Genomic DNA, 144179 nt, shown 5'->3' on the forward strand with positions numbered 1-144179 from the left:
GAAGGGGCAAAAAAGAGAGAGTTAGTAGTATTGATCAAATAAAATATGACACTGGAGAGATGTAGTTGAGGGGCCAGAGACCCAGCCTAACAGATTAGAATTAAGAAACAATTGAGGAGTTATTACACGTGGGCGTTCAGTTAGCTCAGCTGGCAGATAGCTGCTTTGTGATGTGAAGTGATGCCAACGTGGCAGGTTCAGTTCCTGTACGATTGATGTTATTCATGAAGGACCTTCTCAACGTTGGCCATCCCAATATTGGCCATCTAGCTATGGATGACCTTCTTTTCACCATTACGGAATCATCAATTTTTGACAAATCATCGACTCCCCTGTCCCAGGACCATTTTGAACTCATTGAAGCTAGCCCACCTTCAGTTAGGTTCTTGTGCTTGATTTTACATGACTATCCCAAACTGGATTACTGTTCTGCAACTCCTCTCTCACTAAAACATTCAGGACAAGATTCAGCATTGCGCTCTTCCTTGGTGATCTGGAAATACACTGATCAAAACATTTGCTTCTATGCATTTCAGAAAATGGGATGGCTAAAGATATAAAGATTAACATGAGACAAATTAGGGTCAAATCACAGGAGAGAACAAAGCTGAATGTAAAATGTACCAAGGCATTGTACAAAAGGAATAAGAGGGACAAAGAAAGAGTATGATAATAGAGTAACAGCAAACATCAAAGGAAGCCTGAAAGTCTTTAATAAACAAGTAAATAATAAAATGATAGTGCAAGGAAAGGTGCTACTGATGAGAGATCAAAAAGAAGGTGTAATTGAATGAGGGAGGTAAGGGAAGCTCTGGCCGCAATCTTCAAATCCTCCTTAGATATGGTGCCTGAGGGCGGGAGGATTGAAAAAGAGAGTGGGATTAGAAAGACAATTACAGGCTATTGAACCTAGTGAGAAAACTTTGTCAAAAAGTACTACAGGACAGAATAAATCGGCATTTGGAAAAGTCTGGAATAATAGATAAATATTAGCACAAATATGTTTAAGGGAATTCAGGTTTGACCAACTTCATTAAGTTCTTTGATCATGTAGAGGATTAATGAGGGTAATATAGTTCATATTGCACCGATGGACTTTGATGAAATACCACTTAATAGACTTGTTAACAGAATTAAAGCTTATGGAATTAAAACGACAGTGGCAATGTGGACATAAAATTGGATAAGGGGTAGAAAACAGAGAATAGTGGTGAATGGTTGTTTATCAGGCTGGAGGGATGTCCCTCAGGGATTGCTGTAAGGGCTACTGCTCTTTTTGATATATATTAATGATCTAGACACAGTTTCAAAATGTGCAGCTAATACAAAATTAGAAAATGTAGTAAACAATGAGAAGAATTGTGCCAGACTTCAGGAAGATAAAGATAGACTGGTTAATTGGCTAGACAGATGGCAGATAAAATTGAAAACAGAGAAGGAAGAATAAAAGAAAGTAATACAAACTAAATGGTACATGTTTAAAGGGAATGTTGAAACGGAGACATGAAAGTATACATATAAGTCTTTGACAGTGAATGTATAAGTTAATAGGAATATAAGGACATTGGAGCAAGAATTGGCCATTCAGTCGTTTGAGCTGCTCTGCTGTTCCATTGGCAATATTGGGAGAAGCCATTTACTTATAATTCCCACTCCACCATGTTAAACGAAATGGGGTGGAAAATCCTGCCCTTTGTGTTTTAATAGGATCGCCTCTCATTCCTTAAAACTCCAAACTACTCAACATTTCTTTGTAACATAGGTCCCTCATCCCAGGAATAAATCGAGTGAACATTTCCTGAACCATTTCTTACACAATCATATATATTTTTGATGTGCAATGATGCATCTAGCAGTCTGCAGCTGGCCTCTCGACGTGAATAGGCTTTACCCACTCCCCCTACTTGAGGGAAGCAGAATATGGCCTCTGTATTACACGGAGTCTGTAAACTCATATAACTTAGTTTTGCTGGAAAAACGGACAAGAAAACAAGAGGTTTTGTCACCCATTTGACACTTAGAATTTTTCTGAGAATGGATGATGACAGCAGATTCAGTAGTAACATTCAAGAAACGATTTGATGGATTTTTTTTAATGAGGACAATAGGGATAGAAGAGGAGGCTGGGATTAATCAGAAAGCTTTACCACTGGCACAGGCTGAACCACCTCCTTCTATGCCCTATTGTTCCATCATTAATTGTTTGTGATTTAGCAGGTTTTGAGCAAGCGCAGAGACAAGGAGAGGGAGGAATGGAGAGGACCATATATTGGAAGGCAGTGAGAGCAATGGGGAATGGTAATTGGATAAGGAAAGAATGAAAACATGGATCCTTGAGAGTTGTAAGTGCTAACAGCAGGATTGATACTAGCACCTGTTTGTAAGCAAAAGTGGGAGTAGAAGTTATGATCTGAAATTTCTATACTCATTGAGCGCAGAAGGCAAATTAAAAAATAAGGTGCTGTTCTTTGAGCTGCCGTTGAACTTCATTCAATCATTTTAAGAGTTCCAGGATAACAAGGTTAGAATGGGAGTGGAATTGGTGAAGTAAAATAGTGAGCAATTGGAAGCTGAAGGTCATGCTTGTGGAGTGAATGGAGAAATTCAGAAAAGAAATCATCCAACTGCATTTGGTGTCCCTAAGTAAAGGAGATTGCATTATGTGTAGTGAATACAGTATAATAAATTGAAAGAAGAGCAATTAGGAGAAGTTCTGAAAGGCCTGGGTTAAATATGATCTGATCTTTAGTAAAATTAATTTCAACACAGAACGGGCAACATAATCTTCATCTGTCGTGAGTAAACCTGGTTCCAAAATGAACAGAATTCCAAAATTAAATGGCCTCTTTAACTTGATCTTTTTCTGTCCTCAGAGAAACAGATTCTAAAAATTAAAAGGTATGTCAGGTCATTGGGGAAGGGAAAGAATACATAGATAGGTCAGAAGAAGGAAAAGGCCTGTGGCCTGGACCTACTCAAGCTCTTTGGGCTGAATTTGAATTTGCAGGGGTGTGTGGGTTTGGGTTCAGTTTGGGGGGGAGGTTAAAATCCAGAAAATCGACAGTGCATTGGGAAGTCGACACCAGCTCGTCGACTTCTGCAGTTCATCCCAGCATGATAAGCTGCCTGCGTGCAAACCCCACAGGAGAGGTAGGTTGGCAATTAACATATGTTAATCGCTTAATTAGAGTGATATTTATACATGCTTTTGACTTTAACATTGAGTCTACAGGATGCCCGGTCTACCTGAAATTCACTAGTGAAGACAAGGTGAGAATACAGCAGTGATTGAAGAGGCTGAAATAATCCCAGGGAAATATGACAGTAAGTACTTAGTACTCACAATCGCTTGTGGGCAGATGTGTGTCCACAGTACTTTTGCTGTGACGTTCCTTCTACACTTTGGAGTTTACTTTCTATGCTTTGGAGGTTTGCTCTGTTACATTCGAAAGGATGTCACCTATACTGCCACAGATTGTATCTCAAATGAGGATCAAGAAGATCAGCAACATCACCAGCAACAACTTGCTGGCCACAGAACTGTAGCTGAGCATCAGAGAAGGCAGCAATACAGAGGTGCCAGCCCGCAATACAACATCTATAGACAGGGCTCAGTGTCTGCGACATTTCTGAGCACCAGTGTCTCAGGAGGCTCAGGATATCATGTCAGGTGATGACACTCCATTCGTGTTGTGTTGTTCATCCATTGTCATCGACGAGGACCTCGACACCATTAGTCATTTTGAGGCTGGTTGCGGTGTGTCCGAAGATGACTGATCAGGCCAATTCAGGCACGGAATGTCCTGGCACATATTGGACTTGTGTAGAGACTGTAGTTGTTGCACTGGTGGCTCTGGACTTGCACAGCTCACGCTTAAGTTGTGCTTCAGCAATACACCTTGCTTCGTAATCTTGACAGCCTTTGTGGATGAAGCAACACCAGGTAGGTTTTGTGCCAGCGTTTCCCAGGTGGCTGTGTATATATCAAGTGACTTCAGGGAGGCCTTAACTGTTTCTTTGAAATGTTTCTTCTGCCCTCCATGCGAACGTTTTCCAGCAGAAAGTTCCCCAAAAAGGAGCTGCTTGGGTATGCACTCATCTGACATATGAATGACATGACCTGCCCACTGGGTCTGCGCTCTTATCAGCAGTGTGTGGACTGATGGTAGTCTACCACTCCATTCACCACCTTAAACATTCACCTTGTCAACTGCTGGCATTCTGTAACTGTGGTGTGTTGCAGCCAGATACACTACAGCAACTTGCCAAAGCTCTATCAACAGCATTTTTCAAACCCGAGTCCTATCCATAGAAGGATAAGTACAGTGGACGCTGTAGGAATACTGTCTCCTGAAAGTTCTCCTTTGAACTATATCAGTGTTCATTCAAAGAGCAGGATTTTACAGCCCCGCCTGCCACCAGAATTGTCCAGTGCTGCCAATAGTCGAAGGATCTTTAGCTGGCCCACTGCATAGCCAGCGGCATATCCCGTCATTTGGAGACGTTCCATCTTATGTAGTAGCAATCGCAGGTTTGGAAGATGCTGCCAATGGAGCCTTGACAAGTTGCCATAGCACATCTTGTCGATGTTACATGCTGTAGCCACCTGTGTCAATGGTGGAGGGAGTGAACATTTAAGGCGCTGGAAATCCACTGTTACTGGACCATATTCAAGGAATGTCCTACTTAACAGCAGATATACATACACCACAAGGACAGCAAAAGCTCAAGGAGGCAGCCCACACCACTTTCTCAAGGGTAGTTAAGGATGAGCAGTTCTGACAGACACACCTACAGACTATGAATGAATAAAAAAGAATTGCAATTCTTCAGATAATAAAGCCATCTGTTCCAAATGCAGCAAGACCTGGACAATATCCAGGTTTCCTCTGACAAGTAGCAAGTAACATTCATGCCAAACAAATATCAGGAATGACCATCTCCAGCAAGGGAAAATCCAACCATTTCCCCTTGACATTGAATAGTTTTACTATCGCTGAATCCTCCAATGCCAACATCTTGAGGGGTAACCACTGATCAGAAATCTAAGTAGACCCAGCCTTTCTGTGGCTACAAATTAAAAGTCAAAGACTGGGAATTCTGTGGCAAAAAACTTGCTTCCTGACTCCCCAAAACTTCTCCACTTTCTGCAAGACGCAAGTTAAGGATAAATGCTAGCCATTTGTCTGGATGAGTGCAGCTTCAATATGACTCAAGGAACTTAACACTACCAGGTATGAGCAACCTATTCAATTGTCACTTCATCCAGCACCTTACTCCCTCCGCCATTGACACAGGTGACTACAGCATGTAACATCGAAAAGATGTGCTGTGGCAACTCACCAAGGATCCATTGGCAGCACCTTCCAAACCTATGATTGCTACTACATAAGACGGAATGTCTCCAAATGAGATGCTTTTTCTTTGGAAATATATCTGATGTTTATAGCAAGAACCTATTGATGCTAATAATGCTGGGTCTAGGAGAGGTCATTAATGTTGATACAGGGGAGTATTCACTGATGCTAATTTAATGGTCTGGAAGGTTTCATGAATGTTTGTAGTGTTGGTGGTGGAAATTATATTGAAGAATACCATGGCTGGGAGGTGTCATTGATGTTAGCGATGGGAAGATCACTGATTCTGATAATGATGAGCTCAGTTGGAATTTGATGATGATACAAGTGAGGCTGCTGTATAAAATTGATGGGGTTCTGAAGAATTGCTTAATATTGGTAGTGTTGGGATTGGTAAGAATCACTGGGCCTGATCTTACCATCAAGTTGCACCCGTTCTCGGGTGCAAAAACTTGGTAAAGTCGGACATAAGGATAGTAGCATGTTCTGTGCCCACCTCCGCACCAGTTCCCCCTTTGTCAAGGCCTGAAAATGGCCGCAATCGGGACTGTGCCCAGAACAGACACAATGGCCTTTTAAATATATTTGCATGCATTTACATTGACTTAATGGACTACATACCCAATCTTACTGGCACTTCCCCCTTTACCACCATGTTTGCCCATCCAGAATCAGTGCAAAACAGACAAGATCCACAAAAGTCCAACGTTGGCACTCCAGTTAGTGAAGAGATAAGTGCTGAGCATCTGAAAGCCCTCTGCTTGAGATCGTTGGTGGGGGAAGGGGCAGTCTGCTGCCACTCTGCCTGAGGTCAGTGAGGAGGAAGGGGGGGGGTCTGCTGCCACTCTGCCTGAGATCAGTGAGGGGGAAGAGGACGAGGAGCTGCGATCAGTCTGGGTGGCAGGAGGGGTTGGGGGGATAAGGGTCAGTAATGTTTTGGGGTAGGGCAATGTCTGTGGGGACCAGGGGGAAGCATTATTTGGCTCAGGAGTGATGTGGCAGGGGAACCGCATTTTATCATTTTTCCTCCGTGTACGTGGTCGGAGGCTCCGATTGGAGCTGCAGGATTTTGGGCGTGTTAAGCCCCATCCGCAGGCTTCTGCAGTGCGATTCGGAATTGCTGATATTTTTTCAGGCAGAGTATGTATATGGGCGCCTGAGAACGGGTCTAAAAGCTGGATCTGAAACACTCCCAGTTTCATGTCCGTCCAACACTTGGAATCAAAATGGTAAAATAGGGCCCTCTGAGTCTGGTAATGATGGGGCTGGGAGGAATTGCTGATATTGGTTCTGAAAGTGTTTAAAAAAGCTCTGTTATTCAGATGATGTTAATATTGATGAGAATAGAAGGCATCATCTATACTGTGAAGGATGGAATTGGGAGGAACCATTGCTGAGACTAATAGAAAAACGTCCAGATTGTGAGAGAGATGATAATGTCATTGGTGGTATTGGTGACTGGGAATGAATACTAATCCAGGCTATCATGGGAATGTGGTGGTGAGAGGGTGGGAATCATTGATGCTGCTTCTGAAGAGATTGAGATTCAGACTTCCATGGTCCCTGTAGTGTTGAAATTTGGCCAAAGTTCAAAATTATTCTGGCTGCAAATTTCAGTTCCACTGGTGTCACCGTTATGGAAACCCTAAAACTCAAGAGTAGAAGCTAAACTTCTGGCATGGCATGCGATGATTACCATGCTGGACAGGGCAATATTGTGTGTGTGCAGTATGTGCATTGGAAATATGCAGAGTGGGCAGATGGTCATGTCACTCAGCGTCCAATATTGCTTTGACGTCCATCCTGATATTTTAGGACCTCAGACGTCTTGTTAATTCCCAGTGTTATGTACTGAACATGGATTTAGCTTCATGAAGGACTAATGATATTTAAAGGTGTTGCAATGCAACTTTCAGGCCAGGTTCTTTTGACTTTCTTTTTCTGTCACAGTGAATGAATGTGTTGTATTTTTCTAAGAACTTCAGAAGATTTTGAAGGTCTGACAGTACAAAGCAGCTTATCACTAATGGGGGCTATAGTTGCAGTCCCTCTTGTCCTGCAATACAGGAAAATGCAGCACAATCCCTAATGTACAGAAGATGTACACAGAGGCAAGGGGAAAAGGGCTAGCAGTAGAAATTGTACTTGCCTGGGATCTGCAGGAGGTATTGCTTTAGCCAAAAGAATGTCTGAGGCAGTTACCATTCACCAAGGAGGTGCTCATTGAACTACACCGCCTCTTGGAAATGGGCCAGCAGCCACAGAGCAAGATAAGGATGGCAGTGCCAGTGGCCACCAGGATCACCATGGCTCTCAATTTCTACATAAGTGGATCCTTCCAGATAGGAACATGTGACACTATCAACATTTCATAGTTTGCCATACTTCACAAAACTGGGGAAATAATAGACCCTTTAAGCCAGAAGAAAGAACTTCATAGTATTCTCACTAACAACAGGGAAATAGTGAGAGTGGGAAAGTGGGTTTGCCAGGGCAGCAGGAATCCCAATGGTGCATAGAATCATTGGCTTCACAACAGTGGTTCCCTAGGCATCACATATTAACAGGTTGATGGACCAGAAAAGCAAAGGCTACCAGTGACTTTGTCAGCGACCTTGCACAGAGAATCATGTCAGTGTTTTCATACTGCACTGGACAGCAATTCCCAGAATGTTTTAGTCACCACACTGAACCAGAGGTTGGGTGCTTGATGACAAAGAATGCCCACTCCACAAGGAGCTCATCACTTCACTTTGTACCCAACTTCATATAGTTACACCAAAAATAACTTAGTGTGAAGGGGTTAAATGAAAAAGTAGAAACAAAGTAATGAACAAAGGAGGAGGCTGGACTAACTGCAAGTAGTCATGTGTTATTAGAGTAGGAAAGGGTTAACATATTATACCTACATGCCCTTGAAGTAATTGGATATTATAATTATATGTACTCACGTGGAATGTAATAAAGTTATCTAGTGTTGTATACGTGAATAGACATAATTGGGTAGAGATAACAGAGCATTACTGTGTAACTTGATTGGTGAAAATTAAATGTATTGCTATTTGTATATCAGCATAAAATGGTGTTATTGTAGTTTTTTAGGGTACTTGTTCTCCATCTTGAATGGGTATGTGAGTTCCCTCGCATTTCCCTAAATAAACTGGTTTTAAAAAAGGAAATCTCAGTCTTGTTTGGTCTTTGTGGAATCAGAGAAGATCCTTATTTCCCTTTCATAGCACTAAGAAGAGTGAACAGTTTGGATAATTAATATCAGCAGAGAAAAATACTGCAAAAACTTAAGGAACTAAAATCCGATAAATCCCCAAGACTTAATAGCCTAGATCCTAGGATTCTAAAAGAGGTAGCAGCAGAGTTAGTGGATAGGCTAGTTATGATTTTCCAAAATTACCTAGACTTTAGAATGGTGCCAATAGATTTGAAGTTAGCAAGCATAACAGCTATTCAACAAAGGTGGGAAGGGGAAAATAGGTAGCTGTAGGCCAATTCGCCTGAAAATTGCTAGAATCTCTTACCAAGGAAGTCCTAAAATTTTCAAAAGTCATAGCATGATAAGACAAAATTAATATGGTTTTATGAATGGGAAATCGTGCAGCAGCTAGTGGGGTAGATAAAGGGAAATCAGTAGAAGTAGTATATTTGGATTTTGATAAGATGCCGCACAAAAGGTTATTGTGCAAGGTAAGAAATCTTGGAGTTGGGGATAATATGTTTGTTGTGGAGTAGATTATTATACAAAATTTTCTCAGGAAACCCAATACAGAACAATTGTTAATTAGCCAACATGTTGGGAGAGCACGATATCAGAGAAGGGTCCTCTGAGGCTGACTGTTTCTTATCTGAAAAACCATACAATATTTATACATTGTAAATTGTGTAGGCAAGGCATTATATATATTCCAACATTGCCTGGTTTTAGGTTTTTCATTAAACAATTTGTGGATGTTCATAAGGCAGGGTGTCTACTATCCCAAAAACTATCTGTCTTTCTTATCTCTCTTTGGTTCCTTGTAATTTCTTCCCTAGTGCTTGTTGCTACCAGGCTTTGCCCTTGCACTGCTAGCTTTATCTGCTAATTCAGCAAGCTACTGATATGGACCCTGAATGTTTACTGGTACTCCTTAGCCACATACCCATTCAGCTAGCAGTGTCTGTTTTTTACCACATCAACACATTAGCTGGGTGATACTTTATTTAACCTCTTTAATACTGCACTATATAATTTTCAAAACCCCCCCGAAAAAGTCTCTGCAGGAAGTTACTTGTCCCCATTGATTGTTTGATTTTAATCTTCTAACCCTTAGGATCCCTTAATAAAGCATGATTTTGTCTGCCCTAATAAATTGTTGTAATAATCCATATTTCATATTTATTAGTCTCCTTCTTACATTAGCATGAATAAAGGATTGATTAATGGACAGGAAGCATGAGAAATTTTCAAATTGACAGGTTGTGACTAGTGGAATGCCACAAGGATCAATGTTAAGGCCTCAGCTATTTACAATCTATATTAATGACTTAGACGAAGAGACAAAGAGTAAAGTATCTGAGTTTGATGATAAAACAAAACCAGATGGAAATGTAAGCTGTGAGGAGGACACAAAGAGACTGCAAAGAGATATAGACAGGCTAAGTGAGTGGGCAAGAAAGTATTATATGGGGAAATGTGAGGGTCATTCACTTTGATAGAAAAACAAGGCAGAATCTTTTCAAAAAGGTATCTAACTTGTAAATGTTGGTGCTGAGAGGGACTTGGGTATACTCATATAAGAAACACAAGTTAGCATTCAGGTGCAGTGACAAATTAGGAAGGCAAATGTCAAGTTGGCTTTCATTGTAAGGGGATTAGAGTAAAGAAATAAGGCAGTCTCGTTATAATTGTACAGGGCTTTCGTGTGGCCATGCCTGGAGAACTGTGTGCAATTTTGGCCTCTGTGGTTTAGGAAGCTTATACTTACATTGGAGACAGTACAGCAAGCTGTCTGGGGTCATTCATCAAATGTCTACAGCTTGACAGTGTGATGTAATTGAGGCTTGAAGCCCAACAGGTGGGTGTCTAGCCCAATCAATCCATTGGAGCAATTTTCTCGCACTGGGCTAAGAATTGGTCAGCACCACCTTTAGGATACATTGGCCTTGGAGGGGTGCCAAAATGATGCAGAGGCTAAAAGGAGTAAATAATAAGAACAAGTTGCAAACACTTTGTATTCCCTTGAGTAAAGATTATTGATGCCCTTATTTAACTGTTTAAGCTACATAAAGGTTTGATAGAGTAGATAGAGAAAAAACATTTCCTGTGCTGAGGGAACTTTAAGTTAGACCCGGGCTGTTCATTGTCAAGGTCAGAAAACACCTCTACCTCTTCACATAAAGAGCAGTGGGGATTTGGAACTCTCCACCCCACAAAATCAGTTGAGTCTAGGTCAATTAAAAAATGAAAAATTGAAGCCAGTGATTTTTGTTAGGCAAGGATATTAGCAATTACAGAACTAATTTGGGCAGATGGAATAAACCAAACATCAAACATAACCTGATGGAATGGCAGCTCAGCTTCAAGGAACTGAATGACTTATTCCTATTCCTATTTTCCTATGAACGATGGTGCAGCATTTTGCCAGAACAATGTGGAATAAATTACTAAGCATATTTACTATTCATTCATGGGATGTTAACGCAGGCATTTATTACTCATCCCAAAATGCCCTCGAAAAGGTGCTAGTGAGCCAATTTCTTGAACTGTTGCTGTCCATGTGGTGAAGGTAGAGTTGTTAGGATTTTGACTCAGCGATGATGAAGGAATGAAGATACATTTAAACATCAGGATGTATGCCTCAGAGGAGAACTTACAGATGATAATGCTCATATATGTCTCACATTTGTATACATTCGTTCTTGTTTCATTATTAGCAATATGAATAATGTCTCTCATAATCATCGCCATTATTCTCAATTAACCTTCCCTATTACCAACATAATAATCATTCTGATCCTGGCATTTATTGCCAGGGTTTATCTCATCCCCATTACCATCAATGATATTATACCCTGCCAGCACCGTCATCAACAGCATCAGTGATCCTTCCCAACCCCATCATGATAAATATCAGTATTCCTTTCATTCCACCTGCATAATGTTGGTCATTCCTGCATCTTTATATATATTAGTGTGGCATATGCCAATTCCATTCCAACTGTAGTTAGTAAGCTCTCCCAGTAGCCATAGACCAGCTCCTAGCATCATTACAATGTTATCAGTCCTCTTTTTCAATTCAATGACTGAGCTTACTTTATTTTCCATCTTCATCTGTAATATCCCCATTCTCATCAATATTAGCAAGTTTTCACAAACCCATCAGTAGAAAGTCTCATCACCATCGTCATCAGTAATCCTTCCCTACCTTGTGTCGACATGCATCCTTCCCAGCCCTATTATAAATCAGTGCTCTTTCCTGGTCCCATCATTGTAAAGATTAGGGCTCCATCCCACTCATGATTATTACAACATAACATTGAATATTCCAAGTTAACACAGATCAAATTCAATCTAAATACAACAGCTTAATAAATCAGAATACCAGCTTTAATCATCCCCACAGCACTTGACCTTCATTTTCAGTGTCATTTCCCCATTCAGTCATTGTTAGGGTCAGTGCCCTTTCTCAGACATGTGACTGAAATTAGCAGTAAGAATATCCTATTTTGCTATGCCTCTGACAGCATATTCTGATTAAAAGTAGAGCTGGGTGCAACCAACAGTGAATGACTTCCAATGACACACTTAGATACCAGGAGTTTGAAGGAATGCTGACTAGTCATTAGAATAGACAGAAACCGCAAATGAGTTTAGATATATTAACTGGAAAATATGAGTGTATGGATTTTAGGTGATTGGGATGTGTTATAATGTTTGACTTAGCTAGTGAAATATTCATAGCTGTGATCATTTAAGGATGTGATCAACCTTGGTGTCAGGATCAGTTTGTAAAGCAGAACAGATTTTTCTCTTGGGTCATTCGTGAGCCACTGAATGATTGCTGTCAAATTGCTCCATGAATCTGAAGGACTTTGAATCTGTCATTTAATGCAAACAATCTGTTATATTTTCCCATAAGGGCAATTGGTCATTCAGGCATAAAAGATCCACAAGTGACCTCTAACTCTATTCATACTAACCCACCTTTTTTGGAGGCCTTCCAAGGACGCATTAGGATAAACATAGCAAACTGGTTAAAAATATATATTCTTGAGTTAATTTCCATTGCTAAATTAGTTAATGGCAATTGGGACTACAGTTGGGAGCACCAATTAATCCCACTCCAAGACTTGATCAGCATTATTTAGATTGATAGTGCAGTACTAAGGGGTGCTTTTGGGTTATTGTTTATTTGTTCAGGTAGATGTAGACAATCCCATGAAATTATTAAAAGGACAGGATATTTTCCCAGTTTCTTGGCCAACATTAATCCCTCAATTGGTCATTTACCTTATTTAAAGTTTGTGGAACTTCCTTGAACATATTTCTGTCTCTCAAATCTGTACTCATCAACCCTATTCCCTCTTGCTACTCCTCTCATGAATATCAAAACAATCACATTCAGGTTAACACTCCATAAGCATTCAAGTCAAAAAAGGCTGATCAGCATCTCTAGAGTTTTAACTAGTCCCTATTCCATGAACAAGCCCTAACCCTGCAAGAAACCACCACAAAACAATCAATGGTGACCACACCATTTCATCAGATATAGTGAAAAGAAACTGAGCCAAAAACAGATTGAATGATTTACTCTTGTGTATTTAATCCTTTCCTCAATATCCACATATTTCATGTAATAAGTGACACACCATATACAACAAACAATAGAACAAAGTAAATCAAATGCACACTGGTTTGGTCACAATGTTGAAGTTGGAAAAAAGCATAGAGGACATATATATAACACACACTTGTATGATGTACAATACATAACTGAGCCACCTGTACATACAAACGTGCAGACACAGACACATACTCAGACATACACAAATGCCATTACAGATACAATATATAATGGACCATAACAAATAACTTACAAAATTCAATGCTGAAAATTAAACAGCACATGTAACCCACAGAATACAGACAACAGCACATAATCCATAATTTGAAAAATAATTATAATTTGTGCCAGCCTCCATCTTGAAAGACAATGCTTTTCATTGTGATAGTCAATGGTCAAAAATGACTGTTATGGTCAAAAATGACTGTCTCCCAGTCATTAGTGTCAATATCCACCATCTTACTATGTTGCCTGCAGGATTCCTTGTAGTGGAGATATGAACACCCAGGAGGTTGTGCCCAGTGGCCAATTCACCATTAAGAAGGTCTTTGGGTATATAGCCAATGAATGTAGCCAAGCCAGTGCAGATGCTGTCGGTTTAGCAATGAAACATAATGCAGAAGATTTTAATACAAGCACATAGCTTTGCCTTAATAGGACAGTACTTTAGAATTATGTCATTGGCTGTGAAACACTTTGCAATGAGGAAATAGAATCTGCAATATAAATGCAACTTCTTTGTATGTTGTCAACTTGCAATGAATTACACAATGCAAATGGGAGCTGATGGCATAGTGGTATTGTCACTGCACCAGTAATCCCAAGGTAATGCTCTGGAGAGCCGGGTTTGATTGTGAAATTTGAATTCAATAAAACAAAATCTGGAATTAAAAGTCTACTGGTGACCATGAAACCATTATCAATTGTCATAAAAACCCATCTGATTCACTAATGTTCTTTAGGGAAAGAAATCTCCCATCCTTAACTGTTATGGACAACACATGACTCCGAACCCATAGCAATATGGTTGACTTTCAAATACTTTGAAATGAAGGGCAATTAGGGATGGGCAATAAATTCTGGTCAAACCCGTGATGCCCACATCCCGTGAATGAATAAAAAATAGCAGGCAACTCACAACAATAGTGCACAATACGCAAGACACAAAAACACGGGCAAACACTTTCCACACATGCCACATATTTTTAAAAAAAGCAATATATAAGACATAAATCAATGTATGGTAACAGACACAAATTATCTATTCAACCTAAGGGATATGCACAATGATGCATGCACTACATGGCACAAAAAACATCAGACCGCATATGAGACACATATAAAACAGCATAGCATGCTACACAGAAGATCTCACATAAACACAATGCAGTGCACACACCAACAGTGATTGTGCACAAGATTTCTTTCTGTTGTTCTCATAATGTGAGTGACACTGAAAATTCTGTATTTATTGCTCATTCTTAATTGCTCTAAGTAGATGGTAGTGGATCTTCCTGAACTAAGCCTTGTAGATGGTGGATAGGAATCCAGGGGTCATTATGCAAGGCATTCATCACAGAGAATACAGCCAAAACGTTGAGATCACTGGACCAGTTCAGCTTTTGCTCAATGGTAAATTCCAAGATGTTGAAAATAGTGGACTTGATGGTGACACTGAAGGTTAAGTAGAAAGAGTTGGGATTTCTCTTGTTTGATAATAGTAATTTACTTACAATTTGTATTTCTCAAGTCTGGATTTATCTGGATCCTAATGTTTTGATTTGATTTGATTTATTATTATCACATGTATTAACATACAGTGAAAAGTATTGTTTCTTGCATGCTGTACAGACAAAGCATACCGTTCATAGAGAAGGAAATGAAACAGTGCAGGATGTAGTGTTACAGTCATAGCTAGGATGTAGAGAAAGATCAACTTAATGCAAGGTAAGTCCATTCAAAAGTCTGACAGTAGCAGGGGAGAAGCTATTCTTTAGTTGGTTGGTACATGACCTCAAACTTTTGTATCTTTTTCCCAAATGAAAAATGTGGAAAAGGGAATGTCCAGGGTGTGTAGGGTCCTTAATTATGCTGGCTGCTTTGCCAAGGCGGCGGGAAATGTAGACAGAGTCAATGGATGGGAGGCTGGTTTGCGTGATGGATTGGGCTGCATTTATGACCTTTTGTAGTTCCTTGCAGTCTTGGACAGAGCAGGAGCCATATCAAGCTATCTTACAACCAGAAAAAATGCTTTTTATGGTGCATCTGTAAAAGTTGGTGACAGTCATAGTAAAATTTCATTAATCTTCTGTGTAAGTAGAGGTGTTGCTGGACTTTCTTAACTATAGTGTCAGCATGGGGGAACTAGGACAGGTTGTTGGTGATCTGGACACCTAAAAACTGAAGCTCTCAACCCTTTCTACTTCGTCCCCATTGATGTAGACATGGACATGTTCTCCTTTACAATTCCTGAAGTCAATGACAATCTCCTTTTTGTTGACATTGAGGGAGAGATTATTGTTGCCACACCAGTTCATCAGATTATTCCTGTACTCTGTCTCGTCATTGTTGGAGATCTGATCCACTATGGTGGTGTTGTCAGCAAACTTGAAAATGGAATTGGAGGGAACTGCTGTTGAGAATGATCATGGAAGAGGTGTTATTGCCTATCCTTACTGATTATGGTATGTGAGTTAGGAGGTTCAGGATTCAGTTGCAGATGGAAGTGCCGAGGTCCAGGCCACTGAGTTTGGAGATGATTTTTGTGGGAATAATAGTGTTGAAGACTGAGCTGTAGTCAATAAATATGAGTCTGACATAAGTGTCCTTATTATTCCAGGGATGAGTGCTGGGTCAGGGATATGGTATCTGCTGTGGACCTGAGCAGCGGTAGACAAACTGTAGTGGATCCACGTAGTCCAGCAGGCTGGAATTGATTGGTGCCATGACTAACCTTACAAAGCACTTCATAATGATTGATGTCAGAGCCACCGGCCAATGGTCATTAAGGCATGCTGCTTGATTTTTCTTCAGTACCGGGATGATGGTTGTCTTCTTGAAGCAGATAGGGACCTTAGATCGTTGTAAAGAGAGATTGAAGATGTCTGTGAATACTCCTGCCAGCTGATCCGCACAGGATCTGAGTGCACGTCCGGGTACCCATCTGGGCCACTTGCTTACCATGGGTTGACCTTCAAGAAAGCTGCTCTGACATCTGCAATGGTGACCCCAGATACAGGTTCATCCAGGGCTTCCAGGGTGGAGGGCATGCTCTCACTGACCTTTTCCTCAACACGAGTGTAGAATGCATTGGGCTCATCAGGGAGGAGTGCCTTGGAGCTGGTGATTTTATATGTCTTCATCTTGTAGCCTGTAGGCTAGCAGGGACTGCCTGATTATCAAAGAAAGTATAAATGGAACTAAACACCGTGGAATCATCAGCGATAGACTAACTTGACCTTAGAACAGAGGAAAAGTCATTGATAAAGCAATTGGAGATAATTAAGCTGCATTTGCTTCCCTAAGTAACTCTGCAATGATGTTTAGAACAATAAACATTACAAGTAACATGCACCAAAAAAATTTACAGTCTATACATACAGCATAAGAAACCACAGAATGAAAAACAAATGATCCATCAAACTGTGCGGCTCATTTTACCAATAAAGAAGTGATTTTGCACCGTTCATTTAATTTCCAAGGGAAATAGAAATACAAGAAGGAACATACTCACATCGTAAAAACACAGACAAAGAAGAATGTGAATTGAATTCATAAAGCAAGGCACACATAAGTACACCCAACACAAGACATACAGTTAGGCAGCAACTGCTCTTCATAAAGAAAAGCACTTGTGCATCGTGTATGATATAAAATAACACATCTCAGCCAAATGTCAAAGGCACTAAAATTCAGCTTATATTTCAGATGACATTCAGAAACTATAATGACTTTTCTTTTTGAGTTATCACATCATCTGAACCCCCTAGATACTGCCTTTTAATTCATTCCCGGATATTTATTAATCCTGTTTTGTGTGACACTGATATTGATATACCCATAACATTAACTGTAATGACCTCTGAAGTATGGAATCTGTGTGATTGATACAAAGGTCTCTGTAGAAGAAGTAAATGTTGGCAGGCACAGGAAGCCTTTGAAAAACTGCCCCTTTTGACAGATTTAACTTTAATAAACTGAAAGCGCAAGAGCTGCATGTGTGTGATATGTATGTGCATGTAGACATGTATCTTTGCGTGTGTCTATGTACCTGTGAGTCAATGGGTATCTATTTGTGTATGTCCAAATGCTTGTGTGAGTATGCCTGTATTTGTGGGTCTCTGCTGTATTTGTGTCTTGTGTCTATCTCTGCGTATGTGCATTCACTCCTCCACCACTGGTGCACAGTGGCAGCAGTATTTACCATCTACAAGATGCAGTACAGAAACTTGCCAAGGCTTCTTCAGTTGCACTCCCAAACCCACAGCCTCTACCACCTGGAAAGACTGGGGTAGTAGACACATCTAGGAAAACCACCATCACCTGCAAGATCCCCTCCAAATCACACACCATTCAGCACCGTTCAGTCACATTTCTGGAACTCGTAGTCAAACAGTGGGAGCACATATCACAATGTGGACTGCAAAAGTTCAAGAAGGTGTTTCAAGGGCAATTAGTGATGGCCACATCCAAGGGACAAATGAGAATTAAAAAAACACTCCAGACTCCCCATCGTATTTGCTGCCCTCCTATAATGAAATGAGAACAACAGTGGCCTCAGAAACATCCTGGCTTGGCCTTGTGGCAGGTAACAGTAATGTGAATATCCTGTTTGTGGGTAGCTTTATGGTTCTTTAGCTATGAAGAAATGTATGTATGTGTGTATGTGTATGTGTGTGTGTGTTAGTGCTGGCAGCTGCCAGAGGCTCTGGGGCTCTGGATGGTGTTTTGAGGAACTGGGGGGGGGGGGGGGGGAAGGAAGGTGAATTCGCGGCTGCGCAGTCTGGCTGGCGGGGAGGGGGGAGGGGAAGGGGGGGGGAGAGAGAGTTCCTCCTTCCAGTCGCTGCTGCTGCCGTCGCTGCTGCTGCCTTTTCCTTTCTCTCGGCTTTGCCTCTTTCCAGCACCGCCGGCCTCCAGCTCCAACAGAAGAAGGGATGATAACAATGTAGGTGCAAGGCGGAGAGGGCTGCATCAGTGAAGGCTGTGTGTGCTGTTGCTGGGCAGGTTGCCGGGCAGGTCGCTGGGCTGGTTGCCGGGCAGGTCGCTGGGCTGGTTGCCGGGCAGGTCGCTGGGCTGGTTGCCGGGCAGGTCGCTGGGCTGGTTGCCGGGCAGGTCGCTGGGCTGGTTGCTGGGCTAGTTGCCGGGCTGGTTGCTGGGCAGGTTGCCGGGTTGCAGGGAGCTGAGAGCGGGCCAGGGGGAGGGAGGCAGATGCCTGGCCGCTGTCCGTGGTGCTGAATGATCAGCTCCGTCCATGTGGCCACCTCCCGCGGCAGCACCCCAGGAAAGCGCCCTCCCTCCGCGACATGTCTGATCGAGGAGATGGGCAAGGGCGACGACAACGATCGCATCGTGATCAACGTGGGAGGGACTAGGCACGAAACGTACCGGAGCACCCTGAAGACCCTGCCCGGCACCCGGCTGGCATGGCTCACCGAACCCGGCGCCTTCGCCAACTTCGACTACGACCCCAAGGCAGACGAGTTCTTCTTCGACCGGCACCCGGGGGTCTTCGCCCACATCCTCAACTACTACCGCACGGGCAAGCTGCACTGCCCGGCCGATGTGTGCGGACCCCTGTACGAGGAGGAGATCGCCTTCTGGGGCATCGATGAGACGGATGTGGAGCCTTGCTGCTGGATGACCTACCGGCAGCACCGGGACGCCGAGGAGGCTTTGGACAGCTTCGAGTCCCCCGACATCAACAGCGGCGACGGGGAGGCAGGGGGCGCCGGGGACGGGGTCGCAGACTCGGAGGATGAACTGGATACCAAGCGCCTGGCCCTGGGAGACTGCTCCCCAGAAACTGGAGCCAAAGCTGGCTGGTGGAGGAAATGGCAACGCCGCATTTGGGCTCTCTTTGAAGACCCTTATTCCTCTAAATATGCACGGGTAAGGAAATAATTACATTGTTTCATTTTTTTAAAAAAAATTCGATGCCAACCATCTTCACACCAGCACCGGAACATTCAAAAGCTATGCACATGGAAATAAAGAACTGATTAGTCAAATAAACCGAGGAACAATTGTAGAAAGACATCCACTTGAATACAAAAAAGGCATGTCTCCATTGAATGAACGTGGATAGGAGCCTGATTGCAAAACACAGTCAATTCAGAGGTAGAGAGGAGGAATTAATGTTGCAAGCTAGACCCGGGGTACCTGGGGATGTGTATTCATTACCAGAATTCCGGGAAGACAGCGTAATATCTGCGACCGGAGATAAGAAGATTGCACATTGAAAAGGATTTAGCAAACCGGCTGGTGGTTGTAGCAAAACTGCCTAAATAGAAATAAATGTGAGGTCGCCCCGCACATTCTGGGAAGGGGGGCTGGGGGGAGGGAGGGGGAAATAGTGGCTCAGCTGAGCGCAAAGCCCCTCTTCACAAAACGACCGAGGGGCTGTTTGTGAGTTCTTTCCTGAGAACATATTATTTACAGCGACATCAGTAATTGGAAATACCAGTCACACTGGTGAATCACTTGGAGGGTTTTCTGGGAATTGCATAGAGTATGTAAGCGGAACCCAGCTTCATTTCAGAGAAGTGGTGCTTCTGATCAAAGCTACTGAGACAGCGCACAGCAGGGGTTCGTTCAAACTGGGGCCTCATTGATATTCCGCCGGCGTATACCCCGGGTGCAGACTGCAGCGGAATCCAGAGTTGCCGCTTTCACCTCAGATCCCAGTTCTGTCCTTAAAGGAGCCCTGGGTTGCCTTACCGGGGGGAGCCAGTAACTCCAGGCACTGAGTATGTTTCGACCTTTGATTTTAAAAAAAAGGCTGAGATTGGAAACGGCAAGAGGAATAGGAATAATGTTACTGTAAAGAGGTTACATCAATACAAACAAAATATCTCTAAGTGTAAATATATACCTCTATTCCTGGAAAGTATGGCACATTTCATATCAAATTGTTAAGGTTTATACATTCTGCAAAGCGCCTGCAATGCGTGTCAAGTCTTAAAAATGTTTTCCTCTTCTATATTGCTGGCTAGATGCCGTGATACATTATTATCATTGCCCCCAGAAAATGATAGCTATTGATTTGTAGATTACTTAAAGACTGATAGATGGACAGGAATATTGGACATTCCAACCAAACATAGATTAATACTAGAGCTTCTTCCTTTTCTCAAACCTCTCCGGGCCCTGAAGCACCCCTTTCAGTTTCTTGATAGGCCCATGTACTTATCTAGGGACAAGATGTGTGTCGCTATTAACTCGTATTATCGTCGTTATTGTGTGGGGGCCATCGCATGTAATTCCTCTCAATATCCGAGTACCCTAGATGTAAATGAAATCGCAATGCTGTGCTGGATTGAGGATTTATTAAGGGGTGGGAGGGGGGAGGCAGAAAAACAGCACTCTGCATTTTAAACCCTAAATAGCAGTGAACAGACCATTTCTACATGGTGCGAGATCTCAAGTCATTCTCAGTAGGTTTGCATGCTCCATGTTGGATTGTATACATTCCCGAGTCCTCCCTCCTCCCCCTTGCCCTGGTCAAATCAGCATCCAAGGTGCCCATTGGAATGTCCTTTCTTCGTTATTTGAAAGTGACAATTCCCTTAATTTACAGCAAAAACAGATCATGTTATTTTCCTGTACCCTCCAGAATATATGAGATATAATGTGTCTATATATTACATATACATATATACACACTTACAGATATATACATACAGACGGGATGGGGGTTTCAGGAACAGTGCGTGGTTCCTCCAGACTCCAGCAGGTGGGACCTGGCACCGCGTCTGATTTTGCTGAAATCGCTGCAGTAAGGAAAGGAAACGGATGTTTACAGTCAACAAACCGACACATAAACACTGAAGTACAGACAGCCCAGCACAGGGTACCGTCTCCTTTCCTTGATGTGAGGAATGAACCCGCTGGTTTGATGCGAAGTGCGGACAGAGATTGTCAAGCACACTGACCTTGAATCCGGTGGATTTAAAATAACACCCATCTTTGCAAATTTCCCAGCTGACCAATGGGATCTGTCATCCAGGTTACCACCACTACATGCTTAGAGCTCCTGTGCTGAACCGGTGTGAATCGCTCGGTCCTGAGACAAGATCAAAGCAAATGACCTTCATCAATGTACCGTCACCAAATAGTGACATTACATTGACATTACTTGGATCTGCTTAATGTTGTCGGTATCCCTGTCTGTAAATTAGAATTATACGTAATATAGCAAAAACAATTCCATCAGAGTGAGGAACACAAACATCGAGGGAAATGCCTCATGTCAATGCAGAAATGAAAATAAGCATTTAACTGTCCCAATCAATGTTTAGAATTAATCCCATATCCAGAAACGAGTAAGACCGTTTAAATCGGATTGCTTTGCTGTTTACCACTGTGTTTTCATGGTGTTCTCATCCTTGAATGAGTTTATAATCGACTGGGGACCAATACAGGGCAAGTTAGCGAATTGCACATTAATAACGGAACGGAGCCAGACTGGCTTAATGCCGAACTCCAAACACAAAATTAGGCAGAGGTGGCGGGGGGTCATTTTTTAAGGAGAATGATAGTATGCGAGGAAGGTGATTGGAAACAACTAAACAACTTCTGGGCATGGCTGGTGGACGTTTTTTATTTGACCCCTGCCCACCAATTGATTCTTTGTCATCAAGAAAACACTGTCCGCATAAAAACCAAATGTTAGGTCATTTTTTAATGTCTTTTGGTGGGGGGGGGGAGGGGTGGCTGGTGAAAGAGGCGGAGAGCAGCGTGTCACATTAGTCCCAATGTCATGCATGTGATGTGACATTACAAGGCATTTGCATCACTGCATCAAACAATTTCCTGCGGACTCTTACAGTACAATTGGTGGAATTGGAAAATGCAGTGGCTTAGTCGCTGTTCTTTCATCCCTGGGACTTTAGCTCAAATCTGAGCAGATTGGCAAGATAAAAGTCACCTTTGTTCACTTTGGGTCTGTATCAAAATAAGCTCAAAATAATCAATCCAGATTCTGGTGGGCATGGAGCCCAAAGCATATGACTGCCAGTAACTTATCACAATCCTCACTAAATTACAACACCACACAGAGCAGGGACAATGCATTTAGACATAAATCAGACCCTGGATATCTTATCCATACTTTGAAACGTCACTCTCCTGTCCACTTCCCATATTCCTTCATATCAGCCTTTCCAAGGAATTATCAAATTCCTTTAAGAAAATATGGACCATGATGATAATAATGCCTTTTGGCAGATAATACTGCAGTCCTTATTATTTTAGCGTGAAGTCTTTTTTTTCTAACTTTAACATTAATGCTTTTTGTGATTCTTAAAATCTGTGCTTTTTTAACCATCTTTCTTAGCACAATAGAAAAATCTACCTCTACCAAAAATCCTCATTATATTGAAATCCTCTTTTAAGCCATCTCTTAACTTTCTCAGATTTGATGTAAACATAGCAACTCCACAAATTGCTTTTCCTAAGTATAATCCCTCATCCAGGTAACCTTGGAAATGTACGCTGCAAATTTCCCATTGCATCCTCCCCACAGTGAGGTTCTCGGAAATATAGGTAGCCTCATTAAGGTCCTCTAGAAGTTCAAACTTACATTCTTGCTGTTGTTTTCTATGGCACTAGATACAAAGCTAGAGTAATTGTTTGCCTTTTTTGTGGCCTTATCTCCTTGCACTGCTAACCTAGCATCCTGCATTAGGGGTTCGTTTCCTGCTCAGCTCCATTTAAAAATGTAAGATGTATTTTCTTTCATTATTATTTCCAAAATATAGGACTTTACATGTTCCTACATTGAATTGTATTTGCCTCCTGTCTGCCTTCCTGAATGTTGAAAACAATTTTCAGCCTTAGCTGTAATAACCTATTCAGTATCAGCAACATATTGCAATATTTTACCATCAATTCCTAAATCCAAATTATTAATATATACACAAACCTACCTTCCATTGTGGAGAACAGAGAGTAAAGGCCCTGTATAGTCTTCAGGTGGTCAGGTTTAGAAGGCAAAAAATAGATGAGTTTGTTGGTGAAAAGGGATTTCTCTGCAGTACAGGTTGAGCTAGAAAATGTAAAATTAAGGTACTACAGTACCACCACTGGCAGGAGAGTGCAACTACAGTGTAACAAGTTTATGTAAACACTTACATAAATAGGAATTTAGAATGGGAAACAGAAAAAAAGTGACAATAATTTTGAATATAAATTAGGTAGAAAAAGTAAGAGGAATAGGGGGTAGGTGGCAATGTGAAGTTGAAGTTACAATTGGATCAGCCATGATCTTATTAAATGTTGGAGCAGTATCCATGGGTTGGGTGGCCTACTCCTCCTAATTTGTGTGTTTGTATGAAGTTAAATAGCAAATAAAGACAGTCCCAATAGGGACCCGTATTGAGGACTACTCATATGATCCCATTCTGGAAAATTTCCTATTCCCCCACTCTCTACTTCTTTCTCTTTAATTATCCATCGATGTTAAATGTATGTCTTTTTAATTCTGAGTGCAAATATCTTTGCCAAAAATCTCTTATATGCTTATTTGCCAAATGCCTTCTGAACATATCCACTGAATGTCCTTTATCTACCCTCACTATTATATCACCAACGAATCATTTTAGGTTGGTTGAGCATGACTTTCCTTTTAAGCATTCACAATGTCTGATATAGCTCAGGTTTCTGTAATTTCACCCCATTTGGAAACTGAAATGATACTAACTGACCTATAATTTCCTTGCTTATTCCTGCCTCTATTTCTGAAAACAAGTGTCATGTTTACCACACTCCAGTCCCTGGGTGCAGATTTTCTTTCCAAAGTATTTTGGAACATGATATCTCTTTTCCTGGTACATCTCTGGTTTCCCTCTTCTTCATTTTCTTTTCCCTATTCAGGCAGATAATACGTCTGCAGCAAACTTTTCAGCTTTTTTTCCATTTTTCTGCACTAATCTTGGTCTTGCCATTTTTTCCTTACTTTCTCTCAGGTTGTCAGATAGTTGTCTGCCTTAAGTTTGAGAAACTTCTTTATAACCATTTCTTGATTAATAACTGTCCTACACTACCTCTGGTGGCATTACGATTCTAATATCCACTTCCTCTATGGAAACTGAGGCAGAATATTTCCATTCCCTAACTCCCAAGGCAGGCTCGCCTCCTTATTTGTTATTACTGTATTTGGTTTGATGTTCTATGACTACTAATGTGACTTAAAAAGGCTTACTGCTGTGTTCATTTTTCCTTCTAGTGTCTCTTTCACAGGTTTCCTATACTCTTTATATTTTCCCTTGATTTAAAAAAAGAACAATTTGCCCAATGTGCTAATTTTTTTACCCTATTTTTAATATTTAATTTCAGCTAATTTCACCATTCACCCATAAAAACCCAATCTTCGAGACATTAGCTTTTCCTTTATCAAAATGTACTTGATTTGCATCCAACCATTTCCATTGATCCACTTCTTTTTGCTAAATTTCTCTTCCATTTAATCTGGGAAAAGTTTCTTTTCCTTGGTGTAGATATTCTTTTTTCCAGTTAATTACTCATGTTTTAACTTCTCTCTTAGAGGTTTACAGAATGGAAACAGGCCCTTTGGCCCAACTTGTCCATACCACCCAGTTTTATCATTAAGCCAGTCCCAATTGCCCACATTTGGCCCATATCCCTCTATACCCGTCTTACTTTAACTGTCTAAATGCTTTTTAAAAGACAAAATTGTACCTGCCTCTACTACTGCCTTTGGTAGCTTGTTCCAGACACTCACCACTGTCTGAGTGAAAAAATTGCCCTCTGGACCCTTTTGTATCTCTCCTGTCTCATCTTAAACCTAAGTCCTCTAGCTTTAGACTCCTCTACCTTTGAGAAAAGATGATCTATGCCCCTCATTATTTCATAGTGATCACCCCTAAGCCTTTTACACTTCAGGGAAAGAAGTCCCAATCTATCCAGCCTCTCTTTATTATTCTTACTTTAGCTATTATTTGCACTGGACTTGATTTCACAATGAGAACTGTTGCCCAAATATTCTCCTCAGCTTTAGGTTATCTATTTTCTGTGCTTCATAATCAGTCTTTTCCAGCCTTTTCCAGAGAAGTCACAGATTGCCCATGTGGGAAATGGAAACTATTGCCCTGGTGTAGCAAGAAAGCCCTTCTGAAGCTTTGTCTGACATCCAGGGGTGGCACATTGGAACAGTGTTGGCACAATGGTTAGCACTGCTGCCTAACAGTGCCAGGGACATGGGTTTTATTCCCAGCTTGGGTCACTGTCTGTGTGCAGTCTGCGCATTTTTCCCCTGTGTGCATGGGTTTCCTCTGGGTGCTCTGGTTTCCTCCCACACTCCAAAGATGTGTGGGTAGGTGGATTGGCCATGCTAAATTGTCCCTTAGTGCCAGGGGGACTAGGTAGCGTCTATGGGGATAGGGCCTGGGTGGGACTGAGGATGGTGCAGACTCAATGGACCGAATGGCCTCCTTCTGCAATGTGTGATTCTATGATCTATGTCTAGAGGAAGCTTTCTTCTGCACCAAAGTGTTTTGTATCTGACCTGGAAATGCTTGATGTTTTATTTGTCATGCCTCATTCTATTAAATGAAAAAAACAAACATAAAATTCAAAAATAGGATCTCACTCCAAACTATGAAGATATTGGAAACTGTTCATGTTCCTGTTCCAACTGGAAGATTCTCTAGTAAAATTTACTCTTCTAATAACTTGCGATTTTGGAATAATTATTAAAAAAACACTGCACACAAGACATCACCTGCTACAATGATGAATTACATGGGGCAGGGAGGTTGTAAATTTGCATCCCTGGTCCCTGTTGATGGGAGAACAGTTAAAGTGCTATAGTTGGCCTCGGTGCTCTTTTAAGTGTTCTTGCTCCTGATTATCCGACTGGAAATTGCATACTTTGGCAACATGGTGACACAGTGGTTAGCACCAATGCTTCACAGCCAGGTTCGATTCCTGGCTTGAAATCACTGTCTGTGTGGAGTTTGCACATTCTCCTGTGTCTACGTGGGTTTCCTCTGGGTGCTCTGGTTTCCTACCATAGTCCAAAGACGTGCAGGTTAGGTGGATTGGCCATGCTAAATTGCTCCTTAGTGTCATGGGGATTAGCTAGTGTAAATGCATGGGGTTATGGGGATAGGGCTTGGTAGAATTGTGGTGGGTGTAGAGTTGATGGGCCAAATAGCCTCCTTCTGCACTATAGGATTCTAATACTCTTCCCCATTCAGGCTAGTACGTAACTGGTTATTGTGGGTCAGGTGCTGGAGTCAGTAATGGAGGTTTTCTGCTTGCGTGCTTACCAATCTGTAATTCTCCACATTCATTTTAACACAGAGGAAAATTATGTGCTGGTGAATGTAAAAAGCTAGTTTCTTAGTGTAGAACAAAACCTAAAGATAAACATGTAATAGCACAAAGTGAGTGTCAAGCCAAAGCATGTTTGTATTTTTTTTTCAGATTTCCCATGTGGTGGCAGTAGATTATGTTAGGGCCATTGGCTGTCAGCCATCTGGTTACATCCTGTTTCTGATAAAATCAGATCTACAGCTTGGTAATAAGATTGCAGTATGGTCAGGTATAGTATTTATAGAGATCATTACTGGGGCTGGGGGGGCGGGTTTAGAGATGTGTTGTAGCTCTGGGATGTAAGTAATTTAATGAATTATTTATATAATGCAAATTGTACGTTTCAGAGAGTCTGTTCCCCATATGTTCAAACTTGCTATGTGGGGGAGTATGTGTGTGAGTATAGAGTATGTGCGTGAGTGGAAAGATTACATTATGTCATTGAGAGCGTATTCTTCATTTTAATGAATTTTCTTTTATTTCTTCAGGGGAGCATCATAGGTAGGGACAGTATATGTTGCTATTCCTAGTTGTCCTTGATGATGAGCCCAAATTCTTGAATCACTGAAGTCCATGTGATGTACAAATACTTTCAGTGCTGCTAGGAAGGGAGTTCCAAGATTTTGACACAGTGCCAATGAAGGAAAGGTGATCCACTTCTAGGTCTGGATGGTATCCGTCTTGGAAGGGAACTTTCAAGATGTTCTTATGCGACTGCTGTCCTTCTCCATCTCAGTGGTAGAGGGCACAAGTTTGGAAGATGTTGTTGAAACAGCCTTGGCATGTTGCTTCAGTGCATGTTGCATATGATACACACTAGCACCTCTGTGCACTCATGGGGGAAGAAGAAAATGATTAAGATGGTGGATGATGTTGAGCTTCTTGAATGGAGCTACACTCATCCAGGCAAGTGAACCATATCCCATTATGCTCGTGAATTGAGCCAAGTAGATGGCAAAAACGCCTTAGGGAGTCAGGAGGTGAGTTACTTGCTGCAGAACTCACAGCCTCTGACCTGCTACTGTAGCCACAAGATTTACTGAGCTGGTCCAGTTCAGTTTCTGATCAATGGCAATTCTCAGGATGTGGAATGCCATTGAATGTTAAGGGGAATGATAAGGTTCTCCCTTTTGGGGATGGTCACTGCATGGCAATGAATTTTCATTTCTGAATTGTATGCATGCTTGCATTGCAGAATGGGACTTCTCAAATTAGTGCCAACGTCAGATTTAATACAAAATGACAGGATAGAATTTCCAAACACAAGCACTATTTTGAACCATGCTTCAAGCAGACTTGGCCTTTTCTTAATCTAAGAACTCACAATGTCTACACTAAATAGTCCATTAAATGCTTCAGGTTACAAGTTAAGTAGAGGTTAAAGCTTCCTTTGCTGTATGGATTGCATGTCTCTGAAGGTGGTCATTCTACAGCTTGAGGGTGTGCAGCAGCAAGAGAATGGGTGACTGCAGACAATTAAGGTGTTCCAGGCAGGCATTGCAGGAACCCATTGAGTTAATCTCCCTCCATAACCAGTATTCAGTTCTAATGTTTCCCCTAAGAAATATAATCAGAGCCAAGGCCAGTTGTACATGGGTGGGGGTCGTGGTCAGGGAGTGGGGGTAATCCTAGACGAGGAAGGTCAGGAAAACAATCATGGTACGAGTATCAGTGGGAGATCATTTTATTGATATTGATCATCGCTCAGTTAGATTTAGAGTAGCTATTAAAAAGGATATTGATAGACTAAGAGTAAACTTTTTAAATTTGGAAAATGCAAATTTTACCAAGTTGTGTTGTGATTTGGCAAAAGTGAACTGTAAATAGCTATTCAATGATAAATCTTTCAAAGCAGTGGACATTCTCAGAGCAGATAAAGAGGATTTAGAACTATGTTCCCAACAAGAAAAAGGGCGGGACTCCTGAACGTAGTTGAAGAGCATGCAGAGAAGGAGAAGACAAAAGAAGGAAACATATGTTGGATGCCAAGAGCTTAATGCCTCAGAAAGCCAAGGGAAGTATAGAAATCAAAGGGACAAAATTACAAAGGAAATTAATAAAACAAGGAGACAACATGAGAAAAAAATTGGCAAGATAAATTAAGGAAAACCCAAAAGCGTATATATAAATACATAAAGAGCTAGAGTAGAGCCAATTAGAGACTGAAAAGGTCACTTGTGAGAGGTGATGGATGTGTTAGGCATGGTTCTTACTGAATACTTTGCACGGGTTTTCATAAAACACAGGGACAAGGCAGACATTGTGGAAAAAGAGAAGTGTAAAATATTGGATGAGATAAACATTGTGAAGGAGGAACTATTAAGACATTTAGCATCCTAGGAAGTGGATAAATAAACAGGTCAGGATGGAATGTATCCTTGCTAACGGAAACAAGTAAAGAAATGGTAAAGGCTCTGACCATCCAATTCTCTCTGGCTAAAGGCATGGTGCTGGAGCACTGGAGAGCTGGTAACATTGCATTGTGTTTAAAAAAATGGTAGCTAGATTAATTGCAAATCAGTCAGCCTAACCTTGATGGCTGACTGATCAGAAAATTAAAAGCTCATGAGTTCCAGGGAGAGTTACAAATTGGATCCAACATTGGCTCAGTGGCAGGAAGCAAATTATAATGGCTTTTGAGTTGTATGTCATTAGATGGTTGTTTCCAGTGGGGATTGGCAGGTCCCAGGACTGGGTCTCTTGCTGTTTGTGGTATTTATCCGTGGTTTATTGTAAATGTAGAGGGTATGATAAGAAGTTTGCATGTGACATAAATTGGTTGTGTAGTTTATGATAAGGTAGAAAGCTGTAGACTGCAGAAAGATGGTCAGGTGGGCAGAAAAGTGGCAAATGGAATTCAATTTCTAAACACTTCCCCTTGATATTTAATGGTATTTCATCACTGAATCCCCCACTGTCAACATTCTTGGGGTTACCATTGACCAGATACTCAACTGCACTTGCCACAAAAATGCAATGGCTACAAGAGCAGGTTAGAGGCTAGGAATACTGAAGCCAGTAACTTACCTTCTGACTCCCCAAAGCCTATTCACCATCTACAAGTTAGGAGTGTGATGAAATGCTCTCCACTTGCCTGGATGGGTGCACTCAAAAAGCTTGACACCATCCAGGACAAAGCAGCTTGCTTGATTGGCACCACATCCACAAACATTCATTCCCTCCACCACCGATGCTCAGTAGCAGTCATGTGTACTATCTACAAGATGCATTGCAGAAATTCACCAAAGATCCTTAGACAGCACCTTCCAAATTCATAACCACTTCCATCTAGAAGGACAAGGGCTGTAGGTACATGGGAATACCACCAGCTGCAAATTTTCCTCCAAGCCACTCAATGTCCTGACTTGGAAATATATCACCATTTCTTCGCAGGCACTTGGTCAATAACAGCATTGTGGGTCAACCCACAACACATGGACTGCAGCAATTCAAGAAGACTCCCCACCACCTTCTCAAGGGAAACTAGGGATGGGCAATGAATGCAACGACCATGTCCAACAAACTAAAAAAAAACTTGGAGAAATGTGAGGTGATGCATTTGTGTGTGGGGGGGGGGGGGGGGGCGGCAGGGAAGGTGGTGGAGTCAAACGAAGCAAAGGAAAAGATAGGATATTGACAATTATTTACCTTGGAGCAAATGTCTACAGATCCTGAAGGTTGTAGGACTGGTGGATACAGTGGTTAAGAAAGCGCGCAGGATACTTCACAGGTCAAGACCTAGAGTATAAGTGCAGGGAGATTATGTTGGAACTGTATAAAATATTAGTTAGGGCACAGATAGAATATAGTGTACAGTTCTGGTCGCTGCATTATTGGAAGGATGTGATTTCACTAGAGACGATACAGAGGAGATTTATGAGGATTCAGCAAGGAATGGAGAATTTTGGCTATGAGAAAAGATTGAGTGGGCTGGGGTTGTTTTCTTTGGAACAGAGGAAGCCGAGCAGTATAAAATTCTGAAGATCCTAATAGAGCAGACAGGAAGGATTTGCTTATGTCAGCAAAGAGATCAATAACCAGGTTGCATAGATTTAAAGTGATTGGCAGAAGAACTAGAGGAGAGTTGAGTAGAATTTCTTTCCTCCAGAGCATTGTAGGGAATGTAGAGCTCACTTTAATAAGAAGTTGGATAAAAACTTGCTACACTGTAGCCTACAGGACTATGGACGGTGAGCTGGGAGAGGGATGAGGCAGGATTGATGTTTATCAGCCAGCAAAGCCACTAATGGAAGTGATGGAGGTTGCACACAAACTTCAAGCTGAGTGGCCAAGCACTCAAGCAGGAGGCCCAGGTTTGTGCAAGACTGGAAACAATAAAAAACAGCCTGCACTTCATAAAGCAGCTTGGACCTCTTAAATAGGAATGTGCTGGAAGTCACTAGAAAAGTATCTGAATGGTACGTAATGGTGCAGCAGGCCAGAGAGAGAGAGAGAGGGCTCCTAGGTTCTCAGATGCAGTGATGGAGCCTTAGTACAGAAGATGGAATGGAGAATCTTTCTGCAGATAGACACTGCAAAGCCAGTGCAGCAGATAGCCATGGAGGCCTATGCCATGAGGATCTGGATATGGTGAACTCAAAGTTAGTGAATGCATCTTTAAATGCCATACCATACAAATCACACCCCCAATCTCTCACCCCGCTCAATACACTGCACCTACGTCACTCACCCATCAGCAGTTTCTAGCAATTAGGACTCACGCCTAACATTCAGGTGAAATCTCACCCTCACACACTTACTTCTGCTGCAAGCCTCACACCCACATCTCAGTTTCTACACACTTCCAGCTATTCAGTTATGACAGGCAGTTCATCTAAGCACATTGTAACACACTCACTGACACTCAATCCTCTCTCTTTCAGGAAAACATGGCAAATAATTGGAGATGCAGATAGACCTGATGAGGGCCAGTCACATAAGAACATAAGAAATAGGCGAAGGAGTAGGCCATCTAGCCCCTTAAGCCTGCCCCGCCATTCAATAAGATCACGGCTGATTTGATAGTGGTTCAGTTCCACTTACCCGCCTGCTCCCCATAATCCTTAATTCCCTTATTGATCAGAAATCTATCTATCTGTGACTTAAACATATTTAACGAGGTAGCCTCCACTGCTTCAATGGGCAGAGAATTCCAAAGATTCACTACCCTCTGAGAGAAGTTCCTCCTCAACTCTTCTGTATTGACTCCCCCTTATTTTGAGGCTGTGCCCTCTAGTTCATGTTTCCATTCTAAGTGGAACTAATCTCTCTGCCTCTACCCTGTTGAGCTCCTTCATTATCTTATATGTCTCTATAAGATCTCCCCTCAGCCTTCTAAACTCCAAAAGTACAGGCCCAATCTACTCAATCTCTCCTCATAAGCTAACCCCTTCATCTCTGGTATCAACCTGGTGAACCTTCTCTGTACTCCCTCCAAGGCCAATATATCCAAATAAGGGGGCCAAAATTGTACACAGTACTCTAGTTGCGGCCTCACCAGTACCTTGTACAATTGCAGCAAGACCTCCCTGCTTTTATACTCCATCCCCCTCGCAATAAAGGCCAACATTCCATTTGCCTTCTTGATCACCTGCTGCACCTGCAAACTGAGTTTTTGCGATTCGTGCACAAGGACCCCCAGGTCCCTCTGCACAGTAGCATGTTGTAATCTTTCACCATTTAAATAATAGCCCATCCTACTATTATTCCTTCCAAAGTGGATAACTTCGCACTTGTCACGACTGCATCTTCTGTGCCCCTTGGAGGAGATTGAGCTGGGCATTATTAGCTTGGCTATCACTGACACCAAGGTAACCGGAATTGCTGAATCCCTCCAGGATGATGGTATATCCCTGCATTTTCCAAATCCCACTTCACCTTCATTCCACAACCTTGTATGAAGTACAAGCTGCACATGATGTCACTGTGCACTCTTACATTCCAGGCATGCCAGCTGTCCCCTTGTGTTTTCAGATACCCAAGACTTACTGCCTGGCAAACCACTGTTAAGTCAAAATGAAAGCCCAAGGGAAGAGCACATATACATCTTTAGAAGAGCTAGCACTCACAGCCATCAGTTCAGATACCAGCATTGCACATAACTTAAGATAGAATAGAGGCCAAGAATGGGCTACAAATGGAAATGGCAGTGTCAACTTGCTGCAGGCGAGTTCAGCTGCATGGCTTTGATAAGGACATTGATCAGACGGTGTACAGGAAAAGACTGATGAGCATGCACACAGAAATGCTCACTGCTGACAGCCTGTGGTCATTGTTAAGGAATTCCCACTCCAACTTGGCACAAGGCTTTGGGCCAAGTTTAGAGCATTCTGTCTGGCATGAATCAGTTGGCCAACTACGTTTACTTGTGGACTCAACTACGATGAAGTTTCTGATGGTCTTAGCTCCTATTGCACCCAACACTTGATTGCTTCAGTGGAACAAAGAACAAAGAACAACCCAGCACGGGAAACAGGCCCTTCGGCCCAACGAGCCCGCGCTGCCGCATCCTCCTACACCTATTCTACCCTGCGTGTCTACGAGTGGAACCCCTAACTTAGCCAGATTCAGGGGAGAATAGTGTCAATTTGGTAAACCAATCAACCTAACAGCACATCTTTGGGGTGTGGGAGGAAACCGGAGCGCCCGGAGGAAACCCACGCAACCACAGAGAGAATGCGCAAACTCCCACAGACACAGGCCCAAATCCATGTATCTGCACAGCTAGCAGTGCTAGTCACTGAGCTGTTGCGGCGCCCGTCTACCGGTCCAGGATCAAGCACACACACCGACACGAAGTACTAGGCCACTCCCGGAACCTCCAAGAGCAGCCCACGCACGACCCACCGTGTGCATGCCCCTCGTTTGACAACAAGGTGGACCTCCACCTGCGGAATAAAAAGTCAAAAACGTTAACATACAAGTCTGCATTTCCGGTGTCTCCCGAGGCTCTGACCCTATTTAATACCCCCTACTATAACCCTCCATCCTCGTTTCGCTCATGTGTCTATCTAAGTAAACCTTAAACGAGTCCAACGTTCCCGCCTCCACCACCCTACTCGGTAGCGCGTTCCATACCCCCACGACCCTCTGCGTGAAGAACCTTCCTCTCACATCCAAATTATACTTCTCCCCCCTCACCCTTAGATCATGACCTCTCGTAATTGTACCCAGTCTAGGGAGCAGTCTCTCACTATTGACTCTATCAATTCCCTTCAGTATCTTATATACCTCTATCATGTCTCCCCTCAATCTCCGTCTTTCCAAGGAGAAAAGTCCCAGTTTCTCCAACTTTTCCTCGTAACTCAGTCCCTCCATGCCAGGCAACATCCTGGTAAAGTTCAGACTGAGGTCATGATGCCTATATTTTCGGGCAAGACCTGCCTGATGCCACGTCGCTCAGATCACTGTCATCATGGCGGCAGATACCAATGGTCAATGGGGCTTGAGCGATCGCATGACAGTCTGGAAATCTATGCTCTACTGGGGTGCTAGGATTGCTGAAGCATTGTCCAGTGGAGTGGCAGTAGTATCGTGCTGCACAAACCTGTTATCCTCTCTCAGGAAGGCCGAATTCATGTTCTCACCACTGTCTGTCTGCCAGTACTCCTACTGCTGTCTCTTAGCTGAGCAGCCCAGACTGCTATCGCCTAATTCAAGGTGTCAGAATCTGAAACTGGGCCATCAAGGCCCAAGTTGCCTTAGAGTTATTTATAAGATCATGTATTGAAATTTAGCTGCCATCCATCATCCATGCTGCAGCCACAGAGATGGAAGTGCTTCGGTGCACTAGGCAAGGCAAAGGCACTCACAAGGCAAGCACGAAGGGAATGCACAAGGGCAAATAGATGGGTGTTGTAAATGTTATTGGAATTGTTGTTGGAGAAAGTTGGTGTGGAATGATTGTTTACTAGTATCTTTTATTTCTGGACTTTGGTTTTGGTTAATAGGATGCTGTAATGCTGTACAATAGAGAGTTGGAAAGGTGCGGAAGTATGAAGCAACGTTAATACGGGGATCTTTTCCTGGGGAGTCTGATGAGCTGCTGATGGATAGCCTGTTTGGAGCAATGACATATTTGATTCCTCTGCTCTTCTTACTTACCCTCTTCTTTTTCTTCATCCTCCTAAGGTACTTGTAAAAGTCATGATTGTAGAAGTTTTAGCAGACCATCATAGATTGGGAAACATGCTCTGGCGAGTATTGAGTATTAGAGCGCACTCCCCCCTCCAACTCCCCTCCATGTGCCCCCCCCCACCAACCCACCTCCAACATAGTCCAGGTAACTGAATTGTTGCTTCAGAACACCATGCTGTGCTCCATGGCATTCCTCATTGCAGCATAGCTGTCAGTGTAGAAATGTGGTTTATGTGTAGTTTGGTGATGGAATGCTCAATGAAGAATAGATTGCCATTGTCACCAAGCAATCATTGTTGGGTTGGATGTGATTATTTGTAGATGGCTGACTGGTGCAGGATGGAAGCATCATGACTGCTGCTAGGACAGCAGAAGTTTAACAATATGATGCTCTGGGTGAGCACACACACCAATTGCATATTCAGGGAGTGGAATCCCTTAAAGTGGCAGGGACAGCATGGTGGCATACTGGTTAGCACTGTTGCCTCATAGCACTACGGACCCAGGTTTGATTCCTGGCTCGGGTCACTGTATGTGTGGAGTTTCCATGTTCTCCCCATGTCTGCGTGGGTTTTCTCTGGGTGCTCCGGTTTCTTCCTACCGTCCAAAGATGGATGGTAAGTGGATTGGCAATGCTAAGTTGCCCCTTAGCATCAGGGGGATGAGCTAGGTTAAATGCATGAAGTCATGGGAATAAAGCCGGGGTGGGATGGTGCAGACTCATTGGGCTGAATGGCCTCTTTCACCATAAGATTCTATGATAACATTACCCCACTGACATGCGGCACTCACAAGGCTTCATGCTTGCACGCAATGGTTTCCTACACTACTGGGAATCCTGCTTTTTTGGCAAAGACATGCATCCACTCCTCCAATTCTTCTCTGCTTAGAGGGAACAGAATAAAGTTTCCTCTTCTGACATACAAAGCATCACTGACCTTGCGACAGAGCAGGATGGTGAACTGAGATATGTTAGTAGTGTTACAGGCTCCTGCCTCACCTGGCAGGATGCTGAGGTATAGAAATTGAGGGCTACGGTAACCTTGACAACCTTTGGCAGAGTCATCTAGGTCTGGATGTAGGTGATGGTGCAATTCAGTGATCACCCCTCCTGCCACAGACATTGGTCTTGAGTTTGCACCGAGGAGAAGTATTCTCAGAAGAGCCTTCTGCCTCAGCCTGCTGCTGATTGTCCTTCTCCTCTCACTGTAAATAGCTTCTCCTCTCTGCTTCATCTTCCTGCCATGTCCAAGAGAAACTGCAACTAAAACCCATCATACTGAGTACAGATACACCACTCAAAGGCCTTTCAAATCTATACCTTACCATTGCCTTCTGACTAAAAGAACTCCTCCCATTGCACAGTCTTTCCACTAACTCTTCTGCAGCTAAAAAGAAGTGAAAAGCGCCTCATCTGAAATATGAATGGTGGTGTTTTAAATAGTGCTGGATTGATGGGGAATTTCTTGCACAGTTAAATGCATACTCACCTGTGATTAAGAGAGACTGTGAACATGACCGGCAATGTCCAAAATGGCAGATCGAGTGTCAAGTCAGTGATACACTCAGATCATGATGTGCTCACTCTGTATTCTTCCAGCACATACACAAGACACTCATGGAGAGCAGCTTGGGCAATTGAGTGAGTTGCTGGGAGTGGATACCACCTCCACCACTTTTTTTTTTAAACACCCAGAAACCAGTGGCTCTACAAAACTGAATTTTTTGGTCTAAATATCCAATGTAGACTAGATCTGAATGTAATGTCAAAGATGAAAGGCTGAGAGTGTGGTCCCCATGTCCATTCCCCGGTGATTTCTAATACTTTGCCAATTCTTTGTTTATTTCATGCATAGCACTCCATTGCCTTTTCTCTAAATACAGACACGCTAACAACAATTCATTGTCGTGTTAATTTTCAGCCATGCACTTCAGCAGCTGCCAGTATCTGAAAATACTCTTGTTTTGGGATCAGTGTTGCTGGGAGACTGGGTGGTGCAATGTGGTTAGACAAAAATCTTTCCATTCTGGACCTGTGTTTCCATCTGGTTTAGACTGGGAGGATGACAGTTTCTTTGTCTGTTAACTGTGAAATACCTATACAGAATTAACCCAATTCTTTTAATTGAACAGTAACTGGCAATCTCACACTGAGACACCACACAATGTCTGTTGTGGCAAATAGAAAAATATTCAAGGAACACAACAAAAGCCAGTGGCAGTTGTAAAAAAAAACTGCACCATTTTCTAAGGGTTCATGACCAATGCCATGAAGCTCTATCTAAAGCAAATTTAGTTCTATTCTGAGGACATTTTGTCTTTGCACAAAGCTTTGGTTTGCCCTCAGTTAGAATCCTATGTCCAGGTTTGGTCTCTTCTCATGTTGGGGAGTGTTGAGAAAAGGACAGAGGACAGCATTAAGATTAATTCCCAGTTTAAACTACCTTGACTACTTTAAAGAGGTATACTTGAGAGAAGCATTGACTTAGGGTGATTTGATCAAGGTTTGTAAAACAAAATGAGGGGACAGAGTATGTTCACATGGACAAACTAATTGGATAGTTTAGGAGGTACAAAAGGTCACTTTTACAAGTTAAGCAAGAACAGAATGAGATTAAATGTTTGTGCTTCTTTTCTTGGATAATATAGACTATTGAAACATCCTCTCAGTTCTTGTGATGAATACAAATTTGCTGTATTCCTTCAGGAGTGAGCTGGATCTGTTTCCAGTTAGTGAAGAGAGCATCAATACTCTGCAATATAATTAAGGTCAATATGGTCTTCTGCACTGTGATTGATTAAAGACAAGAAAGGGAATGTTTAGATATTTTCCATCTCTATTGACTTGGGTTTTCTTCTGTTTTTTGCCTTTCCCAGGCTCTGTGTGGGTATGAAATATCTATATGTGATATATAAAATATCATGACTGTGTAAGTTAAGTTGATCAATTCATCTTTCCCTGTCTGACATTGCTATATGTTCATATGTATCACAATAGTGCAGTGGGTGGGACTATGTTTCAACAATGTAGAAGAAAATTTCCTCTTCAATTCAACCATGCTATACTTGACCAGACATTATTAATAGACATCGCAGCTGCAAAATCCAGCTCTGTAGCTTAGCTCATTGCAGCACTATGAAAGTCCAGATTTCCAGAAATTGCGGCAGTGTTACCTCTGTTGACTTCCAATGCGACCGGAGTCCATCAATAAGCCTAGGTGTCCTGTGTATGCACTGGAAGCAGGAGGGTTGACAGATCATGACATTAGATAGAATCTAATAACAATTGTCTGACCAGCCATTCTGGACCTTGCAGCCTCTTTTAACACCTTCTCTTAAACATTCTTGTCTGAACATGTATTCAGCTATAGGAGGGCCCCTCACACTGCCACAATTACTATTTGAAGAGATCATCATAGAACTTACAGGTGAGGTGCTTTTGACTTTCTTTTGCTACTACAGACCTGATGGAAGTACTGTGTACTGTGTTGTCGGAGGAATTCACATAACTTGAGTTCAGTCATGCTGGAGCTCTGCGAAGACTGGAATGCAATGTGCTTCTTAGGGCAACAAACTTATTCTAAGTCCTCGAGCCTCTAGTTTCAGTCCATCTTGGGTTGCAGCATGACAGAGAGATGGAGCAGAGACAGCAGAGAGGAAAGGCTGTTCACAGAGGATGTTGTGGTCCCCATGAGGAAGTGTGTCGCAAAATAACCAAATTTACTGAACGGTCCTCAAATTAAGAAATTAGCAACAGGACTTCACTTTGTAATTTCTATTTAACACAAATCTGACTCAACATAAATTACAAATAAATTAACATGTAAATGATACTACAGATATAAAAGATAAATTTCTCTTCAAATAGCTGATACAACTAATTAAGTCTAGCAGGATCATAAGCACTACCCACACAAATGTGGTACAACATAACTGTCCAACTGCACAATATGCTAATTTTCATTCGCACTGGGTAGGTCAGGAGTCCTATCCAATAACAACTTTCACCTTTTCCAAACATTCTCAAAAACAATGACAGATTCAACAGCTGTTTTAAAGAAGTTACAAATTTTCCTGACTGTCCTGTTTTCAGATGAACAGATCACATGGTGCAAGAGGATTGAGCAGATATCCTTACCTAAGGTAACAGAAAGGCATTTCTCCTACCTCTCAGCCAAGAATAGTGTCTGAAACAGCTACATTTCACCAGAGATGTGGTGACATGTTACCAAATCCAACTTGAGCTGCAACCAGAGGACAGGGTACTGCCAGTGGCCACCCTGGTTACTGTGCTACTCAATCTCTTAAGATTGCCTCAGGGTCCTTCCAGGCTGGAGTTTGCCATTCATTGCTGCATTTGGGAGATTACCGGGATCCTATAGGCCAGGGGCAGGGATTTCATTGTCTTATTCTTGAGCAGAGGGAAGCAGGAGGAGGAGGAAAGTGGTTTTGCCAGGGTGGCAGGTTTTCAGTTGTACAGACAGCCACTAACTGCTTGCACATGACATTAACATAAGAACATAAGAGTTAGGAGCAGGAGTAGGTCATCTGGCCCCTTGAGCCTCCTCCACCATTCAATAAGATCATGGCTGACCTTCCGTGGACTCAACTCCACTTACCTGCCCGCTCACCATAGCCCTTAATTACTTTACTGTTCAAAAATTTATCTATCCTTGTCTTAAAAATATTCAGTGAGGTAGCCTCAACTGCTTCACTGGGCAGGGAATTCCACAGATTCACAACATTTTTGTGAAGTAGTTCCTCCTCAATTCAGTCCTAAATCTGCTTCCCCTTATTTTGAGGCCATGCCCCCCACCCCAGTTCTAATTTCACTCACCAGTGGAAACAACTTCCCTGCTTCGATCTTCCTTCATAATCTTATATGTTTCTATAAGATCTCCCCTCATTCTTCTGAATTCCAATGAGTATAGCCCCAGTCTACTCAGTCTCTCCTCATAAACCAACCCTCTCAACTCCAGAGTCAACCTAGTAAATCTCCTCTGCACACCCTCCAGTGCCAGTGTATCCTTTCGCAAGCCAGGAGACCGAAACTCTACACAGTACTCCAGATGTGTCCTCACCAGCACCTTATACAACTGCACATAACCTCACTGTTTTTAAACTCCATTCCTCTAGCAATGAAGGACAAAATTCCATTTGCCTTCTTAATTATCTGCTGCATCTACAAACGAACTCCTTGTCATTCTTGCAAAGGACACCCAGGTCCCTCTGCACAGCAGCATGCTGCAATTTTTTACCATTTAAATAATAGTCCATTTTGCTGTTATTCCTACCAAATGGATGACCTCACATTTACCAACATTGTACTCCATCTGCCGGACCCTCACTTAGACTATCTATATCCCTTTGCAGACTTTCAGCATCCTCTGCACACTTTGCTGTGCCACTCATCTTATTGTCATCTGTGAACTTTGACACACTACACTTAGTCCCCAACTCCAAATCATCAATGTAAGTCATAAACAATTATGGTCCCAACACTAATCCCTGAGGCACACCACTAGTCACTGATCACCAACCAGGAAAACACTCATTTATCCCCACTCCTTGCTTTCTGTTAGTTAACCAATCCTCTATCCATGCTAATACATTACTCGTAACACTGTGCATCTTTATCTTAATGTGGAAATGCTGGCGTTGGACTGGGGTAAACACAATAAAAAGTCTGACAACACCAGGTTTAAGTCCAACCGACTTATTTGATAGTAAACTCACTAGCTTTCGAGGTTTCGAGGGAAACCTCGAAAGCTAGTGAGTTTACTATCAAATAAATCGGTTGGACTTAAACCTGGTGTTGTCAGACTTTTTACCATCTTTATCTTATGCAGCAGTCTTTGGTGTGGCACCTTGTCAAAGGTCTTCTGGAAATCCAGATACACCACATCCAGAAGTTCCCCATTGTCCACTGCGCATGTAATGTTCTCAAAGAATTCCACCAAATTTGTCAAACATGACATGCCCTTCATGAACCCATGCTGCATCTTATCAATGGGACAATTTATATCCATTGTGGGGACTGTATCTGAATGGAGAGTTGAATGGAAACCACAAAGGTTTCCAAACCCTGAATAGAAACAGAGAATCATAGAGCAGCCACAACTCTGGCAGTCAGCCATTCCCATCATCCTCAAGCCAGCATCAAAGCAGTAAGGGCTGTTGGTGACAGGAGCTACTTGTTCTTCACATGACTCATAACGCCCCTCTCCCCTTAGCCACATATGCTCTTATAATGAAACCAATGCTGCAGCCAGGAACATCTGGAATACGCCATCAATGCCATCAAACAATGGTCCCCCTGCCTGAATCACTTAATACTTGCTGGAATGTATCTGGTGATTTACAGTGGCCTACTGTGACCTTCACAACCTGGCAGCCATGACGAAGCATTCTTCATCAACAGGCTTTCAATCACTACCTCAAGAAGAGGAGGAGTAGGAGGAGAAGAGGCATCCAGGATGTTATTGCTCTGTGAGCATCTCATTCGGCTCCCCTGAAAAGATTCCCACAGTTCTGCACTTTCCCACTTTTCCATCTCTCTGTTGTGAACCCACAGAGTGTCTCCTTGGCTAAAATCCTGAAATTAAGGACATCACAAAAGAACCATTCTATAACAACTTTATCCAAACAACATTTCCGATATAATATTCGTACAAAACTCTTCTAATCATCTTTGTGTGCTCCCTTGCAGCTTATCTTCCGAGTGCCTTTGCCTGGCCTAGTGCTCCAAAGCAGTGTTACCCCAGTGGCTGTAGTAAGGCTGGTGGAGTATTGCCTTTAGTTGGGGAGGCAGCAGATGAATTTGCAAGGTAATCTCAAGCAGCTTTGTATTGGCCTAGTTTCAGACTGCATCATTTCAGCATGGACCAAATTGGGCTGCTGGGCTGAGAAACACCAACTGGAGCACTGGCAGAGAGGCAGTGGTGGAAGCGCCAATTCTGTCATCCCGAAAAAGAACAGAAACTTTGTGCACCATGGAGCCACTGCCATTGCCCGCAGCTATACCTCAGCAATCCCAATAACCTGTTGGAGCACAGGTTGGTGGACAACTGCAAAAGCCTGCAGGTCCCTTTGAGTATTGGTATCTGCAGCCATGATGACATCAAGCTGACCTTGCATGACCAGGAGCCAAACCATGGCAACACGATCTCATAACTTCAGTCTGAGCTTCCTTTGCAGCATTCAGATGTTGGGTGGCGCTGAGATCAGCCATCAGATGCTGTAGCAGGGCATCACAAGAGCTTTCATGGAGTTAGCCGCCGCTCTCACACTGGAAAGACTGGGCTCCAAGCTCTGTGAGAACTCTGCCAAGTCGGAACCATCTCCTCCATGCTCCTTAATGGTGACATCAGACTCTTCCTTCAAATGCATCAAGCATTTCTGTGTGTATATCCATCAGCCTTGTCCTGTTTGATACACCATCTAAGGACTCACCTGTCTCCTCTGCAGTAGAACTTGCCTCTAGTGGACCTCACCCTCTAGTGGACTTACATGCACATCCTTTCCTCCTGGCCAGCTTGCAGTCCAATCATGTCTGCCGACTCACCACACACAGATCCCACTGTTATACTATTCTCCAAAGTACACAGTGCTAATGTCTCTGGCGATACTTTGCATTCAGACGTCAGCTCTTTTTCTCACCCTTCATGGTGAGGCTACACTAGGCAGCATTCCTTGGGTCTCTGAAAGCATATACACAGTAGGGGAGAGTTGGGCTGAGAGAAGGTGGGATGGGTTGAAAGCAAGAAGTTTGTTATCACACTACCTGAAATTCGTACTTCATTTCAGATGAGGAAATGAGGGTGAAATGGGATTTCAGAAGGTGCAAAAAACAAGAACATAGCATCATCCCGGATGGTTTCAATGACCCCAGTTGCAACATCCTCAGTGACTGCTGTATCAATAATTTTGAGCAACCATCCTCTATAAGGACTTGAGAACATTCAACTTTGCCTGCTTCTGCTGGTTCTTCGCTAATGCTTCTGCTGGTTCTTTGTTATTGTCTCCCGTTATGTGCCACCTTGTCTTGCAGGAGTCTCAGTGAGTATGATGTGAGTTACTCAATCTGTTGGGCATTGAGTAATAGTTGGAAGTAGTTGGAAGCTTGGATGTATGTTTGCGGCCAATAACAGTCGTTGGTGCGAGAGGGTGAAATATGAATGTTGGGCAGGGATCCTGATTGTTGGAGATTGCAGATGAGTGAGTAATAGGTAAATTGTGTATTGAACTATTTGTGATTTTGGTGATGTGGTGAGCAGGTTAAGACATTTGAAGATGCATTTATGGACGTTAACCACTCACGCAAGTCAACCAAACTCTTTCCAGCATGTATTCAGGTCCTTAGTGCCAGATTTCTTAAATTGACCTCTTTGGTTATATTGCTTTTGAGCTGTATATATGAGGGCCTTTGGCTCCAAGCAGTAAGATGATCTCCCTCTTCCTTTCCATCTTCTTCAGTATGGTCTCCAGTACTGCATTGGAGAACTTAGTCTGCCATTACTCTCCTCCTCCATTACTTCTCTCCCTTTCGCCGGAGAAACTTTCCCACAAAACATTCCAGCCCTTGCAGCAGTAAGAATGCATCATCGTTTTAAGAGGTGAAGATTAGCTTTAAGGAATGTATCATAACTCCAGGACTAGGCTGTTAAGGAACTGCGCTTTTATTGCACAAATGAAAATAAACAATAACCACAAGCCTAAGGTGAACACAACTGTTCCCAATTGGGACTAAAAGGCTAATGGACCCTCTCAGGGTCTTGTTTTATACAGGGCTCAGTATATGAACTCAACCTGGTCGGCTAATTACCAGTCCTCAGGGAACTTGTACACAACGCGCCCAACTGGGAGGTCAATTAGTGAATTCCCATGCAGATTCTGGGGTTATCGCAGAATACAAGATAGCTTTTACTTGTGTTAGCCTTGTACGAACCTGGGCCCCCTATTGAACATGCAGTCAGAGTGCATTTATAACTGGACTGCACATCCTCTCATGAGCTGTGCAGGTAGCATGAAGATTACAACCCTTGTGCGTGCTAATAATTCTAGCTCTGGATATCCTAAATAGAGACGTTCTCTTCCTCAGTACTGACATTTCTTATCTTGATTGATAAAACCTACACAAAATGAATACAAAAATAATGATCTTTTTGTCCAGGGTTTGTTCACCATCTACTAACGATGGTTCCAATTTTAAACTACCCAAATCTTAGTCCATATTTATCGGCCATATTCAGGAACTCAAGTGCATTCGTGAAGCTGAAGGATTATACGTCCATGTATATTAGAATTCCTCTTGATGATTTGCCTACACTAATCAATGACAATGCCTTGAATCTTCTAATACCAGGACTGGCGAATGGCTTAACGTAAGTTGCTGCTGTATGTTGGGATGTTGAGGGAGTGATGGGAAGTTTAAAATTCTATTAGCAGCCCACAATGCTTCAACATTCTCTACAAGAGTGGGATGGTATAGCCATACCGACCCACCTTAGGTTGCTAAGCCCATACTCACCGTGTTTTTTACAAAGATTTACCAAGAGCTTTTCTGAGCAGGTATAAAACCTGTTCAGGAGTGAAGCTTCAAATATATCAAAACTACAGTGCACATTCTGTCCGTGCAAACCACCTCCCTCCACCCCTCCATTACAGCTCAGACACCCATACAACACTCAGCCACTTCAAACTCACCCCCTACCAATAATGTTTATCCCTCCCACACACAATGTCCATCCCCACAAAATATTCCCCCCGACAATGTTCACCCCCAACAATGTTCATCCCCCCCGACAATGTTCACCCCCCCCCGACAATGTTCACCCCCGACAATGTTCACCCCCGACAACGTTCACCCCCGACAACGTTCACCCCCGACAATGTTCACCCCCCCGACAATGTTCACCCCCCCGACAATGTTCACCCCCCCGACAATGTTCACCCCCCGACAATGTTCACCCCCCGACAATGTTCACCCCCCCGACAATGTTCACCCCCCGACAATGTTCACCCCCCCGACAATGTTCACCCTCCCGACAATGTTCACCCCCCCGACAATGTTCACCCCCCCCCGACAATGTTCACCCCCGACAATGTTCACCCCCGACAATGTTCACCCCCCCGACAATGTTCACCCCCCCGACAATGTTCACCCCCGACAATGTTCACCCCCCCCCGACAATGTTCACCCCCGACAATGTTCACCCCCGACAATGTTCACCCCCCCGACAATGTTCACCCCCCCGACAATGTTCACCCCCGACAATGTTCACCCCCCCGACAATGTTCACCCCCCCGACAATGTTCACCCCCGACAATGTTCACCCCCCCGACAATGTTCACCCCCCGACAATGTTCACCCCCCCCGACAATGTTCACCCCCCCGACAATGTTCACCCCCCCCGACAACGTTCACCCCCCGACAATGTTCACCCCCCTGACAATGTTCACCCCCGACAACGTTCACCCCCCGACAATGTTCACCCCCCCGACAATGTTAACCCCCCCGACAATGTTCACCCCCGACAATGTTCAACCCCCCCGACAATGTTCACCCCCGACAATGTTCACCCCCCCGACAATGTTCACCCCCCCGACAATGTTCACCCCCCGACAATGTTCACCCCCCGACAATGTTCACCCCCGACAATGTTCACCCCCCCGACAATGTTCACCCCCCCGACAATGTTCACCCCCCCGACAATGTTCACCCCCGACAATGTTCACCCCCGACAATGTTCACCCCCCGACAATGTTCACCCCCCCGACAATGTTCACCCCCGACAATGTTCACTCCCCCGACAATGTTCACCCCCCCGACAATGTTCACCCCCCCCGACAATGTTCATCCACCCCGACAATGTTCACCCCCGACAATGTTCACCCCCCCGACAATGTTCACCCCCCCGACAATGTTCACCCCCCGACAATGTTCACCCCCCCCGACAATGTTCAGCCCCCCCCCGACAATGTTCACCCCCCCGACAATGTTCACCCTCTGACAATGTTTATCCCCAACAATATTCACCCCCCGACAATATTCACCCTCCAACAATATTCATCCCCCTCTTCACAATGTTCACTGTCCTCCTGACAATGTTCACACCCTCCAATAATGTTCAACCCCACTTCTTGGCAATGTTCACCCCCCCTCCCGACAATGTTCACCCCCCTGCCGACAATGCTCACCCTCCCTGCTGACAATGCTCCCCCCCCCAACAATCTTCACCCACCCCTGACAATGTTCCCCCTCCCACCTGACAGTGTTCACCCCCCCCCAACAATGTTCCCCCTCCCTCCTGACAGTGTTCACCCCCCTCCCGACAATGTTCACCCCCTCCCGACAATATTCATCTCCTTAGCCCTCCCTAACAATGCTGGCGTTCGTGCGCATCCCATGGCAGAAGTGTGAGCATTGCCTGGGGGTGAGGGGAGATGGGGAGATGGGAGGGTGACCATTGTTGGGCAGGTGGGAGAGTGTGAGCTTTGCGAGTGAATGGGGGATGAGGATGAACATTGTCCGAGAATAAGGGGGAGGGTAAGCACTGCCACATGGTGAGAGGGCAGAACAATGTTGGGCTGAACGATATTCGGGGTGCGAGGAGATCTGTGATCATTGTCGGATGTGTTGGGATTGAAATATCCAATTAAAAACTCAACAAACTGAAGATAGACGTGTGGACTTGAATTTGCTGCAACTATACTTCACCACTTCGCTTCCTGATTCTGTTTATCATTGGATCCAAGCTGGTGTTGGCATGAAAGGTCTTAATACCTGTGCTAATTAGTCCACTGAGCACTTCAGTGTGCTTGGGAAAGACTGTGGGTTGATAGCACACATTAGAGGTAAGGATCTGTCAACACAATATTAAATCCTTTTCAAAAATTACTGAGATTTCAATCAAAAATCAACATTATTGAGTTTTGTTCAGTAAAAGTTGTTAGAGGATTGCTTGCCCCAGTAGAACTAAATAGTATCATCCTTCTCTTCGTGACAAGTTGCTTCTGTTGGCAGGATGTTACAGTCTCGTTTTTGCAAGACGGTTACAGAGAGACTGGAAAGTCCTGCCCAAGGTCAACAGACATTTCCTCTGTCCGCCCCTCACCGGCTCCAATTCCATGATGGGCGGGGTGGTAGAATTCCAGCGTGTATGTCTCTCAAATGAGGGCTGCGTTACAAGATCAGCTTGAATAGTCTTGTAAACCCCTGGTGTATAGATGATTAAGTGATGATCTAATCAAGATCTTCATGATGGATAAAAGCTTTAATACGGTAGATAGAAAGCAATTGTTCCATTTTGTGGTGGTGTTCGGATAAAAGTGCCATTTTTGAAAATTAATTTACGGGATGTGGGCGTCACTGGCTAGGCCAGCATTTATTGCCCATCATTAATTGCCCTTGAAAAGGTGGTGGTGAGCTGCTTTCTTGAATCTTTGCTGTCCCTGTGATGAAAGTACATGCACAATGTTGTTAGGGAGGGAGTTCCAAGATTTTGATCCAATGACAGTAAAGGAATGGTGCTATGTTTCCAAGGTAGAATGATGAGTGACTTGGAGGGGAACTTCCATGTGGTTGTGTTCCCATGCATATCACAGAATCCATAGAATCCCTGCAGTGCAGAAGGAGATCATTCAGCCCATCGAGCCTGCACCAAAAACAGTCCCATCCAGGCCCTATCCTGTACCCCACATACGTACCCTGAAAGCCCCCCCGACACTAAAGGGCAATTTAGCATGGCCAATCAACCTTATCTGCACATTTTTGGACTGTGGGGGGAAACATGAGCACCTGGAGGAAACCCACACAGACATGGGGAGAATATGCAAACTCCACTCAGCCAGTGACCCAAGTCGGGGATCGAAACCAGGTCCTTGGAGCTGTGAGGCAGTGTTGCTAACTACTGTGCAACTATGCCGCCCAAAATATTTTGCAACTGCCCATCAGGGAATTGAATCCTGGTTTCCTGTGTGACAGGCAAGGACACTAACCACTATGCTAAGGATGAATATGCTACCATGTTATTCTAGATTATAGCAATTGTGGGTTTGGAAAGAGCTATCTCAGAAGACTTGCTGAGTTCCTGTAGTGCATCTTGTAGATGATACACATGATTGCCACTGTTCATCGGTGGTTGAGGAAGTAAATATTTGTGGAAGAGGTAGCAATCAAGTTAGTCCTGGATGGTATCAGACTTCTTCAGTTTTATTGGAGCCGCACTCATCCAGGCAAGTGAGGAGTATTACATCACACTCCTGACTTGTGCATTGTAGATGGTGGACAGGCTTTGGAGAGTCAGGAGGTGGATTACTTGCCACAGGATGTTTGCTGGTGTTTGCACAATGTTCAGCACCATTTGCGACTTCTGAAGCAGTCCATGTCCAGATACTGAAGCCATCCATGTCCAAATGGAACAAAACATGGACAATATCCAGGTTTGGGCCGACAAGTGGCAGATAACACTCGCATTACACTAGTGCCAGGCAATGACCATTCTGCAAACATTAAGTTTATTTATTAGTCACAAGTAAGGCTTACATTAACACTGCAATGAAGTTGCTGTAAAATCCCGTAGTCAACACATTCTGGCACTTGTTCAGGTCAATGCGTCTAACCAACATGTCTTTCAGACTATGGTAGGAAACAGGAGCACTCGTTGGAAACTCACACAGACATGGGGAGAACATGCAAACTCCACCCAGACAGTCACCCACGCCAGGAATCAAACCCAGGTCCATGGCGCTGTGAAGTAGCAGTGCAACCCACTGTGCTACCATGCCGCCCTTATCAGTGAACATCGTCACTTCTGACTTACGATGCAAGGCAGATCATTGATGAAGCAGCTGGAGATGGTTGGCCCTAGGACACTGAGAAACTCTTGTAGTAATGCCCTGAAGCTGAAATAATTGACCTCTAATCATCACAACCATCTTCCTTTGTGCCAGGTTTGAATTGATTTGATCTGATTTATTATTGTCACATGTATTAACATACAGTGAAAAGTATTGTTTTTTGTGCGTTATGCAGACAAAACATACCATTCATAGAGAAGGAAATTAGAGAGTGTGGAATGTAGTGTCACAGTCATAGCTAGGGCGTAGAGAATGATCAACTTAATGCAAGGTAAGTCCATTCAAAAGTCTGACAGCAGCAGGGAAGAAGCTGTTCTTGAGTTGGTTGGTACGTGACTTCAGATTCTTGTATCTTTTTCCTGAAGGAAGAAGGTGGAAGAGAGAATGTACAGGGTGCGTGGGGTCCTTCATTATGCTGGCTGTTTGCTGAGGCAACAGGAAGTGTAGACAAAGTCAATGGATGGGAGGCTGGTTTGTGTGATGGATTGGGCTACCTTTTGTAGTTCCTTGTGGTCTTGGGCAGAGCAGGAGCCATAACAAGCTGTGATATAACCAGAAAGAATGTTTTCTATGGTGCATCTGTAAAAGTTGGTGAGAGTCATAGCTGACATGCCAAATTTCCTTAGACAGAATTCTGAGAAAGTAGAGGTGTTGGTGGGCATTCTTGACTATAGTATCAGCATGGGGGACCAGGATAGGTTGTTAGTGATCTGGACACCTAAAAACCTGAAGCTTTCGCCCCTTTCTGTTTTGTCCCCGTTGATATAGGCAGGGGCATGTTCTCTTTTGCACTTCCTGAGGTCAATGACAACTTCCTTTGTTTTGATGACTCCAGCCAGCTGAGGTTTTCCTGATTCCCATTAACTCCAGTTTTGCTCTGGCTCTTTAATGCAACACACGGTCAAATGTGGACTTGATGTCAAGGGCAGTCACCCTCCTCTTTCGTCCGCAATTCAACTCCTTGGTCCATGTTTGAGCCAAGGCTGTAATGAGGTCAGAAGCTGAGTGACCTTGGCGGAACTCAAATTGAGTGTTAGTGAGGCTGTTATTGCTAAGCAAGTGCCATTATTGCACTGTTGATGACCTCTTCCATCACATTGCTAATGATAGAGAAGAGACTGATGGGGAGGGGCAGGTGGGGGGGTGGGAATGGAATGATGGGGAGGTATTTGGCTGGGTTAGATTTCTCTTGCCTTTTGTGCACAGGACATACTTGGGCAATTATCCACCTTGCCAGGTAGATTCCAGCGTTGTAACGGTTCTGCAACAGCTTGGCAAGGGGAGTGGCAACTTCTGGAGCACAAGTCTTCATTGTAATTACTGTGATATTGTCAGAGCCCATAGCCTTTGCAGTATTCTGTGCCTTCAGCCATTTCTCAATATCACGTGAAGTGAATCAAATTGGCTGGGTGATTCTGGGGACCTCTGGAACAGACAAATTGGATCGTCCACTCAGCACTTCTGGCTGGAGATTTTTGTGAATGTTTCAGCCTCAGGCACGATGTGCTTGACTCTTCCATCATTGAGAATGGGAATATTTGTGGAGTCTCCCTCTGCACCATCATTCATGACTGGATGTGGCATGATTGCAGAGCTTTGATCTGATCCATTAGTTGTAGGATTGCTTAGCTCTCTCTATTACTTGCTGCTTATGCTGTCTGGCATGCATGTAGTCCCGTGTTGTAACTCCACCTATTGAGTTGTAGTTTCACCTGATTGACACCTTGTTTTTAGGTATGCCTGGTGTTGCTCCTGGTATACCCTCCTGCACTCTTCATTGAACCAGGGTTGATCCCCTGGATTGGTGGTAATGGTAGAGTGGGGGATATACTGGGTTATGAGGTTACAGATTGTGGTTGAGTATAATTCTGCTGCTGCTGACGGCCCATAGTGCCTCATGGTTGCCCAGCCTTAAGCTGCTAATTCTGTTCGAAGTCTATCTCATGTAGCATGGTGGTAGTGCGACACAACATGGAGGAGTGGATCTTCAATATGAAGATGGGACTTTGTCTCTACAAGGACTGTGCAAGTGGACATTCCTACCGAACTGAGGATAAATGGAGGGAATTGAAAACAAGGATGTAACTTTTAAAATCAAGGTGCTGCTTAACTGGAAGTCAGTGTAGGTCAGCAAGCATAAGGGTAATGGGCAAAAGTGAAATCTGTGATATATATTGGTTGGGTCAGCTCCCATTTCATAACAACAAAGGATTCGGCCATTCACCTCTTAAGCTGTCCTGCCATTCAATTCAGTCATGGATGATTGGTATCTTAGCTCCATTTATCCTCAGTTCTGTAATCCTTAATATCTTCCCCAACAAAACCTGTCAATCTCAGTTTCCATTTTGAAATTTTCAGCTGGGGGTGGCGGGGGGGGGCACATTCCAGCTTTCCACTGTCCTTGTTATGAAGAGGTGGTTTGTGACATTGCCCCGAACAGCCTAGCTCTAATTTTAATGTAAATCAGACATGGACAAGGAAATTTCCTGCTGATTCTAATGTACCCACCCGCCTCCCGCCATGCTCCTCTATCTTTGTAATGTCCTCTGAACTATCTGTGTTTCTCCCATTCTGTCCTCTTAAACATTCCTGATTTCATTCACTCCATCATTGGTGACCAGGCCATCAGCTGCCTTGGTCCCAAATTCTCTCCTAAATTCTCTCCCTAAACCTCTTCATCTCTCAACCAATCTTTCTCTTTGATTTATTTGATTTACTATTGTCACATGTATTAGTATACAGTGAAAAGTATTGTTTATTGCATGCTATACAAAGCATAGAGTACATAGGGGAGAAGGAAAGGAGAGGGTGCACAATGTAGTGTTACAGTCATAGACAGTTTATAAGAGTTTTAAAAGCATAGAATGAGCGTAAAGGATAGTATTAGAGAGTATGCTGGGGATAGCTCGCAAGAAATCGCCATGGTCAGATACCGTCTTGTCCAGTTCTCTTGAAAGATTCTCTGTAAAACTGATCTCTTTGAACAAGTTTTTTGTCATCTGCCTAATATTTCCAAATTTGGCCCAGTGTCAAATTATGTTGGTATCAAAGCAGCTTGGGTTATTTCACTATATTCAAGTTTCTATCAAATTATAGATTGTTGTTATTATTTCCTTGTTCACTGTGTTTGGTTTCACACAAAGGGAGGCATTGCCTCCCTCATTTGCAGGAAGCCATGGGGGACACTGAATGTCATGCCTAAGGCTTGTGTCCAAAGAGTCCTCCTCTAATCCACTGGAGAATTTGTGGAAAATTTTCCTTCAGCTGGTAGATCGAAACCTATCCAGAATAAAACTTCACAAACACAATCAGTTCAAGTATTTGGATGCCAAAGCTAACAATCGCCAGCTAGTGTAGCATTATGAAGCACCAGAAACCAAGATAAAAAGGTTAGCTCTCTGCAAAGCTCAATGTAGAGGCTTTGAATGGCAGACCTCATACCTGTGTGACAATGAAAAGGCAGCATAATAGCACTAATGGCTTAATCTGAAGCAGTGACAACACACATAACATCTCAAAAGAATAACAGTAATACACTGACACAGAAAAATATAGATATCTTCCATAATAACACCTTATACACAGATAGTAATGGAGATACTCATGCACGGATATTAATAGACATGTATTTCATAGAATCATTGAAAGGCTATAGCACAGGAGGAGGCCATTCAGTCCTTTGTTCTCATGCCAGCTCCCTGCAAGAGCAACTTGCTAGTTCCACTTTCCACCTTTTCCCCATAGCCCTGCAACTTTTTGTCTCTTCAGGTCATTCTTTAATTCTCTTTAGAAGACCTCAATTGAATCTATGTCCACTGCGCGCTGAGGTAGAGCAGTCTAGGCCTAACTTGAAGCGCAAAGTTTTTCCTCATGTGACCATTGTTCCTTTTGCCAATCACCTTAAATTGGTTTCCTCCATTTCTGGATCCTTCTAGCAATGGGAGCAGTGTCTCCCTGATCATTTTGTTCAGACCCCTTATGATTTTGAATACCACTATCAGATCTCCTCTTAATCATTTCTCCGTCTAGCCCCAGCTTCTCCAATCTTTCCAAGCGGAATTCCTCATCCCTGGAACCAAATGGTGAATATTTTCTGCACCCACTCTATTGCCTTCACACCCATTCTAAAGTGCGATGCCCAGAACTGGATTCAATACTGTTGAGACCTAACCAATATTGTATATTGATTTATTATAACTTCCTTGTTTCTGTACTCTATGTCCCTATTTTTAAAGCCCGTAGACTTTATTAACTGCTTCCTCAATCTGCCCCAGCACCTTCAATGATTTGTGCACATATACCCCCAAGTGCCTCTACTCCTTCACCCCCTTAAATTGCCTCTGCTCTTTACACTTTTCTGCATTAAATTTCATTGCCCCTTATCTGCTTATTCCACCATTCTTAGTCTTCTTGAAGTTTATCCTTCTCACACTTAATAATAAGTTCATGTGGAAATTTGGAATTGTGTCCTATACACCCAAATCAGGATCATTAATATGCATCAAGAAAAGCAGAGGCCCCAGCACCAACCCCTGGAGAATCTATTTACACCTCTTCCTCCAGTCCAAAAACAAGTGTTTACAACCTCTCTGCTTCTGTTCCTATCATTCCATGAGCACTAACTTTGCTGATAAGCCTATTATGTGACACTTCACCAAATGCTTTATTGCAAGTCCACACACAAAACATCATAAGTGGAATTTTCCTGTCCTGCCTGCCATGGGAATTGTAGCAGGCAGGGTTCAGTCCATGAAAAGGTCCATTGATCTCGTGGGATTTTCCAGTTTTGGGGTGAGTACGGCTGGAAAATTCTGTCCCATGTACTGAGTATGATTTCAAGGAGCCCTAAAAATTGAAGCCTTTGAGATTCAGGGAATTGAACTGGTTGGAGTCATACCCAGGACAAAGGAAGATGATTGTGGTAGTTGGGGTTCCTTCAAATAATGTCATCGGGCCAACCAGCTTCAGCTGCTTCATCAATGACCTTCCCTCATTGTAAGGTCAGAACTGGGGATTTTCACTGATGTTTGCATAGTATTTGATACTATTACACAATTCCTCAGATCTTGAAGCAGTTTGTGCCCAGATCAAGCAAAACATAAGAACATAAGAACATAAGAAATAGGAGCAGGAGTAGGCCATCTGGCCCTTCGAGCCTGCCCCACCATTCAATAAGATCATGGCTGATCTGTCATGGCTCAGTTCCACATTCCCGCCCTCTCCCCATAACCCTTAATCTCCTCTCTTATCAAAAACCCATCAACCCGCTTCTTAAAAATATTTAGCGAGGCAGCCTCCACCACTTCAACGGGCAGAGAATTCCAGAGATTCACCACCCTTTGAGTGAAGAAGTTCTTCCTCAACTCCGTTCTAAACCGCCCCCCCTTTATCTTGAGGCTGTGCCCCCTAGTCCTACTGTCCTTTCTGAGCAGGAAGAGTCTCTCCACCTCTATCCTATCCATCCCATTCATCATCTTATACGTCTCAATGAGATCTCCCCTCATTCTTCTAAACTCTAACGAGTACAAGCCCTGAGCCACATTCAGACAAATGGCAAGTAACATTCACGTCACACAGATGTCCAAGCCACACGCCATCCTGATTCGGAACTGTATCGCTGTTCCTTTATTGTCGCTGTAATAAACTCTTTCAAGCAGCACTGTGGATGTACCTACACCAGATGGATTGCAGTGGTTCCAGAAAGTAACTTATCACCATTAGGGACGGGAAGCAAAGGCTGGTCTTTCCTGCATCGCTCACGCCTCATGTAAATAAAGAGAAGTACTCATTTTGTTTTTTAGCCATCCTCCTTACCTACGTGTTCAGTCTCTAATTAGTCTCACTTCTCTTACCACCCTTTTATTATTTATATGCCTATGGAAGATGTTTGGATTTCCTTTTTATGTTAGCTGCCATACTCTCAGATCTTGTGATATCATGATCACAATCCTCTAAACAATCTCCTCCTGCACTTTATTCACTTGATCCACCATGTTTTGCTTAACAAGATTCGGCAATGTTTCCTTTGCTTTTGGATTGGAAACATACTCTGCAAACTCTTGCTGCTCTGTACTTTACACTATTCCAGTCTATTCCTGTCTATATTAAGATAATTACAGTTCTGCATTATAACTATAATTCTTGTACCTCTTTGTCTATTCATTGCAGTTTTGTTCCTCTAAATTTCTCATAAATTGGTGGCCTACACAATATAGAATACTCCCATTTGATGAGCCGAAGAGCCTCTTCTACACTGTAGATATTCTATGATATATATAGCAATGTAATGGTAACTAATGTTTCTTAGCTCTAACAAATTGAGTCTGTACTTTCCTTTCCCCCAACCTAGTCTGTGCTGTCCTCACCCCCAACCCAGTCAGGCCACCTCCCTCAAGTACCCTTCTGTATTCATTGACTATCTCCTCATGAGCAATGAATTCTGGGCCTTTATCACTTGCTGCATAAAAAAGTTCCCCTTCACGTTCCTCTGCATCACTTGTCCCATACCTTAGAATTACCTCCCCGTGCTTGCACTATTAGTTAATGGGGACTGACTTTCCTTGCCTACCTTATGCAAACCTGTCATACTCTTGTACATTTCTACCAAGCCTCTCCTCGATCTCCTTTGCTCCAAGAACAATTGCAGCTTTTCTTTGCAGCATTGTACATCTTTTCTTTCAATTTGATACCATCCTTAACTTCCTTAGCCATGAATGTTGGATCCTTCTCAAAGAGTCTTTGTTTCTCAATGGAATATATCTTTGTTGAGAAGAGTTATGAACTGTCTCCTTAAGTGCCTTCTACTACTTCTGTACCTTCTTATCTTATAATCTAATTTCCCATTACATGTTAACCAATATGGGCTAACTCTAACCCTTATAACTGACTTTATTTAAGTTTAATATATTAGATTCTGACCTAAATTTCTCACCTTCAAACTGAATGTGAAATTATTAGCGTTTTATGATCATTCTTACCAAGACAGTCCTTTACAATTAATGAATTAATCCTGTCTCATTACACATGACTAGGTTTAAAATTGCCTGATCCTTGTTGGTTCCAAGAAACTGGTAGTGGCGTTACATTTGAGCGGCATAACTTTTCCTCTGCCACCAGAAGACCTGAGAAAGATCTTTAGTGCACGTTAAAGGATCATGGCATGCGGTGCTGAATAACCTCCTCTGACAAATTCCTATGTACTGTTGTAGCCACCTGGCCTGGCTCCCATCCCACCCTCAGTCCATTGTGGTCTGTGTTCATTGGCAACATAGGCCTCATACAGGGTGATTTTCCAGCAGCAGCCATCGCTCTTGGTGATGCCACCAGCAATGACAAGATGCTGGCGTCTGATTGGCTGCAGCTGTTGGTAAGCAGAATGTCTGCCCCCAGAGACATCAATCCCATGACGATTCCATTAATATACAGACACCACACACACACTGACAGTAATACAAAGGCGCCTCACACACTGACAGTAATATATTGACAATTCACTCACTAACAGTAATATGTTGACAGCATATGCACTGACAGTAATATATTGACAGCACACGCACTGACAGTAATATACTGACACCTCACTCACTGACATTAATGACATCTCACACGCTGACCGCAGTATACTGACACCCCACACACTGACAGTAATATACTGACAACTCACTCACTGAGACTAATTTATTAAGACCTCACTCACGGTCAGTAATACACTGACATCACATTGGTAGTAATATACTGGCACCTCGTACATTGAGAGTAATATATTGATACTCACATGCTGCAAGTAATATATTGAAATCTCACTCACTGACAGTAATAAACTGACACACTACAAACTGAATGTAATATATTGACACCGCATTCACTGATAGTAATATATTGACAGCTCACACACTGACAGTAATATATTGATACACACTGACAGTAATAAACTGACAGCTCATGAACTAGAAGTAATATATAAACACCACACTCACTGACAGTAATAAACTGACACCTCACACACTGACAGCAATATACTGACACTTCATTCACGGCTAGTAATATACTGACATCTCACTCATGGACAGTAATGTATTGACAGCTCACACACTGACTTTAATATATTGATACCTCACTCACTGACAGTAATAAGCTAACACCTCACTCACTGACAGTAATATACTGACACCTCACTCACTGACAGTAATATACTGACACCTCACTCACTGACAGTAATATATTGACAATTCATACACTAACTGTAATATACTGATACCTCACTCACTGATAGTAATAAACTAACACCTCACACACTGACAGTAATATACTGACACCTCACTCACGAACAGTAATATGTTGACAATTCACACACTGACTTTAATATATTGATACCTCACTCACTGACATAATGTATTGACACGTCATACACTGACAGTGATATATTAACACCTCACTTACTGACAGTAATATACTGCCACCTCACAAATTGACAGTAATATACTGACATCACATTGACAGTAATATACTGACAGCTTACTGAAGGACAGCAATACATTGACACCTCATTTACTGACAGTAATATACTGACATCTCACTGAGAGTAATATACTGACACCTCACTCAAGGACAGTAATATATTGGCACCCCACTCATTGACAGTAATATACTGACACCTCACTCAAGGACAGAAATATATTGACATATCATACACTGACAGTAATATACTGACACCTCATTCATTGGGAGAAATATACTGACACCTCACAAATTGACTGTAAAACACTGATATCACATTGACAGTAATATACTGATACCTCACTCAAGGACAGTAATATATTGGCACCTCATTCACTGGCAGTAATATATTGATACCTCACACACTGACAGTAATATACCGAGATCTCACTCAAGGACAGTAATATATTGGCACTTCATTCACTGGCAGTACTATACCGATACCTCACTTACTGACAGTAATATACTGACACCTCACTCAAGGACAGTAATATATTGATACCTCACACACTGACAGTAATATACTGACATCACTCACTGAAAGCAATATACTGACAGCTCACAAACTGACAGTAATATACTGGCACCTCACACGCTGACAGTAATGCAATGATACTCACACACTGACAGTAATATATTGAAACCTCACACATTGACAGTAATATACTGTCACCTCAGTCATTGACAATAATATACTGTCACTTTGCTCACTGAGACTAATATACTGACACCTCACTCACTGACAGTAATATACTGACATCATACTGACAGTAATATACTGGCATCTCATGCATTGAGAGTAATATATTGATGCTTACACACTGACAGTAATATATTGAAACCTCACTCACTGACAGTAATAAACTGACACACCACAAACTGAATGTAATATATTGACACCGCATTCACTGACAGTAATATACGGACAGCTCACACACTGACAGTAATATATTGATACACAGTGACAGGAATAAACTGACAGCTTGCGCACTGGAAGTAATATATAGACACCACACTCACAGTAATAAACTGACACCACATTCACTGACAGTAATAAACTGACACCTCACACACTGAAAGTAATATACTGACACTTCATTCACGGACAGTAGTATACTGACATCATACTGACAGTAATATACTGCATCTCACTCATGGACAGTAGTGTATTGACAGCTCACACACTGACTTTAATATATTGATACCTCACTCACTGACAGTAATAAACTGACACCTCACTCACTGACAGTAATATATTGACAACTCACACACTGACAGGAATATATTGACACCTGACACACTGACAATAATCTCCTTGAACCACTCTTACAGTGATATACTTGCACCACATTGACAGTAATAAACTGACAACTCATGTACTGATGGTAATATACTGACACTTCACAGACAGTAATATACTTACAGCAAACAGACTGACAATGATATATTGAGAGCACACACATGCTAACAGTAATATATTGATATTCAGACAGTGACAGTAATATATTGAAACCTCACTCACAGACAGTAATATACTGACACCCCACACACTGACAGTAATATACTGACACCCCACACACTGACAGTAATATACTGACACCTCACACACTGACAGTAATACCCTGACACCCCACACACTGACAGTAATACCCTGATACCCCACACACTGACAGTAATATACGGACACCTCACTTACTGACAGTAATATATTGATACTCACACATTGATCACAATATACAGGCACTTCACACACTGACAGTAATATATTGACACCTCACTCACTGAGAATAATGTAGTGACACCACAGACACTGACATGATAGGATGACATCTCACACACTGACAGTAATATACTGACACCTCATTCACTGACATTAATAAATTAACACCTCACAAACTGACAGTAATATGCTGACACCATGCTCACAGTAATAAACTGACACCTTGCACACTGACAATAATATAATGAAACCTCAGTCACTGACAGTAATATATTGATACTCACACACTGGCAGTAATATATTGAAATCTCAGTCACTGACAGTAATATATTGATACTCACACACTGATAGTAATATATTGACACCGCACTCACTGACTGAAATATACTGAGAATTCGCACACTGACAATAATATACTGACACCTCACAAATTGACAGTAATATACTGACATCACATTGACAGTAATTTACCAACACCTCACTCAAGGACAGTAATATATTGGCACCTCATTCACTGACAGTAATATATTGATACCTCACACACTGACAGTAATATATTAATACTCACACAGAAACAGTAATATATTGAAACTACATTCACTGACAGTAATAACTGACACTGCACTCACTGACAGTGCTGTACTGACACCTCAGTTACTGACAGTACTATACTGGCACCTCACTCACTGATGTGAATATACTGACATCTAACACACTGACAGGAATATATTGACACCTGACACACTGACAGTAATCTCCTTGAACCACTCTTACAGTGATATACTTGCACCACACTGACAGTAATAAACTGAAAACTCACGTACTGACAGTAATGTACTGACACTTCACAGACTGACAGTAATGTACTTGCAGCAAACAGACTGACAGTAATATATTGAGAGCATACACACGCTGACAGTAATATATTGATTTTCAGACAGTGTAAGTAATACATTGAAACTTCACTCACAGACAGTGATGTACTGACACCTCACTCACTGACAGTGCTCTACTGATATCTCATGTCCTGACAGTATGATACCAGCACCTCATTCAGTGACAGTAATATATTGACACCTCATGTACTGACAGTAGTATATCGACATCATGCTGACAGTATTATAATGGCATGTCATAAGCTGACAGTAATAAACTGCCATCACTCTGACAGTGATATACTGACAGCCCACTCACTGGGAGTAATATATTGATACTCACACACCGACAGTAATATATTGAAACCTCACTCACTAACAGTAATAAACTGACACCCCACACACTGACAGTAATATACTGACACTTCGCTCCCTGACAGTAATATATTGATACTCACACACTGATCACAATATACTGGCACCTCACACACTGACAGTAATATATTGACACTGAGAATAATGTAGTGACACCACAGACACTGACATGATAGGATGACATCTCACACACTGACAGTAATATACTGACACCTCATTCATTGACATTAATAAATTAACACCTCACAAACTGACAGTAATATGCTGACACCATGCTCACAGTAATAAACTGACACCTTACACACTGACAGTAATATACTGACATGTCACACACTGGCAGTAATATATTGAAATCTCAGTCACTGACAGTAATATATTGATACTCACACACTGATAGTAATATATTGACACCGCACTCACTGACAATAATGAAATTACAGCTCACACACTGACAGGAATATATTGATGCTCACACACCGACAGTAATAGACTGACAGTTCACGCACTGACAGTAATATATTGAGACCTCAATTATTGACTATAAGATACTGGCACATCATTCACTGACAGTAATATACTGAAAACTCACACACCGACAGTAATATACTGTTACCACACTGACAGTAATATACTGACAACTCACACACTGATAGTAATATACCGAAAGCACATACACCATCAGTAATATATTGAAATCTCACTCACTGAGACTAATATACTGACACCTCACCCACTCACAGTAATAGACTGATATCTCACTCACTGACATTAATATATTGACACCTCACTCATTGATAGTAATATACTGACACCTCAATCACTGACAGTCATATATGATGCGTCACTCACGATAATAATATACTGACATCTCACTCACCAACAGTAATACAGAGACAACTCACACACTGAGAGTAATATACTGACACCACAATGACAGTAATATATTTTCACCTCAATCACTGACAGTAATATATTGACCCCTCACTCATTGACAGTGAGATACTGACAGCTCACTCGCTGATAGTAATATATTGACACCTCACTTACTGACAGTAATATAGTGACAACTCACACACTGACAATAATATATTGACAGCACACACACTGTCAGTAATATATTAATAACTCACACACTGACAGTAATATTTTGAAATTTCACTCACTGACATGAATGAACTGACACCCCTCACGTTGACACTAATATACTGGTACCGTACACATGACAGTAATATATTGCACCTCAATCACTGTTACTAATATACTGACACCTCACCCACTCACAGTAATAGACTGATACTTCACTCACCGACAGTAATATACTGACACTTCACTCATCGACAGTAATATACTGACATCTCACTCATTGACAATATATTGATACTCACTCACTGACAGTAATATAGTGACACCTCACTCACTGACAGTAATATATTGATACTTACACACTGACAGTAATATATTAATAGTTACACACCGACAGTAATATACTGACACCTCACTCACTGACAGTAATATATTGATACTTACACACTGACGGTAATATATTGATAGTTACACACTGACAGTAATATATTGACACCTCACACACTGACAATAATATACTGACACCTCACTCACAGACAGTAATATATTGATACTTACACACTGACGGTAATATATTGATACTTACACACTGGCAGTAATATATTGATAGTTACACACTGACAATAATATACTGACACCTCACTCACTGACAGTAATATATTGATACTTACACACAGACAGTAATATATTGACACCTCACACACTGACAATAATATACTGGCACCTCACTCACTGACAGTAATATACTGACACCTCACTCACTGAGAGTAATGTACTGACACCACAGCCACTGACACGTTAGGCTGACACTTCATATCCTTGCAGTAATAGACTGACATCTTACTCGCTGACATTAATATATTGACACCTCACAAACTGACAGTAATATACTGACACAATACTAACAGTATTAATATATTGACAGCACACATGCTGTCAGTAATATATTGATACTCACACACTGATAGTGAGTATATAGCATCTCACTCACTGAGACTAATATACTGACACCTCACCCACTCATAGAAATAGATCAACATCTCACCCGATGACAGTAATAAACTGACAAGTCACATGCTGATGAAATATGCTGACACTTCACTCACTGACAGTAATATATTGACAGCTCACTCACTGGCAATAATATACTGACACCTCACTGACAGGAATATACTGACCACCTCACAGACTGACAGTAATATATTGACAATGCTCTGACTGACAGGAATGTATTAATACTCGCACTGAGACTAAAAATCTGATAGCTCACACTCTGACTGTGATATATTGACACCTCACTCACTGATAGTAATATACTGGCACATCACTGACTAGCAGTAATATACAGGCACCTCATACTCAGACAGTAATATACTGCACCTCATACACGGACAGTAATATACTGATACTTCATTCACTGACAGTAATATACTGACTCCTCATTGCCATTAATATATTGATACCTCACTCACTAATAATAGTTCATTTATTCTCACATACTAACAGTAATATATTGACTCCTCACTCGCAGACAGTAATATACTGACACCTCACTCACTGACAATAACATGTTGACACCTCACTCACTGACTGTAATCTACTGACAGGATGTGAAAATCCCAGCCAATTTTTCTGCTAGATAACCTTTTTGTACCTTTGTTTGCAGATGCTGCATGACCTTCTGAGTATTTCCCGCATTTTCTGTTTGTTTAGTACAGATTTCCAGCATCTATGTTGCATTAGAAAATCCTTAAATTCATGAGCACTTCATGTTGGGGGAAATGCAAGAAAGAATGGAAAGAGCTACTGTTGGCAGACACACATAGCTGATCAATGAAACCTGTGCTACAATTTATAGAGAAAATATTAATAAACTGTCTAGCTATAGAGCAAGCTGTGGTGGCTCAGGGATATGAAGGGTAGAATAGGATCTTTTTCGACAGTCTGGAAGAAGCACAGACAGGAATCTTTTGCATGAGCTTAGAATGGAAATAAAACATGGCAGATTTTCCTACCAATTAAAGTACTGAAAAGAAAATCCGAAATATTTTTTAAGAGACATACAATCCCTTCTCCAGATGTTTAATCCATTGTCCACTCAGGCAATACTAATTCAGGTGGCAGGCTTTGAATTTGCTGGCTGTTGCTGTGCCTGATATATGGGCCTAAATTCTTCGCACCCCATGGTGGGTTTTGAGGTGGTGGGGGTTGGGTGGGGGGGTATGTGAAATTTCATGACCAGGATTCCCTCCGGTGTCCAGGCCTAACCTGGGTATAATATACGTTGGGTAGAGCCTTGGACTTTAAGGGTCTTTTCCTGTCCAGCCTGAATTTTTAGGCCAGCAGGTATTGGGTATTCAGGATGGTAAATAGAAAAATGTTAAATGCTAAATCTCAGGCAGGAAGGTGGGGAGGAGGGTGTCTCCATCAGAAGTTCCTTCTGACTGGAGATGCCTTCCCCTGAAGGACCGGACACTTCCAATGCACTCTCCTCCCATCTCTAGCTTATTCACCGATACCCCAATCGCCCCCATTGAAACCCCCTGGAGGAGTCATAGAATCCCTAAAATGCAGAAAGAGACCATATGGCCCATCAGGTCTGCACCAATCACAATCCCATCCAGGCCTATTCCCATAACCCCACATATTAATTTTGCTGATCCCCTACCATCCCCTCTCCAGGATCTCTATCACTTACCTGGCCTCCATATCCTGAAACTTAGTCCCAGACACATCACTGCAGTGTCTCTTCTGGCCAATGCAGTGCAGTGCCAGGATAGGTTGGTGAGCTGTGGGATAATCCGATTGGCTGGCAACTCTTCAAGCAGGACTTCTGTCCAAATTCTGTCCACATGCTGCCAATCAGCACTCATTAAAACGTAAAATGCTGGTGGCTCTGTCGGTTTGCAGGGATGTGCTCCCCACCAACTCTCCCAAAAATTCAGGCCATGGTCCACGATCCAAGATGTCCTGTCGTAAAAGCTGGACAGCTTTGATAACAAGTTGCAGTCAACTATTAAGGAAGGTTCTTTCAGCCTTGCAGACAAGTCACTGATCATCATGAACAGACCTGTGACCTGCTTATTTTCACTCCCATGTTCTCAGATTACTGAGAAAAACAAGATAGCAGTCTAATCAATTTGTTTGCCCTTTTGTTAATTGTTCGCTGATTCTCACTATGCTTAATTTTAATTTATGAAAATTTATGAAATTTATGATTTATGAAAGTGGGCCCAGAAATACATCACATTCTGGCATTCTTCTCCTCTAAGTACAATGCAGTCCACTGATAAACCAAGCCTCAACTTGTGAAGAGGATTGATTTTCTTTTTAAAATTGTCAATGAGTCGGTGGCAGTGGTCTAATTTTCCAACAGCTGTTATTGCTGGAAAGATCAGAGAACCTGCCCATGGCTCTGGGTGAAGAGTCAAGTGTCTTGGTGGGCATTTTACAGTAACTATGCCCCAATGGGTCCCATCACCAATTTTCAGTGTTGTGATAATAATGCATTAATTAGTGCCCTTTGATCCTTGTCTTGGATTCATTCAGATTTGCTGTGTCTTGTGTCTCCATGCCTTTACCTCTATCCATCCTCATTTGTCTCTCCTGTAGCTCTTCTTCATGGCCTTATCCAGTCTTCTGAACTTCTCATCGTTTTCTCTTTGCTCTTTGTTCTTTTCCTAGTCCCTCTCACTCTTCGCCAGCTTTCTTCTATCAGTCAACTTCCACACTGGGTCAGTGATCTATTGTGTTCTTTGTTGGTTTCACTCCTCTACTCAATGATTTCTTCTGCACACTACTGTAATGATGGATACTTACAGACTTCAACAGGAGCACAGAAGGTATTTTTTAACAAGGAAAAATGTGTACAGAAACTTGCAGCTTCATTGGCTGCCCTGGGACAGCCCACAAATGGCCCCAGTCCCTACAAGTCTGATACTTACTTTCAAGATGTCTTCTGCCTAGGAGAGGACACCACCCTCTGGGGTGATTAGCTACTCTTAGACCCAACTCGTCTTTCAAGCCAGGTGACCCACTTCTGCTGTTTTGCCCTTCAAGGAGCAATCACCACAATCACCACACCTCCTTAATCCTCCTTTTGAAGATTCGCCATTATTTCTTGATGTTGCTCAACCTCAGTAGTAGTTTACTGGAGAGGGCTGCCTTGAAACATGTCCTTGTCCTTCAGTTTCTCCATTGCAAATGATTGTCTTGATTTGAGGTTTTTAACTTCTTCAACTTCAGGTGGATCTTGTCTAACTCTAGGTGGTGGTCAGATTCTACATTAGCATCTTGACACATCCAGACATCTTGTAGGGGTGGCCTCCATCTGCTGTTGATGTATATAGAATCAATCGCATTCAGGGTGTTGCCATCTGGAGATTGCATTTTGTTTAGTGGATGACCTTATGTTTATAGAAGGTTATCTCCACATTGAACTCATTACTATTGCAGAAGGCCAGTAGATACTCATCATTTCTATTGAGTATGCTTGCTGACCCATGGTACCAAGTTGTACTGTTCAATCTTCACCGGTTTTTGTGGTGCTTAGCACTGAGGTCATCAATCATAGAACCGTAGAAAAGTTACAGTGCAGAGGAGGCCATTCGGCCCATCCTATCCATGCCAGCCTGAGGACACCAAGATACCCTTTCTAATCCCGGCTTTCTGAACCTGGCCCTTGGCCCTGCAGCTTACAGCACTTAAGGTGCAGATCCGGGTACTTTTTAAAAGAATTTATGGTCTCTGCTTCCACCACCAATTCAGACCACTGACTGCGTAAAAAGGTTCCTCCTCGTGTCCCTTCTATACTTTCTGCCACTTATCTTGAATCTATGTCCAATAGTTCTAGAATTCTCCATCAATGGGAAAAAAATTTATCCTGTCCAAGCTATTTCTTGAGGTGAGCAAAATTCATAATTTTGTTCATAATTCATAAATTCATTCAAGTCACCCCTCAGTTTTCTTTGTTCCAAGGGAAATAACCCCAATCTATCCAATCATAACTATACTTTTCTACCGCTGGCAACATTCTTTCGAACCTCCTCTTTACTCTCTCCAGGGCAATAAAGTCCTTCCTGTAATGTGGTGACCAGAACTACACACAATACTCCGGTTGTGGCTTCACCAGTATTTTATACAATTCTAACATTATATCATTACTTTTATATTTTATAACTCTGCCAATAAAGGAGAGCAATCCATATGCTTTATTTACAATCTTGTCTGCTTGAACTGCTGCCTTTAGCGACTTGTGTACTTGAATGACAAGATCGCTCACTTCATCTACCCCTCTTAGCATATTCCCATTTATTGTGTACTCCCTGTAACTTTGACCTCGCTAAATACATGACCTCACACATCTCTCGTTAAAATCCATCTGCCATGTTACTGCCCACTCCACCAAACCATCAATATTGTTTTGGAGACTATGCACTTCTCGGCCGATCTTTATGTTCTCTGCAAATTTCCCAATCATGCTGATGAGAGAACAGCAAAGATGTGACGTAAGTTGGACATCTTTCGCCAACACTTCCTATGTAAGATTTGGGGCATTACATGGAGAGACAGCATTACCAATGAAGAAGTATGACAAAGGGCTGGTCAGATGTGCCTGTGGGACACTGTGACAGGGAGGCCACTGAGGCTGGCTTGACATGCATTTCACCTCCCTCACACAAGTCCCATCAGCTTGACAATAGAATGGACAGTACCAGATGGAAAAAATAGAAGAGAGGTCTGGCTAAAGGAAGACCCAGAGAAATACATTTAAGGTCTCATTCAAGAATAGGGCATCACTTGGGCTGCAGTGGAAGAGATTGCAACGGATCCAGGTCGGTGGTAGAGTCTTGGTACCCAATGCCCCCCATGGGAGCGAAGGCTCTGAGTAAGATATTTCAGTAGTCAGTTGCATGTATAAATTATAGTTGCAGTTGGGGCACTTTTCCAGGGAGTGTGTTATTCCTTCTCTGACACAGTTTAGTCAGCCTTGACAGTTATTTGTGTGGCAATAATTCACAAGCAGCTCTATCCCATATGTTAATGTCCAACATTTATTAGCGCTTCTGATAACAAATAATTATATCTCCAGTATTAACAATAGGCACTATAACTTCAGCTCTCCTGCTAAACAAAGGAGCTACCAATGAGTCTCTGCAGTTTTAACCAACTCGCTGTGATTATGTACTCAGGCTAATATATGCTGTGAGTGAAAGGATTTTGATTTGATCTGATTTATTATTGTCACATGTATTAGCATACAGTGAAAAGCATTGTTTCTTGTGAGCTATATAGACAAAGCATTTCATTCGTAGAGAAAGAAACAAGGGAGTACAGAATGTAGTGTTAGTCATAGATAGGGTGTAGAGAAAGATCAGCTTAATGCAAGGTAAGTCCATCCAAATATCTGATGGCAGCGGTGAAGAAGCTGTTCTTGAGTCAGTTGGTACGTGACCTCAGACTTTTGTATCTTTCTCCTAACCGAAGAAAGTGGAAGGCAGAGTGTCCGGAGTGTGTGGGGCCCTTAATTATGCTGGCTGCTTTGCTGAGGCAGAGGGAAGTGTAGACAGAGTGAATGGATGGGAGGCTGGTTTGCGTTATGGATTGGGCTACATTCATGATCTTTCGGAGTTTCTTGTGTTCTTGGGCAGAGCAGGAGCCAGACCTATCTTTGATACAATCAGAAAGAATGCTTTCAATGCTGCATCTATAAAAGTTGGTGAGAGTCGTAGCTGACATGCCAAATTTCCTAATTCTTTTGAGAAAGTAAAGGTGTTGGTGGGCTTTCTTAACTATAATGTTGACATGGGGGTACCAGGACAGATTGTTGGTGATCTGGACACCTGAACACTTGAAGCTCTCAACCCTTTCTACTTTGTCCCTATTGATGTAGAGAAGGGCATGTTCTCCTTTATACTTCCTGAAGTCGATGACATTTTCATTTAGTAACATTACATTTAGTTGTAGATTATATTTAGTTGTAGACCCATATTCCAGGCCATTTTTAATCTTTCGGTTGTTTTTGCTTTGCATTGTTAGCATTTCTGGCATTGTTCATCAGTTGCTTTGACTCAAAATATTAGGAACTGAAGTTGGAATCAGGAAGTATCATGCTTTCAGATCTTTCATGTCAGGAATATCACCAAAGGAATGAGAATGCTAGACCAGGAATTTCCTTTTATCAGCTGCTGCTTTGTCACAGGAAGCGCGGCAGGAATCCTACTTAAATGCTTGTCGAATGCAAGTACAATTCAACACTGGAAAATAAAAATCAGGTGATTTTACATACCACTCATACAGTGATCCTTCCACCAAAACTGAATTTAACTTGGGTTTCTTTGAAGTTATGGTGACTGAGCAGGAGCAGCTCTGAGGAAATCCTCAGTCCATTTAGTCCTGTTTTTAAATAAGAACATACAAACTAGGAGCAGGAGTAGGCAATTCAACCCCTCAAGCCTGCTCCGCCATTCAATATGATTATAGCTGATCTTATCTCGGCCTCATCTCCACCTTCCTGTCCCCTTTCCGTAATCCTTCAACCCATTACTAATAAAAAACCCAACCATCTGTTAAGTTTGTTTCTTGTTCTGGCAACCACTGAGCTCTGGGGTAGCGACTTCCTCAGATTCATGGCATTCCTCCTCATTTCTGTTTTAAATCTGCCACCACTTGACCTAAAACTGAGGTCTCTCATTCTAGAATGTCCAACATTTTACTGAAGGTAAAAACAAGATCCCAGAAATAATCAACTTGGTAACTGGGGTTAGGGAAGGATGGTGGTACAATGATTACTGAAAGCTTATTCATCAGAAAATAATTCAGACCATTTAATGAAAATGGGCAAAGTAATTGTATGCTGGCATGGGTTTAAGAAAAACAACTTATGTGTGCCAAAGTGCAATGGAGTTCTTTGGGCATATGATCTAGCTTTTTTTTCAGAAGACAGTTGAACAGCTCTGTAATGCAACCCAAAAGGAGGATGTGATAATGTGAGTAATGAACTGGCTGGCGAATAGGAAACAGCAAATTGAGATCAATGGGAATATGCCTAATTGAACAGCTGTGACCCAAAGACTAACTCTATAATTAACTCTACATCTCTGTTGTTCACTGTATTTATACATGATCTTACAACACAAGAATGCTTTTGAAATAGAAAAAAAGCCATTAGGCCCAAAGCGCTCATCCGTCTTTTTCTGGAGATCCCTCCTGCGAGTCTGCTTCTGGTTACACTCCTCAACTCTATTTTTTCCACAGATTGCATCAAATTGTCTCATTGTGTAGATCCACTTTGACAATTTTGGGATCACTATGTTGAGGATGCTCATGTTTAGAATATGTGGGACCATTATTAGGGGAGGTGAAGTTATGTAAAAATAATTAAATGATTAAAAGTGCAATTTCCCATACTTCTCAACAGAATGGTGCAGCTACAATACTGAGTCCATCTGGATTGGGCCCACGGAAAAGGTTTTGTGTCTGATAGAGCTTTTAAAGGGCCATAAACCTTCATTTTCAGATGGTTTTTGTTTGCAGTTTGCCACTTCATAAGACCATAACACCGTAAGATGTAGGAGCAGAATTAGGCCATTCGGCCCATCAAATCTGCTCCACATTCAATCATGGCTGATAAGTTTGTTAACTCATTCTCCTGCTTTTTTCCCATAACCTTTGATCCCCTTACCAATCAAGCACCTATCTATCTCCATCTTAAATACACTCAATGACCTGGCCTCCACAGCCTTCTGTGACCTATTTATGCATAGGATTGTGCTCATTTTAAAAACATTTTGAACTTTCAAAGCCTAACATTACCTGCTGTTTCATTGAAAAGGTGATTGTAAAAAGACTTTGATAGAATAGGAATGCGTGGAATCATAGAATCTACGGCACAGAGACAGGCTCTTTGCCCAAACTGGTCCATGCTGACCAAAATGCCCATCTATGCCAACCCCATTTGCCTGCATTTGGCCGATATCCCTCTAAACCTTTCCTATCTCTGTTTCTGTCCAGATGCCTTTTAAATGTCCCTGCCTCAACCACTTCCTCTGGCAGCTCATTCCACATACATACCACATGAAGAAGAGAGCACCTGAGAAAGGAACATGTTCAATATAAACCTTTCACAGGCACTTGGGGAGCAACAAGGGAGAAACATAAGCCCAGGATTTTCCGGTGGCAGGGCTGGAAAATGTGGCAAATGAATCAAAATTCCATTGAGTTCAGCAGGACCAGAAGATTCGGCCATAGAGCTCTCCAGAGATTGGCAAATCAAGATAAAATTATTGATGAGGCCTAGTTTTGGAGAGCCTCAGATCCAACATATCCAAACTGTATAAAATTAAAGACAACATGCTGGGGAGACTCGCAGTGCCACACCTGCTATTAGACTACAAGTTATACCTTTGAGTCCAAGTTTACCTGCATTGCAATGACCAGGGAGATCTAGATTGTGTGCTATGGAACAGGAGGGAGTCAGCTGCACAGCTTTGCCATTTGTTGCAAGGACACTTACAGTAACATTGTATCATGGGAATGGCACTGCCAAGTAGCAAATAGGTTGCTTTTGCAATTGAGGTCCAATGACCTCAGTTCTTGTGCCTCCTCCACCTGCCAGCCCAGCCTAGGGGTGAACTGGGGTATCAGATCCTTTGCTGCCAATATATTAGCCACATGATGGTGCAAAAAGTTAGCATTTTCATCTCTCCAAACTGCTATAATTGCAAACTCGGAGGGGTCATTGATGTCAGCAACCTGGTCATTCTGACGTCAAGCTCCCAATGCTATTCTGCTATTCCATAGATTTGCGCTCTCTGAAGGGCTGAATCTGCCTCTACACGCAGGGAAACCCCACCTGTCCAATTTCCCAGCTTGCAGCTGCACACTTGCTTTCTGTGAGCCACAGACCACTGCAGGAGGAACGTAGGTATGGAGGCGGACCTGTTAGAAGGCACGCCAACACAATATCCCAACTCCCAACATTGTCTAAAAGCCCTGTAAACTTCACAACCCCCTCAAAAACCATAGCCTCCAGCTTCAGACTAGCAATCTGTTCCAGGAAAGACAATCCACTGAAAACAGACGTAAGCATACGCTTTGTCTGCGTCATATATTTCAAGATTGGGGAGCCTTCTAAGTTGAAGTCTGAACCTCATTCCTCAATACCCCCCACTCCCCCCACCCCACTCCCCCCCCCCCCCCCCCCACCCTTGTGCCTGTCAATACTTCATCATGTGTCATCATAAATTGACCCTAGTATCAAGGATTAGCAGGGTAAATATGTAAGGCTATGGGAATAGGGCTGGGATGGGATTGTGGTTAGTGCAAACTCAATAGGCTGAATGGCCTCCTTTTGCACTGTAGGGATTCTGTGTTTCTATGTCACCCCTACATCTTCATGCATCCTCCATACCCCCTCAAATTAACCCATACCATCTCTCTGCCTCCCATGTTTCCTACAAAAATATAAAAAAGGAGCAGAAGTATGTCATTTGGTCCTTTGAGCCTGCTTCACTATTCAGTAAGATCACGGCTGATCTGATGATAATCTCAAATCATAATCACACACTCAGTACATACTTTGTGCAGTCCAAGAGTTCCATGCAATTGATGGAAAACATTTTATATTCCTTGGAGGAAAATATGACCCTCTCACTATCCAATAAAAGCCCCCATTTCATGAATAGTGAGAGAGAAAATGCATCGGGCGAGTGAAAAAGACACCTACTAATACTATTAGCCAGTGTCAACAAGCCAGAAACCATATCAATGGCACAAACTGTTATTCCAGCTTCTTGAAACTGTCATTCTTTCTTCAAGGAATGGAACACCTGTTGTGCAGAATCCATCAGCACTTGAAATTCAGTCATGTATTGATAATGGCCATAGCTGTCTAAACAATATACTGATCTTTGGGAGGAAAAACCAGGTGATCATTCTAATTCTAATACGGAGTGCCTGTCAATCAACGCAGGGAAGTAGATTTTTCTCAAGTGTCAGAACCAGACTTTTTTTAATCAGATGGAGCCTTTTAAATCACAGTTAAAAAGATGGCAGCACAGGTTGACAGATAAAGTAATACTGCATTGTATTTTTTAAGGTTCACTTTAGAAATCCTCAATGTTTCTTTAATTTTAAACTTTATATGAAGTAACATGAATAGAGATGAAAAAAGTAATTTACCCAAGTTTTACTGACTTTTTTTAATCAGACAGAGCCATTTAAATCACAGTCAAAAAAATGGCAGCACAGGTTGATAGAACATTTTGTCAAGTTTTTCACTGCATTATGGTACTTTTTAACCAATGGAAAAGCACTGTTATGCATGTGAACAATTACACAAAGTTGGTCAATGTGAGGATCAACTTGCCTTTAAAGGACAGTTCCCTATCCTAAACTCCTATTGCAAACGGAACTGGCTGCTCACTGGTTACTGTCACATACTACACTGATTAATTCTCCACACTTGATTTTTCATCAAATTCCCTTTACCCTGTCTCCCCTCATGCTCTGCTCCCCACCTCCTTTTCTTCACTTTGCTCTACAGGCCATGTTATATTACTGGACTGGTAATCCAAAGTCTTAGACTAATAATAGAATCTAAATTCAAAACATGTCACTTTGACTTCAATGTTGTAAAAAATGGAAGTAAAAAATATACTGGGCCAGATTCTCCAAGCTCACCTCCAGCTGCAATTCTCCGGTCTTGCTGCAGTGAATGGAGGCTTGACTAAGTGACAAATCCCCTGTTTTCGCTGGCAGTGGCTTTGGCAATGGTAGGGCATGAACGGTCAGAGAATTCAAGTCTATACCAATAAAAATTACATTACAGCTGTTGACTAGAGAAAAAAAATCCAACTAGTTCATGACTCTCATCCTTATTTAGTATGCCCTATACATAACTCCAGATCATACCAATGTGTTTGATTCTGAACATCCCTCTGAAGAAGGTTTCTGTGCCCTACAACTAGAGGGCTTCTCAACCCATTAAATGGACCCTGTAGTGACTTCAGGCAAGGCTAGGGGAGATGGGGTCTGCTTCCTAATCAACACCCTGTTGTGCCTAGATGTAACAACATTAGAAAGTTTCTGCTCCTCGGACTGAGAATACCTGATGCTAAAATGCTGTTCCTACTATCTTCCATGGGAGTTCGCCTCTGTTATCCTGACAGCAGTCTACATCCCACCCGACGTGGATGTGAAGATTGCGCTGGACAAAAAATACACCACTACAAATAGCCTTGAGACAAAACACTCTGAGGCCTTGTTCATCGTGGCTGGGAAGTTCAATCAGGCCAAGCTCAGGAGCATCCTACCAAGATACAACCAACACATCTCTTGTTCCACCAGAGGCCCAAACATCCTGGATCACTGCTACACAAATATAAAACATGCCTACCGCTGTATCAATCACCTACCAAATCAGACCACAAGGCTGTGTTCTTGCTCCTGGCTTACAAGCAAAAACTGAAATGGCAGAATCCATTAAAGAAAGTCATGCAGTGTTAGTCTGAGGAATTGGATGATCTCCTACCGGACTGCTTAGATTGAGTAGACTGATCAATATTTAAAAACTCTGCGACCAGTTTGAATGTGTATGCCACTACAATAACTGACTTCATTAGTAAGTTTGTAGAAGACAGTGTGCCAAACAAGCAAATCCATGTGTTTCCCAACCAGAAACCATGGATGAACAGGGATATCCATAGATGAACAGTGGATCCAGGTCTGAAGCATTCAAGTCAGGTGACTCTGGCCTATACAAGAAAGCCAGATATGATCTATGGCAATCATAAAGATGCTAAAAGACAGTACCAGACCAAGCTAGAGTCCCAGGCTAGCCACACGGGCTCCTGCCGACTATGGCAAATTCTGCAAGACATTACAAGTTACAAGATGAAGGCATGTAAAATCACTGGCACCAATGTGCCCCTCTCTGATGAGCTCAACGCATTCTATGCCCGTTTTAAGCAAGGGGTCAGCAACAGAATGCCCTCCACCCCTGAAACCTTGGACGAACCTGTATCTGAGGTCACCACTGTAGATGTCAGAGCAGCCTTCTCGAAGGTCAACCTATAGAAAGCGACTAGCCTGGAGGTAGTAGCCGGACCAGCACTCAGATCCTGAGCGGACCAGCTGGCGGGGGTATTCATGGATGTTTTCAACTTCTCTTCAGAACAATCTGAGGTCCCTAAATGCTCCAAGAAGATGAGCATCATCCCAGTGCCAAAGAAAAACCAAGCAGCGTGCCTTAATGATAATCGTCTAATGGCTCTGACATCCATCATTATGAAGTGCTTTGAAAGGTTAGTCATAACGGGAATCAATTCTGACCTTCCAAATTGCCTGGATCTAGTACAGTTTGCCTATCGCCGCAACAGATCCACAGCAAATGCCACCTCCCTGGCCCTACACTCAACCCTGGAACACCTAGATAACAAAGACACCTATGTCAGACTCCTATTTATTGACTACAGCTCAGCCTTCAACATCATTATTCCTATGAAACTAATCTCCAAACTCCATGGCCTGGGGCTTTGCTCCTCCCTCTGCAACCAGATCTTTATCTTCCTATCCCGTAGACTGCAATCAGTAAGGATAGGCAACAATGCCTCCACAGTCATCCTCAACACTGGTACCCCACAGGGCTGTGTCCTCGCCTCTTAATATACCCCTTATACACCTATGACCGTGTGGCCAAATTCCACTCCAATTCGATTTTCAAGTTTGCTGATGACACCACCATTGTGGGTCAGATCTCAAACAATGATGAGATGGAGTACAGGAAAGAGATAAAGAATCTGGTGAATTGATGTGAAGACAATAATCTCTCCCTCAATGTCAACAAAACGAAGGAGATAGTCATAGACTTCAGGAAGCATAGTGGAGGATATGCCCCTGTCTATATCAATGGGGACAAAGTAGAAATGGTTGAGAGTATCAAGTTTTTAGGTGTCCAGATTACCAACAATCTGTCCTGGCCTTTCCATGCTGACACTATAGTTAAAAAAGCCCACAAATGCCTCTACTTTCTCAGAAGGCTAAGGAAATTTGACAGTTATGACTCTCTCCAACCTTTACAGTTGCACCATAGAAAGCATTCTTTCTGGTACTATCATAGCTTGGTTTGGCTGCTGCTCTATTCAAGTCTGCAAGAAACTACAAAGGGTCGTGAGCGAAATCCAGTCCATCACTTAAGCCAGCCTCCCATCCATTGACACTGTCTACACTTCCCACTGCTTTGGAAAAGCAGCCACTATGATCAAGGGCCCCACGCACCCAGACATGCTCTCTTCCACCTTCTTCTGTTGGGAAAATGATATAAAAATCTGAGGACCTGTACCAACCAATATAAGAACAGCTTCTTCCCTGCTGCCATTAGACTTTTGAATGGACCTACCTCACATTAAGTTGATCTTTCTCTCCACCCTAGCTATGACTGTAACACTATATTCTGCACTCTCCCCTTTCCTTCTCTATGAAAGGTATGTTTTGTCTGAATGGTGCACGAAAAACAATACTTTTCACTGTATATCAATGGCACAGTGGCAAACACTGCTGCCTCATAGCATCAAGGGACCCGGGTTCAATTCCTGGCTTGGGTCACTATCTGTGTGGAGTCTGCTCGTTCTCCCTGTGTTTGAATGGGTTTTCTCTAGGTACTCGAAAAAAATGTGCTGGTTAGGTGCATTGGCCATGCTAAATTTTCCCTCAGTGTACCCAAACAGGTGCCTGAGTATGACGACCAGGGGATTTTCACAGTAACTTCGCTGCAGTGTTAATGTAAGCCTACTTGTGTCTAATAAATAAATTTTACTTTACATGTGACAATAATAAATCAAATCAAGTATACTAGTAAGCCATTCAGTTATATCAATTTATACCACGATTAGCTGAGAGTAACTAGGAATGAATGAGCCATCAATCCTAGTAGTGTCAGAAATGTTCACATCCTGAGAATGCACAAAAAACTAATTGGGGTGAGGGTGAAGAAGTCTTTGTAACCTCAATATTCAACTTGTCCAAACAATGCAGAGCTACAATCAATACATTTAACTGTGCATTGGGATGCATCATCTAAGTAGTAGAATGTATGTCACAATCAAACTGAATCATCTAAGTAGTAGAATGTATGTCACAATCAAACTGAATCATGTTCCAATCAAACTGCATTTTGAATGCAATGTCCAATTTTGGTCACCCAAATTTAAGGAGATATTTAAGCACTGCAAGGGTAACTTCCAGTTCTAGAGATCTGAGTTATGAGGAGAAACTTTCAGCTTTCAGGCTTGAATGGAGTTTTATGAAAGACAATCTTCGATGTCTATTGTTGTAACGTGGTCTCTTAAAGGGCGGCGGGGGGGAATGTAAGTTTGTGAGTCATGGGACTGTCCTGGGGCCTATCAGGAGGATGCATATGAACCAGCATTGATTGCTGTTAGAGCAGGGAGGAACCTTCAATGTGAGACTGTGAGTTGGTTGAACTGGACTTGCACCTGCATCGAGCTTGTTGTATATGGCTATATCTTTCCTTCAATGAATCACTATTGCAATTCGAAGCTTCCTCATCGTGATGCCTCATGCTATTATGTCTATAAAAGAGAAGTCATTAGTATAGGAGAAATAATAAAGGTAAGAAGTCACATGGCAGTGATTAATACACCACCCTCCACACTATAGGACAGGGTATTCAGGAAGAAATAAAGGCTTGTCAGAAAGATATAACAATAATCATGGGTAATTTTAATCTATATATAGCGTGGACAAAACAGATTGGCAAAGGTAGATTGGATGATAAATACATAAAATATTTTCAATAAGAGCAATTATGAGGGATCAAAGACAAACCTGGCTAAAGTGTATTTGTAACTTAAGTTAAGGGATAGATCAGTAGAGATGTAGTGACTGACATTTAAGGACATGTTTCTGAATACTAAGAAAAGATATATTCCAGTGAGAACGAAAGAAAGACTCTAAGGGAAGGACACACCATCTGTGGCTAATTAAAGAAGGTAAAGTATTGAATTGAAAGAAAAACCATATAATTCTGCAAAAAATAGTGGTTGGTCAGAAGGGTGAACAAAATATAAACAGCTGCAAAGAACAAAATCTTGGTATTTACGATATCCTAATGCATTCTCCATGGCAACACTCTACCAATCTGAGTCCGCTCGCCAACCAATCAGCACTCTCTTCTAACGCAGTATTAATTGTTGTTCCCTTTACTATTGTTATTCTTGCTAATCTGTTCTGATGAATGCAAAATGAAAAGCTTTGATAGCTTGTTTCTTTTTTCAGAAATACTCAATGACTAAATTACTAAATGACTTGGTCTTCTTGAAAGAGAAGCACATTCTGATCCATAAATTTGTCTGGAAGTTCGGAGCCATTTTGATATTCAGTTTTGTTTTAAATCAGTTCAAAGTTTTTAAATATAATCTTAAGTTGCAGTTATTTAAAACTAGAAGCCCCCATGAGTTGGTGGGGCTGTTTCAAGTCCTCAGAGGTGCTTTGAGGACATTCATAAAGCATTTCTGCTGCCCTCCTGGGCATCTGCTGCTGCAACCATGTTCCAGATAGAGAAGTTGCTTTAGAAGTCTAGTGTTGGGCATATGTACAATAAGTGCTGGCTCGTGGAGCTGTTTTGATTAGCACCTTGACTAGTTAGGCATGATGGCTTGGGAGAGTGTGTTACTGTTGTCTCATCTTTCTTGCCACCGGATTTAGAGGATGGTGCAAAGGCACAGTTAGGGTACTTTGCCAATGCCTTGAGGTACCTGTGTCCAATTGTCCAGGTCTCTGAAGCAAATGGAAGTGTGGAGATCACTGCTGCCTAATAAACCATGACCTTAAACTCAGGTTTGAGATCCTAGTCCTCAAATATTCTTTTCCTCAGTCAGTCAAAAGCTGACATATTGGAGGTGATGATGAATTGTGTCATCTATGTCTGCCATTGTCATGAGGAGACTTCCAAGATATAGAAAATGTTCCACTCTTTTTGGGGGGGAGGGGACGGAGGGGGAGAAATGTGCTGTGAGAGACTGAATTAGGTGGCTATTGATCATTGCAATACACCGCACTGGGCAATCATGGGTAATGAACTGCTAAGGGTTCGCTGACCATGTCATCCAATACATTAGGCAATTTCTAATTATTTTAATGGAATAAATTAGGTGACTATTGATTACTGTAACATACTGCACTTAGTGAAAATGGATTATTGCACCCTCCTGTGCAGATGATCACTGATCTCTGAATCACGCTGCAGTGAGTGATCACTGATTATTATATTACACAATAATATTTGTTTTTGGATTAGATTAATATTGTGCTAGCTAAGTTAGTAATAACTGCAATACATTGTCCAAATACACAATACGCTTAGCAATTACCTGATTACTGTAATATACTGCTCAGGGTGATTGTTAATTACTAAAATACAAAATAAAAGTCAATCACTGCTGTTATACACCATTAATGTAATATTATTTACTGAGCAATCATTAATTACTAAAATATGCTGCATTAAGTGATCATCGATTACTGTAATCCAATTTTACACACTGGACAATCACCAGCTACAGTGATACACTGCACTAAGCAATCCCTGTTTACATCAAAACAATGTCAGATGATCATTCATTGCAGTAAAGGAAAAACCTGTGGGATATGGGAGAAATGTGGGCAAATGGGACTAAACTGGATCACTCTTGCAGAAATTAGACACTGATAGGATGGGCTGAATGGCTTCCCTCTGTGTTATAAGATTATACGTTGATACTGAGTGATCAGTGATTGCGATGATTCACTGTACAAGGTCTCCCCTAATTATATTAATACTTACAATAATAAACACTGTTAATTGTCTTCTGCTTCATGGCCGATCACTGTATACTATAGTATAGTGTACTAGATTTCATATGATGACAACTGTAATGAGTGACTGCTCTTTATTGCATTAGACTTCAGTGGATAACTGTCAATTATCATAACATGCTGCTGGACGATGATTTATTGCTGTATTCCATTGTGCTGGTGTTCATTGATTAATGTAATACATAGTATTGGGTAATCAATTCCTGTAACATACTGGATTGCTTTCTCACTGATTGCTGCAACATTCACTGATTACTGATAATTGCAATGGTACTTTAATAGAATGTACTGGAGGCAGTAATGAAGTGCACTGCATAATCCCTTTGTGCTGTAGTATGTGACACTGCCCTGAATGATCTTTCGGTCTACTAAAGTAAACTTTACTGGGTGATTGTGGATTATTAGAACACACTTCTCCATTTACTCATTTATTATGTTTTATATGCTTTACAGAATTATAGGTTGAGATAATGAAGAAAGCCATTCACCACAACTCTCTGCTTTCTATCTCTTAGCCAATATCCAGATGGCACTGTCCCTTTAATCTCAGGGCTTCAAATTTTGTATGAATTCTATTGCATAGTATTTTATCAAACACCTTTATGCACAATATCAAGCAAATTATCCTCACTAACCTGCTCTAGTACTTCAACAAAGAAAACAATTAAGTTAGTCAAACAAATCATTTATTAATATATCTTTGCCAAATGATAATTAACTTCATCTCTGATTACTGTCTCTGAATGTTTGGCTACCACAATTATGAGGCTGACTAGCATGCAGTTATTGGGTTTGTCTCTTTTTTTTGACTAGAAGTGTATCATTTGTAATCCTCCAGTGTTCTAGCTCCATTCCCAAATCTAAGAAGGGATGGAAGATTATGGCCAAAGACTCTGCAATCTACAACCTTATTTTCTCAACAACCTTGGATGCATCCCATCTGAAGCAGATGGTGTTTTTCGAGTGTGCCAACCTTTTAAGTATCTCTTTATTTTTACTGTATCCAATTTTGCTACTATACTGACATCAGCAGCATCCTGTTCCTTAATGGCGAAGGATGCAAGTACTCCTCTAAGTACCTCAATTATGCCCTCTGCCTCCACTGGAAGATTTCCTTTTGGTCCCTTTTGATTATTATTCTACTCATTATATTTTTATAAAATACTTTATGTGTTCTCTTTTATATTACTCACAAATCTATTCTCATCTCTTCGGCCCTCTTCCTTTCCAGTTTCCCTCTGCACTTTCTAGGTTCAGTTTGGTTCTCTCTTGTTGTGTGAGTCTGAGCCTTACCATAAACTTCATTTTACTTAAGGTAAAAGCAAATTACTGCAGCTGCTGGAATCTAAAACAATAACAGTAACTGCTGGAAAATCTCAGTAGGTCTGACAGCATCTGTGGAGAGAGAATAGAGCCAAAGTTTTGAGTCAGGATGACCCTTCATCAAAACTGTCCTTCATCAGGGCTCTGCCAAATGGTCTTCCTGGCACCATGATCCTTAGTCATCCAGGGAGTTTGATAATTTCCTGACTATTCTCAGCCTGATAGCATTGTGATCATTATTTCCCAAATGCTGTACCAATGGAACATAATCCATTTGCCCCACTGCATTCCCCTGAACTAGATCCATGTGGCTTCTTCTTTTGTAGGGCTGGAAACATTCTACACCATGTTGCCTGCAGCAGTTCAAGAAGGTGGTTCACCAACACTTTAATTAAAGGCAAATGCTGATGTTGCCAGTGATATATACATCACATGAACAAATGAAAGAGACAGCGAGAATAGTTAAGAAATAGGTGTCATTGGACTGTGAATGAATGTAAGGCAGATTAAGATCCGTTTTGAGTGCATGTACGGAAATGTATGAAGCATAGTTAGTAACTTGGCAAGCTGTAAGCACAAATATCAGATGAGATTATAATGTAGTGGCAGTGATGGGAACCTGGCTCAAATCAAGGAGAGGATTGGAAACTTTTCAGAAGAGATATGGATGGTAAAGAAAGGAGAGTGGGCAGTGGTTGAGATCAAAGGTACTGTGACAGCACTGCAAGTGGATGATGTACTTTAAAGTTCAAAGACAGAATATATTAGGTTAGAATAAAGGAACAAAAGAGGCACTATATACCTCTGGATGAATATTATTGGCAACATGGTTTAAGTACATCCATGGTACTGTTGGTGCGGGAGTTCCACAATTTTGACTCAGCAGCAGTGCGATGGGGAGATAGTTCCAAGTCAGGATGCTGTGTCACTTGGAGGGAAACTTCCAGTTGATGGTGTTTCCATATGCTAGCTGCTCTTGTTCTTCTAGGTGTAGAGTTGTGAGTTTAGAAGATGTTGCCAAATGGAGTTCTTTGGTAAATTGCTGCAGACATTGGATGGTGCATTCTGCTGCCACAGTATGCCAGGGATGAAGGGAGTGGATGTTTAAGGTGGTTATTTTATCCCCCATAGCATTGAGCTTCTTGAGTGTAATAGGAGCTGCACTTAACCAGTCTAGAGGAAAACATTTCATCACATCCCTGACTTGTGTTTTGTAGATGGTGGACAGGCATATGGGGACAGGGAAGTCAGGAAATTAGCTACTCACCACAGAGTTCTCAGCTTCTGATCTGCGCCTGGTCCCGCAAGGAATGGACTGTTTCATGAATTGAGCATTTATGAATGGGATTGAACATTGTAATCAATAGCGAATATCCCCATTTCTGGCCTTCTGATGGTGGAAAAGTCATAATGAAGCAGCTGAAGACAGCTGGGCCTAGGGGCCTTGTTCTGAGGAACTCCTGCAGTAATGTCCTGGGGCTGAGATGGTTTGCCTCCAACAGATGGAACAAAACTTTGAAATATTGTGAAAGGCGAGGAGGTGATAGGTTTCACGAGGATATAATAAGAAACATTGAAGATAGGGGCAGGAGGAGGCCTTTTGCTCTTCAAGCCTGCTCCGCCATTCGTTACGATCATGGCTGATCATCCAACTCAATAACCTAATCCTGCTTTCTCCCCATAACCATGGTGGGTGGCAGCCAACGTAAATCGTGGCCACATTAGGCCAGCAGGGTTGATGGTGGCAGGCACATAGCAAGTGCCGTTTTCAATGGCTGTGAGGTTGCAGAGGCACCACTGTCTGCGGAATGGTCAGTGCTGGTAGGCACAGCAGACATGAGGGGAGTTCTGGGGCCAGCAGGGAGACAGCATTGTCCTGAGAGCTCCAGACTGTGCTGTGCCCAATACAGAAAACAATCTCTCAAAACCCTAAAATACCACCTCAACTGCCTCCCTGAAACTCCCAAGTCCTCACACAGCACCTACTCCATTCCCCTTTTATCTTGCCCTTGAATCCAAAAAGTTAAAAAACAGTTGGTCCATCTGCCCATGTTTCCTGCACATGGAACTTGAAATTGCACAGAACCCATAAAATGTTAATTAATTGGGGATTTAATCTCTTCAACAAGCAGTGTAATTGTCAATGAGCACAGAGCCTATCTGCACCCATTTCTGCCAACTGAAATATGCACATCACAACGTGATCATGCACTATTTAGTGCACTTCCAGGTCAGGTGTGTGACCACCATGGACATAACATTCTATCCTAAGGCTGGTGGAATGAGGGCAGGTGACAAATGAAAAAACCTTCTCATGTAGTGACTAGTTAAGACCTGGAATGCGCTGCCTGATTGTGGGTGGGGGTAGTAGTTCAAAAGGCAATTGGATAAGTACTGGAAGAGCTTATCTTCCAGAGATCAGCTCCAAGTAAAAGGTGGGGTAATGCAACTAACAGGTTCTTGCAGGGAATTGACACAGTGGCACAAGCAGATTCACTAATAGAGTTTACTCCAGTAATCATTGACCACCAAATACAACATGTAACAAGCATTGTGACCTTGGTTTCACTAATTGGCTAGCACCATTTATTCCAGCTGTTGTTAATCAACCACAAGTTGTACAATTCTGCCCATAGATACAAGACAGTTTTGGAAATCAGGGCAAGATAATATCACTCTTCATGGAGTAACTATCCATAAATTCAACCACATGAATAAGTTCGCACCCTCCATCTCTCTTCTGCCTCTTCACTTTCTGATAACCATTTCAGAGTGGTTCCAGATATTTATATTCCTGAGAGAGAATTTAGCATGGCCAATGCACTTAACCAGCACTTCTTTTGGTCTGTGAGAGGAAACCGGAGCACCCGGAGGAAACCCATGCAGACACTGGGAGAACGTGCAGACTCCACGCAGACAGTGACCCAAGCCAGGAATTGAACCCAGGTCCCAGGTGCTGTGAGGCAGCAGTGCTGACCACTGTGCCATTGTGAGGTGTCACTAAGAGTGCTATCATGTTTCACTTGTTCACCAATAAGTTGTCCAAACAGAACAGTAAAATTTGGGAATTGATTGGTATTGGTCCAAACTGGTCTTGTATATCTTAAAATGGAAGTCCAGTTCAGACCAATGCTAATCTTTTCCAATGGCGGGATTTTCCAGTCACATCCCCTCCAAGACTGGAAATCCCTGCCTGAGGTTAATGGACCATCAAATGGTGCACCAAATTTTCAGTCCCATCGCGGTGGGCAGGACTGGGAAATTTACCAACAAGTTTTTCTAGTTTTTCATAGCTAGCTCCCTTCTCTGTTGTAACCATTCCATGATTCTAAGATTCTAATCTTCACTATCTTCCTTTGTGTCTGGTAGAGTTCCAGCCAGACTTTCACCCTGATTCCCATTGAATTCAATTTTGCTTGGGCTCCTTAATGCCACACTTGGTCAAATGCTGCCTTGTTGTCAATCTAACCTCACCTTTGGGTTTCAGCTCCTTTGTCCATATTTGGACTAAAAGACTGTAATAGGACTTAGAGCCAAGTGATCCTGGCTATATCAGACTAACCACTGGTGGACAAATTGTTGGTGAATAAGTGAAACATGTTAGCACTCTTGATGACACCTCATGATGGCCCAGTAGTTAGCACTGCTGCCTCACAGCACCAGGGACCTGAGTTCAATTCCTGGCTTGGGGTCATTGGCTGTGTGGAGTCTGCAAGTTCTCCCAGTGTCTGCATGGGTTTCCTCCGGGTGCTCCGGTTTCCTCTCACACATCAAAAGAAATGCTGGTTAGGTGCATTGGCCATGCCAAATTCTCCCTCAGGAATATAAATATCTGGACCCACTCTATAATGATTATCAGAAAGTGAAGAGGCAGAAGAGTGATGGAGATTGTGAACTCATTCATGTGGTTGAATTTATGGATAGTTACCCCATGAAGAGTGAATTTGTGATATTATCTTGCTCTGATTTCAGAAACTGTCTTGTGTCTATGGGCAGAATTGTACAACTTGTGGTTGATTAACAACAGCTGGAATAAATGGTGCTAGCCAGTTAGTGAACCAAGGTCACAATGCTTGTTACATGTTGTATTTGGTGATCAGTGGTTACTGGAGCAAACTCTGTTACTGAATCATAAGTACGATATGTATCGGCATGGATTGATCTTTTGCTGATGCTGCAGTACAGCACTGAGGGAATGCTATGTTGTAGGATGTGCTGTTATTCAGATGATATTTGTTCGGCTGGCTTTAAAATCCCCCATGGTACTATGTACTCAACAGCTTCACCAAGATTTAACTGATTATTAATCTCATTGGTTTGGGAGATCTTACTCCATGCTAATTGGGTGTAAAACTGGTTGTTTTATTTTCTTACATGACATTCACAGCACTTCAACATTAGTTGATTGATTATTAAACGCTTAGCAACGTCCAAGGTGGAATTTTCCTGTCCCGCCTGCCACGGGAATTGTAGCAGGCAAGGGCGGACCATGCAAAAGTATGTTGAACTTGGGCGTGGATTTCTGGCCTTGGGGCAAGCATAGCCGGAAAATCCCGCCCCCAGAGAATGTGAAGGGACTATGTGGGTGCAAGACTTTTATTTATTTTATGACTCAGCTCCTCTGTACTGGCTGATCAACCATTAGATTGACACACTATATTGGGTTATCATTTATTGGTGTGTTATTGTACTGGCTCTTCATTGGTTATTCTCAAAGTTCCATTGGTGATCTCAGGTTATGGGTGGGATTCTCCAATCACCTCCATGCCCATCCCATTGGAAGTGAGATCAGAGAATTTGCTGTTCCAGCCAAAACTCCATTCACTTTCAGTAGCACCAAAAAATCCCAGCGGCAAACGAGGTTGGAGATTTTCGACCTATATTGCTTCACTGTACTGACCAAGCACTAATCACTGTAATCGAGTGCAGCTAAAGCTCTACCTATGTGTTAAGTATCAAAAGCAGCAGACTATTGAAAGAACAAAGTAGAATCACCAACCACGAATTGCAGCAAATTCTATCCCCACCACATTGGTTTGGCCCTTGTCTCCTGCCTCTCCCCTTGTTCAAATGGCTGAGACCTCTCTGGAGGAAAACATGTAACCATGTGGAAATCTTGTTCAGGTTCAAAAATAAAGCCTCCTCTGTTCAGTGTCAAAGTCTGGACACAGCAGAACTCAAATGAATGCACTGTCACTTTGAAAGCCTGCAAATCACTGAAGTCACAATGAGCTTCCAAGCTCTGAACATTGCCAGCATTTACTGGGTTCCCTTGTTTCGGTTCATGGCCAGTGGCCTCAGAGGCTGGACAACTCATCTTCCAGCACAGTTTGGGCAGGATGAAGACCTCAAATCTAAGATTTCAAGTGTCCCAGTTAGCACTTTCAAGGGCACATTTCGCAGAGGGGTCTGGAAGTTGGAAGTCTACCAGCTTCCGAGTGCAGAATCTGCAGCGTATTACGCAACCCATTGTTTAGCGTTTCATTTATTCATCTGATGTGAATAAGTGGATGAGTGCATTGAACAAAAAAGGCCCTGGGATTATCCCAGCTTTAGTTCAGGAGAACTATAGCCAGCCTGATATCCAAGTTATCCCATGAGATGGGTTTCTACCTATCAAGCCCGGGTGTGGTTGATCCACAAAAAACAGGGTTCACCTTACCAACTGCATTTCAGCCTCCTCCCAATTAATACTAAAGTGATGAAAGAGTCATTAGTGATGGCATCAAGTGGGATCTGTACACAAAGAAACAAATTCAGTTTCTTCCAAACTTCAGCAAGACCTTGATCCAGACATAAGGCAGAATTTTAGTGTACCCCATTGGTGGATTTGCAGGCAGGTCCATAAAATTCTGCAGGTGGCTTTTTCCCAGCGTTGACCTACCCATAATTTTACTGGGAGCAGGCAAGACTGAGGGCACTCACAACCTCACCTCAATTGAGGCTCACAAGTGGCCAAATACTGGGTACTTTAGGGCTGCTTCCTGACAAAATGAAGAGTTCAGGGGGAGGGACAGGGAACCCCTCCATTCTTGGTCTCCTTTCTTGATTGGGCTGCCTCCAAAGTCTGCATCATCCCCCACACTTCCCCCAACCATCAGGAACCCCACCATCTTTTCCACTGCACCCCAGGACATGCCTGACCATCTCCACTGGGAGACCTCCACTGTTACCTCAATCCCTGAATCCGGCATTTAGAATCTGGGGACTGCCTAAATTCCCAGCAGGGGCCACTGTTCCCTCTGGCACTGCTGGGAATACAGAACTGCTGTGCAATCAAATTGACCTGGCACCTCTCTGAGCCAGGACCTTTGTCCAAGAGAGAGGTGGAAATCCCACTTCCACCTTATTCGGCTGTGGGGCAGCCTTGGGTAGAGGATCAGGAAACCCTGCCACCTGTACAATTCTGCACATCGACACAAGACAGCAGTGATAAAAACCAGAGGAGAGGTGAGAACAGCTGCCCTCAACACGATTTAACTGAATATGGCACCAAAGTGCATCAGTAGAACATGATAATTAGGAGTCAAAGGGCAAGCCCTTGAGTTGTTGAAGGCATAACTGCACACAAGAAGAAGGTGTGCATATGGAAAAATATCATTAAGCACTGAGAGCACAAAATAATAGAACATACCGCTCATTGAACCTGTTCCATTGTTCAATATGATCGCGGCTGATCTTGTGCTTTCGCCCCACTTTCCTGCCCACTTCCATATCCCTTAATTCCCAAACTTCTGTCTATATCAACCTTAAATATATTCAATGATGGAGCACTCACAACTCTCTGGGGTAAAGAATTCTAAAGATTCACAGCCCTTTGGGTGAAGACATTTCTCCTCACTCAGTCCTAAATGATTGGACCCTTATCCTGAGACTCTGTTTTAGTTTTCCCAGCTAGAAGAAACGCTCTCTGTATGTATCCTAACAAACCCCTTCAGGATCTTGTAGATTTCAATGAGACTGACTCTCATTCCCTAAACCCCAGAGAATATCAAATCAATTTACTCAAACTTTCCTCATAGGACAACCCCATCATACCAGTTGCCAGGGGTCAATCTATTGAACTTTCATGTATCACCTCCCATGCAAGTATATCCTTTCTGAAATGTGGAGACTAAAATTGCACACAGCACTCCAGACCCTGTAAAATTGCAGCAAGACTTAATTATTCCTGCATTCTAATTCCCTAAAGACTAACATGCCATTGCCCTCCTAATTTCTTATGGCATCATCTTACAGTAGTGTCCTCAGCCCAGCTATCTTCAACTGCATTGTCAATGAAGTTCCCTCCATCTTAACAACAACTTGCATTTAGATAACTCCTTTGCAGTAATAACATGTTTCAAGGTGCTTTATAGGAGCGTTATGGAACAGAATTTGACACCAAGCCACATAAGGAGGCCAGATGAGCAAAGCTTTGTTCAAGAAGTAGATTTTGAGGGGTCTCTTTCAGGGCAAAAGAGAGTTAGAGAGTTAGAAAAATAATGGTAAGAGAATTTCTGAGTTTAGGCAGCTGCTGGTTTGGTTTGGATGGTGATTGATCAGGATTTTTTTGTATTCATTTGTGGGACATGGGTGTCACTAGCTGGCCAGCATTTATTGCCCATCCCTAATTGCCCTTGAGAAGGTGGTGGTGAGCTGCCTTCTTGAATCGCTGCAGTCCACATTCTGTGGGTTGACCCACAATGCCGTTCAGGAGGGAATTCCAAGATTTTGACCCAGTGACTCTGAAGGAATGACGATATATTTCCAAATCAGGATGGTGAGTGGCTTGGAGGGGAACTTGCAGGTGATGGTGTTCCCATTTATCTGCTGCCCTTGTCATCCTGGGTGGAAGTGGTCATGGGTTTGGAAGGTACTGCCTTAGGATCTTTGGTGAATTGTTGCAGTGCACACTGCTGCTACTGAGTGTCAGTGATCGAGGGAGTGAATGTTTGTGGATGTGGTGGCGGTCAAGCAGGTTGCTTTGTCTTGGATTGTGTCAAACTTCTTGAGTGCTGTTGGAGCTGCACCCATCCAGACAAGTGGGGAGGAATGCTCAAGAGACCAGAATGAGTGGAATGTAGAGATTCCAGAGTGCATTGGAATAACAAAATCTAAAGGTAAAGACACTGATGAGAGTTTCAGCAACAGATGAACTAACCAAGGGTGGAGTCAGACAATGTAATGGAGGGGGAAATAGTGATTTTAGAAATGGAATGGATTCGGGGTGGGAGGGTCATCTCAGGGTCAAATACAACACTGAGGTTACATTCTGAAGGTTCGGCCTCAGACAACTAGCAGGAAAAAGAATGGCGTCAGTGGCTAGACAACGAAGTTTGTGACAGGGACCAATGGCATCGGCTTATGCTTTCCCAATATTTAATTGAGGAGGTTTGTGCTTGTTGGACAAGCAATCAGGCAATTTAGAGACTGAACAGCGATCTGGAGAGTTGGGTATTGTCAGCAGACATGTGAAAAGTACTGATGCTGTGATTTTGGATGATGTTGCTGAGGGGCAGCATTTAGATGAATAACAGGAGGGTGACCAAGGATAGATCCTCAGGGAACACCAGAAGTGTCTGGAATTCTAGCACCCTGCCCACCACGGAATTGGAGCGGGTGAGGGGCGGACAATGGAAATGACCTTGAGCGGGAATTTCTGGTCTTGCTTGAGCGAGTCATTGAGTCATAAAGGTTTACAGCATGGAGACAGGCCCTTCGGCCCAACTTGTCCATCCTGCCCTTTTTTTTTAAACCCCTAAGCTAGTACCAATTGCCCGCATTTGGCTCATATTCCTCTAAACCCATCTTACCTGTGTAACTCTGTAAGTGCTTTTTGAAAGACAAAATTGAACCTGCTTCTACTACAACCTCTGGCAGCTTATTCCAGATATTCACTACCTTATGTATGAAAAAATTTCTCCGCTGGACACTTCTGTATCTCTCCCCTCTCACCTTAAACCTATGCCCTCTACTTTTAGACTCCCCTATCTTTGGTAAAAGATATTGACTTTCTAGCTGATCTATGCTCCTCTATTTTATAGACCTCTATAAGATCACCCCTCAGCCTTTTACACTCCAGAGAAAAAAGTCACAGTCTATCAAGTCTGTCCTTGTAACTCAAACCATCAAGTCCCAGTAGCATCCTAGTAAATCCCTTCTGCATTCTTTCTAGTTTAATAATATCCGTTCTGTAATAGGGTGACCAGAACTGTATACAGTATTCCAAGTGTGGCCTGACCAATGTCTTGTACAATTTCAACAACAATCCCAATTCCTGTATTCAGTGTTCTGATCAATGAAACCAAGCATGCTGAATGCCTTTTTCACCACTCTGTCTACCTGTGACTCCACTCTCAAGCAACTATGAACCTATACTCCTAGATCTCTTTGTTCTGTAACTCTCCCCATTAACTGAGTAAGTCCTGCCCTGGTTCAATCTATCAAAATGCATCCCCTTGTATTTGTCTAAATTAAACTCCATCTACCATTCGTTAGCCCACTGGTCCAATTGATCAAGACCGCGTTGCAATCCGAGATAACCTTCTTCACTGTCCACTATGCCACCAATGTTGGTGTCATCTGCAAACTTACTAACCATGCCTCCTATATTTTCATCCAAATTATTAAAATAAATGACAAATAACAGAAGACCCAGCATCGATCCCTGAGGCACATCACTGGTCACAGATCTCCAGGTTGGAAAACAACCCTTTACAACCACCCTCTGGCTTTTGTCATCAAGCCAGTTTTTTTTATATCAATTTAGCTACCTCACCCTGTATCTCATGAGATTTAATCTTATGCAACAACCTACCATGTGGTACCTTGTCAAAGGCCTTGCTAAAGTCCATGTAGACAACATCAACTGCACTGCGTCATCTACCTTCTTCGTTATCCCTTCAAAAAAACTCAATCAAATTTGTGAGACATGATTTTCCACTCACAAAGCCATGCTGACTATCCCTAATCAGTCCTTGTGTCTCTAAATGCCTGTAGATCCTGTCTCTCAAAATACCTTCCAACAACTTACCCACTACAGATGTGAGGCTCACCAGCCTGTATTTCCCAGACTTTTCCCTCCTGCCGTTTTTAAACAAAGACACAACATTTGCCACCCTCCAATCTTCAGGCACCTCACCTGTGGCAAACTGATGATTCAAATATCTCTGCTAGAGGACCTGCAATTTCTTCCCTAGCCTCCCATAATGTCCTAGGATACACTTGCTCAGATCCCAGGGAGGCCACAAAATACTGCCCATTGTGTGAGAGGGAGCGGGGGTAGGAAGAAAATCTATTGCAGGTGATTCTCTGGCTGCACACAAGTTGAGCAGAGATAGTGGCAGTCAACAAGTCTAACATTTGTGATTTTGGTAAGTTGTTTCTGTTGCCCTGTCAGTGCCTCTCCACCAAAATGGCTCAAGCTAGGAATTGATGGAATTTTCAGTATTTGTCTAGATAGGTGAAACTATACTAATAGTCAAGGAATTCAACATTCAGCAAGAGACAGCTTGATCTGCTCCCCTGCCACCGGGAAAAATATCCACCCCTCATCATGGACACACTGTGGCTGCAGCAACAGTGAATGAAAAGTATGAAGGTTGTCACTTTGGTGAAATAGTAAAGTGTTGACATGGTGACCTTGATTGGAGATTTGATAGAGGCATTCAAAATCATGTAGGATCTGGACAGAGTAGATAGGAAAAGTTGTGTGGAAGGATTAAGAACAAGAGGGAAGATTTAAGGTAAGCGGCAAAAAAAGATATAGAGGGGGAAGGTTCAATTGAGGCTTTTGAGAAGGAATTGGATTATTATCTGAAAAGAAAGAATGTGAAAGGTTACAGGGAGAAGGTGAGAGAGTGACACTGGGTGAATTGCTCTTTGGAGAGCTGGCAGAGACACAATGGGTTAAATGGCCTGTTTCTGTTCTGAATCATCATGATTCTATGTGAAATTCGCAGTTTGGACAGTCTCTAGCCAGTGTCAGGTTACATAAAGTCTCACTAGGCTGCAGGGGCTGGTGTATTGTGAGATTGAAACCAAGTGAAGGAACCTCATACTCGCTGTGCCAATGGGAAATAATTATTTACTGGCTGTAATTAGATTGCACTTAGACCAGCCAATCAGCTGTGATGTGATGGATCAAATAAAGCTCTATTTTGTACAAATGCATTTATGACCTACACTGAATGAACCTTGACAATCTCGACTGATTGCTCCTTAACATGCATCTCCAAAATAGGCCATCACTTAATGGCATGCTTTAATGAATTTTATGTTAGACAGTTACGTGTTGGTCTATAGCAGTGTACTTTATGCAACTTACATTTCTGCCCTAAATGATAAGTGCTTCACCACTGTGACAAGATTGTCTGCAATACTCAAAAGGTAGAAACCTCAAAGCACAAAATTAAATTACCCCATTAGGGCTGCATAGAAAAGACAGATTAAATAGGAGATAAGAAGTATAATTTAATGGGTGATTTTGATGCCACACTCTCTGTGGGAGTCATTTATATGTGGTGGTAGCTGGGAGTAGATGAAGGAGCAGGGGAAGCTGGCAATGACTGTTTTGGTGGGGGGAGTTTAGGGAGGTGGATGCTGGCTTAGACTGTAGAGCTGTGGGTGGGGGAAGAGGCTGATGAACGGGAGAGGGGGGAGAAGGGGCCGCTGACCCGGGTGTGCTGGAGGAGTGCTGACTCCAACTGGGGGTTGTGAGGGCAACCCCCGAGACTTCTGTGGTGGGCTGGTGGGAGGTTTACTCAAGCTCTGACTTGGGCATCCTTTAAAGGTAGTGCCCTGATTTCAGTGCTGCTGGACTTCACCAGCATGTTGAGGCCCTGTGCCCTCTGATGGCATGAAACATGCCCCCTCGCGTTTTTTTTGGCAGAGTGTCGTCAGATCTGGAGAGAAAACTGATTGGTTTCTCTGGAGGGAAACACACTGGTTTTCTTGCTTGGAACCACATAGGTGATTCTCCCAGCCCACTGTGCTGCTTTTGTAGTGCAGTGGACTGGGAAACATGAGCGGAGCCCGTTTTGCGAGCTTCCTGCTGGGTGCCATGGCCTCCAACTGTCTTTGGCAGCCATATTTCCAGCGCCATCAAATCCGTGCAAGAAATCACGCAGAGCTGATTAATTTATGTAAAATCTCATTTAAATGCAATTTAAATAGCATTAGGAGGCCTGGGTCTGAAATCCCTGGGCCTGCTAGCCTCTCCCAACCCCTTGTCAGGAGTGTTTCACTCCAGCGGGGTTTAGTGCAGCTCCCTTGCAGGGAGCTGGTGGCCTGACCCAGCTTCAGTGAAGGGGGCCATCGAGATCCTTCAGAGGGTAGGGCACCAAGGGGATGCACTCTGAGCACTGCCACCTTGGTGATAGTTACCGGTGAGCTCTGGGTGATAGTGACCACAGTGACCTCTGGGTAATAGTGACCGCAGTGACCTCTGGGTGATAGTGACTGCAGTGACCTCTGGGTGATAGTGACCGCAGTGACCTTTGGGTGATAGTGCCACAGTGACCTCTGGGTGATAGTGCCATAGTGATGTCTGGGTGATAGTGACCACAGTGACCTCTGGGTGATAGTGACCTCAGTGACCTCTGGGTGATAGTGACTACAGTGACCTCTGGGTGATAGTGCCACAGTGACCTCTGGGTGATAGTGCCATAGTGACATCTGGGTGATAGTGACCACAGTGACCTCTGGGTGATAGTGACCTCAGTGACCTCTGGGTGATAGTGACTACAGAGACCTCTGGGTGATAGTGACCGCAGTGACCTCTGGGTGATAGTGACCGGTGACCTCTAGGTGATAGTGACCGCAGTGACCTCTGGGTGATAGTGCCATAGTGACGTCTGGGTGATAGTGACCACAGTGACCTCTGGGTGATAATGACCATAGAGACCTTTAGTGATAATGACCTATTCATAACCTTCAAGAATCTGGTACAAGTGTGCCTAATTTTAAAATTTAAAGTTAAACTTTATTTATTAGTGTCACAAGTAGGCTTACATTAACATTGCAGTGAAGTTTCTGTGAAAATCCCCTAGTCACCATACTCCAGCGCCTGTTCAGGTACACTGAGGGAGAATGCACCTACCCAGCACATCTTGCAGACCGTGGGAAGAAACTGGTGCACTCGGAAGAAACTCACACAGATATGGGGAGAATGTGCAGACTCATCCGGACAGTGAGCCGAGCTGAGGATCGAACCCAGGTCCCTGGCGCTGTGAGGCAGCAGTGTTAACCATTGTGCCGTCTTGACAAGAGCACAAATAAAGAGGGGATATCTGTACTGAGAAGAATATAAGACAAGTGCACATTAAAAATGAGTAAATACAGTCTCAAAAAATGACCTTGGCTAGATGAATAAAACATGAAATTACAAAAAAACTAATTTCACAAAGACTGCAGGGGAAGGCAAAGAGTGCAATGGAACAAATACTAGAAATTAGTATAACTACTGATGATGAACACCACAGTAAGGAAGTTTTCCAGTACATTTACAGCAAGTTGACAGGAAATGAGCAGCTTATCAAAGTGCTGATGGGAGTGGAACAGGAGCACAGGGTTAGTGATGAACAACACTGCCTCGAAGTGTTAATGTCTCACATTAATGGGCAGAATCCAGGCAGATGTGTAGACTTTCAAATCAAAACAATAGCTCTGATTAAATACCTGGATATGGATAACATCTATCCCCGCACCCGAGGAGAGACTGGCAGGTGTAAATTGGATAAAATCCAAAACAGGCATGGAGATGGTGTGACTCCACATTCCTTCATTGTAATGCAGGAAGTATGTTAAATTTGTGCTGCCTGCTGTTTTTAATGATAGCTACATGCGGCCAAAACTACCCACGCTGTTTATTTGCTGCATGCGTAAGCAAGGGCCCAATATCACGAGTGGCTAGTGCTATTTAAAGCCAGAAATTAGATTCTCCTTCTCAGTGATCTCCTCTGTTCTCTCCTTCTCTACCTTCTCCTCCTCTGGAACCTCCTTCGCCATGTTCTCCTTTTCCGTACTCTCCACCTCTGTGCTTTCCTCCTTTGTGCTTGTCAGCGTTCTCTCTTTTGTCACTTGTACGATTGTTCTGTGGCTGGACTAAGCTGCATAGCTTGGATGGCGTAGACACAGCGTTATTCAGTTTATTAGCTAACTTGTATTGTGTGTAACTTAGGAATGGTTGATGGGCACTGATTATCTAAACTGGGAAGTCTTCCATTCGACAACATAAAGGTATTCACCTTTTGGAAGTTAGCACAAAAACATAGAAACTAGGAGTAGGTCATTTGACCCTTCGCACCTACTCCGCCATTCATTTTGATTATGGCTGATCATCAAATTCAAAATCCTGTTCCCCGCTTATTCCTTGATCTCTTTAATCCCAAGAGCTATATATAATTTCTTCTAGAAATCAAACAACTACTTTCAGTGGTAGTGAATTCCACACATTCACCTCCTTCTGGGTAAAAAACATTTCCCCTCACCTCAGTTCTAAAAGGTTCACTCTTTATCGTCAAACTATGACCCCGAGTTCTGGACTCCTCCACCACTGGGAACATTCTTTCTGAGTCTGTCTAATCCTGTTAGAATTTTATAAGTTTCTATGAGACCCCCTTTCACTCTTCTAAACTCCTATATAATCCTGACTGACTTAATCTCTCCTCATATGACAGTCCTTCCATCCCAGGGATTGCCCTCAAAAGCAGGGACATTCTTCCTCAGACAAGAACACCAAAACTGCACACAAAATACTCCAGGTGTGGCCTCATCAACACCTATAGAATTGCTTTAAAACATCCTTATTCTTATACTCAAATCCTCTCGCTGTGAAGGCCAACATACCATTTGCCTTCTTTACTGCCTACTGGACCTGCACGCTTACTTTCAGCGACTAGTTTGCATGCTGTCCCTGTGACTTTATGGATTTCCTCTGGGTGCTCCGGTTTCCTCCCACAGTTCAAAAAATGTGCTGGTTAGGTGCATTGGCCATACCAAATTTTCCCTCAGTGTGCCTGATTAGGTGCCAGAGTGTGACGACTAGCGGATTTTCATAGTAACTTCATTGCAGTGTTAATATATGCCTACTTGTAACAAATAAAAGAAACTTTTCATGCACCAGAACACCAAGGTTTTGCTCAGTATTTGCCCCCATTGAAGTGATAATATGTCTTATTATTGCCCCCAAAGTGGATAACCTCACATATATCCGCATTATACTGCATCTGCCATTATATTCACTCAGCCTATCCAAATCATGCTGAAGCATCTCTGCATCCTCCTCACAGCTTACCCTCCCACCCAACTTTATATCATCTGCAGATTTGGAGATAATGTATTTAATTACCTCTTCCAAGTATAGAAGGGGAAATTCTCCCAGCCCCCTGTGCTGCTCTAGCAGCGTAACAGACCAGGAGACATCAGTGGAGGCTGTTTTGTGGGCTTCCCACTGGGTGCCACGGTGTCTGCATGTCCCGGCTCCAAGTTTTTAAAATTAACATTATCATTTCATTAGCAGGCCTGGGATTGAATTCTCCACTAGCATCTCTCCACCATCAGGAGTGGTTCACTCCAATGTGGTTTACAATGGCTCCCCATTAACAGGGAACCGGTGGCTGACCCCGCTGGATGGAACAGAGGCCATTGAGGCCCCCCAGGAGGTCAGGGGTAAGGTGGAGTGCCCCCTGTATAGTGCCAGCCCCCTGGCACTGCCCAATGGGCAAACTGGCAGTGCTCAAATGGCAATGTGGCACTGCCTACTGGGCAATGGGTAGTGCCAAGGGGACAGGACCAGAGGGGATGGAGCCTATTGGGGGGGTGGGGGGGGGCAGGGCATATGGGGGGAGGACGATCGGTTGGGATGGGGGGGACCCACTGCTGCTCTGACAGAAGGTAGCAGCCAGAGGGAGGGAAGATGGCAATAGGGGCTGGCCATACGGTTGGGGGTGGTTGGGGCTAATCAGGGCTGCCGGGGGGAGGTGGAGAGGGTGGAAGTAAGCTAGATTGGGTTTGGCCAAGGGTCAGGGAGATCAGGGCTGGCCAGGTGGGTGGGGGGTGGGGGGAGACATTGGGGATGGCCCGGAAATGTACTGGAAGCCAGCAATCGGGAGTGAGAGGGGCAGTAGGCCAGCGATGGGGTTTGTGGGGCTGGCCAGCGATCGGGCTGACCAGCAATCAGGAGGTTGACAATGCGGGGCTACTGAGCATGCATCAATCTCAGCGTTGACAGATCAATGTATGTGCAGTGGCCCACTCAGCACTATGCTGCCAGCCTCCTGCCCCCTCATTTTCACAGTGAATCCCGCTGAGACACTCTGCAGTGCACGGAGTGTCGGAGATTCAATCTGAAAATCATACTAACAAAAATCAGCGTGAGTTACTCTCATTTTCACGTGATTTGTGATTTTGAATTTTTTGGGAGAATCCCAGCCATGAAGTGAATAGTTGGGATCCTAACATAGATCCATGCAGAACCTCGCTAATCACTGCCTGCCAGTCAGAAAAAGACCCCATTTATGCCAGCTCTTTGCTTCCTATCTACTAACCAGCTTTCTATCCATCTCAAGAAATTACCTGCAACTCCCTGTGCTTTAACTTTACATAGTAGTTTGCTATGTGAGACCTTGTCAAAAGCCTTCTGAAAGTTTAAATAAACCACATCCACTGGTTCTCCTCAGTCAACTCTACTAGTTACATCCTCAAAGAATTCCAATAGATTCACCAAGCATGATTTCCCCTTTGTAAATCCATGCTGACTGTTTGATTATACCATTGCCTTCCAAATGCTGAGTTATGAAATCCTTGATAATAGACTCTAGGCTCACTGGTCTATGGTTCCTCATTTTCTCTCTACCTTCCTTTTTGAATAGCGGGCTTATATTTGCTATCCTCCAATCAGAATGGTTGTTACTAATTTCAGTTTAGAACTAAAAATCTAGTACAAACAAAATATGTACTGAACGGTTGTCCTCCAGCAAGACTGGATCATGATGCTAGCTTGATCTTGTGATTCACTAAATATGATCTATGATGCTCAACCAATTTTGTTTTTAGGATGATTTAAACTTTGGATGTTATGAGTTTGACATATAAAACAGCAATCATCAGGGGTGGCATGGTGGCACAGTGGTTAGCACTTTTCCCTCACAGAGCCAGAGACACAGGTTCAATTCCAGCCTTGGGTCACTGTCGTGTGTGGAGTTTGCATGTTCTCCCCATGTCTGCATGGGTTTCCTCTGGGTGCTCCAGTTTCCTCTCACACTCCAAAGGTGTGCAGGTTAAGTTGGATTGGCAATGCTAAATTGCCCCTTGGGTGTCAGGGGGTTAGCAGGGTAACTATGTGGAGTTACGGGAATAGGGCCGGGGTTGGAGTGTTGATGGTACAGGCTTGATGGGCCGACTGCCTCCTTCTGCACTGTAGGGATTCTATGATTTAGAGAAATATCACAGGGCAAACAACAGACCTTGGAAGCTCAGCCTGATTGTTTAATGATGAGACAAATGGTTCAGGCTGATCAGAATGACTTGTTACTGCCATTAATGGATGGTGTTGTGCCCCATCAAAATACTGTTTCATCTGAGTGTTGATAAATCACTGGGATATTCCTGGGGGTGGTTTCAAGGTGCACTTCAAATCTGAATGGTAAAAATCAAAATTCAGACATTCAGTAACAGCCTGGACAAGGCAAATTTTACTCAAAAGATTGTTCTTACATAATGGCTATATAGTAAATGGATATTGACTGTGTTGCAGAGTGGAGAGTTTTTCCAGAGTGCACTTTGGAAGATGAATATTAACTAACCCTCTTACAATTTCTATAGTCACTTTTCCCCCTTCATACTTTCTGAAGAGAAAGTGTTCACTGGCTTACTATCCGAGTGGAGGGGAGAATATTGACAGTAACACATTGGGGAGGGCAATATTCATTGAATGACACAATAGGAGGCAGAGAATATTCACTGGGTGAAAAGGTGAGGAAGCAAAAGAAAATCATCAAGTTGGATAGTTGGGCAAGAGTATATTCCTGAATGTTTATCATGAAAAGAGTTTACCGTGGCATTGTGCTACTCACTAATCAGGCAAACCTTGCAAAGCTGATTAGTGCTCTGAGAATGCACACACTTTACAGCATACACTTCATTTACAGTACAACTGTCATACTTACAGCAGTAGCATTTGCAATAATCCAGGAAGAATCATGAGTGAAAGCTTCATAATTTAACTCACAACAAGTAGGCACTTCCCTTGACTTTTTGGTAGGCTGTTTTATAATAGCTATAATCCGCTCCCTTTGTCAGACATACACATATTATTGCAGCATTGTATGGAGTTCCAACACTGTTTTCTTATCACGGGAGCTCCTTTATCCTTGGTATGTTTGTCAGTATTCAGAATGAAACACATCTTCATGTCCTTGCGCAGTCAGGCCACAAAGGCAAGGACAGGTACACATCAGAATTCCTTGTGAATTAATCTGGGAATATGCCACACATCAAACTCTGTGCAGCCACTGTATTAGGCTGAGCATGGCAGTCCTAATATGGACTTTAGATTATTACATTGATTAAAAAATTCAATGTAATCATCTCTACCAGGACTGTCATTGACACTGCGAGTGGCTGCCAGGCTGGAATTTTAAAAGGTTAGGTGAGCCCTTATTATTATGAAATGGAATGGAGGTGGGTGCTACTGATAGTGGAGAGCTTTGATCATTACTGAAAGTAAAGTCAAAGATTTGGAAGAGCAGAGATCACAGAGCACTATTTCTAACCTTTCTGATAACTTTGGAATTTTCTGTCCTCATCCAGACATCAAAAATGGTTGACTGATTGCTGACCTAGAATTTCCTTGATGTTATCTGCATTTTTAAAATAATTTACATCTTTGGTGCCTTTGACAGGAATTTTCCTATATCTGCTCAATTTCATTCCCATTGGTGTAAAACTGGCGAAGACAGCACAGCTACTAGGAAACCTCCGTAAAACCTTTTTAAAGACAATTGGGTCCGCGCTTATTATCACCAGATCAGGAAACAAACTGATACACAAACAGTGGCTTTTTCTGTCACTTTTCTAATTTTACAGGCTATTGTAGCAATATTTTTATGAGTATTTATACTGAATTATAACCATTCGAACTCCACTGTGGTTAGACTTCATTTGGACAGAGCGTTAAGCTAAAATCCCTCATTCAAACCTCAACAGCACCACAACATAAGAACATAAGAAATAGGAGCAGGAGTAGGCCATCTAGCCCCTCGAGCCCACCCTGCCATTCAATAAGATCATGGCTGATCTGAAGTGGCTCAGTTCCACATTCCCGCTTTCTCCCCATAACCCTTAATTCCCTTGTCTATCAGAAACCTATCTACCCGTGACTTAAATATATTTAGCGAGTTGGCCTCCACCACTTCAACGGGTAGAGAATTCCAGAGATTCACCACCCTTTGAGTGAAGAAGTTCCTCCTCAACTCTGATCTAAACTGCCGAGGTAACACACTGCCTATCTACTTTTTCTTCCTTGCCCAACTTGATCAGTTTTCACCTCTTTAAAGCAACAACTGCTCAGTTAATCCTTTGCCGTACTCTGTTTAAGGGTGTGCGTGCGGGGGATGGTGGTGGTGGTGGGTGGGGGGGGGGGGGGGGGGGGGGGGGGTGGTGGGTTCCGAATTGGCTTCCCCACATAACAATCACAAAAGCCTGAATCCTCAGCATTCAGCCTAACAGCCACATAACTCCTCACCAGTTACTCTGTTTAAAATCATACATAGTCATGGGGATTACAGGTAGTGTGACATGAACCCAGGATCCTGGTTGAGGCCATCCTCATGTGTGCGGAACTTGGCTATCAGTCTCAGCTTGGCGATTCTGCATTATCATGTGTCATGAAGGCCGCCTTGGAGAACGCTTGCCCGAGGATCAGAAGCCGAATGCTGTGACTGCTTCAGTAAATTGAGTTTGTGTCTTTATATGCTCTGCTTGTGAACCGATCTCCCACTTACCTGCTGAAGGAGCAGTGCTCTGAAAACTCGTGGCATTTGCTACCAAATAAACCTGTTGGACTTTAACCTGGTGTTGTGAGACTTCTTATTAAAATCATATATCCCAGAAGGAGGCCATTCAGCCCATCATGTCAGGTTCAGCACTTTGGAAGAACTAAAAATGAGTCCCAAACCCATACTTCTCTCCATTGCCCTGCAGGTTTTCCTCTGCAAGTTTGCTTTTCAATAGATATCCAATTCCCTTTTGAGAGCTAACATTGAATCTGTTTTCTCCATCCTTTCAGGCAGCACATGATCAGAACTTGCCATGTAAAAAAATCACTCCATCTAAACCCAGTCCTACCCAGTAATTTTGTCAATTATCTTAAATCTCTCATTACTGATGTTTGTGCTCATGAAAATAGGATTCTTGCTCATTACTCTGTCAGATCTTTCATAATTCTGAATACTTTTATTAAATCTCTCATTGACCATCTATGCTCTAAACTTTTCTAGACATTCCACATAATTGAAGGACCTCATCCCACTACTATTTTAGTAAATCTCCTTTCTACACTCTACATTCCTGATATCCTACCTAAAGTGTGGTTCCTAGAATGCAACAAAATATTCTTGCTGAGGTTTATTGGTGATTTGAAAAGTCTTAGCAAAATTTCCTTGCTTTTTCTTCCATGCCACTTGCACATTTCCTGACCTGCTGGCCTTTGTTCATTTGCCTATCTTCTTGCAGGATAATTTGATACAAAATGTCTGCCACAATTTTAGCACCAGAGGGAGGTCTCCCAACCTTAAGTCCTTCAATCCTTCAAGGAGAATTCAATGATACATGTGCAGAAACACTCATCTCTCATTGTCAGAGATGGCAGTGGATTTTTCCAGTGGTGGCTTACATAAATGTCTGATTTTGTTGCTATCCAAGAACAGACCAACTATTGAAGATGACATTTTAAGAAACATTTACAGACCTTGACCATTAGTGTGAGATCACTGATTTCCTTGCGGCACTGCACTAAGACCATTGGGGCTAGACTCCAGATATAGATTGCTACGGCTATTAGGTCCAACTGCCTTTGCCAAGTTAGTCTAGTGTGGGGCCAGTAGGGGTGGTTCCTTATCATGTGTGATTAGATGACATGTTCGCTTTCTCCTTCTTCACATGGCTTCCAATACTACCAGGAACTCTTGCGGCTTATTCTCTGCCATGTAGTGCCTTTTTTTGCGTCTTTCCTATGTCTACATCACTTTTGGGATAACTTACAGCTCCTGCTGCAGCCAAAATAAACCTCCCCTTTGAGGAGTTCAGACTTGGTTTAAGTATGCAGGTCAGCTTGAACCCATACTGCCCTCTCAAGATTTTGCAACTGCTGCTGCTGGATGCAGCCCTTCGTGATTCATGAAACAATCATTTCAGTTAGCAGGCAGTCTGCATCACAAACAGTGGGCATGGGTTACTTGCACATTATGATACCCAAGCCAGCTTTCGGGGTGTTATCGAATTTCAGGGTCATGCTCAATCTGCTGAATCGTTTGTTTCTCTTTCCATTTTTGTATAGGATCATAGTACCTTGAAATTTAAGAACTTTGTCAAAATGGGGTCATTGCTATTGTTAAAGACTTATTAGCAAGAGAAATACAGAATTTTAAAACCCTCAATCAGCACCTGAAATCTTGGTATTCTGAACTGTGACAGTTTTTTCCATTACAAACCAACATTGGTGTTAGAAAAGGATTCATTAGTAAGTGTTTATGGATTCCTGCATTCTTCCACTTAGTGCTCGGAACATTTATGCTATTATAAGAATATCCTGGTGACTTTGGTTAAGTCCGTCCCTCTCATTAATCTCGAAGCAAGGAGGAATTTTAATTAAATGGAACAATTCTATAGCATCCTCTAACAATTCTATTAACCATGAAAGACATCTAGAGGTTATAAGCACAGAAATTACTTTACTTGTGAACCTGGAATTGCTTATAATAAATGGGTAACTTGAAATGGCAACATCGTGGCAATGTTGCAACTAGATTAATAATTCAGAGACAAAAACAAAAAATGCTGGAAGATCTCAGCAGGTCTGACAGCATCTGCGGAGAGAGAGTAGAGTCAATGTTTCGAGTCCAGATGACACTTCATCAGAGCTCAATGTTATACTGGAGTAGCAGCTTAGATTTTCTGTTTTCGTTTCAGATTCTAGCATCTGCAATATTTTGCCTTCGCAATAATTCAGAGGCCTTGACTAATACTCCGGAAATCTGAGTTCAAATCCTACCATGGCATCTGGTGAAACTTAAAAATACAATTAATTATATAAATTTGGCAACAAAACTACTGATTTGACAAAATCCGAATGTCCCTTATCAAAGTAAATCTGCGATCTTTTGCCAGTCTGGCATACATGAGACTCCTGACCTAGAACAATAAAGTTAATGCTTAATTTCCCTCTGAAGTGGCCAAGCAAACTACTAATTTGTACGAAGCCATTAGACACAATTACACCACAAGGATAATAAAAAATATAATGCCTTTCTTAATACAATAGAAAAAGATCGTGGGTGAGATTCTCTGGCCTTCCAGCCATGTGTTTCCTGACAGTGGAAAGTGGTGTGCTGTTTGCTAGCAGTGGGATTCTCTTGACATTACCCCACACTGCTGTGAAACCATAGGCAGGAGTGCAATGCTAGCAGGACCGAAGAATTCCAAGCCCATATCTATGAATGCACTAAACATCCATTTTCCAAATTGTTATGAAGTCTTTAATGTGGTGCTTGGCTGCAATGAAGGGTAAAGTTCAAAATGAAAAGTTTGGTTCGCTGCTTTTCAGGTCTCCTGTGTAGTTCTGGTCCAACCAATCATACAAAGGATATGATTGCCCTTCAGATGGTAAAGGGATTTATAACAAATATGCAAATTATTGGGGATCTAAATATGTTGGAAGATTATGAAAAAAGGGGAAGAGTTGGCATAGTAGTATTGTCACTTGACAAGTAATCCAATGACCCAGGATAATACTCTGGGGTCCTGGGTTCAAATCCCACCATGGCAAATAGTAGATTTTTAAGCTGAATAAAAAAAATCTGGAATTAAAAGTCTAATGATGACCATGAAACCATTGCCGATTGTTGTAAAAATCTGCCTGGTTTACTAATGTCCTTTAGGGAAGTAGTCTAGCAAGACACTCATTTCAAGACCAATTGGAATGGACAATAAATGCTAGCCCAGCCAGCGACACCCACAGCCCATGAAAGAATTTTAAAAAATGACATTAGCAAAGTTTTCCAAATGGCATAGAAATTGACCAAATTACAGTGAGGGAATCCAATTAAAGGGTGCATAAGTTGATAAAAAAAGTTGAGAATCAGGGTGAAATCAAATGAAACTTTTGCTATCCAAGACAGAGATTTTACAGAATAAGTTATTGAAGAAGACCATTGAAACAGACACTATAAATTCAAGAAGCAAAGGATACATTTCTGAGGTGAATGGTTTGAATGATACAAAAGAAAATTTAATGGTCCTTTGCTCTGAGCAAGTAGATATGATCATGGTGACCACAGATAATCGCTAGAGCAACACTCGTTGTGCTGATTTTCCAAACCGTGCTTTTTTTTGTACAGAATTTCTTACTGGGACCATGGGACCACTAAAATTACCTAATGGTGAGAAAGTAGGGCTGCAAGCAATTAGGAAAGAGCAGGCTATTTGGGAGTAAGAACCTTTCCCTGTATGTAGAAGTAATTATGTTCTTATGATTTGAACCTCTATGTATGCTTTGATCTGATCTTCCAAATCTTGCCAGTGACCTTCCTATTCTCTTTTTCTCTTCACAGTACTGTGCTTTTGCTTCGCTTTTCTTCATTCTGGTGTCAATCAGCACTTTCTGCCTTGAGACCCATGAGGCATTCAATCCAATTGTGAACAGAACGGAGATTGTAAGGAATGGAAATGAAACCCGGATGGAAATTATTCAGGAAACTGAAACAGAAGCCTTCTTAATGTACATCGAAGGAGTCTGTGTGGTATGGTTTACCTTTGAATTTCTCATGAGGATCACTTTCTGCCCCAACAAAGTGGAGTTTATCAAGAATTCTCTCAATATCATAGACTTTGTGGCCATTCTTCCCTTCTATCTGGAGGTAGGACTCAGTGCTTTGTCTTCCAAAGCTGCTAAGGATGTTCTGGGCTTCTTGAGAGTGGTCCGCTTTGTCCGAATCCTGCGAATCTTCAAGCTGACCCGCCATTTTGTGGGACTGAGAGTTTTAGGACATACTTTGCGTGCAAGCACCAATGAATTCCTGCTGCTCATCATCTTCTTGGCACTTGGCGTCCTGATATTTGCCACCATGATCTACTATGCTGAGAGGATAGGTGCTAACCCCCATGACCTGAGAGCCGATCAACACACACACTTTAAAAATATTCCGATTGGATTCTGGTGGGCCGTGGTAACCATGACTACACTTGGCTATGGAGACATGTATCCTCAGACCTGGTCGGGCATGTTGGTAGGAGCCCTCTGTGCTCTTTCGGGCGTGCTGACCATTGCTATGCCAGTCCCTGTCATTGTCAATAATTTTGGAATGTATTACTCCTTAGCGATGGCCAAACAAAAATTACCAAAGAAGAAAAAGAAGCATATACCGAGACCGCCCCAGCTGGGATCCCCCAATTATTGTAAATCTGGTGTAAACTCTCCACATCACAGTACACAGAGTGACACATGCCCACTCGCTCAGGAAGAGATTTTAGAAATAAACAGAGCAGGTAGGAAACCTCTTAGAGGAATGTCCATCTGACCCTCAATGCCTCCTTTGCACCTACCCCTGGTAGTCATTTTATATCCCAACCAGCTTTGGGTTTCTAGAAAGGCAGCACATTTAAGCCATGCCAGTGTTTTGTAAGAAACGTCCTTTTAGTAAGCATGTTACCAAATAGGGTGCAGTCAATCCAATAGATCCTACTTTGGACCGAATCATTCATCATTGAGGTAATTCAATAACATCAGCCTATTGTGGATTCTTAGTATAATCTGTAAATGAATGGCTTGTGCCAATTTTTCTTTAAGGTAAAAAGAACAAAATATGTAGACGATTTATAACCCAGAACGGCTACCAAAACCTCTGTATAAAACCTGAAGTATATAGCATTATTCATAGTTTACTGTTTAGTAATCTATAGAATTAGGTATTGCAGTCTTGGAGGTGGATTTAGGACAGTCCTTGACCCTGCTTGGCCACCTATAAGGATCAAGATTGGGGAAAACGATCATCTCTAGGTACAAGAAAATGTGAGATTAATGAAGATTAATTGCACTGAGGGCTTTGAATTCCAAATCATTTCTCTGGAGCCTAATTACAGCCTCTCCTACAGAAATCTTGCTGCATGAAAATATATACAGGGTTAGGAAGAAGCTCCTAAAATAGTAGTATAAAGGAGTTTCACAGCAAAGAATATTACTCCTGACCTTAGTTTGTCTTTCTGTGAATATATCTCTGTTGCTCTTAAAAGTCTGCCGTGTCTTCTCCTTGAACTTACATAGTGCAATAGTGCAAACAATATATCTCTGCAACCTAATGTGAGAAGAAGCCACTTACCCTGTTGTTTCTGAGTGAATTAGCATAAAATAATTGTGCATTTTAGTACAAAAGATGTTAACTCTTTCAATGAGAGAAATATAGTCACATAATCACATCCGATTAAGATGTTTCTAACACCTATTTTAGTATTAAAAATTTTTAGCCTAGCAATTGTTATTTGTATACTAATAGACACAGTTAAAATAAACAGGTTAACACCTGTATTAAAATAGGAGTGTCAAGCAAATGCTTTTAGTGTGCCGACGTCTGCTAATATCACAAACAGAAATGTCTTATTTTGCTTCAACAAATTGTCTTCTGAGAGAAAGAGAGATATTAAAATATAAACAGAGAGGTTAATCCTAGAATATTTAGCAATGAATTGTCTCTGAAACAAAGGAGATGGCATTACAGTTGGCAAAGTTATCCTACAAACATGAAATGCACTCCTACCAAATTTCTTTTCCTTCTTTTCAACAGTCAAGTTAATCAATGAATTTTAACCAATGACTATGATCAGTAAAATAGCAGAGCGAGGGCTATCAAATTAAACACAGGAACAATCTTATTATAACACTGTCAACAGTAATTTCCACCTTACTGGCTCTACTTTCAAGTTCACTGTCTTTTGATAGTGGATCTCTCTTTAGCATGTTTTATATTTCTGCATTGTGAAGTCAATGTTTCTATGGTGATTAGAATGTGAACTGATATCCTGTACATTTTCACCCAGCCTATGGGTACTGCTGGGATCCTTTAGATACAAGGATGACTTACACTTGTTGGAGTAAAGGCCATTGGCAATTAGAAACAAGGGTCACCTCTACTTCTAGCTCCACATCTGACAGGACACCCCATCAATTCAGCTACCATGTACAATTCCACACTCTTAGTTTTACTCCTACTTCCATACCCAGTTCTGCCACGACTCACATTCACACACCTTTCTCCAGCTTAATTCACTTCCCAAAAAATTCACTGTATAATTTCGAATTAATCAAATATCTGTCTTACTTTTTCCTCAACTGAGGATTCAATTCTGCTGCGGTTTACAGGACCCTCAATCTGTCAATTCTATTTCCTGCACTTTTGCTGTCACCCAGTTCCCTCGTTCCTGAACCACAATAGGGTTTCCCTTGTCCTCACATTCTACCCCACCAGCCTCCAATAAACACATTACCCTCCACCCATTTTCACTACTCCAGCACAAATGTATTCTCATATTCCAAATAGAGAGTTTCTCTATCTTGGTCCACTTCTCTATCACTCTCAACATTCCCTCCCCTTCTCCTGCCACCTTCTCAAGCAAACACAGGAGGTGAAACACTTGTCCTTTTGTCTCCTCTCTTCTCACTCCCCAGGGCCCCAAGCAATCCACTTAAATGAAACATCAGTGTTTGTATTTCTTTGAATTTCATATCCTGCAATCACTGCTCACAATGCAGTCTGCTCCACATTGAAGAGTCAAAACACAGGTTGGGTGACTGCTTTGCGCATCACCTCTGCTCAGTTTGCAAGTCGGACCCTGAGCTTCCAGTCTCCTATTTAACTTTCTGCCCCATTCCCACTCTGACCACTTTGTCCTCTGCCTTCTAGACTTTTCCAGTAAAGTTCAATGCAGACTCAAGGAACAGCAGCTCATCTTTTGATTCAGCACTTTACTACCTTCAATATTGAGTTCAACAATTTCAGATCATAATCTCTGTTGCATTTTGTTGGACATTGGTGATGATTCTGCAACTCCCCATTTATACCTCCGCTTGATCTATCTTTAGTTTCTTTACTTGTCCCTATGCCATCTCTTTATGCCTTGCACCATCACCCCCTTTGTCATTTCATCTCTTCTGTTTTCTACCCTTTCTTAATCCTTTCCTTTTGTTGCTTCTCCTTGCTGCCTTTCCCTTTCTCTGCACTTGCTTAAAACTAGCAGGTCAGAAACTCCACAGATGCTGCCTGACCTGCTGAGTATTTCCAACAATTCTGCTTTGTTTCAGATTTCCAATGTCTGCAGTATTTTGTTCTTGTCCCTGTATCTGGAACTTGGTCCAGTTCATGGAACTAGCAGTATAATGAGAATGATTGGTTGAATAGCTCTTTAACTGTGCTAAAAGCAAATGACTTCATTCCCAGATGAGCTAATATTTCTAAGTCATGTCTTCCCTGTGCAGTTGCATTTCATGGAACAAAGCCAAAACATAATGCATACTTTGTACTTCAGTTCTACAGCTAGCTGTCTCCAGCTGGCAATATTCCCTTACCCACATGGTGGCCCTGTACTATCCACACATGGCTAATATTTATTGACAAATAGATAAAGGTCAAAAGAGAGATGGAAGAAAGAAAGAAGATTCACAAGATTGACATCTTGATACATATTAATCATTCTGCTTGTCATCTGGCAGCATAATACAAACAAGATTAAACCACAAATATTTAATTAATGTGCTGCTACTTAAACTATCCTATTAGAATGTAGCCAAATACAGAATGCTGGAAAAGTTCATTCTCTGTAGCCCACTGTCCTCCTCCATCTTCTTCAATGTCCTTCCGATGCTCTTCATAGTATTGTCATCTTCTTCCTATATCAATACCTTCATCATTACTTCAGTATTTTCCTCCACATCTTTCTTCCCATGTTCACAATGCTCTTTCCCATTTTTGCCTTGCTCACTATTATTTAGTGGGTTTTCTTTGGGAGGTTGGGAGAAAGAGGAGCAATGTACCCTTTTCATTGTGACAATGTCATGTGCAAGTGATAGATGATGTGCGACAATGCATTTTGTGATAATGGGACATATATTTGTGATGAAAGGAAAGTAATTATTCATAATGAAGGCAGTGACCCTTCATTCAGTTGGCACTGGATTTATCTAAGGGATGCAAATCAGACTGTTGCTGCTTGATGCCGCATGGTAATAGCCTGCACAGCTGATTAAAAGCCTTGTTGTCTGCAAAACAAATTGAGCACATGACTGTGTCCAAACAAATATTACTTTACAATTTCAGCCTACATGAAGTAGAATATTAATCTTTGATCTACAGGCACTTATCTATCACCCAGTCACATTGAATTAAGCACACTGACCAGAGTATCCCCAGTCAATATTTCTTGCTGGTTGTCTCCTACTATAGAAATTATGTAAAGGTACTCCCTGTACAACACGTTAATCCTAGTGGTATGTATTTATATTCCTCCATCAGCCAATGTTTTAGAACTTGATTGTTTGTGTCTCTCAAAGTTGCACATTGAAGTTAGTTACTTTTCTTTAGAACTATGAAACCTATCTCTCAAATTTTGGTGCCTTTGCTTACTATATTTGTGTGATTTCATTTGCAAATGCAAAATATTTTATTGGCTGAATGTGCTGCCTCTGGAGTAGATTGCATAGAGCGTTACAAAGTGTAGATTCTACTAACCTTTAGTAAGAAACGCAAACATAGTACCTAGCATTTCATTCAGCTTTTGCTTGTATATTTGAAGATTTTAAACAGAACGGTGATGCAGCAAATGCAGCATTGGCAAACGAAGATTGTCCTCATATTGACCAGGCACTGACGCCTGAGGATCACCTCCCCTTCACTCGTTCTAACACCAGGGAGAGGAATGCCAGAGACGGACCCTGCTTCCTCTTATCAACCGGGGAATTTGCATGTCCACCCGATGGAGGAATAAGAAAGGGTACGTAATACACAGGCAAGATACAGTAACCTTATAGGTATACATATCAAACTGTTAATCTAGTATTGCTAGGATATACAGCTGCATTGGAGAAAGTATATCATGGATTAATAAGCAATGCTTAGCTGTGTAGAGTAATTGTCTATGAAATTCCATAGAGATTTTAGAAAGACGCTAAGCGCCATGAATTAAAGTGTAGAATTTCATTCAAGTCCTCTCACTGGTGTATTGTATATATATATGTATATATATAGATCTATACATAGAGAGACAGTATTATCCAAACCATGCCATTGGTGTGGTATATAGGAGCTTCATGTGCCATTTCTGATGGACAGTCTTCTATAGAGAACATTTAATATGTAAATACAATTTATAAAGTAAATTGAAAGCCAGACTAAAAATTTGATCACAACACTTTCATAAGAAAGTAGCTCGAAAACCTCAGCTAAAATTATCTTTGTAGCAAAGTGTTGAATTTGATTCCGTATTGGACAGATTGGCTAAAGAGTAATTCACTAGTGTGTTTCAATGTCAGCATATTGTTGGCCCGTGGAAGTGTGTTTCTACCAGCATGAACGATGGAAACCTTTCAGCTTAAATCCATCCTGTACGTGTTCTTGTAGATCAGTTCAATGTTAAGTTTTTTGTGCATGTTTGAAATGGAATTGGTTGCATGTCTAGTCTTTAAACGCTTCAATGGACTTCAGAATAGTATCAAATTGGCATCGAAAAGAGGCCAATTCCTACTCATATGAAAGACTAAAGAGTTCCCAAGCATTCCTTCAGTCATTCTCGTATTATATGGAGTGAGATTTTATAGGGCTTAACCTCAAGGCGAATACTTATCAATCTGGTTTCCACCACAGAGTTGATACTGATGACCTTAAATTTGGTAAAATTAATTGGCTAATCCATTTCTTAGTTATTCATTTATAATTTTAAAAAATATTCAAATGGAATGACTTTGGCATAGCTTATTTTACCAGTACCCTGAATATTGCAATATCTGTTCAGTTAGCGTAATGTTTGTTTACTGCTTTTGACTTTCATTGTCCAGGTCTTATGGAAGTGAATAATTAGAATAGAGTCAACTCTTCAATACCTTGCTGACTAGGTCAAAAAACTAACTCAAGGTTAACCTAATGACCTCATATTTCTGAGGCATTAATTTTCTAATGCAAAGTGATTTTAATCACATCCCTGTGCTGTGTAAAACTATGACACTTTCCTGGTTTGAAAGCTGGAATTGGACATCTGGAAAGGGAGTGGGGGTGGGTGTGCAGCAGACATTTGGTGAGTTATTTGCTAGCCTCTCAACTCTACAATCTGGTTCCAAATCATGCTCACATAATGAAAGACTCACCTGTCCCTTGACCAGTATAGAAAATGAATCTAGACAGTCTCAGTAACATTTCTGCATTGGGTAGCATGGTGGCACAGTGGTTAGCACTGCTGCTTCAAAGTGTCAGGGACCTGGTTCAACTCCCGGCTCGGGTCACTGTCTGCATGGAGTTTGCACATCCTGTGTCTACAAAGGTTTTCTCCAGGTGCTCTGATTTCCTCCCACCGTCCAAAGGTGTGTTAGTTAAGTGGATTGGCATGTTAGATTGCCCCTTAGTGTCAAGGGGAAAAGCTAGGGTAAATGCATTGGAGTTATGGGGTTAGGGCCTGGGTGAGTTTAGTGGTTCTGTGCAGACTTGATGGGCTGAATGGCCTCCTTCTGTACTGTACGATTCTGTAATTTGGGTGGAATTGATTCTTCTGCACTGAAACCTATTCCTAATTCGGCGGTTTTGCATACTGTGGGGTGTAGAAAATGGAAAACAAAATGCTTCGCAGCGAATGCTCCTCTGAAACGGACATTGTGAGATGTTGCTGAAGCAGAGAGAGTTTCACTCTGCCTCTAAATATACTATATTATACACTAAGCAATACCTGACCTGGGAATGCATGATATGGACATGGCTGAATGGAAAGAACTGTTTCCCCAGCACTAAAATCTTTACTCTTGATGTGTACAAACATAACATAAAGAGTTTCATATGTAAAGTTTCTGTATGAACCATTTAAAATATTTCCCACTAATATCTTCACTGAGCCAATGATGTTGCTATGGTAACCGTTTAGATTCATTTCACTTTCCGTCTGGCTCCAAGGGTAACTAATAACTAGGTGCCTGAAAATAATTAAGTTGTCTTTCTCATTTTATATTATAATTCCTACCTCAGAAAAACTCTTCAACACAACATAGCAACCTTTTATTTATTTTCTGTATTTTTGTTCTCTAATCAAAAATTATCTTTAAATCAATATTTACCAGTTCAAAATTGCCCTGTTTGATGTGCTGGAGATGTCTGTGTACTGCAATTTAAGTCTCGAGAGACCATACTTTCCACATTGTCCTGGCATGTAGATTGTGCCTTGGAATCAGGGCTGCCTTCTGTATTCACATCACAGGCTTTGACATAATCTTGATTTGGGCAACTTTTCCCTCGCCCCATTTGAATCAAATGCTAACAGCTTTGCACAATCAGTTTAATATAAATAATTAATAGCAGTCAAGAAAATATGGACATACAGAGTGGTTGTTGTCTATCTATGGAGATCAGATGCTGAGTGGAATTGGACTTGGCAGTCAGTTCAACTGGCAGGCCAGTTAGATTTTTGTTGCTCATTTTGCTGCACTTTGACTTGAAGATTGAGTGCATTGTTGTCATCTCAGGGACGACACCTGTCAGCTGTGTTGAAGTAATAATTTACTCTAAAACTTACAGTTCTAACCTCTAAGATTGGTATAATAAACCATGTTATGACTAAACAGAGATAAATAATTACCTAAAACTGAACAACAATCAGATTATCATAGGGATGAACACTATGAACAGCATCCAACGTAACATTCATAGATATCACATCACCTAAGTGCTTTCTTAGGAACTATTGTATGGTGAAAAGAGAGTTGGGAACATTGGGAGTCGGAAGCAAGCCCTAGTAACTACTCTTTGTCTTTCATTAACAATGATACTACTCTGAGCATGCAAATGCATGGAGATGCTTTACCAGACTGGCAATGATGTAGACTCATCATTATCCATTCTATTGTTGATCCAATGCTGTACTTTGCATTTTTCCTTACATAAAGGTTTTGAAAACTCAAGGAGCCTAAACAACAGAGCTGGCATGAGCAGAAATATACTAAAATTGCCTTCAGTGTCTTCTTCGCTCTACAGCTCTCCTTGTCCATTGAGGCATTCTCCGTCTCCCATACCATCCATTTTATAGCATGGATTAGTAGCTGAGAATGGTCCAAAGCTTTAGTCCTACAGCCTATACTGTCTTGCATAAAACCAGGTAATAAGTCTGAAGATCGCATGTCTCTGGGTAGCACCTTGCTTCTGGCGGTTCTACTGTTGACGTTAGGTGGAACAAGCCGCGGTAGTTTCTAGATGACATTACGCAGGCACACAGTGGCACCGGCGGTCCATATGCTGCATGTGTTTGGTGCATACATGGAGGTTATGCAACTACATTCAGTTCCCAGTAATAAATGGTGCAGCCCATTGCTTTTGATGCTTAGCTATCCAATTATGAATACACTGGCTCTTTGGGAATGGGTAACCTTTATGTCTGCTGCTGCACCTGGTCAACGTTTGAAGATTTCTTTCTCAGGATCTTTTGAGCCAATGGACCCTGAAGGAGTTCAGGCAAACATGCACAGTTTGAGGTGCCAATGCATGGAAGCCAAACCAGTTGCAAGCAATACTCTGTAGAGGTGCCAGTTAGTCTGGGTGCATGCAAAGGTCATTAGAAGATGGACACTGCTGCCTCTGCATGTAGCTATCAATTTATTTAACAGAACAAAATGCCACGTTTATATTGAAGGGTAGGGAAGAAAGTTCAACTATTCACTGTATTCTTTGCATGCAGATTTCTGCAAAGGCAGCCCTGTCATTGCTAAATATATGCAAGCAGGGGCAGTCAGAGTAACTTAATGTGCTGGGACAGAATTGGACGCTCTGTGGGCAAATATCTGCCCACTGGGAACATTTCAAGAGAAGAAGACCAACCTCTTTAGGACAAGCAAAACTACTCCAAGCCAAACAGATTTCTAAGGACCATTGTGTGTTACAGATTTGACCCTGAGTTGTTGGATGTTTCTAAAGCGTATTGTTTCTGGGAAAAAATACTGTAGAAGATTTGTAATTATTTGCCAGCATGAACTGCATGTGATCGAAACTGTAATTCTATGATTAACCTTTAAATCAGAGGTTCTGTTTCCTTCCAAACTCCTTTAATTTTACATAACACTGATGTAATCATAATGTAAAAGGATTATAATTAACTACATTTATTTGCAATGGATTGCTTTTTTTGTATTATTCATGAATCAGTGCAAGATTAGAGAAAAATATATGTAGGTGGCAATCGGTCATATTGACCACTCGTCCATGCTTCAGAGCTACATCAGAAACAAACCGTTCAAACCATGTATTCGGAAAGCACTTTTGCCCCTGTCTCTGATTAGGTTGGCATACTAGTGATCTTGTATTTTCTGGACATGTGAATCTCTATGGATATTAACTCTTCATCCAGATGGTCCGGGCCTCTTTCCATTCACCACTGTATATTTTCAGACTTGCAGACTCTCAATTAGGAAGTGTGCATTCCATTGAACAGTACCAATTTATCTGTGTCGTTTTCCGTGGCAGGACTGTCAGTCCAAGTCAGCGAATGACTTCACTCCAATTTGGTCTCCTAAAGTTGGAATCAATACTTCAGCACTGTATGCAATTTAGTTCTGAATACGTGCATGCACAATATGATATGCAAAAAAATCTAGCATGAAATAAATTTTGTAATAACTTATCCTCTGCTTGCACTGTTCAGTTTATTTTGTTGTCTTCAATGTAAGAAGTGCACTGATGCATTCACTGTTGTGTCCAAATAACAATAAAGAAGGGTTAGACTGGTGGTTTCAGGCTGATCTTCAAGTGAAGAATGTGTGAGCCTTGATGGACTTATTACCAGTGGTTCCTATTCAGTCTTAAAATCTATTTATAATTTAAAAATGTGTTTAATTATGGATTTTATTATTCAAAAGGTAATGTAGATGTTGAAAGGTCTAGGATCTTTTTTGGACAAATGAATGCCACCAACATTTTCTGCTAATGCTGCCCAAGCTCACTTTAAACTTTTCTCAACCGTGAGGTCAAATGGTGCCATGCGTGGGTTAATTTAATTGTCTTCTTGATTCTAGTGTCTGGATTCAAATCCATCCTTGACAGAGGAGATGGAGGCATCCAGTATCTATCAGGAAATTGGGTGATACGATATGTTTTTGTTTCTCATTGTTAAAAAATTACCTGGAATCAATCCAAACCCAATGTGGGCCATTTTAACTCAAGCTCCCTAATGGGTAATGGGCCAGATGTCCATTTTACAGCCCACCCGATTTCACAGTTGTGCTTCCGTGGAGCATAAGTCCTCCAGCTCACTCACCTGAGGGTACCCAGGAGCACGAGAAGAAGTTAGCAGTTTGCTTCAGGACCTGTTTCCCCCTCCCCTGTCCCTTAAACAGGAGGGTCTGGAAACCATTGGCAGCAAAGACAATTAGACCTGAAAAGGTAAGCGATCTTTATTTCCTCCAGGTACTGCAGTGAACTCTCAGAGAAGAAGGCCTTCTTACTGTTGTTTTTGAACAGCAATCAGAAGGCCAAAAGATTGGTGGCCATTATTATTGTTGCGGTTATTTTGGGGTTGTAACAGCGGGGAGTGTGGCTCTAATTCTCAGTGCAGGCTCCTGTCAAGAGGCTGGTTTACATCTGAGGGATGTCACAATGCTATGGATAACTCAAGACCTCAAGATCACACAACAAAAAAAATCAGGATATATTGCTTTCATTCTAGGAGATGTTTAAATTTAGGCACAGAATAAAGATGTCTCTCTGATGGTACAGTGTGTTGAATTTTGTGCAGTCACCTCTAAGATTGTGCATTCACCAGACAAGATGAAGGTCTCTTTGCTGGGAGAGTGAATCATGAAATCAACCAGACACTTGAGGGGGAATCTTGCGCCTTGATGGTACTGGGGGAATGCCTATTCTGTTCAGCCAGAAACTGCAGTGAGAGGTCTGGTCCATATTAGCAGCTAGGAGTCATTAACATTCCACCTGCCATATGCCCACCTGAAACATGAATCCAAAAGAAAGCAGTTCACTTGCTTTGGGTCTATGAAAATCAGAGGGCATGGAGGTTGACAGGTTGCCAGTTGGTAAGTCATTGAAGAGGGTGTTCAGCTTCTGCCAGGCAGAGGAAATTAAAATCACTCTTCTTTCACATGTGGGACAAGAGCTGAAATGCACATAGGGTTGAGATATCGCCTGCAACAATTCTTCAGCCATGCTGTGTCCAGTCGCAGGTGTTTTCTTTCAAAATACTTTGCAGCTTCAATATTCTGCAAACTTTAAACATGCCATTTTTCTATTTCATGTGATCTTGCAGCATTGAAGAGGGTCCTACAGGTTGTTCATTAAATACCTAATCATCAGACTGCATCCATTCTCTTTGATAGCTCACAGAGTGCAAGATTACTTCTCTCGCTTGCAGATGCTGATTTTTGCAAGGGAACAAATACAAACAACTCTCTGTATGTCATGCTAATGAGCCTTCATCATGTGTCAGCTAGCAGGATATTTACAATTAAATTTATCTGGCTCTCACCAAAATCACAGACACACATTCTAGGTGATGTAATTAGATTGTGAGAAGGAGCAGAACACCTGATTTTCCCTTCCCAGGTTCAGGGGCACTGAAGCTAACTGTAAAACTGTAAATAGCATCAAAGTAGAAACTCAACACAAACCATAGAAAATAAGAGTAGGCCATTCAGCCCATTGAGCCTGCTCTGTCATTCAGTGTGATCGTGGCTGATCCTTGATCTCAATGCTATACTCATGTACTCTCTGTAGCCCTTGATGCATTTAATGTCCAGAAATCTATTTATTTCTTTAAATTCATTCAGTGATTTGGCCCCACAGTGTTATGTAGTGAAGGATTCTATATGTTCACCAAGTTTTAAGTGCAGAAATTTGTCTTTATCTCAGTTTTAAATGGCCTACCCCCATTTCCTGAGACTGTGACCCCTTGTTCTAGATTCCACAGCCAGAGGAAACACCATCCCTGCATCCAGTCTCTTCAGCCCTGTAAGAATTTTATATATTTCAATTAGACCCTCACTCTATATATACATGTATATATGGATACTGTGGTTAAGAAAACCCAGCAATGCCTCTACTTTCTCAGGAGGCTAAGGAAATTTGGCATGTCTGCTACAACTCTCACCAACTTCTACAGGTGCACCATAGAAAGCATTCTTCCTGGTTGTATCACAGCTTAGTATGGCTCCTGCTCTGTTGAAGACCACAAGAAACTACAGTAGGTAGCCTCACAACACCAGGTTAAAGTCCAAGAGGTTTATTTACTAGCACAAGCTTTCCGAGTGTTGCCCCTTCATCAGGTGAGTGAAGAGTTTGCTTTCACAAAAAGAGCATATAAAGACACAAACTCAATTTCAAGATAATGGTTGGAAAATGAGTTTTAACAGGTAATCAAGCCTTCACAGGTGCAAACAATGTGAATGGAGAGAATGTTAACCACAGGTTAAAGAGACGTGTATTGTCTCCTGCCAGGACAGTGAGTGAGTTGTGGGGGTTACAGATAGTGTGATATGAACACAAGGTCCTGATTAAGGCTGTCCTCATGTGTGCGGAACTTGGCTATCAGTTTCTGCTCAGCGATTCTGCATTGTCTAGTGAAGGCCGCCTTGGAGAATGCTTACCTGAAGATCAGAGGCTGAATGCTCTTGATTGCTGAAATGTTCCCCGGCAGGAAGGAAACGCTCCTCTCTGGTGATTGTTGAGCGGTGTCCATTCATTCATTGTCTTGGGCCTTCACGACACATGACAACGCAGAATTGCTGAGCAGAAACTGATAGTTAAGTTCTGCACACATGAGAATGGCCTCAACCAGGATATTGGGTTCATGTCACACTATCTGTAACCCCCACGACTTGCCTGGGCTTGCAAAATCTCACTAACTGTCCTGGCTGGAGACAATTCACACCTCTTTAACCTGTGGTCAACCTCTCTCCACTCACATTGTCTGCACCTGTGAAGACTTGATTAGCTGTAAAGACTCGCATTCCAACATTATCTTGTACTTGAGTGTGTGTCTCCATATGCCCTGTTTGTGAACCAAACTCTTCACTCACCTGATGAAGGAGCAATTCTCTGAAAGTTTGTGCTACCACATAAACCTGTTGGACTTTAAACTGGTGTTGTGAGATTACTTACTGTGCCTACCCCAGTCCAATGCTGGCAACTCCACATTATGGCAAGAAACTACAAATGGCCATGAACTTGGCCCAGCCCATCTCTCAAACCAGTCTTCCATCTATTGACTCTGTCTACACTTTCTGTTGCCTTGGAAAAGCAGCCAGCATAATCAAGGCCCCCACACATCCCGGACATACTCTCTTCCACCTTCTTCCGTTGGGAAAAAGATACATTGTTCTGAAGACACGTATCACAAGAACAGCTTCATCCGTGCTGCCATCAGACTTTAAATGGACCTACCTCACATTAAGTTGATCTTTCTCTACACCCTAGCTATGACTGTGACACTACATTCTACACTCTACTTCCCTATGTACGGTATGCTTTGTCTGTATGGCACGCAAGAAACAATGCTTTTCAGTGTATGCTAATGCATGTGACAATAATAAATCAAATCAAATCAGTTTTTTTAAATTCCAGTGAAAACAGGGCCAGTCATCCCAATCTCTCCTCAGATGATAAACCTGCTGGCCCAGGAATCTATCTGGTGAGTCTTGATTTTATTTGATCACAGACTTTTGTATCTTTTTTCCTGATGGAAGAAGGTGGAATAGAGTATGTCCGGTGTGTGTGGAGTCCTTGATTAGGCTGGCTGCTTTTCTGAGGCAGGAGGAAATGTAGACGGAATCAATGGGTGAGAAGCTAGTTTGCATGATAGGCTGGGCTACGTTCACAACCTTTTGTAATTTCTTGCAGTCTTGGTCAGAGCAGGAGCCAAACAAAACTATGACACATCCAGAAAGGATGCTTACTATGGTGAATCTGTAAAAATTGGTGAGAGTTGTAGCAGACATATTGAATTTCCTTAGCTTCCTGAGAAAGTAGAAGAATTGGGGGCTTTCTTAACTATAGCGTCAGCGTGGAGGGATTAGGGAAGGTTGTTGATGATCTGCAACCTAGAAACTTGAAGCTCTCACACTCCCTGTATGACAAATATATCCCTTCTTAGGTAAGGAGACAAAAATTGCACACAATACTCCAGGTGTGGTCTCACCATGGCCCTGTACAGCTGCAGTAAGACATCCTTGCTCCTATACTCAATCCTCTTGCAATGAAGACCAACATGCTATTATTTGCCTTCCAACCTGCTTGCTGCACTTATGTTTATTTTCAATGATTGGTGTACAAGGACACTCTTTCTACATCAACATTTCCCAATCCTTCACTATTAACTAATACTCTGCCATTCTGTTTTCCTATCAAAGTGGATAACTTCACATTTATCCACATTATACTGCATCTGCTGTGTATTTTCTCAATCACTCAACTTGTCTAAACTACTTTGAAGCCTCTTTACTTTCCTCCTCACAATTCACAATTCCACTAAGTTGTGTGTTGTCAGAAAACTTGGAAATACTATATTTGATTCCAAATCATTGATGTATATTGTTAATATCTGGGGCCCAAGCACTGGTCCCTGTAGTACCCCACTAGTAGCCTCCCACTTCAAAAAGACCATTTATTTCTCCTCTCTGTTTCCTGTCTGCTAATTCTCAATCCATTACAATATATTACCCCCAAACCCATGAGCTTTAATTTTGCACACTAAGCTTTTAAGTGGCACTTTATCAAAAGTTTTCTGAAAATTCAAATATATCACATCCACTGGCTCTCCATTATCTATTCTACTAGTTATGTCCTCAAAAAACTGTCAAAGGTTTGTCAATCATAATTTCCCTTCTATAAATCCATGTTGATTTTGTTGAATCCTGTTGATAATTTCTAAGTGTCCTGTTATCACATCATTTACCAGGATGTTGCCTGGTATGGAGGGAAGGTCTTTCACCAGGATGTTGCCTGGTACGGAGGGAAGGTCCTATGAGGAGAGACTGAGGGATTTGGGGTTGTTTTCGTTAGAAAGAAGGCGGCTAAGAGGGGACCTTATTGAAACATATAAGATGATGAGAGGTTTAGATAGGGTGGACAGTGATAGCCTTTTTCCTCGGATGGAGAAAACTAGCACGAGGGGGCATAGCTTTAAATTAAGGGGTGGTAGATATAGGACGGATGTCAGAGGTAGGTTCTTTACCCAGAGGGTGGTGAGGGATTGGAATGCCCTGCCTGCTGCAGTTGTAGATGCGCCTAGTTTGGGGGCGTTTAAGAGATCCGTGGATAGGTTTATGGATGGAAAGGGATTGGTTTAGGTTAGAGGGTCATTGCTTTTTTAATTGGTCGGCGCAACATCGTGGGCCAAAGGGCCTGTTCTGCGCTGTAATGTTCTATGTTCTATGTTCTGTGTTCTTTGTCATAGACTCTAGCAGGTTGCCTACTCCTGGTATTAAGCTAACTGGTCTTTAATTCCCTGTTTTCTCCCTCCCTCCTTTTTTAAATAGTGGGGCTACATTTGCCACCCTCCAATCTGCCAAGACTGTTCCAGAATATAAAATATTTTGAAGGATGACAACCAATCCATACGCTATTTCTGTGACCATCTCCTTTAGTGGTGGAATTAAACCTAGAATGTTGCTGGTCAGCTTGGCTTAATATAGCAATTGGCAATACTTTTCATCAGTAAACCATCAATGAAGCTAAATTCAGGTTGAAATTGATCTGATTGCTTGACATAATGCTCCAAAGTCACAAGTGACTACCCTAAATATGGCAATTTCATTTTGAAAGCCACAGTGTTCCATTTAGCCTACAAGTAATATAGTCAAAGATGTGGGGACCTGAAATTTTCTCAATGGGAGCAACTCTGAAGTTGGGCTTGAAAATGCACCCACTGTGTACCCATTTTGCTGATGTTAAGTTATGCTCAAGTTTCCTTCCAACATACGATCAAGCTTAAAATAGGCTTAAATCAGCTAAAACATTAGGATCCAATGAAAGTATTGGAGGCATGCTGCTTATATTTATTCTTTAAATATGAAAACACAAGTTTCAATTCATTTACTTTGTCAAGAAGTTGTCAGGTCTACCTTTGCTCCTATGTCTTATGGTCTACAATAAAAATACACTAAAAGAAATTGAAAATGAAAGTAAGTCTCAGAATAATGTTTTTAAAAAGTTCAAACCTTGCTATAAAGCATCTGAAGAATTGCTTTTCCTGTGACTCTAATTTTTGGGTAGACGCTGTAAAAGATCGAAAGACACAAACATATTGTACTTATGCACAATATGAGCATAAATATGGCAATTTCAGTCTGAGATCTTTGAAGCCACATGATTAGTTTTTGCCCAGATTATTCCTGCCTCTGGGCACAGATCTGTGAGAGTCTCCAAGCCTGAATGTTTTTACCTTACTGTTTCATTTCCTTGGATTCTGAGGACTGTCAAATTGAAAAGGAGTAAACCTGATGAAGTCTCCATAAAAATGAAACATTGGGATAGAAATTGATGCAATGGTGGGTTTGGTGGTGAATGACATTAATTGGACTTTTATGTTCAATACATATATTGCATTAAGTTGGTGCCATCTTTCTATTTATGAGAGATAATGGATATGCAGCAAACAATCCATTTATGTGGGGGACTCTTCACCTTTGTTGATGGCTCTGAAGGTTAATCCATGAGAGGCAGCTACTGCCACGTACGCCACACATAAAGCTGCCAAGTGAGGTTGCGGGTTATTGTTTTCAGCATTGGCACCAGTTGTCAAGCTGCTATAGCCACTGGACATCATGGTAGTTCATGCCAGCCCAGTCATTTTCCTCTTTCACCAGCTGCAATCGTTGATGTTTAGGATCTTCATGTCACTCATACGCGCATCCTTGAAGTGGAGTATTTGGCACCCCCCTGGTCGCCTGGTTCCAACATTACTTCACCATACAAAAGTCTCTTGAGTATTCGACCCTTTTCTATCCTGCAGAATTGCCTGAACCACCAAAACTGCCTCTGTTTGATTAGTGCCCACACACTTAGCAACCACGCCTTTGAGAGGATTCTGTTCTGCCATGATATACTCATAATGTGCCACAAGACAGTGAAGATGTAATTAATGAGCTTCTTTTCTTGGTAGTGGTAAGTCAACCATGTTTCAAAGCCATACAGCAAGATGCTCATAACACATGGCTCTATAAGCCATTTGCTTATTCCTAAGGGTCAATTTGGCATTGTCCTGTGAGCATTTTGCAAGTTGCCCCAAGGTGGTAGCTGCTTCCCCTATGCAGGTATCAAGATCTGCATCAAGGTATAGATTGTCACCATGGACCCGAGGTAGCAGAATCTGTGAACCACTTTCAGTGGAGTGTTATTTTGTGTGATCGGGGCAGAGATACAACACCTTATCCCATGACCACTCTTTTCCTGATGCTCATAATTAGGGAGAACAATATTACAGCATTAAGAACATAAGAACATAAGAAATAGGAGCAGGAGTAGGCCATCTAGCCCTTCGAGCCTGCCCCGCCATTCAATAAGATCATGGCTGATCTGTCATGTCTCAGTTCCACATTCCCGCCCTCTCCCCATAACCCTTAATCCCCTCTCTTATCAAAAACCCATCAACCCGCGTCTTAAAAATATTTAGCGAGGCAGCCTCCACCACTTCAACGGGCAGAGAATTCCAGAGATTCACCACCCTTTGAGTGAAGAAGTTCCTCCTCAACTCCGTTCTAAATCGCCCCCCCTTTATCTTGAGGCTGTGCCCCCTAGTCCTATACATTAACTCTAAGTTGTGTTTATAGTTACTAGCATTTTGTTAACTCTATATTATATTTACATTTACAGGCATTATATTAACTGTATTATGCTTACAGTTGCAGGCATTATATTTATTCACAAACTGTTGGAATGTCGATCAATTAGCAGCATGGTGATGTCAATGGTACATTTGAGGCATATGTCCAAGACCTTATTTCTCTGACCAATGAAAAAAAATAAAGAAACTGAACTAAAGGCAGAGAAGGATGAATAAACTCAGACAAAATAGAAATAAAGAGATGAAAAAAAAGAAATGTACTATGGGAGAGTAAAAAACGACAGAAAGTTTTTTTAAATTAAAGAACAAATAAAGACATTATGGCAAAGGCCAAACATTATGGCTTCAGGCATCACAATGCTTAACTTGCAGCTTTTACACAATCTGACAACAGAAACAATGGAGGGGTCGAGAGAAGTGGCAGAGAGGAAGAGAAGGGTGTCAAGAGTGACCCAATATCTTGGAGTGGAAGGCCAAGGATAGGTGATTCAGAGACTTTAGAAGTAAAAGTTTTGGGGCAAAAGGGCCAAGTTGTTATTAGCTGCAAGGCTGTTTTGATAAAACCAGGTTGCCAATCCATCCAGATTAAGATTGTGGAAAGAAAAGACCTTGTCAGCAACTGAATGGGTAGTCTAGAGGGTTCAGAGGTAAAGATCAGCTTGTGCAGTCAAGGGGTCAGCGATGAGCAAAATGAACAGGATGGGAAGGAGCATGGTGTGATTAGTCCCCAGCGGGTGGACAGATTGGTGACAGGAGAATAAAGCAGTTGGACTAACTGTTCAAAAAGAAGAAGTGCTGGATGCTATCATAGGTCTTTCAGAGAATGTTGGAGAGGCACATAGTGTAGTTTATAAGTTTATTAAATGGAGAATTAAAACCCCCTCTGGAAAGATAATTGGGAAAGCAATGGGTGGGTAGGGATTGAGGAAGGGAAATATTTAAGAATGAAGAGGAAGAGACAAGAGAGAAGGATGGAACAACAGTAAGGATGAGAAAGAAGGAATGAGGTCAGGACTGGAGCCAAAGTAGGCGTGGATGGAACCAGATAGAGTGCAAATTACAACAGCATCAAGCAAGATATAGCATGAATTTTTCAACTTTATTCTAAATAAAAATTTCGGTCATGATAGTCAAAGGATTATTTACAGTATTTTATGTATGTGCCCATTGAAACTTTAACCAATGCCAGGATTTGAAGTGAAACTTTGTATTTTCTAGTGTACTATCAAATATAGAGACCACTGGAGGTTCCTGAGATTTTACAACACTGGGCCAGATGTTCTGGATATTTGTAGCATACAGGAAGGGCCTTGGGTGTTAGGACCACTGCAGGAGTAATACAGTTTTGTTAGCTCTCCAGTGGGCTAATGGGACTTTGGCATTACTGGGACCAAAATGTGAAGCACTGGAGAGTTTGTTCCCATGATATGTGATATTGAATGAGGATTGGTGAAGAGAAATTTAGAAAATATTCACAAGAGATTTCTGCAAATACATTAAAGGTATGTTTTATAGTTGCTTTTAACACTAAAGATATTAATAAGCATCTGTTGAACGCAGAATCAATCTCAGCTACAAACACTGATTTGGTGTTAAAAATGACAAAACAATAATTCAGCACTGAACTATTTAAGAATATAATAGGGGCAGGTAACCAAAAGCTTGGTCAACGAGATAGCTTTTAAGTTGTGCCTTAAAAGAAGGAAGTAAGGTTTAAGAAGAGAATTCCAGATCATAAAGCTTTAGCAGTTGAAGACATGGACAAACAATTAATATCAGCGGTTCTCAAGAGGCAAGGGTTGGTGGAATGCAGACAGCTCAGAGAATTGTAAGGCTGGAAGAGATTACAGAGATGGGGGAGAGGCTATGGAGTGATTTGAAAACAAGGATGAGGATCTTAAAATTGAAATGTTGCTTAACCTGGAGCCAATATCAGCCAGCAAGGAAAGGGCGACGTGTGAATAGGACGTGTGAGTTAGGACATTGGCAGCAGAATGTTGGGTGACCTCCAGTTTACATGGGGGGCTGGTTCAGAGTGCGTTGGAATAATCAGGTCCAGAGGTCACAAAGGCATAGGTGAAAGTTTCAACTGCAGATGAACTGAGGCAGGAATGCAGTCAGACCATGTTACAGAGAAGAAATAGGTGATCATGTTGATAGTGTGGATATGAGTTGGCTAGCCTATCTCAAAGGTAAGGTTTCCAACAGTCTTTTCAAGAAACATTGAAAAGATCATGCTTTCTATTTCCATTTGAATGATGGGGTATGCTTGGAAAAGTAGGTGCTGAGTGGGGAAAGGAAGTGTGTGGGGGCGGGGGGGGGGGGGGGAGTGGGGGGGGGGGGTGCGGTAGGGGGAGGTGGGGGAGAACATTGCACCTCTCCAGAAACATTAATACTTCTCTCCAGGCTGCTGATCAAACACATGTTTTTTGATTAATTGTTTTTCAGAAATGTATAAATATATCTTTACATAAACAATAAATACCTACAAACATCAGTAACTGCACTCCCAGAGGTAGGCCTTGAGGAAGTGAAAGTTTGGTTCTTCCATCTTGCTCATTGTAAAACTTTTCAAAGTAGAAGCAGGAATAGGACATTTGGCCCCTCTAGTCTGCACTGCTGTTCAAGAAGATCATGGCTGAACTTTCATATCAGTTTTGCTCCATACCGGAATAGTCACAGCTCTCTGGAGTACAAAATTCCAAAGATCTGAAGCTCTCTTAAATGAAGAAATATCTGTCCTGAATGACAAACCTCTTACCCTGAGACTGTGACCCACTGTTCTAATGAGTGATCTTACCAAAAAAATTCTAAATGATAAATGGGACAGAACAACACCCATTTTTTCAGCAAGAGAAACATTCAAATCTAATGCCATTTAGAGAAAAGAAATGAGTCAATATGTAATTCATGCCAGTAGGGGGAGTGGACGGAGTCTATTCATACTAGGAAGCCAGCTGCTGACTGCTAGTGAGTGCTATTATGCAGGGTCATGATCTCCCAGTCCAAAAATGTGCGGGTTAGGTGTATTGGCCATGCTAAATTGCCCCTTAGCATCAGGGGAACTAGCTAGGGTAAATGCATGGGTTACGGGAATAGGGCCTGGGTGGGATTGTGGTCAGTGCAGATTCAATGGGTTGAATGACCTCCTTCTGCACTGTAGGATTCTATGATTCTATGCATTGTGCAAAGTGCACTGGGAATCTGACACTGACCCCCCCCCACCCTCCCAGTTGTGCCCCCTGATCATGGCACTCCAGCTGATCATCGCCTCTCCCCCAATTCCAATCCCCATCCCTGTTCACCCCACCCCCATCCCAATTGATCACCACCCCTCTTCACCACCTTGGCTGATCTCCACCCTGTTCACCCTGCCCAGTTGATCACCACCCTGTTCACACACTCACTTGATTGCACCCTTGTTCACGGCCCCCTGTCACCCCATCAGTTGATCACTACCCTAGTGATCCCTGATCACAAAGTGTGCAACTCCCAATGCACAGCCTTCTCTTCAGGCTTCACCCCCTCCTCTTAAGCCCTGCCTTTCCTCCAAACCCTACCCCTAGACACTGCCTGGTATCCAGTGGACACTGCCAAGGTGCCTGGTTGGCACTGCCAGAGTACATGGTGGGCAGCATCAGGCTGGCATGGTCCACGAGGCAGAATCTCGTTGCCCCCTGGAAGGTTCAATGGCCTCCAGTCCTACTGGCAATGCCATCACATTTGGGTCCCCATTGTGAGGACCATGCATGATCCCTTCAGTGAAGACCTATACCTGCGAGGCTGTTAAGGCAAGTGAGCCCAGACGATTCTGTCCCAGACTCACTATTAATGTTAACATTTTGATTTAAATGTTTAAATCAGCCTCAGGGAACAAGGCTGATCACGCAGGCAATCCAGTGCCGGTATTATCACGAGAGGTGAGAAACTGGGTGCAAATTTACTGGTGTGAGAAGCCAGTAAGATCACCCCTTTAGACTCAGGAGAAATAACCTTGCAGCACCTTACACTCTGTCAAGTCTCCAAGAATTAAAACAGTTTGAGTGAGGTCATCTCTCATCATTCTCAGCTGAATCTCGCCTCATAAGTCAGATCTCTCATCCCAGGAATCAAAATAATGAACGTTCATTACATCAACAATAAAGCAAATATTCTTTCTTAGGTAAGGAGATCAAACTGTATTTAATTCTCCAGGTATATTCTCAGCAAAATCTTGCATCGTTGCAGCAAGATTTCTTTACATTTACACTGCTCTTACTCCAACCGCCTTACAAATTTTAACATACTAAAGTTCAACATACCATTTGCCTTCCTAACTGCATGCTGTACCTCTGTGTTAACTATCTATCATTATTGTATAAGAGCACCTCAGTTCCTTTGAAACCAGATATTAACTAGACTTCCACCTTTTTAAAAAAAATTCTGCTTTATCATTCTCTCTACCACATCCCTACAAATATATTCTATCTACCAATGTCTTCCTCAGTGACTCAACCTATTTGTATCCCTTTGTAAGTTATTTCCCCACCTGGGAACATCTGAACGCTTGAGTATATTACATTTGGACCCCACGAGGTGGTAACAACAGACCGGACAATTCCCAGTCCCTCCCGCTAAAACCCTTCATCTAACATAGATTGAAAATAGCTGACGCCCAAGCTGTGACGCTTGTGGCACTCCATTAGTCACAACCTGCCATCCCAAATGACCTATTTATTCCTGTGCTCTGTTTAATCAATGCTCAATCTGTGTTAATAACTCTCACTAGATCTCCAAGCATGATCAGTGGCTTCCATATACCCAGGGCTGCGCCGAATGGCTCCATGGTATTGCTCTCACTTCCTCATTGTCTGGTTCTTCAGTGGGCTCGACTGGCCCATGTTCCATAGGGCAAGGCTCTGCCCTGTGCCCTGCCAGATGATGACAGACTCCTCTTCCCTTTCTCTGTCAGATCCATCAAGAAGCCTGTGTTCTGCATTATTCCTTGTTTCTGTGGAAGAATAGATTACAGACATGATTGCACTTTGCCCTGCAGTGATCACCCTCCATCACCAAGCTAGGAAGCTGTGGTGGAGTGCTTAGTCTGCCTTCATTCCATACAATTCATCCCCAAGTTCACCCCTGTAGCTGGAGCACATTCTGAGGGATCACAGGAGGCCAGGCATCATCGTGCCACCATATACCCACCCCCAATCTATCACCCGACCCCTCAACACCTCCCATCCTCTGATGCAATAACACATTCAAAAAGAGGGTAGGATCTGGAAGCCTGCAGCTATGTGCTGTAAACCTCACTCAGGGCAATACCAGGTTGCTTCCTTTTACCTAATCTGATAACCAGCCTTGCATTAATTTAATAGTTGTGATCATTGTGCTCTGTCAGCCTTGAACAACCCAAATATAATATGCAGGGATGTCGGGAGTATGTTGCATATGTACTACAGCCGTGGTCCCTAAACAGTTCCCACTCGTTATCCCAGCTTCCACTCCCATTCTTTATCCCAGCTCCCACTCCACTCCCATTCTTTATCCCAGTTCCCACTCCACTCCAATTCTCTATCCCAGTTCCCACTCCACTCCCATTCTTTATCCCAGCTCCCACTCCACTCCCATTCTTTATCCCAGTTCCCACTCCACTCCAATTCTCTATCCCAGTTCCCACTCCACTCCCATTCTTTATCCCAGTTCCCACTCCACACCAATTCTCTATCCCAGTTCCCACTCCACTCCCATTCTTTATCCCAGCTCCCAGTCCACTCCCAATCTTTATCCCAGTTCCCACTCCACTCCCATTCTTTATCCCAGTTCCCACTCCAATCCCATTCTTTATGTCAGCTCCCACTCTCGCTCTATCCCAGCTCCCACTCTTGCTCTATTCGAGCTCCCACTCTCGCTCTATCCGAACTCCCACTCTCGCTCTATTCCAGCTCCCACTCTCGCTCTATCCCAGCTCCCACTCTCACTCTATTCCAGCTCCCACTCTCGCTCTATCCCAGCTCCCACTCTCGCTCTATCCCAGCTCCCACTCTTGCTCTATTCGAGCTCCCACTCTCGCTCTATCTGAACTCCCACTCTCGCTCTATTCCAGCTCCCACTCTCGCTCTATCCCAGCTCCCACTCTCGCTCTATTCCAGCTCCCACCCTCGCTCTATCCCAGCTCCCACTCTCGCTCTATTCCAGCTCCCACTCTCGCTCTATCCGAACTCCCACTCTCGCTCTATTCCAGCTCCCACTCTCGCTCTATCCCAGCTCCCACTCTCGCTCTATTCCAGCTCCCACTCTCGCTCTATCCCAGCTCTCACTCTCGCTCTATCCCAGCTCCCACTCTCACTCTATTCAAGCTCCCACTCTCGCTCTATCCCAGCTCCCACTCTCGCTCTATTCCAGCACCCACTCTCGCTCTGTCCCAGCTCCCACTCTCACTCTATTCCAGCTCCCACTCTCGCTCTATCCCAGCTCCCACCCTCGCTCTATCCCAGCTCCCACCCTCGCTCTGTCCCAGCTCCCACTCTCACTCTATTCCAGCTCCCACTCTCGCTCTATTCCAGCTCCCACTCTCGCTCTGTCCCAGCTCCCACTCTCACTCTATTCCAGCTCCCACTCTCGGTCTATCCCAGCTCCCACTCTCGCTCTGTCCCAGCTCCCACTCTCGCTCTATTCCAGCTCCCACTCTCGCTCTGTCCCAGCTCCCACTCTCACTCTATTCCAGCTCCCACTCTCGGTCTATCCCAGCTCCCACTCTCGCTCTGTCCCAGCTCCCACTTTACCTCTGTCCCAGCTCCCACTCTCGCTCTGTCCCAGCTCCGACTCTCGCTCTATCCCAGCTCCCACTCGCTCTATCCCAGCTCCCACTCTCGCTCTATCCCAGCTCCCACCCTCGCTCTGTCCCAGCTCCCACTCTCGCTCTGTCCCAGCTCCCACTTTACCTCTGTCCCAGCTCCCACTCTCGCTCTGTCCCAGCTCCCACTCTCGCTCTATCCCAGCTCCCACTCTCGCTCTATCCCGGCACCCACTCCTTCTCTGTCCTGGCTCCCACTCCCGCTCTATCCCGACTCCCAGTCTCGCTGTATCTCAGCTCCCACTCTCACTCTATCTCTGCTCCCACTCTCGCTCTATTCCAGCTCCCACTCTCGCTGAATTCCAGCTCCCACTCTCGCTCTATCCCAGCTCCCACTCTCATTCTCCCTCTATTCCCACTCTCGCTCTCCCCCATTCCCACTGTCGCTCCATCCCAGCTCCCACTCTGGCTCTACGCCTATTGCCACTCTTGCTCTATCCCAGCTCCCACTCTCGCTCTATCCCAGCTCCCACCCTCGCTCTATCCCAGCTCCCACTCTCGCTCTATCCCAGCTCCCACTCTCGCTCTATCCCAGCTCCCACTCTCGCTCTATCCCAGCTCCCAATCTCGCTCTATTCCAGCTCCCACTCTCGTTGTATTCCAGCTCCCACTCTCGCTCTATCCCAGCTCCCACTCTCGCACTATCCCAACTCGCACTCTCGCTCTATCCCAGCTCCACTCTCGCTCTATCCCAGCTCCCACTCTCGCTCTATCCCAGCTCCCACTCTCGCTCTATCCCAGCTCCCACTCTCGCTCTATTCCAGTTCCCACTCCCGCTCTATCCCGGCTCCCACTCCATCTCTGTCCTGGCTCCCACTCCCGCTCTATCCCGACTCCCAGTCTCGCTGTATCTCAGCGCCCACTCTCGCTCTATTCCAGCTCCCACTCTTGCTGTATTCCAGCTCCCACTCTTGCTGTATTCCAGCTCCCACTCTCGCTCTATCCCAGCTCCCACTTTCGCTCTATCCCAGCTCCCACTCTCGCTCTATCCCAGCTCCCACTCTCGCTCTATCCCAGCTCCCACTCTCGCTCTATCCCAGCTCCCACTCTCGCTCTATCCCAGCTCCCACTCTCGCTCTATCCCAGCTCCCACTCTCGCTCTATTCCAGCTCCCACTCCCGCTCTATCCCGGCTCCCACTCCTCTGTCCTGGCTCCCACTCCCGCTCTGTCCCGACTCCCAGTCTCGCTGTATCTCTGCTCCCACTCTCGATCTATCCCAGATCCCACTCTCACTCTATCTCTGTTCCCACTCTCGCTCTATCCCAGCTCCCACTCTCGCTCTATTCCAGCTCCCACTCTCGCTCTATTCCAGCTCCCACTCTCGCTGAATTCCAGCTCCCACTCTCGCTCTATCCCAGCTCCCACTCTCGCTCTATCCCAGCTCCCACTCTCACTCTCCCTCTATTCCCACTCTCGCTCTCCCCCATTCCCACTGTCGCTCCATCCCAGCTCCCACTCTTGCTCTACGCCTATTGCCACTCTCGCTCTATCCCAGCGCCACTCTCGCTCTATCCCAGCTCCCACTCTCGTTCTATCCCAGCTCCCACTCTCGTACTATCCCAGCTCCCACTCTCGCTCTATCCCAACTCGCACTCTCGCTCTATTCCAGTTCCCACTCCTGCTCCATCCCGACTCCCACTCCATCTCTGTCCTGGCTCCCACTCCCGCTCTATCCCGACTCCCAGTCTCGCTGTATCTCAGCGCCCACTCTCACTCTATCTCTGCTCCCACTCTCGCTCTATCCCAGCTCCCACTCTCGCTCTATCCCAGCTGCCACTCTCGCTCTATCCTAGCTCCCAATCTCGCTCTATTCCAGTTCCCACACTCGCTGTATTCCAGCTCCCACTCTCGCTCTATCCCAGCTCCCACTCTCGCTCTATCCCAACTCGCATTCTCGCTCTAACCCAGCTCCCACTCTCGCTCTATCCCAGCTCCCAGTCTCGCTCTATCCCAGCTCCCACTCTCGCTCTATTCCAGCTCCCACTCTTGCTGTATTCCAGCTCCCACTCTTGCTCTATCCCAGCTCCCACTCTTGATCTATCCCAGCTCCCACTCTCGCTCTATCCCAGCTCCCACTCTCGCTCTATTCCAGCTCCCACTCCCGCTCTATCCCGGCTCCCACTCCTCTGTCCTGGCTCCCACTCCCGCTCTATCCCGACTCCCAGTCTCGCTGTATCTCAGCTCCCACTCTCACTCTATCTCTGCTCCCACTCTCGATCTATCCCAGCTCCCACTCTCACTCTATCTCTGTTCCCACTCTCGCTCTATCCCAGCTCCCACTCTCGCTCTATTCCAGCTCCCGCTCTCGCTCTATTCCAGCTCCCACTCTCGCTCTATCCCAGCTCCCACTCTTGCTCTATCCCAGCTCCCACTCTTGCTCTATCCCAGCTCCCACTCTCGCTCTATCCCAGCTCCCACTCTCGCTCTATTCCAGATCCCACTCTCGCTGTATTCCGGCTCCCACTCTCACTCTATTCCAGCTCCCACTCCCGCTCTATCCCGGCTTCCACTCCTGCTCTGTCCTGCCTCCCACTCCTGCTCTATCCCGACTCCCAGTCTTGCTGTATCTCAGCCCCCACTCTCACTCTATCTCTGCTCCCAATCTCGATCTATTCCAGCTCCCACCCTCGCTCTATCCCAGCTCCCACTCTCGCTCTATCCCAGCTCCCAATCTCGCTCTATCCCAGCTCCCACTCTCGCTCTATCCCAGCTCCCACTCTCGCTCTATTCTAGCTCCCACTCTCGCTCTATCCCAGCTCCCACTCTCGCTCTATCCCATCTCCCACTCTCGCTCTATCCCAGCTCCCACTCTCGCTCTATCCCAGCTCCCACTCTCGCTCTATCCCAGCTCCCACTCTCGCTCTATTCCAGATCCCACTCTCACTCTACTCCAGCTCCCACTCTCGCTCTATCCCAGCTCCCACTCGCACTCTATCCCAACTCGCACTCTCGCTCTATTCCAGCTCCCACTCTCGCTCTATCCCAGTTCCCACTCTCGCTCTATCCCAACTCGCACTCTCGCTCTACTCCAGCTCCCACTCTCGCTCTATCCCAGCTCCCACTCGCCCTCTATCCCAGCTCCCACTCTTGCTCTATCCCAGCTCCCACTCTTGCTCTATCCCAGCTCCCACTCTTGCTCTATCCCAGCTCCCACTCTCGCTCTATTCCAGCTCCCACTCTCGCTCTGCCCTTATTCCCACTGTCGCTCTATCCCAGCTCCCACTGTCGCTCTATCCCAGCTCCCAATCTCGCTCTGTCCCAGCTCCCACTCTTGCTCTATCCCAGCTCCCACTCTCGCTCTATTCCAGCTCCCACTCTCACTCTCCCCCTATTCCCACTCTCGCTCTGCCCCTATTCCCACTGTCGCTCTATCCCAGCTCCCACTCTCGCTCTACCCCTATTGCCACTCTTGCTCTATCCCAGCTCCCACTCTTGCTCTGTCCCAGCTCCCACTCTCGCTCTATCCCAGCTCCCACTCTCGCTCTATTCTAGCTCCCACTCTCACTCTATCCCAGCTCCCACTCTCGCTCTATCCCAGCTCCCACTCTCGCTCTATTGCAGCTCCCACTCTCGCTCTATCCCAGCTCCCACTCTCGCTCTATCCCAGCTCCCACTCTCGCTCTATCCCAGCTCCCACTCTCGCTCTATCCCTGCTCCCACTCTCACTCTATCCCAGCTCCCACTCTCGCTCTATCCCAGCTCCCACTCTCGTTCTATCCCAGCTCCCACTCTCGCTCTATCCCAGCTCCCACTCTCACTCTATCCCAGCTCCCACTCTCACTCTATCCCAGCTCCCACTCTCGCTCTATCCCAGCTCTCACTATCGCTCTATCCCAGCTCCCACTCTCGCTCTATCCCAGCTCCCACTCTCGCTCTATTGCAGCTCCCACTCTCGCTCCCACTCACGCTGTATTCCAGGTCCCTCTCTCGCTCTATCCCAGCTCCCACTCTCGCTCTATTCCAGCTCCCACTCTCACTCTATCCCAGCTCCCACTCTCGCTCTATCCCAGCTCCCACTCTCACTCTATTCCAGCTCCCACTCTCGCTCTATCCCAGCTCCCACTCCTGCACCATCCCTTCTCCCACTCTCGCTCTATTGCAGCTCCTGCTCTTGCTCTATCCCAGCTCCCACTCTCGCTCTATCCCAGCTCCCACTCTCGCTCTATCCCAGCTCCCACTCTCGCTCTATCCCAGCTCCCACTCTCGCTCTATCCCAGCTCCCACTCTCGCTCTATTCCAGCTCCCACTCTCACTCTACTCCAGCTCCCACTCTCGCTCTATTGCAGCTCCCACTCTCGCTCCCACCCTCGCTCTATTCCAGTTCCCACTCTCCCTCTATCCCAGCTCCCACTCTCGCTCTATGCCAGCTCCCACCCTCGCTCTATCGCAGCTCCCACTCTCGCTCTACTCCAGCTCCCACTCTCACTCTCTTGCAGCTCCCACTCTCGCTCCCACTCTCGCTGTATTCCAGCTCCCACTCTCGCTCTATCCCAGCTCCCACTCTCGCTCTATCCCAGCTCCCAACTCTCGCTCTATCCCAGCTCCCACTCTCGCTCTATCCCAGCTCCCACTCTCGCTCTATTCCAGCTCCCAACCTCGCTATATACCAGCTCCCACTCCCGCACTATCCCTTCTCCCACTCTCGCTCTATCCCAGCTCCCACTCTCGCTCTATCCCAGCTCCCACTCTCGCTCTATTCCAGCTCCCAACCTCGCTATATACCAGCTCCCACTCCCGCACTATCCCTTCTCCCACTCTCGCACTATCCCTTGTCCCACTCTCGCTCTATCCCAGCTCCCGCTCTTGCTCTATCCCAGCTCCCACTCTCACTCTATTCCAGCTCCCACTCTCGCTCTATCCCAGCTCCCACTCTCGCTCGACTCCAGCTCCCACTCTCGCTCTATTGCAGCTCCCACTCTCGCTCCCACCCTCGCTCTATTCCAGCTCCCACTCTCCCTCTATCCCAGCTCCCACTCTCGCTCTATGCCAGCTCCCACCCTCGCTCTATCGCAGCTCCCACTCTCGCTCTATTCCAGTTCCCACCCCTGCTCCATCCCGACTCCCACTCCATCTCTGTCCTGGCTCCCACTCCCGCTCTATCCCGACTCCCAGTCTCGCTGTATCTCAGCGCCCACTCTCACTCTATCTCTGCTCCCACTCTCGCTCTATCCCAGCTCCCACTCTCGCTCTATCCCAGCTGCCACTCTCGCTCTATCCCAGCTCCCAATCTCGCTCTATTCCAGTTCCCACACTCGCTGTATTCCAGCTCCCACTCTCGCTCTATCCCAGCTCCCACTCTCGCTCTATCCCAACTCGCATTCTCGCTCTAACCCAGCTCCCACTCTCGCTCTATCCCAGCTCCCAGTCTCGCTCTATCCCAGCTCCCACTCTCGCTCTATTCCAGCTCCCACTCTTGCTGTATTCCAGCTCCCACTCTTGCTCTATCCCAGCTCCCACTCTTGATCTATCCCAGCTCCCACTCTCGCTCTATCCCAGCTCCCACTCTCGCTCTATCCCAGCTCCCACTCTTGCTCTATTCCAGCTCCCACTCCCGCTCTATCCCGGCTCCCACTCCTCTGTCCTGGCTCCCACTCCCGCTCTATCCCGACTCCCAGTCTCGCTGTATCTCAGCTCCCACTCTCACTCTATCTCTGCTCCCACTCTCGATCTATCCCAGCTCCCACTCTCACTCTATCTCTGTTCCCACTCTCGCTCTATCCCAGCTCCCACTCTCGCTCTATTCCAGCTCCCGCTCTCGCTCTATTCCAGCTCCCACTCTCGCTCTATCCCAGCTCCCACTCTTGCTCTATCCCAGCTCCCACTTTTGCTCTATCCCAGCTCCCACTCTTGCTCTATCCCAGCTCCCACTCTCGCTCTATCCCAGCTCTCACTCTCGCTCTATTCCAGATCCCACTCTCGCTGTATTCCGGCTCCCACTCTCACTCTATTCCAGCTCCCACTCCCGCTCTATCCCGGCTTCCACTCCTGCTCTGTCCTGCCTCCCACTCCTGCTCTATCCCGACTCCCAGTCTTGCTGTATCTCAGCCCCCACTCTCACTCTATCTCTGCTCCCAATCTCGATCTATTCCAGCTCCCACTCTCGCTCTATCCCAGCTCCCACTCTCGCTCTATCCCAGCTCCCAATCTCGCTCTATCCCAGCTCCCACTCTCGCTCTATTCTAGCTCCCACTCTCGCTCTATCCCAGCTCCCACTCTCGCTCTATCCCATCTCCCACTCTTGCTCTATCCCAGCTCCCACTCTCGCTCTATCCCAGCTCCCACTCTCGCTCTATCCCAGCTCCCACTCTCGCTCTATTCCAGATCCCACTCTCACTCTACTCCAGCTCCCACTCTCGCTCTATCCCAGCTCCCACTCTACTCTATCCCAACTCGCACTCTCGCTCTATTCCAGCTCCCACTCTCGCTCTATCCCAGTTCCCACTCTCGCTCTATCCCAACTCGCACTCTCGCTCTACTCCAGCTCCCACTCTCGCTCTATCCCAGCTCCCACTCGCCCTCTATCCCAGCTCCCACTCTTGCTCTATCCCAGCTCCCACTCTTGCTCTATCCCAGCTCCCACTCTTGCTCTATCCCAGCTCCCACTCTCGCTCTATTCCAGCTCCCACTCTCGCTCTGCCCTTATTCCCACTGTCGCTCTATCCCAGCTCCCACTGTCGCTCTATCCCAGCTCCCACTCTCGCTCTATTCCAGCTCCCACTCTCGCTCTGCCCTTATTCCCACTGTCGCTCTATCCCAGCTCCCACTCTCGCTCTACCCCTATTGCCACTCTTGCTCTATCCCAGCTCCCACTCTTGCTCTGTCCCAGCTCCCACTCTCGCTCTATCCCAGCTCCCACTCTCGCTCTATTCTAGCTCCCACTCTCACTCTATCCCAGCTCCCACTCTCACTCTATCCCAGCTCCCACTCTCGCTCTATTGCAGCTCCCACTCTCGCTCTATCCCAGCTCCCACTCTCGCTCTATCCCAGCTCCCACTCTCGCTCTATCCCAGCTCCCACTCTCGCTCTATCCCTGCTCCCACTCTCACTCTATCCCAGCTCCCACTCTCGCTCTATCCCAGCTCCCACTCTCGCTCTATCCCAGCTCCCACTCTCGCTCTATCCCAGCTCCCACTCTCACTCTATCCCAGCTCCCACTCTCACTCTATCCCAGCTCCCACTCTCGCTCTATCCCAGCTCTCACTATCGCTCTATCCCAGCTCCCTCTCTCGCTCTATCCCAGCTCCCACTCTCGCTCTATTCCAGCTCCCACTCTCGCTCTATCCCAGCTCCCACTCTCACTCTATTCCAGCTCCCACTCTCGCTCTATCCCAGCTCCCACTCCTGCACCATCCCTTCTCCCACTCTCGCTCTATTGCAGCTCCCGCTCTCGCTCTATCCCAGCTCCCACTCTCGCTCTATCCCAGCTCCCACTCTCGCTCTATCCCAGCTCCCACTCTCGCTCTATTCCAGCTCCCACTCTCACTCTACTCCAGCTCCCACTCTCGCTCTATTGCAGCTCCCACTCTCGCTCCCACCCTCGCTCTATTCCAGCTCCCACTCTCCCTCTATCCCAGCTCCCACTCTCGCTCTATGCCAGCTCCCACCCTCGCTCTATCGCAGCTCCCACTCTCGCTCTACTCCACCTCCCACTCTCGCTCTCTTGCAGCTCCCACTCTCGCTCCCACTCTCGCTGTATTCCAGCTCCCACTCTCGCTCTATCCCAGCTCCCACTCTCGCTCTATCCCAGCTCCCACTCTCGCTCTATCCCAGCTCCCACTCTCGCTCTATTCCAGCTCCCAACCTCGCTATATACCAGCTCCCACTCCCGCACTATCCCTTCTCCCACTCTCACTCTATCCCAGCTCCCACTCTCGCTCTATCCCAGCTCCCACTCTCGCTCTATTCCAACTCCCAACCTCGCTATATACCAGCTCCCACTCCCGCACTATCCCTTCTCCCACTCTCGCACTATCCCTTGTCCCACTCTCGCTCTATCCCAGCTCCCGCTCTTGCTCTATCCCAGCTCCCACTCTCACTCTATTCCAGCTCCCACTCTCGCTCTATCCCAGCTCCCACTCTCGCTCTATCCCAGCTCCCACTCTCGCCCTATTCCAGCTCCCAGTCTCGCACTATCCCTTCTCCCACTCTCGCTCTATTGCAGCTCCCGCTCTTGCTCTATCCCAGCTCCCACTCTCGCTCTATCCCAGCTCCCACTCTTGCTCTATCCCAGCTGCCACTCTTGCTCTATCCCAGCTCCCACTCTCGCTCTATCCCAGCTCCCACTCTCGCTGTATTCCAGCTCCCACTCTCGCTCTATCCCAGCTCCCACTCTCGCTATATCCCAGCTCCCACTCTCGCTCTATCCCAGCTCCCACTCTCGCTCTATCCCAGCTCCCACTCTCGCTCTATTCCAGCTCCCACTCTCGCTATATCCCAGCTCCCACTCTCGCTCTATCCCAGCTCCCACTCTCGCTATATCCCAGCTCCTACTCTCGCTCTATCCCAACTCGCACTCTCGCTGTATTCCAGCTCCCACTCCTGCTCTATCTCGGCATGCTCTCCTTCTCTGTCCTGGCTCCCACTCCCGCTCTATCCCGACTCCCAGTCTTGCTGTATCTCATCTCCCAAACTCACTCTATCTCTGCTCCCACTCTCGATCTATTCCAGCTCCCACTCTCGCTCTTTCTCTGCTCCCACTTTCGATCTATTCCAGCTCCCACTCTCACTCTATCTCTGCTCCCACTTTCGATCTATTCCAGCTTCCAGTCTCGCTGTGTCTCTGCTCCCACTTTCGATCTATTCCAGCTCCCACTCTCACTCTATCTCTGCTCCCACTCTCGATCTATTTCAGCTCCCACTCTCGCTCTATCCCAGCTCCCACTCTCGCTTTATTCCAGCTCCCACTCTCGCTCTATCCCAGCTCCCACTCTCGCTCTATCCCAGCTCCCACTCTCGCTCTATTCCAGCTCCCACTCTCGCTCTGTCCCAGCTCCCACTGTCACTCTGTCCCAGCTTCCACTCTCGCTCTATCCCAGCTCCCACTCTCGTGCTATCCCAGCTCCCACTCTCGCTCTATCCCAACTTGCACTCTCGCTCTATCCCAGCTCCCACTCTCGCTCTATCCCACCTCCCACTCTCGCTCTATCCCACCTCCCACTCTCGCTCTATCCCAGCTCCCACTCTCGCTCTATTCCAGCTCCCACTCTCGCTCTATCCCAGCTCCCACTCCCGCTCTATCCCTTCTCCCACTATCACACTATCCCACCTCCCACTCCCGCACTATCCCTTCTCCCACTCTCGCTCTATCCCAGCTCCCACTCTCGCTCTATCCCAGCTCCCACTCTCGTGCTATCCCAGCTCCCACTCTCGCTCTATCCCGGTTCCCACTCCTGCTCTGTCCTGCCTCCCACTCCCACTCTATCCCGACTCTCAGTGTCGCAGTATCTCAGCTCCCACTCTCACTCTATCTCTGCTCCCACTCTCACTCTGTCCCTGCTCCCACTCTCGTTCTATTCCAGCTCCCACTCTCACTCTCTCCCAGCTCCCACTCTCGCTCTATCCCAGCTCCCACTGTCACTCTCTCCCAGCTCCCACTCTCGCTCTATCCCAGCTCCCACTCTCACTCTATTCCAGCTCCCACTCTCGCTCTATCCCAGCTCCCACTCTCGCTCTATCCCAGCTCCCACTCTCGCTCTATCCCAGCTCCCACTCTCGCTCTATCCCAGCTCCCACTCTCGCTCTATCCCAGCTCCCACTCCCGCTCTATCCCAGCTCCCACTCTCGTTCTATTCCAGCTCCCACTCTCGCTCTATCTCTGCTCCCACTCTTGCTCTATCCCAACTCCCACTCTCACTTTATCCCAGCTCCCACTCTTGCTCTATTCCAGCTCCCACTCTCGCTCTATCCCAGCTCCCACTCTCGCTCTATTCCAGCTCCCATTCTCGCTATATCCCTTCTCCCACTCTCGCTCTATCCCAGCTCCCACTCTCGTGCTATACCAGCTCCCACTCCCGCTCTATCCCGGCTCCCACTCCTGCTCTGTCCTGCCTCCCACTCCCACTCTATCCCGACTCCCAGTCTCGCAGTATCTCAGCTCCCACTCTCACTCTATCTCTGCTCCCACTCTCGATCTATCCCAGCTCCCACTCTCGATCTATTCCAGCTCCCACTCTCGCTCTGTCCCTGCTCCCACTTTTGATCTATTCGAGCTCCCACTCTCACTCTCCCCCTGTTCCCACTCTCGCTCTCCCCTATTCCCACTGTCGCTCTATCCCAGCTCCCACTCTCGCTCTAACCCAGCTCCCACTCTCGCTCTATCCCAACTCGCACTCTCGCTCTATTCCAGCTCCCACTCCCGCTCTATCCCGGCTTCCACTCCTGCTCTGTCCTGCCTCCCACTCCCGCTCTATCCCGACTCCTAGTCTCGCAGTATCTCAGCTCCCACTCTCACTCTATCTCTGCTCCCACACTCGATCTATTCCAGCTCCCACTCTCGCTCTATTCCAGCTCCCACTCTCGCTCTATCCCAGCTCCCACTATCACTCTATCCCAGCTCCCACTCTCGCTCTATTCCAGCTCCCACTCTCACTCTATTCCAGCTCCCACTCTCGCTCTATCCCAGCTCCCACTGTCACTCTATCCCAGCTCCCACTCTCGCTCTATCCCAGCTCCCACTCTCGCTCTATTCCAGCTCCAACTCTCAGTCTCCCCCATTCCCACTCTCACTCTCCCCCTCTTCCCACTCTCGCTCTATTCCAGCTCCCACTCTCGCTCTATCCCAGCTCCCACTCTCGCTCTATTCCAGCTCCAACTCTCGGTCTCCCCCATTCCCACTCTCACTCTCCCCCTCTTCCCACTCTCGCTCTATTCCAGCTCCCACTCTCACTCTATTCCAGCTCCCACTCTCGCTCTATCCCAGCTCCCACTCTCGCTCTATTCCAGCTCCAACTCTCGGTCTCCCCAATTCCCACTCTCACTCTCCCCCTCTTCCCACTCTCGCTCTATTCCAGCTCCCACTCTCGTTCTATCCCAGCTCCCACTCTCACTCTATTCCAGCTCCCACTCTCGCTCTATCCCAGCTCCCACTCTCGTTCTATTCCAGCTCCCACTCTCACTCTCTCCCAGCTCCCACTCTCGCTCTATCCCAGCTCCCACTCTCACTCTATTCCAGCTCCCACTCTCGCTCTATCCCAGCTCCCACTCTCGCTCTATCCCAGCTCCCACTCTCGCTCTATTCCAGCTCCCACTCTCGCTCTATCCCAGCTCCCACTCTCGCTCTATCCCAGCTCCCACTCTCGCTCTATCCCAGCTCCCACTCTCACTCTATTCCAGCTCCCACTCTCGCTCTATCCCAGCTCCCACTCTCGTTCTATTCCAGCTCCCACTCTCGCTCTATTCCAGCTCCCACTCTCACTCTCTCCCAGCTCCCACTGTCACTCTCTCCCAGCTCCCACTCTCGCTCTATCCCAGCTCCCACTCTCGCTCTATCTCTGCTCCCACTCTTGCTCTATCCCAGCTCCCACTCTCACTTTATCCCAGCTCCCACTCTCGCTCTATCCCAGCTCCCACTCTTGCTCTATCCCAGCTCCCACTCTCGCTCTATCCCAGCTCCCACTCTCGCTCTATCCCAGCTCCCACTCTCGCTCTATCCCAGCTCCCACTCTCGTGCTATACCAGCTCCCACTCTCGCTCTATCCCCACTCGTACTCTTGCTCTATCCCGGCTCCCACTCCTGCTCTGTCCTGCCTCCCACTCCCACTCTATCCCGACTCCCAGTCTCGCAGTATCTCAGCTCCCACTCTCGCTCTGTCCCTGCTCCCACTTTCGATCTATTCGAGCTCCCACTCTCACTCTCCCCCTGTTCCCACTCTCGCTCTCCCCTATTCCCACTGTCGCTCTATCCCAGCTCCCACTCTCGCTCTATCCCAGCTCCCACTCTCGCTCTATCCCAGCTCCCACTCTCGCTCTATCCCAGCTCCCACTCTCGTGCTATACCAGCTCCCACTCTCGCTCTATCCCAACTCGCACTCTCGCTCTATTCCAGCTCCCACTCTCGCTCTATCCCAGCTCCCACTCTCGCTCTATTCCAGCTCCCACTCCCGCTCTATCCCGACTCCTAGTCTCGCAGTATCTCAGCTCCCACTCTCACTCTATCTCTGCTCCCACACTCGATCTATTCCAGCTCCCACTCTCGCTCTATCCCAGCTCCCACTATCACTCTATCCCAGCTCCAACTCTCGCTCTATTCCAGCTCCCACTCTCACTCTATTCCAGCTCCCACTCTCGCTCTATCCCAGCTCCCACTCTCGCTCTATTCCAGCTCCAACTCTCGGTCTCCCCCATTCCCACTCTCACTCTCCCCCTCTTCCCACTCTCGCTCTATTCCAGCTCCCACTCTCGCTCTATCCTAGCTCCCACTCTCGCTCTATTCCAGCTCCAACTCTCGGTCTCCCCCATTCCCACTCTCACTCTCCCCCTCTTCCCACTCTCGCTCTATTCCAGCTCCCACTCTCACTCTATTCCAGCTCCCACTCTCACTCTCCCCCTCTTCCCACTCTCGCTCTATTCCAGCTCCCACTCTCACTCTATTCCAGCTCCCACTCTCGTTCTATTCCAGCTCCAACTCTCGCTCTATTCCAGCTCCAACTCTCGCTCTATCCCAGCTCCCACTCTCGCTCTATCCCAGCTCCCACTCTCGCTCTATGCCAGCTCCCACTCTCGCTCTATTCCAGCTCCCACTCTCGCTCTATCCCAGCTCCCACTCTCGCTCTATCCCAGCTCCCACTCTCGCTCTATTCCAGCTCCAACTCTCGGTCTCCCCCATTCCCACTCTCACTCTCCCCCTCTTCCCACTCTCGCTCTATTCCAGCTCCCACTCTCGCTCTATCCCAGCTCCCACTCTCGTTCTATTCCAGCTCCCACTCTCACTCTCTCCCAGCTCCCACTCTCGTTCTATTCCAGCTCCCACTCTCGCTCTATCCCAGCTCCCACTCTCGCTCTATCCCAGCTCCCACTGTCACTCTCTCCCAGCTCCCACTCTCGCTCTATCCCAGCTCCCACTCTCGCTCTATCCCAGCTCCCACTCTCGCTCTATCCCAGCTCCCACTCTCGCTCTATCCCAGCTCCCACTCTCGCTCTATCCCAGCTCCCACTCTCGCTCTATCCCAGCTCCCACTCTCGCTCTATCCCAGCTCCCACTCTCGCTCTATCCCAGCTCCCACTCTCGCTCTATCCCAGCTCCCACTCTCGTTCTATTCCAGCTCCCACTCTCGCTCTATCCCAGCTCCCACTCTCGCTCTATCCCAGCTCCCACTCTCGCTCTATCCCAGCTCCCACTCTCGTTCTATTCCAGCTCCCACTCTCGCTCTATCCCAGCTCCCACTCTCGCTCTATCCCAGCTCCCACTCTCGCTCTATCCCAGCTCCCACTCTCGCTCTATTCCAGCTCCCACTCTCGTTCTATTCCAGCTCCCACTCTCGCTCTATCCCAGCTCCCACTCTCGCTCTATCCCAGCTCCCACTCTCGCTCTATCCCAGCTCCCACTCTCGCTCTATCCCAGCTCCCACTCTCGCTCTATTCCAGCTCCCACTCTCGCTCTATCCCAGCTCCCACTCTCGCTCTATCCCAGCTCCCACTCTCGCTCTATCCCAGCTCCCACTCTCGTTCTATTCCAGGTCCCACTCTCGCTCTATCCCAGCTCCCACTCTCGCTCTATCCCAGCTCCCACTCTTGCTCTATCCCAGCTCCCACTCTCGCTCTATGCCAGCTCCCACTCTCACTCTATTCCAGCTCCCACTCTCGCTCTATCCCAGCTCCCACTCTCGCTCTATTCCAGCTCCCACTCTCACTCTCCCCCTCTTCCCACTCTCGCTCTATTCCAGCTCCCACTCTCGCTCTATCCTAGCTCCCACTCTCGCTCTATTCCAGCTCCAACTCTCGGTCTCCCCCATTCCCACTCTCACTCTCCCCCTCTTCCCACTCTCGCTCTATTCCAGCTCCCACTCTCACTCTATTCCAGCTCCCACTCTCGCTCTATCCCAACTCGTACTCTTGCTCTATCCCGGCTCCCACTCCTGCTCTGTCCTGCCTCCCACTCCCACTCTATCCCGACTCCCAGTCTCGCAGTATCTCAGCTCCCACTCTCGCTCTGTCCCTGCTCCCACTTTCGATCTATTCGAGCTCCCACTCTCACTCTCCCCCTGTTCCCACTCTCGCTCTCCCCTATTCCCACTGTCGCTCTATCCCAGCTCCCACTCTCGCTCTATCCCAGCTCCCACTCTCGCTCTATCCCAGCTCCCACTCTCGTGCTATACCAGCTCCCACTCTCGCTCTATCCCAACTCGCACTCTCGCTCTATTCCAGCTCCCACTCTCGCTCTATCCCAGCTCCCACTCTCGCTCTATTCCAGCTCCCACTCTCGCTCTATCCCAGCTCCCACTCTCGCTCTATTCCAGCTCCCACTCCCGCTCTATCCCGGCTTCCACTCCTGCTCTGTCCTGCCTCCCACTCCCGCTCTATCCCGACTCCTAGTCTCGCAGTATCTCAGCTCCCACTCTCACTCTATCTCTGCTCCCACACTCGAT

General features: G+C 44.0%; 1 protein-coding gene across 2 annotated transcripts; it reads left to right on the forward strand.

The window, feature by feature from the left end:
• The first annotated feature begins 18481 nt into the window (after positions 1 to 18481).
• LOC145343901 (voltage-gated potassium channel KCNC1-like) lies at positions 18482 to 114565 on the forward strand. Of its 2 annotated transcripts, none has more exons than XM_080190401.1 (4): positions 18482 to 19300; positions 104299 to 105232; positions 109526 to 109723; positions 112869 to 114565. In XM_080190401.1, exons 1-4 carry the CDS (start codon positions 18647 to 18649, stop codon positions 113006 to 113008), a joined length of 1926 nt encoding a protein of 641 aa, XP_080046527.1. In that variant the 5' UTR covers positions 18482 to 18646; the 3' UTR covers positions 113009 to 114565. The 2 variants fall into 2 exon arrangements, with proteins under 2 accessions (XP_080046527.1, XP_080046528.1); XM_080190402.1 differs by having other exon boundaries at positions 113654 to 114565.
• The last annotated feature ends 29614 nt before the right edge of the window (positions 114566 to 144179 follow it).

The sequence above is a fragment of the Carcharhinus amblyrhynchos genome, chromosome 6 (assembly GCF_965287045.1).
Source record: "Carcharhinus amblyrhynchos chromosome 6, sCarAmb.v2.hapA, whole genome shotgun sequence".
Lineage (NCBI taxonomy): Eukaryota > Metazoa > Chordata > Chondrichthyes > Carcharhiniformes > Carcharhinidae > Carcharhinus > Carcharhinus amblyrhynchos.

What these genes read in the sequence shown, in the direction of transcription:
- LOC145343901 (XM_080190401.1), top strand. Translation starts at nt 18,647, where the DNA reads ATGATCAGCTCCGTCCATGTGGCCACCTCCCGCGGCAGCACCCCAGGA. An exon ending in ATTCCTCTAAATATGCACGG is followed by an intron (nt 19,301 to 104,298) that starts GTAAGGAAATAA and finishes TTCTCTTCACAG; the next exon opens with TACTGTGCTTTTGCTTCGCT. An exon ending in CGATGGAGGAATAAGAAAGG is followed by an intron (nt 109,724 to 112,868) that starts GTACGTAATACA and finishes CCTTACATAAAG; the next exon opens with GTTTTGAAAACTCAAGGAGC.